At 48.4% G+C, this 113,846-nt stretch overlaps 11 protein-coding genes and 1 pseudogene across 17 annotated transcripts; 7 read left to right on the forward strand and 5 right to left on the reverse strand.

Annotated features, from left to right (window-relative positions):
- Nucleotides 1-1,890: 1,890 nt before the first annotated feature.
- Nucleotides 1,891-7,749, forward strand: LOC120647236 (probable RNA helicase SDE3). Its single transcript, XM_039923947.1, has 5 exons — nucleotides 1,891-2,270; nucleotides 4,324-5,114; nucleotides 5,189-5,350; nucleotides 5,455-6,906; nucleotides 6,995-7,749. Exons 2-5 carry the CDS (start codon nucleotides 4,332-4,334, stop codon nucleotides 7,478-7,480), a joined length of 2,883 nt encoding a protein of 960 aa, XP_039779881.1. The 5' UTR covers nucleotides 1,891-2,270; nucleotides 4,324-4,331; the 3' UTR covers nucleotides 7,481-7,749.
- Nucleotides 7,750-9,773: 2,024 nt separating this feature from the next.
- Nucleotides 9,774-10,598, forward strand: LOC120647237. The gene has a single exon (XM_039923948.1). It carries the CDS (start codon nucleotides 9,783-9,785, stop codon nucleotides 10,200-10,202), a length of 420 nt encoding a protein of 139 aa, XP_039779882.1. The 5' UTR covers nucleotides 9,774-9,782; the 3' UTR covers nucleotides 10,203-10,598.
- A 9,644-nt stretch (nucleotides 10,599-20,242) lies between these two features.
- LOC120647238 (formin-like protein 13) lies at nucleotides 20,243-22,861 on the reverse strand. The gene is made up of 4 exons (XM_039923949.1): nucleotides 22,612-22,861; nucleotides 22,389-22,508; nucleotides 20,659-22,179; nucleotides 20,243-20,561 (listed from the first exon to the last, which is right to left on the reverse strand). Exon 3 carries the CDS (start codon nucleotides 22,131-22,133, stop codon nucleotides 21,558-21,560), a length of 576 nt encoding a protein of 191 aa, XP_039779883.1. The 5' UTR covers nucleotides 22,134-22,179; nucleotides 22,389-22,508; nucleotides 22,612-22,861; the 3' UTR covers nucleotides 20,243-20,561; nucleotides 20,659-21,557.
- Nucleotides 22,862-24,388: 1,527 nt separating this feature from the next.
- Nucleotides 24,389-31,723, reverse strand: LOC120647239 (serine/threonine-protein kinase EDR1-like). The gene is made up of 13 exons (XM_039923950.1): nucleotides 31,280-31,723; nucleotides 29,291-29,713; nucleotides 29,030-29,136; nucleotides 27,625-28,874; nucleotides 27,380-27,420; nucleotides 27,169-27,237; nucleotides 26,947-27,047; nucleotides 26,402-26,480; nucleotides 26,228-26,326; nucleotides 26,080-26,148; nucleotides 25,917-25,966; nucleotides 25,310-25,486; nucleotides 24,389-25,194 (listed from the first exon to the last, which is right to left on the reverse strand). Exons 1-13 carry the CDS (start codon nucleotides 31,721-31,723, stop codon nucleotides 25,059-25,061), a joined length of 3,045 nt encoding a protein of 1,014 aa, XP_039779884.1. The 3' UTR covers nucleotides 24,389-25,058.
- Nucleotides 31,724-32,620: 897 nt separating this feature from the next.
- Nucleotides 32,621-35,727, forward strand: LOC120648259. The gene is made up of 5 exons (XM_039924986.1): nucleotides 32,621-32,626; nucleotides 33,143-33,256; nucleotides 34,978-35,061; nucleotides 35,195-35,472; nucleotides 35,586-35,727. Exons 1-5 carry the CDS (start codon nucleotides 32,621-32,623, stop codon nucleotides 35,725-35,727), a joined length of 624 nt encoding a protein of 207 aa, XP_039780920.1.
- Nucleotides 35,728-39,174: 3,447 nt separating this feature from the next.
- Nucleotides 39,175-40,242, forward strand: LOC120647241. The gene has a single exon (XM_039923951.1). It carries the CDS (start codon nucleotides 39,439-39,441, stop codon nucleotides 39,910-39,912), a length of 474 nt encoding a protein of 157 aa, XP_039779885.1. The 5' UTR covers nucleotides 39,175-39,438; the 3' UTR covers nucleotides 39,913-40,242.
- A 1,779-nt stretch (nucleotides 40,243-42,021) lies between these two features.
- On the reverse strand, nucleotides 42,022-44,165 carry LOC120647240 (annotated as a pseudogene).
- Nucleotides 44,166-44,452: 287 nt separating this feature from the next.
- On the forward strand, nucleotides 44,453-45,990 carry LOC120647242 (late embryogenesis abundant protein D-34-like). The gene is made up of 3 exons (XM_039923952.1): nucleotides 44,453-44,938; nucleotides 45,040-45,384; nucleotides 45,473-45,990. The coding sequence occupies exons 1-3, from the start codon at nucleotides 44,579-44,581 to the stop codon at nucleotides 45,644-45,646; spliced, it is 879 nt and encodes a 292-aa protein (XP_039779886.1). The 5' UTR covers nucleotides 44,453-44,578; the 3' UTR covers nucleotides 45,647-45,990.
- A 19,387-nt stretch (nucleotides 45,991-65,377) lies between these two features.
- LOC120647244 (transcription repressor OFP12-like) lies at nucleotides 65,378-67,189 on the forward strand. The gene has a single exon (XM_039923954.1). The coding sequence runs from the start codon at nucleotides 66,043-66,045 to the stop codon at nucleotides 66,649-66,651; it is 609 nt and encodes a 202-aa protein (XP_039779888.1). The 5' UTR covers nucleotides 65,378-66,042; the 3' UTR covers nucleotides 66,652-67,189.
- Nucleotides 67,190-68,812: 1,623 nt separating this feature from the next.
- On the reverse strand, nucleotides 68,813-76,291 carry LOC120647243 (protein SUPPRESSOR OF GENE SILENCING 3 homolog). The gene is made up of 3 exons (XM_039923953.1): nucleotides 75,492-76,291; nucleotides 70,934-71,241; nucleotides 68,813-69,429 (listed from the first exon to the last, which is right to left on the reverse strand). Exons 1-3 carry the CDS (start codon nucleotides 76,238-76,240, stop codon nucleotides 69,077-69,079), a joined length of 1,410 nt encoding a protein of 469 aa, XP_039779887.1. The 5' UTR covers nucleotides 76,241-76,291; the 3' UTR covers nucleotides 68,813-69,076.
- A 753-nt stretch (nucleotides 76,292-77,044) lies between these two features.
- On the reverse strand, nucleotides 77,045-80,328 carry LOC120647247 (probable serine/threonine-protein kinase PBL16). Of its 2 annotated transcripts, XM_039923962.1 has the most exons (6): nucleotides 79,682-80,328; nucleotides 79,068-79,384; nucleotides 78,806-78,941; nucleotides 78,338-78,474; nucleotides 78,032-78,155; nucleotides 77,081-77,806 (listed from the first exon to the last, which is right to left on the reverse strand). In XM_039923962.1, the coding sequence occupies exons 1-6, from the start codon at nucleotides 79,746-79,748 to the stop codon at nucleotides 77,463-77,465; spliced, it is 1,125 nt and encodes a 374-aa protein (XP_039779896.1). In that variant the 5' UTR covers nucleotides 79,749-80,328; the 3' UTR covers nucleotides 77,081-77,462. The 2 variants fall into 2 exon arrangements, with proteins under 2 accessions (XP_039779895.1, XP_039779896.1); XM_039923961.1 differs by having other exon boundaries at nucleotides 77,045-77,806; nucleotides 79,068-79,693.
- On the forward strand, nucleotides 80,328-113,166 carry LOC120647246 (subtilisin-like protease SBT3.18). 6 transcript variants are annotated; one of them, XM_039923959.1, is made up of 10 exons: nucleotides 80,328-80,476; nucleotides 80,574-80,645; nucleotides 109,126-109,217; nucleotides 109,630-109,727; nucleotides 109,841-110,002; nucleotides 110,373-111,111; nucleotides 111,202-111,444; nucleotides 111,529-111,643; nucleotides 111,752-111,965; nucleotides 112,044-113,166. In XM_039923959.1, exons 2-10 carry the CDS (start codon nucleotides 80,583-80,585, stop codon nucleotides 112,691-112,693), a joined length of 2,376 nt encoding a protein of 791 aa, XP_039779893.1. In that variant the 5' UTR covers nucleotides 80,328-80,476; nucleotides 80,574-80,582; the 3' UTR covers nucleotides 112,694-113,166. The 6 variants fall into 6 exon arrangements, with proteins under 6 accessions (XP_039779893.1, XP_039779894.1, XP_039779889.1 ...); XM_039923960.1 differs by having other exon boundaries at nucleotides 80,431-80,476; nucleotides 80,574-80,661; XM_039923958.1 differs by lacking the exons at nucleotides 80,328-80,476; nucleotides 80,574-80,645 and adding exons at nucleotides 106,932-107,423; nucleotides 107,534-107,817.
- Nucleotides 113,167-113,846: the final 680 nt, after the last annotated feature.

Below are 113,846 nucleotides of genomic sequence, written 5' to 3' on the forward strand. Positions count from 1 at the left end.
ACTACCCCTTTGCCTTTTGGCCATTTTTGCGTAGGGCAGAAGCTGTCAGAAAGAGTTGCCCTCTCTCTCTCTCTCTCTCTAGTCCCTTCATTCACTTTCACTTCCATGCATGCATGCATGCATGAACTGTGCGCTAGCTAATACAGTCTATCGCTCACGTTCTACTTCTCCTCGACACGCATTGCATGGGACTATCTATCTGTCGCTCATGTCGGTCGCTCGGTCGGCGTGTCTGTCGCCTCTATACGTGAGTGGCGTTCCTCTTGTAGTGTGTGTGTTGCAGTTGGGGGTGGGGGGTACATACTATAGGAAGAGTGGCGTTCCTTCCAGAGATCGAACCACACGGAGAACAAGAGGATAACGCCAACAGTCACATCGCCCAGACTCACTCGAGAGGCCGGCCAAAGAATCCAAGCATGCGTGTACTTGATCGCCCGGCACTCGCTTGGGCTGTGGTGCGATCATGTGTGTGTGCTCTCTCTCATCTCATGAGTCATGACTCATGGCTCGTCATGTGCGGGGCGGCGGATCGGATGCCATCCCCATGCCCGCGCGAATTGTGATTGTGAATCGCATGAGCGAGCAGCCGTTGAGAGCTCCGTACGGGCCGGCAAGCGTCAGCTACCCACGCCGCCACCGGCCGGGCCAGCGACGGACGGGGCCGAGCGGCCCAGGAGAGTTGGCGCTGCGCGTACTGGGGCACGGCCCACTGGCTTACGTGCACGGCGAGTCCGTGGGTCGGCCCGTGCCGCGCGCGCGCGCTGCGGCCTGCTGCTGCGCTGCAGCGGGATCTTCGGCCCAACACAACCACCACGAACAAACCGGTATTACGAACAGAACAATTGTCTAGAATTTCCTCCAAAATAAATGAATTTGCTTCAAAAAGGAAAAGGTCGGTAGGTGCTGGCTTTATACATTTTGCAGGTTCAAATCTTTGTAATTATAGCGCATGTCGTTCAACATACTGCGCGCGGTATCCTACCTACCACAGATTATACCATTGTCTATGTTCAAAATTCGGGATACTTGCAAATTTTAATTTTTAGGTAACCCAAAATCCATAATGAATAAGAACTAATGTTGTCCAATTTTAACCCGCCTCCCTCAGCATCTGTCGATCAATCTTTCAACAATTATTTGATGCTACAAATTACTACCTCGCATCTTATTGTAACAACTAACCCTAGATAGAAATAAACAAGTAAGCAACCACAACCCGTGTTTAAGATAGCTTTGTAGAGCTATTACCATTAATTCGTCTTCCTCATAAGGTAGTAACACTTGCATAATTCACACATTGCTACAATGTAGTATTAAGCAAAGTCGTACTTAATAATGTACCACTGAGACTGGCCTAAGTCTACCTCTTTTTTTCGAACCTCGATATCTCTACTCTGAAAATTCTAATTCTAACATATACCTCTCCGGTTAAAAGATTTCATTCACTACTACCCTCTCCGGTGTGAAATATATGACATTTCGATGACTATTGTTGTGAAGAAAATTAGATTAGTGATTAATTTTTGTAATTATTTAATTAGTGATTAATCTCGAAAAAGCTACCCCGAAGGGGCCACTCTCGAAGGTGCCTGTCCTTTCGGGAGTAGACACCCTTTCACCCTTGTACATATAAATAGTGTGGTCTAAACATCAATCAATACAAATACAACACAAAGCAATGGAGAAACTTAATAGTGTATATTAATGCCTATGCGTTAGTATTTGTTGCAGCGCATACGGATTGTGTCTACCTCTCTTGACCGTATCTATGAGCGCTCATATATCAAACACTGAGCGCCGTCGGATCCGGAATCGGCGGAGATCGAACCCCACGGCCGGGTTCGCTTTTGTTGAAGTCCCACAGATCCGCATCCGGGAGTTGCAGCTTCTGCTGAAGAACAGACAGAGAATCAATGCCGGTTTCATGATGAGATAGATGGTGTAGTCTCTCCCTTGATTCTCTTGGTGTCCCTTCATCAAAGCCATCACCAACGAGTTCAAAGAAAGAAAAAAACCATCACCAACCTCCTCCTCGTGCTTCCCGGCTTCTCCTCTAAAAAGATAGGCACCGCACCGGGCGGCAACGGCGCACGGAACAGGCGCATCGGAGAGCCATCCAGTGCTCCTCCTCTAAAACCCCAAGGCTTCTCCCTCCCAACGCCAATTGACCTCGTGGGGGCGGTGATTATCCGTCTCCTATTGCTGCCTCTCTTATCGTCTCGCCGGCGTCCGGTTCTTGGGCCCCCTCTGGTGCTTCCCTCGGGAGACAGGTGATGCTTCATTCCCCTCTTGATTTGTGCCGCATTGCAATTTGGTTTTATTCCGAATTTGGAGGGGGCTACTGTGGAAGCCTGGGAGGCTTAGAGATTCTTTGAATTCTTTCTGAAGAACTGTAGAAATTTCGATGCGATCCTGTTACCGTTTGTTGATCCAATCATTGTAAACTCTTTTTTATGCTGCGGTTGGGGGCAGGAGAAGGGAGGGGGAGGAATAAAGTTAGGGTTTGGCCAGTGTAAAGGCACCCAAGCCGGCTGGATATTGTACTCTTTTGATAAGTGTGTTAAGCCTTGCGAACCTGTGACAAATTCTTTCCTTTTTTCATCAACAGGGGCAATTGGTTGGACTAATGGGGGGGATATGTAGAATGATTACTTTATGCTCTGATATGTCTAATTGTGTAGTTGCTTCATCATTTAAGTTGTGTGCAAAGAAGGTAGTTGGAGTGATGTAGTGGCGAATTTCCTCCGAGTAGTTGATTTCTAAGGGGAAATCCTACCTTTTATTTTCATGTTCAGGTGAGTCAGTAATGGACTAATGGGGATATGTTTTGGTTACTTTAGTTTTGATATGTCTAATTGCTTGTTGTCTCAGCATTTGAGTCGTGTGCAAAGAAGGAAATTGAAGCAATATAGTAGCAAATTGCCTCTCAATAGTTGGTGAGAGGGGGATTTTTTCATTTATTATTTTGGGGGATGCAGAAACTTTTTGTTTTAGGTTTGGGATGCAGAAACTTGAAGTGGGCTCAACAAAACAGCAACTCTTAAAATGCATTGATCTGTGAACCGGCTTACCAGCCAGTGGTTGGGTGATGGCCACACGACGCGAGTCATGTCTGCTTCCCGTAGTTACTTGTAATACTTAAGTAGACATAGTTCTAAAGGCGTCGCCTAGGCGTCCAGGCGGACCCAGTTCGCTTTGAGCAACAGCCACGCCTTTGTCGCCTAGGCTTCCAGGCGGAACTAGCTCGCCTTGAGCAACAGCCACACCTTGTGCGTCGCCTAGGCGTCCAGGCGTACACAGCTCGCTTTGTCGCCTTTAAAACAAAAGTAGAGTCTAAGCACTTCCCAACCTGTGAAGGATCTTGCCTCTGTTTTTCCTTCTTTTGGGGAATCAGTAATGGACTATTTGGGATATGTAGAGTGACTGCTTTTCGGGACAGTCTGATACGTCCAAATGTGATTCTTTCATCATTTAAGTTGTGCCCAAAAAAGGAAATTGTAGTAATGCAGTGACAAATTGCCTCTATATAGTTTGTGTGAAGGGGAAATTTCTATCTAGGGATGCAGGAACTTAAGGGAGCCCAACAAAACAGCAATTCTTAAAATACATAGATCTGGGAACCTGTCAGTGGCTTGGTGGCAGCCACAGGATTGAGTATTACCATGTCTCTTCCCATAGTTTTTCTTTTCCCGAAAGGACATCAAGATCTTTGATGTAAGATTTATTAGTAGCGAGAAAAGGAAAAAGAGAGAGAATACAAATGACTTCCACCAGACTGAACCAAACAAACGACTATGCCCTGGCCTCAACATGAGGTGCACCACAACTACAGGAAAACAAGGCAAGCTAACATACCACTATTGGGGTTGAAAATGGAAAAGCTACCACAGAAAGAAAACGACAAAAAATGTCAGTGCAAAAACAAAACCTTCCTGCTTTCCATGATGCTAGGAAGTACTGAAAGCCTGATGATATTGGCATATTGCTGGATGTCTTCCTTAATTAGATAGGCCACATCCCATGGTTGCTTTGATACTTTGTTGGAAGGCTTGTCTGCTCCACTCTTTCCAGATGTTCCACCAAAAGTAAAACATGAAACCGACGAACACTTTTCTTCTTCCCATAGTTAGTCATCATAGTGAATTAGTGATTAAATTGTATTTGGTCTTTGGTTGCAATATCAGTTTGTATGCTTGTACGCCTACTGTACATGGGGAAAGGGCCTTCACATGTCTAGAATGTTTTCCCCCCTCATTTTAAACTGCACTCTGAATGTTAACTTTTGGTCGATGTAACTAGTTGTAAAACTTGTTTAACCCTCAGGATTCAAGATGGGGACCTATCTGAGGAATTATTCAGATGATGAATTTTCAGTGGCTGGTGAGAAGCCAGAAGTAGAATTCATGGATTACCAAAATGATGACACGATTCAGGATTATGCATCTGAAGATGGACCTGTTGTTGTTACTGTTCCTTTCCCTTTTGAGGATGGCAAACCAAAATCAGTCCTTGTTGGAGAAACATCGGCGGACACCATCAGCATTGAGAATACCTCTCCAGAACCTGTAAATTTGTGGAGTGTTAGAATATTCTCTTCAAATCCGGAAGATAGCTATGTGTTATCAATGATGAGACCACCACTAAATGATGCTGATGAGGAGGCAAAGCAGGCTTTTCTTGGTTTGACCTCTGTGGAAGACCGTACACTTATGCCTGGGCAAACCCTTACAATTTGGCTTTCTTGTATGCCAAAAGATATTGGTTTGCATACATCAATTGTGCATGTTGATATTGGTGAGGAGAAGATTGAGCGTGTGGCTTTTCTATTGGCAGATGACAATATCTCTAAGGCCTTATTTTCAGATAAACCTTATTCCAGGAGACGCGGTCAAAATAAGAAATTTGAGCCTGCTCCAATTGTGCCAGGTTGCCGTCCAACTCGGCAACACACTCAAGGATTCAAATATAAGCTTCCTCAGTTTGCAATACCTGCAGACATCCGAGAGCTCATTGAAAGTAAGCAGAGACCTGACGTCCTATCCGAAGAGTTGAGCATGATAAACTATGCACAATTTTTCAGCACTCTTTTAGTCATGGAAGAACTTAATTTAGAGGTATTCCAACACTTGTAGCAGTATAAAATTTTAAACTTTGTCCTGGTTTGCTAACTTCAGGTTCCCATTTGCAGGAGGAGATGAGAGCATATGACATGGAGGGTGTCTTCATGAGAAGGAGGGGTATGAACTTTTTGTCTCTTGAGGTCCCGGGTTTGGCAGAAAGAAGGCCATCACTAGTCCAAGGAGACTTTATAGTTGCTAGATATGCTAGAAATGATGCTCGGCCTTACCAAGTTAGTCCCCTTTCTTTGGCATTTGGCAATTGAATACTTTTTTAGCATTCTTATATATGTTCATATGCTCTCAATGTGTAATGATATGTTGGTTTGTTCACCAGGGTTTCATTCACAAGGTTGAAGCTGATGAGATATTCTTAAAATTTGACAACCAGTTCCACCTTAATCACAATGACAGGAACCAGTACCATGTTAGCTTCACATATAATAGACTGAATATGAGAAGGCTATACAAATCGATTCATGAAGCAGAACTTTTGGGACCTGGCATTTTATTTCCTTGCCAGTCACCTTGCAGAGCTGTGAAAAAGTGTCCATTTAAGCCTCTGAATCCACATATAAATAACGAGCAAGCTAATGCTGTTGCTAGGATACTTGGCTGCAGAGGTGTTCCACCATATGTGATATATGGACCTCCAGGAACTGGCAAGACCATGACAATTATAGAGGCAATTTTGCAGCTTTATACAGCCAAGAAGGCGGCAAATATTCTCGTTTGTGCTGCTTCCAATGCTGCAGCTGACCATGTACTGGAAAAACTACTCCTTGCTAGCTATCTGATCCGGCCAAGTGATATCTTTAGGCTAAATGCTCCGAGCCGTCAATATGAGGATGTCAATGCTGATTTTATCCGGTTTTGCTTCTTTGAAGATCGGGTATTCAAATGTCCTCCCTCACAAGCACTGATGCGGTACAAGATAGTTATATCGACCTACATGAGTTCATCTCTGCTGCAGGCCGAGGGCATTCGCCGAGGGCATTTCACACACATTTTCTTGGACGAGGCTGGTCAAGCCTCTGAACCAGAGGCGATGGTTCCTTTATCGGGGTTGTGTGGAAGAGACACTGTGGTTGTGCTGGCAGGTGATCCAAAGCAATTAGGTCCAGTGGTTTTTTGTAAGCAAGCGGACAAGGAGGGTCTGGGGATATCGTATCTGCAAAGGCTGTTTTTTTACTTCGACCAGTACCGAACAGGGGATCCAAACTATGTGACAAAGCTTGTGAAGAATTATCGGTGCCATCCTGCAATCTTAGAGCTACCATCAGAGCTTTTCTATGGCGGTGAACTGATCGCCTGTAAAGAAGATGAGGTGCCATCTGTCTACAATTGCATTGGCCTTCCTAACAAGTCTTTTCCTGTACTTTTTGTCGGAATCCAAGGATGTGATGAGAGGGAAGGCACCAATCCATCATGGTTCAATAGAATTGAAGTCAGCAAAGTAGTAAGTATCATCAGAAACCTGACAAAGGGTGGTGCTGTTAGTGAAGTTGATATAGGAGTAATCACTCCATACCGTCAGCAAGTTGCCAAGATAAAGAAAGCCCTAGAGGCATTTGAAATGTCGGACTTGAAAGTCGGAAGTGTCGAACAATTCCAGGGCCAAGAGAGGGAAGTAATAATCATCTCTACAGTCAGGTCAACTGTAAAGCATAATGAATTTGACAAATTCTTTAACCTGGGATTCTTGAGCAACTACCAGAGGTTCAATGTTGCAATCACTCGCGCGAAATCTTTGCTCATAGTTGTTGGAAACCCTCACATTGTCACCAAGGTAGTGCTGCTGCATCATTTTATCCTCCTTTAGTCCCATACCATCCACTGTTTTTGTATTATTTGCCTAACCAACAACTGTAATGTAGGATCGGCACTGGGACAGGCTCCTGCGATACTGTGCTGATAATGGCTCTTACCAAGGATGCCCACTTCCACCACCTGAGTCTCATTCTTATTCAGACGAAACCAAGTACAACGAAGACCAAGGTGGACCTGCTGAGTGGGGCTGCAACCAAGAAGAAGCTACCAACTACAACTACAACTACAACCAAGAACCATCTGAATTCGGTCTCAAATGTGGCAGTGGTGTTCAATCTGCTGCTACCAACAATGGAACAAAATGGTCCGAGGAGTTGCCTGAGGATGAGAACCTGGCATCCAACAATGCCGGAATAGACCCTGAGGAGATGCCGAAGCAGCACGTCGAGGAACGGGTTGAGCAGGGAGATGTGCAGCCCAACGAGTGCTGGACCAGCGACGACCAGGTCCATGATGCGTGTCCAGAGAAGTTCACATTCCCTCCCGGTTGGTGCGATGTTTCAGGCATCCCAGCATCTGGCTGGGACGACTGATCAGACCTGCAATCGCCCGCCCTAGGGGCCATTTGCAGAATAACCCGAGGTTGGTGACCCTGTTAAACTAGCTCCCAGGCAGGGTATCCCTTTGCATTAAGCCTTCAGTCGACTCACCACTTGACAATTATTGTAGTGAGTGAACTGCATATGCATCTATGTGTTTAGGCCGTCGTCTAACTGATTTTGGCAACATGAGAGGACCCTGTGTCCTCCTATTCGACTTGTCTTACTGCATGCAATATGGTTTGGTTAATTTGCTGGTGTCATTCGGCGCGCTATTATTGTGTTATTATTGCCTCTTCAGCAGCTTGCTTCGTGCCTTCGGTGGCTGGCGCCATGGCACACACGCCGGAGCTCTTTTGTAAGGCCCAGAAGAACTGTCTCGGCCTAGTAAGGTTGTTGGCCCGGTAAACACAGAAACGGAAAATTAACACAGCAAATTAGCACCGGTTTGATCATTTCACTCAGGTTTCTAGTCTGTTCGATGTCGATAACTGACCAACAGACTAATGTCGTCTTCTCACAAACGATCAGCCGGCTAACTGAATTGGTAACTAGTAACTCACAGGGGGCGTAGCCGGACAGGTGCATGTGGCGATCATGTGGGAGGATCGCAGCGCAATCAGTATCCGGTAGAACTTGGCCTCCCTTCATGGGTTGTGTTCTGATGGAGGACCGGCAACAGACCCTCACTTGTAAACAACATAATTGAGGCGTGTCCATCGCAGTCTCCAGACAGTTTCATAATGGTAAGAGAATATCATGTCAGTTTATCAAGCATTGTCTTGTTATTACTAGTATGGGTGCTCCAGAGCTCAGAAGGGCCGGGGCAGATTTGTAAGGTGGGGTCTTCGGCGATGACAGCTACATTGCTGCATAGTCTCAGCAATGAATACCACTTCGCAGTTTTGGGGCTCCTCTGCTCTTTCTCCCATTCATTTCTGCCACTTCATAGTTTGGATAAGAACGAGCAAAACGTACGAAGCTCTGGATTAGCATGGGATGTATGCCATGAAACTTCACTTAAAACATGCTGAACCTTGTTTAGAACTGTTCATCATAAGCTCAATGCATTGTTGGGCTACAACATGAGGAAGAGACAAAAGGAAGAGGCACTAGGCTTGGTCTGTGTGCTTTATTGCACTGCTTCATGGTACAATTGCTTCTTGATCCTAGGACAATAAGCAATGGTTGTACACAGTACAAGTATGACAGCTGGTGCTCTCATTTTTTCCCATCCATGGACCAAACACCCCAGCTGTACATCAGTACATGTGGGCAACCGAGAGGAGTTTTGGATCAATAAGTTGAATCACCAACCTTTGCTGCTCATAATAAATCAGTAGCTGAGTACAGACTTGCATTTGTCATAGACACTTGAAACCACCAGACCAAGTGGCATATATGTATGATGTGCGTGGTTAAGTCACACGGTCCAAAGAGTGTTCCCAAAAAATTGCAGCACCTGGCATGGATGGTACGGTCCTACGCTAATGGCAAGCATGCAAACGAGGCACTTGAGTTGAGTTTGCCTGGCCTCTGTGTTGTGTTGTTGTGTAGCAGCTGATGCGTGCAGGTCCAAGAGGAACTGATCCTGCCCAAGAACACTTGGTGTGGTAGCAGTTGAGCAATTGTGTGTTCGTGACCAACTGAATCACGGGGTCATTAGTGTGAGTCGACCACGTAACAACCGATCCGACAAGGCCAGGTGTGTCGGATCATGAACAGTGACTGAAATCTAGCAGAAGCGACGAAGAGATTCTGCCGGGTGGTCCTAGGTCGACAGTAACTAAGCTGTTGTACAAGATTTCCATTCAAATTTTATAAAGCTTTAGAGAGAGAATCACCAAGATAAGATCCTTAGTGATTCTGTCTTCCTCCTACCTTTTAGCGCTCGAATTCCCACGGTATCTTGTTGAACTTCGAAATATTCCTACCATGTCACAATCCTTTTCTTATCTCTTCGGAGTGCCAAATATTACTGTTCATAAGTAACATTGCTACCTCTGAAACCTCACAGAATGCATCGCATCATTCATCAGATTACCTCTGCAAGAGTTTCCACAATTGAGCTAATCATAATGATCAACGTTTTCTTCAGAAGTTCAGGTGCCAAGGCAAAGAGATTAGGTGTAATCCACAGCATGAACAATAGAACAGTAGCACATCCGAGTGAACTTCACCGTGACGCATCAGCGTCACGGTAAATTTTCAGAGCTGTAATCTTTAAAGTCCCTGCACAATGCAAACAAACAACACCGTTTCCTGGTTCCTCACTGTGTCTCACTGCAGCATCAACATGCAGTGCGAACCTCACAGACTCCACTGCTTAAATACAGCACCCGGCCTTTCACACACACTAAGCACAGCTCTCTCTCAGTCTCAGCTCCACCTCACCTCGCCGGCCATGGAGGCGGCAGTAGAGTGCGCCAGGTGCGAGTGCTGCGGGCTGGTAGAGGACTGCACCCGGGACTACATCCTGGGCGTGCGCGCCGCCTTCGGCGGGCGTTGGCTCTGCGGGCTCTGCTCGGAGGCGGTGCGCGACGAGGCGGCCAGGGGCACGACGACGAAGCAGAAGGGCCCTGGCGCCGCAGCAGCCGCGGCGCGGCTGGAGGAGGCGCTGAGGGACCACATGGCCTTCTGCGGCAAGTGCAGGCGGAGCCCCGCGTTCCGGGTCGCCGACGGCATGCGCCAGATGCTGCGGAGGTGCTCCAAGTGACGGCGTCGCAGTGCAGCATGACGCCGACGCTCGTCGATCGGATCAGCGTCGTCGTCGTCTATCAAGTCTTGAAGAAGACGAACAAGATGAACACCGCGCCACTTATATTTTCTTTGCAGTAAGCTAGCATTATGTGGAACGAAACGGCACGTCAGGTTTGGCGTGTTAGTGATCTCTGATAAACTCAGGGGGCTTGTAGGCGTTTACGCTAAGCTAGGACGCTGCTGCTTCTTAGCTACTAGTAGTCATCAGCGCCGTTAGCAGTTGGAGTCTTAGGCTTGGAAGGTTCCCACATTAATTCTTCAGGTCTTGAGACTATAAAGCTGTTCCATCAATAAGGAAAACTCCTTACGTGTATGATTTTGCACGGAAGCAGAAATTGTCCTGCAATGCACATTTCTGGCTCTCGTTCTCCTATCTGGCGAGTGTGAAGTTAGCACTTGTTCCTGAAATCAAACCAAGCTCGTTCCTTCTTGGAGTGACGACTGATGACTGCCTGAAAGGTGCCTCATGCTTTAGTCACAATCTTCGAGAATAACAACGGAGGATGGACTCGTCTATTTCAGGCTACAGTGCAGGCTTGCCGTTGCTAGGCTGCTAGCTGCACCTGTTCTGTTCTGTCTTTTGCATCCTCTTAGGCCTACTAGCAGCTGCTACACTGACCACACAGAGCACTGAGCAGTGATCATCGCTATACTAATCTTAGTAACAGCAGTTGTTAGTGTCACAGAGGCTTTATTTGCTCTCATCAAATGAGCTGTTACAAATGGATGCCATGAAACATAGTTAAGGCCATGGTTAAGGCTAGGCTAACAGCCATTTCATGGCAATAAATCATCTTTATTGCTGCTGTTACAAGAGTTACAATTCCTGAAGTTAGTGACATTGTAAATCTCCCTATATATTGTAATCCTTGAGATTAATGGAATTGGACTTTTCACCACACATTTTGTCTACACAAAATTCTTCTAACACGTTATCAGCACTAGCCCTAGCCAACTGAGTAGAAGAAGAACAATTACCTTACGGTAAGCATGGCACCACGTTCTTCATCCTTTGACGCTGCTTCTTCACTTCCGAGGCATCTTCGTGCTCGTCTTCTCCGCCGTATGTTGGATACCCTCCTCCGGACTCCCCTGCACCACCCTCGCCGTGGCAGGGACTCCTACACCCGGAGAGGAGGTCGTCGCAGCGGCAACGCTGTTGTAGGGAGAGCTGCTCACAGCAACAACTCCAGCACAAATGCGCATCAGCGCGGCAACTCGGTGATCCTACAGGGGGACCAGTCATGGTGACGGCATTCTGCCCACGCCATGGCCGGTCCATTTACCCCTTGGCAACGATGGGTTCTCGTCAGAGTCCACGCAGGCGACGCCGCCAACTTCCCCAACTCCGGCACCGCCGCCGAAACTCCTCCTCCGAGGAACGATCGTTGCGCGCCGCGACGCCCCGTTCTTCTCCATGACGACGGGCAGCAGCTCCAGCAGGCTCCCTCCGGCGACGCCGCCTCCACTACCTCAGCCGGCCAACTTGACTACCGGCCGCCCGACCGCAACAGCGGTGGCCACCACGCCCACCGTCACCACCCCGACCGCAGCAGCAGCGGCGGCGACCAACACCCGTCCCGCCTACCACCACCGCATCATCCCGACCGGGCATCGTCCGGCCGAGACGAGCGCGGCGGCCACCAACCGTCCTGCCTACAGCCACCGCATCATCTCGACCGGGCATCGTCCGGCCGAGACGAGCGGCGACGGCGCCGCAAGATGCCCCCCACCCTCAGGTGAGGGGGAGGCCTGAGGTGCGCGGTGCAGACGGGTCCAGGCAGTGGCGGGAGGCGAAGGACGGTGCGACGGGGCGGCGGCGCATCAGCGCTAGCGGTGAGGCGGGCCGGCTTGGCGCGGCGCATCAGCGCGGCGGCGAGGCGGGCTGCCCTGGCGGCGACGCATCAGCGCGCCTCCCAGGCGCGGCATCGGCAGCCCGGCGGCGCCTCTGCGCCTGCTGGCGATGCGACGGCCCGGCGCGGCACCTCCGTGCGCACCAGTGGCGCGGCAGCGGCGGCTTCAGGCGCGGCGATGGAGCCCTTCAGGTGCGGCGGCGGCTGGCGATAGGCGCGGCGGCGGCCGCCGCCGCCTGGCGCGCGGCGTGGCGGGGGTGGGGGCTCCCTCCAACCCTAGCCCGAGCCGGCCTTTAGGCTGGCGGCTGCTGGGCCGGCCTGTTGGGCCCAAGAAGCCCGCGCCGACCTTCTCACCCCCACCAGGCCCCTCAGGACCCAAAGCGGCGGCGGGCTGAATTCGAGATTGTCTCAGCCCACCGCCCAATAAGATTTACTATTTTCAGTATTTCAATTTCAGCATGAATTTAAATTCGAGTTTTGTAGTACGAACTATTTAAATTCCACGAATAATCAGAGACTTTATGCTTTCAGCATCATGTAAATTTATCCTGTTTTTCATTTATTTTCAGCACTTTATGCATTTCCTGTGATATTTATTTTACAAGTATTACTGCAAATGTAAATTTCCACGTCCTTTACATTATTCAATGCAAAAATTCCCTCTAATTTGGATCAATTCTTTGAAGTATGAGATCATATGGATTTACGTATGCATTAGCATTGCGATAATCCCTCTTACTCGGAATTCTCTACCAAATATGAAGGAAATTTTATTCATTGTTCGAGTTCATTCTGAATTCACAAAATTGAATAAGTATGCCATAATTTCTCAAAATTTTTTGCTTTTCACAATATAGGTGGTATGGCAACCAAAGAGTTTGATATTCTCGCTCTTGATGGTTTCCAATTTCCCTTCATGGGCGATGGATCTCAAAGTCAGTCTGTCGACCCTTGGACTATACAGATGTATAGACGAAACAGCTGGTTGGACTGTTACCCCCTCAAGCATGTCCAATTACTCTGCCTTAAAGGTTATGAGGAATCATATCCATCAGGATCTGAAAATGGAATACATGTATGAGAAGGATCCACGTGCCTTATGGACAACTCTCAAAAATCACTATGAATAGCACAAAGCAATTATCCTCCCCGAGGCAACGCAGGAGTGGAACCACTTACGTCTACAGGATTTCAAATCTGTAGACGAGTTCAACCACGCTGTTCATAAGATTTGCTCTAAACTCCGGTTTTGTGAGAAAGAGCCTTCTGAAGCGGATAAAATTGAAAAGACTGTCCACAATGCTTCCTTCAGAAAGGATTCTAACTCAACAGTACCGTGAGAAGAATTTCACAGTATATTCTTCACTCATACAGACATTGAAATAGGCAGAAAAGAATCATGAGCTCGCTGTATGGAACTCAAATCAGCGCCCTTTGGGTACTGCACCACTGCCTGAAGTTCATGCAAATGTGAAGAATACTGGTTCCAACAGGAACCAACAATCTGGAAATTCCTCATCAAAGGGCAAACAAAAGAGAGCCAGAAAGCCACGTGTTAACGTCCAAAAGAGGAAAGGCATTTCTAAGCCAAAAAATGATAATAGCAACAAGACCGCTTGCTTCAGGTGTGGCTGCTATAATCATGTTACTAAGAAATGCAGGACTCCTAAGCAGTCTTGTTGAACTATACATGAAGTCCATGGGTCATACACAGAACACCCAGAAGCCTGAAGCACACTTCGTTTCTCAAGTGTTGGAGACTAAAGCTATGGAACCCATCCCTCAAGGAGCGGGACCAAGCAACACCAAGACTCCGCCAACTGACGAAGGCTCTCTGGACATCGACGACATGCTCGTGGATTTCTCCACCAATGACATCTTTGGAGACCTCAAATAGACTCCATACCTTCATATTTAAATTTGCAGAAGTATTCTTGTAATAAAAGACATGATGTTGCTACTTTCTCATTGTAATAAATATTAATATTTTCTTATGCAATAAATATTTTGTATTTATATGTACTTTCTATATTATGTATTTATTCTTATGAATTTTAAATTCTGCATTATATAGATTGTTACGGGAGTCAATCCAATGGAAGAAGAAATGTTCCTAGTGGACAATTGTACCACTAACACTATACTTAGGGAAGTCAAATTTTTCCAAACTCTCACCAAGAGAGAAGGACAAGTTTTGACCATCACTGGACGCGATGCTATGATCGTTGGCTCCGGCAGGGCCACTTTCATACTTCCAATGGGTACTCAAATTCATATCGAGGAGGCATTACTGTATCCCGATTCAACACGTACCCTACTAAGTTATAGAGATATCTGAAAAAATGAAATTCATGTGGAAACATATGAAGAACACAATGAGTTCCTCCTCTTCACAAAAAATACTGGATATAGCAAACAAACACTTGAAAAAGTGCCTTCTCTCCAGTCTGGATTGTACTACACATACATCAAACCCGTACCACATTTTGCATACAAAGTGATTTTTTAGAATGTTGATACATTCAAAACTTGGCATGAATGCCTTGGCCATCCTGGCATCGGGATGATGAGAAAAATCATGAGTAATTCTAATGGACATGGTATGAGCGACAGAAAATTCCCCAAATCCTCAGATTTTGTGTGCACCTCATGTGCAACTGGGAAATTAATTTTGAGACCCTCACATCTCAAAATTCAAGCTGAACCACTAAAGTTTCTTGAACGCATTCAAGGAGACATTTGTGGCCCCATTCAACCTTTGTCTGGACCATTCAGGTACTTTATGGTTCTAATAGATGCATCCACACGATGGTCTCATGTGTGTCTATTATCGACACGGAACCATGCTTTTGCAAAATTGATTGCACAAGTCATCAGACTTAGAGCAAGTCAACCTGAACACCAGATAAAATCAATCAGATTGGACAATGCTGCAGAATTTTCTTCCAAGGCCTTCAATGATTATTGTATGGCTTTAGGAATTGAAGTTCAACATTCTGTACCATATGTCCACACTCAGAATGGTTTAGCTGAAGCTCTTATCAAGAGAATGGTCACGCAGTTTTACACGCTGATGACTTAATACAATTGCGCCCAACTGCATACCATACAGCTTCCCCGCTGCAATTGGTTCGTGGTGATCCTCCTAGTATTTCCCATATGCGGAAATTCGGTTGCACTGTATACGTACCGATCTCACCACCAAAGCGTACATCAATGGGCCCTCACAGGAAAATGGGGATCTACTGTGGGGTATTTATCTCCGTCGATCATTAAATACCTGGAGCCCCTTACAGGGGATTTGCTCACAGCCCGGTACGCTGACTGTATCTTCAATGAAGAACATTTTCCGGCATTAGGGGGAGAATTCAAGTACCACACTAATGCCCGGAAATAAATTAGGATGCCTTTGACACCCTAAAAGAGGATCCTCGTACCACAGAATCTGAACTACTAAGTTCAAAGAATCATTAATTTGCAGAATGCTGCAAATAATTTGCCAGACTCATTTACTGTGAGTAAAGGTGTCACAAAATCATTCATTCCTGCAAGGAATGTGCCGGAAAGAGTAGAGGTACCAAATAAAACTATTCAACTCCCTATCTCAAAAGAGAGTGGGGGAAGTACGGCAAACCCTCGCAAGCTGCACGAGAAAACAGAGGAAACAATCCTCTGACATAGTAAATGAAACTCAACCTCAAGTTGAGAGACACCAAGTCGATTTACCCAATCCACCTCCCACATCAACAGTGCACTCAATTTCTGATGATAGGACATTGGAACGCCCTGACGCTGTCGTATTGGGAAACACCGAACCGTCAAATGGGGTACATGAAATTTCCATAAACTATGTTGATTCTGGAGAATCATTCGATCGTAAGACTACAATTGTTGACATATACTTTGCCTCATCAATTGCAGATACCATCCAAAACGATCCAGATCCAAAATCCATGGTAAAGTGTAAGAAACGCTCGGACTGGAACAAATGGAAGGAAGCAATTGAAGCAGAGTTAGCCTCGCTCAATAAAAGAGAGGTATTCTCATCAGTGATACCTACACCTCCAAAAACCTTCCCTGTGGGTTTTAAATGGGTTTTCGTCCGGAAGCGGAACGAGAACAATGAGGTGGTGAGATACAAGGCGAGGCTTGTAGCACAAGGGTTCACGCAGAGACCCGGCATTGATTTCAATGAAACATATTCTCCAGTTATGAGTGGAATTACGTTCTGATATTTGATTTCGCTGGCAACTCAAAAACATCTATCTATGCAGTTGATGGATGTCGTGACAGCATATTTATATGGGTCACTAGATTCGGATATATATATATATATATATATATATATATATATATATATATATATATATATATATATATATATATATATATATATATGAAGGTCCCCGATGGGATCCCAATACCGAATAAAAGCGCAAATCGCAATATGTATTGTGTAAAGCTCAAAAGATCACTCTATGGTCTTAAGCAGTCGGGAAGGATGTGGTACAACCGACTGAGTGAGTACCTTTTGCAAAAGGGTTACTCCAATAATGATGATTGCCCGTGCATCTTCATAAAAAGATCCTCCACATGATTTTGCATTATATCAGTGTATGTAGATGATTTGAATATCATTGGCAACACACAAGATATTGATGAAGCCCGCAAACAACTTAAGACGGAATTTGAGATGAAGGATTTGGGTAAAACCAAATTTTGCTTAGGTTTGCAAATCGAGCACCTTCACTCAGGAATTTTAGTGCACCAATCTGTCTATGTCCAGAAACTATTGGAGAAATTCAATATGGACAAAGCATATCCAAATAAAACTCCCATGGTTGTTCGATCTCTCGATAAGGAAAAAGACATTTTCCGACCACGGGAGGAAGGAGAAGAGATATTAGGATCAGAATATCCTTATCTCAGTCTCATCGGAGCACTAATGTACCTTGCAAACAGTACCAGGCCTGACATTGCATTTATAGTGAATCTGTTAGCAAGACATAGTGCTGCCCCGACTAAGCGTCATTGGACCGGAGCAAAACAAATCCTTAGATACCTGAATGGTACTAAGGATCTTGGCTTTTTCTTTCAGAAAACCAATGATCCTAACTTAGTTGGATACACTGGTGCTGGCTATTTGTCTGATCCTCACAATGTCAGATCACAGACAGGTTTTGTGTTCCTTCACGGAGGAACCTGCTTTATCATGGAAGTCATCTAAACAAACCTTAGTGGCTACCTCTACAAATCATTCTGAGATTATTGCACTATTTGAGGCATCACGTGAATGCGTGTGGCTCCGCAGAATGATAAACCACATTGAGAAATCTTGTGGTATTGATTCCGCAGAATCACCTACCATTATCTATGAAGATAATGCCGCTTGTATTACACAGATGCAAAAAGGTTACATCAAAAGCAATATTACCAAACATATTGCACCTAAGTTATTTTATCCCCATGAGCTTTAGCAAAGTGGAGAGATAAATATCTTACAAACAAAGTCTTGTGATAATCTAGCAGATCTCTTCACCAAATCCATGCCTACTTCCATATTTGAGAAATGTGTTAAGGGAATCGGTATGAGACGGCTCAGAGACTTGCAAGTTTCAGGGGGAGACTCTCTGAATTATGGACCCAGCTAAATGCTTCACATTGCACTCTTTTCTTTGATGAGTTTTACTATCAGGTTTTCTCATTCAAAGTTTTTAATGAGACAATGTTCAATACAAGCATATGTCTTATCTCATGTTTTCCCCACAGGGGTTTTTTTAGAGATAAAATCAAGGCATATATATTACTCCCTAAACCTTGCAGGTTTATGGCAGAGTAATAATCATTCATATTATTCCTAATTTTTTCCCACAGGGTTTTTAAAAGGAAATTAAGCATGTGTTGATCCCAAGATGGATTCGATCAAAAGGGGGAGTGTTACAGAAGCTGTATTTGATCTCATCAAATGAGCTGTTACAAATGGAGGCCATGAAACATAGTTAAGGCCATGGTTAAGGCTAGTCTAACGGCCATGGTTAAGGCTATGCTAACAATCATTTCATGGCAATAAATCATCTTTATTGCTGCTGTTACAAGAGTTACAATTCCTGAAGTTATTGACATTGTAAATCTCCCTATATATTGTAATCCTTGAGATTAATGGAATTGGACTTTTCACCACACATTTTGTCTACACAAAATTCTTCTAACAGTTAGACTCGGCTAACTAATCCGTTCTAGAAGCATATGCATGGGTTCGTTTCGATGGGCCTATGAATATGATGATCATGTTGGCTCTCCAGCTTATGATATTGTAACGTCCCGTCTCTGGCAGCTTTTTAGGACATAGACTGCCCCGCTTACATCTGGCAGCTCTCTATGACATAGACTACCCTCACAGACTAACACCAGTCTTTTTTACACACTTTGTCCTCACTCGTGCGCACCCGTGAAGAACTTTTTGGTCGGTCACCCACCCCCTAAATTTCTTCTGGTCAAGCACGCTTAACCTCGGAGTTCTTTGGAAATTGGCTTTCGAAAAAAAGTTGCAACTTGTTGGTATGAATATCCTATTAAGTCTATTAAGTCTTGAGCCGGGATGTCACAAATATACCATGTACCAACATGTACGGTGGAAGATGCTTTTGCTCGGAAATGATAGGTGCCAAGCGAACCGCGAGAGGTGCCGATCGAGCAGGATTCCTGGCTGGTTGTTAGTTTGGCGTCACCCGATGAATGATTTGGTTGGGCAGTCCCATGATTGTAACTAATCGACATCAAGTTGCGCATACACTGCTGGCTGCAGCGACAGCTGAGGCCTGGAACAGTTGCGAACTTGAGATGCTACGCTCCTACGACCTAGCAATCGATGACCAGTTGAAATCCACGCTCAACAACCTGTCTACCTTCAAAGTTGTGGCTCGTGCATTGCATTGTGACAATTCACCATCACCTCTCCAGTGTGATTCGTTATGCGCTCAGGGCTTCCAGCCGTACCAAATCGGCACCTACTACTACTGTCGCCGGGACACATCCGTGGGCTGCAACGAGTTTTGCATACTCTCGCATTGTAAATAGTGAGAACCCAATGCACGCTAATGTAAATGCAGAGCTGGCGTTCCCATCTGAGGCTATTTCCAGCAAATAGCGGATGCGGAAAAAAAGCTTCAGCGGATGCGGAAAAAAGCTTCGTATACGCATACGCATCAGGCCCACCACACGCATACGCATCGGGCCCACCACTCGCTAGGTGATAGGAGAAGGCCCGTTCCAACAGCGGTGCGGATGTGGACGCACAAACAACAAGCAAGCCGCCGGCCGCCGCGCAGGCCCACGAAGATCACAGACGACGACCGATGCGGTGGAGAGAATGTGTAGAGCGTGCTACAGTACCCTGGTAGTGCGCTTTTCCCGCATTGGGGATGCGATGCGAGCGCTGCTGGAAACAGCCTGAAAGCCCAAGTTGCACAGGAGGATGAGCGTCCAATCATGGGACACGCATAAACTGGAATCGGATGATGAGCGTCCAATGGTCATGCATACGCACAGTAGGATTGCTCGTGGAATCAAACATGTTGGCATGTATGGAAAATGGATCACAGAGCCGCCAACCATAATAGCCAGAACTGAATAACAGAAACATAGAGCCATGGATTACTAGCTCCACAGGTGAAGCCTAACAAAGTCAACTATGCTGACATAGATATCTGTTCTCTCCAGAGCAATTTAACCGTAATTGTGTATATATGCAACTAAAAGGTCTTGAGAAGCTCCAAACGACCAAACATCGAAGAGAGACCGCACAATATAGCAGCAGCAAAAAAATCATCAACATTTTCACAAATTGTACGATCAGAATCAATCGTCTTCCCAACACAAAATACTCTGTTCAGCTGACTTGTCAGCCAACCAGCCAGCAGTAATTTTCTCACACCAAATCAGCACCAGCCAACACCACCAACCAGCCAATAGTACTTTTCTCTCACAACAAATCAACACCAGCCACCAGCAACAGCCAGCTGAAGCACCAGTCACCGAGCATCCCAATTCCCAGTGCTCATAAATCCTCAAAAAGACACCATTACGACTCAATGATCTAGACCACCAGAAAATCTTGAGTTGCAACGACGAAAGAAAGACAGGATGGATCCACCTTCACACTAGGCCATATTATAAAACTTCAGGCACGTTACAGAAACAGGACCAAAAATACCATGACAGTATAACAAAGTTTAGTTAAGAAGTAAAAGAAATACCACAGCATCGACATGGAAAAACACTGACAGCAAATTCGAGTAACAACATTAAAACAATACCACAAACAACTACCCAATCAAATATTACACAAAACAACAGTCTAGCACAATACTGGAAAAAAAGAAAACAGATAACTAAGTGATAAGACACTTCATAAATTCTGGACTCCAAGTATGGGTACCATGAAGTGCATTGGACAAGCAAACCTGCAGCACAAACAAGACCAGACATCACATTAGCACAAACACCAGCAAGAGATTAAATGTATGATAGTGGGTAAAGGAGCAAGAAACTGATCATTACCTTATACAGGTTTGACTGTTTGAGCACTTGCAGATCTCCAGCATATTAAGTCCTTTATGGGAATATATGAAGGAGAGCATAACCTGGGCATGCTCCAGGAACAAGGGCAAGGAAATACCAAAGATGCCTAAACGAAGGCAAAGCCACCACTAGGTGCAACTCTGAGAGCAAGGATATGAAATTGATATTGGATGGCAGGGAATGCAATTTGACATGCAAGGGATGCAAAGAACTGAGGAAACAAACTGAGAGTTAGGAGACACATGGAGAAAGAACATTGAGTTGGGACTTCATAACAACTTCTCTCAGCATCTTCATTCCAAAAAACAGAAGTGCTAGAGAGGGGAGATCCTTGCGAGCTTTGCAGAACACAAGGAGATGTTATGAAGGGAGATGAGCCAGTCAGGAGGATGCAACTTTGAGACAGAATGCAAGTTTCATGAGATGCAGCCATCCTACAGATGACTACACATATGACATGATGTAAGCTAAAGTTATCTAAAACTTGAACCATAACCTACTTGTCCTGCCTGACATGAACTACAGGAGCAAGGGTATGTAGGCTAGCACTACTGACATGAACTACAGATGCAAATGACTTATCTAATGTCTAAAAAACCAACACCTAAAAGGAACATTGGATACTAAAAGGTGTCTACAAGGTCAGCTGAAAAGGTGACTTCATAAACTGCAGTGACCTCATGCATCTCCACCACCACCACACCATCACTGCAGTTTCATACTGCCTAACCTTCTAGCTGTGCTTGCTAACCACCTACACTGTAGATGAAAACCACCGTCAGGTCAGGTGCACGGTGGTTATCCTCAGCTACGCTATACAGACTACCAGGGTTAGTTGTAGTTAACCTATGTACACAGAACTGCCAACCCCTCCCGATTCAGTGATCCTCAATTTTCAAGTGAAGGATCCTCCTCAGATTCTCCGTTGCAATGGCAGCATCATTATCACTAAAGAAGCTAACACCTGAGCCTGCAGTTGGCGATGAAGGCACAGACTTGGCATGCACAGGCAGCACTTCATCATCTGACCGGTCAGCAGGTGGAAACTCAAGTGAGATACTGCGCTTCTGGTGGAGGGAGAACTTGGGTATCGGCAGGGAGCTGGGTGGTGGTGAGTTGGAGAACCCCGGGCCAGCCCAGAGTTCAGGGCGCGAGGGAGGGGATGTTGAAGGGCTGATGGATATTGCTCTGCTGCGCTTTTTCCCATGGTGCACCTGCTGCTTCGGCGTCTTAGGCTCAGGGGAGGAGCGAGTCCGTGCCACCCCTGGCGCGGGAGGGGACGGCAGGATGCCGATGGTGATGCTGGAGTGGAAGGCGCGGCAGTTATCGGCTTGAAAGCCGCGCACAGGTTGTGGCGAGGAGAAATGGGGCGATGCTGATGATGCCTTCTTCCGGCGACCAGAGGAATGGTGGAGCTGGTGGCCGCGCTGCTCCGAGATGACAAGCGTCGCCATGGGTCGAGGTGCAGGTGCAGGTGCCCTAACTGAGACAGATTAAGCCCTAGCGCCAAAAGGATAACACAGAAGCATATCAAACACTGCATTTTAGTTACAGAACTAGCAAGCACTACCAAAAATCTGTGCACAAATTTTAAATCAGACGATGAAATGAGCAACAAAGTGAATCGTAGTGCAGAAATGGTTGCTTCCAGTGTACAGATCGACAAATCAAAGCATACGAAGCAGAGACATGGTTCTACTGATACATACCTTCCAGATCTAGAACCGACGAACAGATCGAGCCGCTCTAACGGCGTCCCTCCTCACACGAGCACCTCCACGCTTCTCTCCTCCGTCCCAAACCAGATCCACACGCAACGCGAGCAGACACTGCATCGACAAAACCAAAACCACCACCACCCATCAATCAAAGCCCCTCCCAAATAAAATCCTCAAATCAGAACGCGGAAGTGGGTTCCAGCCCACAACTCACCAAATCGACCGCCACAACCAGTGGGAATCTCCGAGAAAACCACCCGCCGGACCGGAGAGAGGCGGTGGAAGGATCGATCCGCGCGCGAACGGGCGGATCTGGGACGAGACCGCCCTTGCAGCGCAGGGGAAGCAGGGCGCGGATGGGCGATTAGGTGGCGGTGGTTGGGGGTTAGTGGTGTGCAAGGAAGGATCTAGTCCATCACGATGGATGAGAGCTACACGACGACGGACTCGAAACGGCCGGCTCAGAGCCGTGTTTAAAAGGGTGCGGGTGGAGTCCGTGCGCTTCGAACGGTTCCTTTCTGGTGGACTGGGCCGGGCCTGCACGGATAGGTGGCTCCTATGCATATCGTCGAAGATTATTTAGTAATATAATTTTAAAATATAGAGAGCAGATCAAACTCTTCGTGCAAACTTCAATATGAGCCACTGGATCAACATCTAAGGGATATGGAGAGATTGGATAATTTTACAATTAACCGCCCATCTCTAATCATACTTCTACAAATCTCCTCTCTCACTCCCCCTACGCACCCCCTTGTATGTTGATCCGGCGGTCTAGATTGAAGTTTGCACGAAGTAGTTGGTTTGCACCTAATATTTTCCCTTAGATCTAATTAGATGCAATATTTTTAGAGGTTTGACATTTTAAAAATATAGATCAATATTGAAAATTAACATATTCAACAATTTTTTAAAATGCAAATCAACATTTTTAAACAAATACTAACATCAACATTTATCGCAGCCTGTTTCAACATTTCAAATAAATGCATTCAACATTTTTCAAAATCTAAATCAATATTTTTTGAAATAGCTTCTTCCTATAGTCTTCTCTAGAGACGGTGGTGGCGCCCTGGCATGCAGGGGCGGAGCTGCCTTATGCCGTTGGGGTCCGGCGACCCCGACGAATTCTGCATATTCCCCTGTAAAACACTGTTCATCTCATTAGTCGACCCCATCGTCCAAAGAAGCCGACCCTGGTGGCCAAAACTTCTGGCTTCGCCCCTGCTGGCGTGGGGATGAAGCAGGTGGCGGCGCGAGCAAGGGCCATAGGGAGCGGCGGCGGCCGTGCAGGGGCCGTGGGGAGCAACGCACGAGCGGCGCAAGGCGTGGAGGGAGCAAATGCAAGGGGCGGTTGCGGACAGTAGAAGGAAGAAGATGGCTGGACTTCGAATTGAACGGCCACTAGCATGTGCACGAATCTCAAACACTGGAATGTGAGGAAGAAGAAAAAATTCGAGAAGATGTATTGGATTCACGAGGCACCACTGGGCCGCGGTAGCAGAACAACCGGAGCTAGGCTTAAATATTGTAGTAATCAAAGACGCTGTTTGTTTTTTCACTTTTCACAAGTGATTTCTTTTTAAAACGGCTTTTCACAAGTGATTTCAGAATGATATGAACTAAATTTGTGTGAAATAAATGAACTTTCAGAATCTCCTTTGTAGAAAAGGAGGATACGTTTATAATTCAAATCACATGACATTTTTGTAAAACAAAAACCAATCCTACTCTCAAAAAATAAAAACGCCCTACTTCCCTATCAGGCTATCTCAAAAAATAAAAACGCCCTACTTCCCTATCAGGCTATCTCAAAATTTCCCGATGCTACGTATAAAACACAAAACGGAGATTACATTGTTTCACATGAAATTCCATGCACTCCAAAGAGCAAATGGTTTTAGCAGCCACCATGTTGATGAAATGGCTGTATTGGCATATTTGTAACCTTCATACCATTTTTACATCTCACGGGTGAAAAGTTCTCCATGTAAACGAACAATGAATCAGATAGTGTCTGCTTTATTCAGTTCATGGCACGGGCTACAACTAATCTAATCATGTGTACAGACACAAATCTTCCAGTACAATAATGAACCCTAAATTCACGTGTTCTGACTGCACAGAATTACAGCACTTCCAACTTTCAAATATTGCTGCCTTTGCGCAGCAAGCCTGGAATCCATTTGAGCAGTCAGACACTTCACAATCAGCACAATGAGCTCTCACTGCTTTCCAGAGGGCTCGCACCCGGTTGGATGTACTATTGACATCGACATAAAAAATGAGGTGTTACATACCCTCTCCATTTCAAATTGTAGATCATATTTGCAAATTTAGATACATAGCTTTCTCTATATATCTAGACATAGTATATATCTAGATGCATAAAAAAATATATCTCTAGATTTGCCAAATCGACCTACTATTTGGACCTACTATTTGGAACGGAGAGAGTACTGAACTTCTTCCAATTTCAGTTTGATTGGCAGACGGCTCTATACATATTCTGCCGCAGAGGCCTTGTCACGGCAGCAGGACCAGGACGTCTACCACCTGGGGCGCTCAATCTACAAGGTGCACCCACATTTGTAGACTTCTGGAGAAACACAAATGGCAAGAACAAAAACTACGCACAATGGTAAGTGGAAGGGCCCCTTCTCAAGGGGTAGAATTCACTGAGATTTCTTGATGAACAGGGGGGCTCTGTGGCTCCTGCTGAGAAGGGGTCACTAGTCTTTGAACAGTCTTCAGAGCACTTGTTAACTGTGAAAATGAAGGGCGCAGATTTGGGTCCCTGGTAATAGACAAACCACATATTAGTATGCATCTAGCATCAAAAGCCAAATTTTGATTGCCATGACAAAAACATGACTTTTTATCAGAAAACATTCTGATTTTCTAGAACTCACTTCTGCCAGCATTCGTATATGATCCTTGCTACCAGAGGATCAACTTCCTTGGGAATATCAAGCCGTCTATCCTGGAAGCCAACTGCACCCACGACTTGCATTGGATTCATCCCACTCCATGGCATTCTAAGTGTTGCCAGTTCCCACAAGATGACACCAAAGCTATAAACATCGCACCTGCACAAAATTCAGATGAGTATAAGATGGTTACTGATTTTAATTAAGGAGACCAGTGAGGATCCTATGATACTTAAGCTCTGTTAAGTATAGAAAGGTCTTGACAGAGAACAAACAAGTGTGGCCATTAATTTTTAAACCAACACCTGTTGTGCAAATGGTGTGTATGAGGTATAAATTATTTGGAGCATGTAGAACCTGACTAGATAGATGCAGGGAGACCCCAAAACATGAAAATTTCTAAGTATATCACAGTCAACTCAAGGAGTAGAAATTTTTTAGCAAAAAAAAAACACAAGCACAAGTATTGCACGGGAATTTAGACTCTTATATCCATGGAAATGCTGTATAACTTCACATAGAACATCCAGAATGAGAAAGATAGGACTTAAACTAACAGTTAAAACAAAAGCATCAGAATACCACTCACTTTTCATTTGATTGTTCATTCCGCAAAACCTCAGGTGCCATCCACTCGGGCTGATAGACGATACCAAAAAACTTTCCATTAAGAAATAAACCAGCTAATGGTCCAAGGGAAATAAAGAAGAAAAAATAAGCTTAATTGTGGCATCCAGATGCTAGCGACTTACTGTTCCAGCAGTGGATTTGGATGACAAAAATGTACTGTGCTTCAACCGTGAAAGTCCAAAGTCGCAAACCTGTTTTATTGAATGCATTGATATGAATGACTATTGGTGCCCAAGTATCAAACTATCAATTGTGAGCAAGAGTACATACCTTTACATTCCAATTATTGTCAACCAGCAAGTTTGGGGATTTCAGGTCTCGATGAACTATTGTAGGTACACTAGTGTGCAGGCAATTCATGCCTTTGGCCTTAAGAAAAAATAGTCATTTGAATGAGCAGTGAAGAACAAACATATCAACAAAATATGCGAGATTCATCCATACCACGTCAAGGGCCATCTTGATTCTCCGTTTTTCATCAATAAGGCAATTAGGGCGGTGAAGGATCTTATACAAGCTTCCCCTGAGCAAGGACATAATCATGAAACAACGATGAATCGTCAAACATGAATCTCTTTAGATATTTTTCTTTAACAACTGGATGAGCACGACTATGTACTCCGTCCGTTCCAAATTATAGGTCGTTTGACTTTTTCGACCCCAAGTTTGACCACTCGCCTTATTCAAAAATTTGTGCAAAATATCACTTCTTTTGTTGTAACTTGCTTTATCAATACAAGTTCTTCAAGAATGTTAAAGTTGACTATGTTTGCACAAATTTTTTGAATAACAACTTGGTGTCAAAAAAGTCAAACGACCTATAGTTTGGAACGGAGGGAGTAGAATTTAGCAACTCCAGTATTGCAAGAACCTTCACATCTAATACCATGTACAGCTATAGAATTAAAAGTTGCTAAAAAAGAACTTTCATGCTGTCTAGACCAGGATATTTAATTCACACATTACACAATATAAACACCGTAATATACCTTGGAAGATATTCAGATACAATGGATAAGTTTGGCGGACGTGTAACAGCACCCATAAATAGAACAATATTTGGATGGCACAGCCGACGCATAATTCGTACCTTGTCAAATAAAGTAGATAAGTATTATCAAACAGTGCAGCAGCAATGGACTGAGTAAATATGAAGATCGAATGGTGTATTTAGTAAAGCCCAAGATCAAAACAGATAAAAGTTCACCTACTTCACTCCTAAATTCATCCAGAGCATCACCATAAAAATCTTGATCCAAGAATTTTTTTACAGCCACTTCCTGCAAATAAACAGAAATTTCACTGCATTAAAACATACATTGGTTTCTTATCTAAGTTTCTTTGTGACTTCATTCACAGAACATCTTGGACAAATGTCCATGCTCAAGATACAAACAATAAATGGAGGAATGAATTGCTTACTGTTCCATTCCAGTCAGCGCGGTAAACCTCTCCATATGAACCTATTGGAAAGAAGTAATTAAATCGATTGTTTTCTCACAGAAAACAGTTCATGCAACCAGCTCACTCCTACTCACAGAAAACAGAACCCACCAATGCTAATAACTTGAAATACAATCTAACATGTTTAAGATTAGTTTCCAAAACAAGCCCCAATTGTTAGTTCAAAAGCAGCAGAGCATATATCAAAGGTAGCAAAAACATACCTAAGCCAATCCTTTCACCAATCACAAGATCTTCCCAAGGAATTTCACATTCAGACACATCATCAAAGTCAAGCTTCTGTGACCTGACATCCATGTTTCTTGATGGTGCTGACGTGTCCATGAATCTGTCAAGGGGAGATTTTTTTGGATCAGGAAGTAATTTCTTATTTTCCTGCTTTACATCAAGGTTTTCCATGCGTTGCTTTGCTTGATTTTGAACTCTATTCATTGGAACTCTTCCTTCTGCAGGATTACCCCATGGAAATCTTTCCTGTAGTGGTTGAACTGGGCCATGCTGACCGTCCAATCTAGAATTTGTAAGAGCTTTGTCCAAATCACCATGGACAACCCTTTCAGGAACCTTCCCAGTCTCAGCTGTAGAAGTAATATTCATGGCAGGAGTGCCAACCATAATGTTACCATGATTATGAGGCTGCGCCGCATATGATGTATCATTACGCAATCCAGCATTAAGATTGGCATTCTTTGCGGCTGGACGTGGCATCTGGGATGATGATGATGATGATGATGATGATGATGATGCAGCGTTATTACCAACATTTCTACGTGCAAATGAATCTTCAACATAATTGTACTGTTTGTTGTTGGAAACATCATTGTAAGGAGACCAGTTCTTCATAACTAACCGCTGTTGTGGTCTTACAGCACTAGGGACTATGTTCTCTCTGCGCTTTTGCAGCTCATTGTTCCTATTATCTGGCCCTTTGAATGCTACTGAAGTTTTCTTGGACTCAATACCCCCAAAAGGATTAAGGTCAGCAAAAAGGTTCCTTGACTCTGGATTTTCATGCAAATCTTGAAGCCGATTTAAATTCCGTGGATGTTCCCCTTGAAGTACAACTTTCTCCTGGGATGATGTACCAGCAGAAGTTGAAGGTCCATCTGATTGCTCATGAGAAACTAGCGTCCATGAACTGTCAAAGACACTTCCAGCAGGAACAGATGATGTGCCACTTGAAGAGGTTTGAGAAGATGCTGCTGCTGCAGCTGTCTCATATCCAGATTTACTATCTGATATCCAATCACCACTGCTAAACAAAGGCAGTTGGCCACCTTTAGGTTCAGGAGGCAATGCACCAGGATCAAGATTAGCATCAATGGAACTCGATGATCCAGCTGCCTGATTCAGGCTGAGTTTTCTATTAGAATTTAATGAATTGCCCTTCCAACTTAAGATATCTGCTGGAATAAGAGCACCAGGAGCAGCCATCAGATCAACCAAAAACTCCCTACAGAAAAATCACAATAATAAAACTACTTAGCAAACATAGAGTAGCAACAAATAAATTGAAACATGGTAAACAGCAATAGCACATAGAGTAACCTTCACTAAGTATCCATGAACCATGCTACGAGCAAAGGGCAATGATCAAAACATAAATACCTTTCATGGTCCATCTTAATTATATTTATAGCATCATCATCATCGCCACCAGTATAATTGCTCCCTTTGACGAGTTTGCATGGAATGCCAATACTATCGGAAAGGATCTGCACGAAGAGATACAGGACATAGCTGCATCAGTGTGTGCTTCTCAGCTCAACAATCAACAATACAATACTTTTTCAGAAACGTCCTAGCTAGCTTTCTTGCTTGCATTCATGCATCATGTGCATGGGAAAGAGAGGGATGGAGGATGGGAACCTTGAAAAGCAGGGCACGGTGACGTGATAGCCCTATCTTGATGCAGCCAATAGGCAACAAACTTGTTTGTAGTGAGGTTCTCAGCTCAGTACTCTTCTCCAACCACCTTGTGAGCATGTCATTGGCATCTTTTACAGGTCCACCCATATTATCTGTAACAAGCTCAGCAATTCTTTGCACTAAGAGTGCAATATTGGCAACTGGGAAGTCCAACAGGATGCACTGTGCCACTTGCTCCATCTCCTGCAAGGTAGTATCAATAGCACGGTTGATTACAATGACTTCAAAGCCCAGGTCCCCTATGCCTGTTTGGAGATCAGCTAGTGATGGCATCTTCCCCTGCCTAGAGGATTCCATAGAGGAGCCAACAATGTCATAGAAACCATCAATAACTTTCTCATGATAATCAAGAAAGTTATAGTCCTGAAAGAAGTTAAAATCATAAGTCAGAATGGAGTATGAATGTTAAAAGTCATCTCCCAGTCTTCCACCCTCACATGTAGTGATAAATTGACCAGTGTATAGTATTATGATTCGTATTTGAGCTAACAAGACAAAACAACAGAACAAAGAGACTTTTAATTAAGAAAAGACTGGTCTTCCATGTCTAAGAAGAGCTTCAATAAATAGGGATTTGCAATGAAAGCATTGGCTCACCAAATATTTGACTAGCATAAACACACTATACAAGCAACCCTATATTTGCTGAAATTAAAATACCACTACCTGATCATCTCCTTCTTGGAGAACTATATTCCACCTCCATGGTACACTAGCAAGCATACAGCTTCTTCCTTTTTATATACCTAGTTTTTTCACACCCTAGCCAAGCCTACAAGGCTGTCTATTTTTTTGCATACATTTCTCAGGAAAAATTGCCTTTTATTTTGTTATCCATTTTTTTCTTTAGCAGTGTGAAAAACAATTCCTCTCTTTCCTAGTAGTTGGCACACCAGGAACCAATCCTTTAACACTGTGAATAGCCAAATACATCAATATTTTTTGCATGCATGCGTACAGCTCTGAATAGTAAGTAGCATTTTCACTTCTTCGTATATCATTCCGGAGTCCTTGACTGCAGTGAATCATAATAGCAAATAGTACACAAGGTTACCCAACACAATGACTTCATTCAAGCACACACCATACATACCAATCAGCAATTATTCAGAAAATAAGTATTTTAACAGCATCAACATAGCGTGTATGAGCGATGGAGCCTATAATTGCTGGCTTCCACAGCAGCCTCAACCGGGACCATTATATTTCTACGGCCTCTAAATAGGAGTACTTGTCTGATTGCAAAAGTCCATTAGGACATCTACATCTACATGGTCTCCAGTATGATACTTTAATTGCAATATCTACAAAAAAATATATTATCTTAAATAGAGAGAGTTATGTATTACAAAAGTACTCCCTTCGTTCCAAATTATAGGTCATTTTAAATTTTCTAGATACATATTCTTTCCTATGTATCTAGACGTAGCGTATATCTAGGTGCATAACAAATGATATATATCTAGGAAAGCCAAAACGACCTATAATTTGGAATGGAGGGGGTACTTTTTATGATGAATCTAGTAGCTCCAATCCTGTGTTGACAATCTATGTGCAACTTAGACATTGATTGTCAAAGCCAAAAGGCTCGACTTAGAACAAAGTATATTCTAATTCCAATGCTCAGTAGGAAGCATGAAGCTTAAATGTGGTACTTAGCATTTCTTCACTATGTATTATTTGCCATGCTGTAAGATGAAGTGAAGCTCAATTGCAAACTAGAGAGTCACAAAAGCTACAGAGACCAGCTAACAAATTTAAATGTGCATGAATAGAGAAACCGGATGGTAGAAGATGATTGCCCAATTGGTAAGAATGAACTGATATCGCGATCCTTGGTCCACAGTAAGTCTAGTCAGTTGTTCGATGTAGCAGAGACGGCTTCAACTCAAGTATTATACTATTCACCATCCCGAGTGGAAGGCTCACCCAGTATCGCCGGGAGAGGGAGTCCGCAGTGTGGCCCTCGTCCCGGTGGGCGGCGAAGCGGTCGAGGCTCATGAGCTTGGCCTTCCTGATCTGCTCCCCGTCCAGGTCCCCCAGACAGTCGCCGTTGGAGGACGCCGAGAGCGCCATCGCCAGCTGCATCTGGAACTCCTCCTCCGACGATATGTAGTCCTCCCCTCCTGCCGCCCCCGCCCCTGCCCCAGCGGCCGCCCCCGTGGGCGTCGCCGCCGCGGAGGGGGGCGAGGAGGAGGCCGTCGAGACCGAGAGCGCCGGCGCCGCCCCCGACGGGGAGCTCGCGGGCGATGGCGACGGCGGCGGCTGCCCTTGCCCCTGCCCCTGCGCCTGCTGCGGCTGCCCCGCCGGGGACGACGCGGGGTCGGTGGACCGGTGCTGCCACCTGATCTTGCTCTTGAACAGGTTCTTCATCGCTCCGCCCCCGAACCCTCCACGCGCCCCGCGATCCCGGCTATCTAGGGTTCGCGTTCCCGCGTGCAGGGCGGTGCGGTCGGCGAAGAGGAGAAGACGACTCGTGACGAGGAAGCAACGGGGGAGGCGAGCGGGTGGGGAAGGGGAAGAAGGGGAGGAAGCGGGTGAAGTCGCCGAGGGGTGCGACCGCAAAAATGGCGCGGCGGCGGGCTGCTGGTTGGGGGATTGAGATTCAGCCGTGTTTAGTTCTTTACATAAACACAAAAAACGCTGTAAACGTATTATTTTACATCGGAATTTTACTAATTTGAAGCACTAAATGAAGTCTATTTATAAAATTTTTTGCATGGATGGGCTGTAAATCGCGAGACGAATCTAATGAGCCTACTTAATCCATGATTTGCAACAGTAATGTTACAGTAACCATCCGCTAATTATTGATTAAATATGGATTGATTAGCATCATTAGATTCGTCTCGCGATTTACAACTCATCTATGCAAATAGACTTCATTTAGTACTTCAAATGACTAAGATTCCTTTGCAATTTTTTTTTGCAAAATGAACTAAACAGACCTTCAGTGATTTGCTGGCAAGTCACTAAGCACTGTAGTGGCGATTTACCATCCTTGAGAGTCGTCCATTTCGTGATCGACGGTGAGATCTGTGCAAACAGTATCCGTGCTACAGTATTAAACAGCATTCGTGCTACAGTGTTTTTACTACAGTATATGCTACAATGATTATTTTGTCATCTGGCGCAAGTCTCAACGTGGTCACTAACCGTGCGTTTGGTTGGGATGATGGGTTCGACCTGGTTGGGTTCGACCCGTTTTTGGAGTGTTTGGATGGGGGTTGGTGAGGGTTGGAGCCAATCTCAAAAGAATATACCGTGTAGATGCGGGTTGGACTGGACACTCAAAATATGGCGGGTCGAGCACGTGCGCGTGATTCCCGTCACCCCTGCCTTTCCTTTTTCCTCGACCGCACCCCATCCATCGAAAAAAATTCACCGTGCCGCATCCATCGAAAAAAACTCCACCGACGCCGCCCGCTCGCTTCCTTCGCTGCCCGGTCGCCTCCTCCGCCCGGACCGCCGCCGCCTGCGGAGCCCGCGCGGCGCCTCCAGGGGCGCGCGCCGCCGGCCACGCGCAGGGGCGCACCCGGCCAGGCCGCCTCCCTCCGCAAGCTCGAGTACCCACCGCAAGCTGCTGCTCCCACCGGCCCAGATCTGCTCAGTAGTTCAAGGTAAATTCATTCCCCCCTTCCTTGGTTGCTGATTATATGGCACATTGATGCTGGATTGATGGTTGATTTGAAGAATCTTGTGTTAGTTCATGGAAACCGTACATGATATTTTTACTAGGTCATTTGTAGTCACAATTTTATCCTGTTGAATGTAGATGGATAAGAGGCACAGGGCATTTGTTTTTTTGCTGTTGCTGCACATTGGTTGTTGTGTGTGATGGCAATTGTTGCTCGGTCTAGGAAAAGAAAACGAGTTGCAATAAGGAAAGGGATTACTTATGCCCCAATGTTTGAAAGGGATAGGAAGAGGATTGAATACCTAAATGACAAAATTTGGAGGAATGACACAACTTGTGTAACACATGCTGAGAATGAACAAAGCACGTTTCTTTCGGTTTTGCCAGTTGTTTAGAGGTCATGTTTTACTTGAAGATACCGTTTATATGTGTGTAGAGCAGCAAGTGGCAATGTTTCTACACATTGTTGGACATAATGTTAGGAATAGAATAATTGCAACCAATTTTGGGAGATCCGGAGAAACGATCAGTCGTTATTTTAACAAAGTACTTCATGCTATTGGTGAGCTACGAGAGGATTATAGGACACTCCCGCTAAAATAGAAGGAGACACAAGGTGGTATCCTTACTTTAACGTGTGCAGCTCAACCTTATGTCACATTCTAAATTTATTTTTTGACAAACATATAATTGTCCTAATCTTGACTTCTTTGAACATCACGTAGAATTGTATAGGAGCACTTGATGGTACACATATAAGAGCCACTATTCCAAAGGAAATGCAGCATGCTTTTCGTGGTAGATACAAGCATTTGTACTCAAAATGTACTGGAAGCCGTAGATTTTGACCAAAAGTTCACCTATGTCTTGGCCGGATGGGAGGGGACAGCACATGATGTACTAGTTTTATGTGATGCTTTAGCATGTGAGGATGGCCTTCGTGTGCCACAAGGTAATAGTTTAACCTATGTCTTGTCCATAAATTTGTTCATCAAAATTACTTGATCATTGAGATGTAACCTAACTACCCATCATATGTTAGGTAAATATTATCTAGTTGATGCTAGATATGGATCCAAACCCGGATTTTTACCCCCTTTTCGGGCTGTCCGCTACCACTTGAATGAATGGGGAAGGAATATGGTGCAAAATGAGAAGAAATTGTTCAACCGTAGGCACTGTTCATTGAGAATCATAGTAGAGCAAGCATTTGGAGCACTAAAAAGGAGATTCAAAGTTCTTGATAATGCATCTCCTTTTTTTCCTTATGAAACTCAAGTAGATATTGTTATTGCTTGCTGCATCATTCAATTGGGTGATTGAAGATGGGAGTGATGAATTCAATGAGCCAGATGACAATGATGAGGACACCCAGGACACCATATATGCTGGGACAGCAAGTGAGAATGCAATTATGCTCGCTTTTAGACAAGGCTTGGCTGACCAAATGTGGGCTGACCGTCAGAGCCATGGAAACTAGTATTTTATTTGTTTGGACAATGTAATATATGTTGTATTTTATTTGATTGGACAATGTCATCATTGTATTTGATGGCTGAAATTGTATTTGAGGACATATTTGTTTGCTACCTTGCTGAAATTATTGTTTGCTACATTGCTGAAATTATTGTTTGCTATCTCGCTGAAATTATTGTCTCATGAAACTATGTCTTGCTGAAATAGACCAAATGTGGGCTGATACATTCCAATTGTATATTGTATTGTTAATTCTTGAAGGTAAATAGAACCAGCAGAGGCTAATGCAGGGATTGGTGGACATGCTACTTGGACTTCAACTTGGTCAGCCTACATGCTCGAATACCTTGTCAGTTTAGTGGTTCATGGCACCAAGACTTCATCTACCTTCAAGATGGTTCACTATAATGGCTGTGGAAAGGCTCTCCAAGAGAAATTTGGCATTGTGCGCACTGGTGAACAGGTTAAGAATCACCTTAAGACATGGCAAAAGAGGTTTCGTAAAATATGTGACATTCATGGTTTGAGTGCTGCTAATTGGGATGAAGATACCTGCACTATAACTCTTGATGATGAGCACTACAATAATCATATTAAGGTATGGATGCTGTCCATATTTACTTGCTCACATAATATGTCAATATTATTAGCTGGAATTATTGTTCTCACATATCATAGTTGCTGTCCACATGTACATAATAGTAGTTGCTGAAATTGTACAAATATTGTAGGATCACAAGTCTGATGCTGATTTTCTGAACAAGCCTATTCAACACTTTGAGGAGATGAACACAATATTTGGAAGTACCATGGCTACAGGCAAGTTTGCAAAGGAATCAAGTGCACCTCTAGGTACAGAGGATGGCGGTGCAGAGGATTGTGAGGCCGAGGAAACAGGAAAGAGTGATGGGGATGCTATTGCCAATGAAGACAACAATGGGGCAACATCATCTGCAAACAAGACCAGCAAGATTTGTAAGACCAACAACAGCAAGAAGAGTAACAAGAAGTCAAGGACTAATGTTGATCCATTGGTTGCTGCAATTAATAGAGAAAGTAACAAGATAGCCAAGACGATAAAAAAGTGGGCAAATCAGACAATGATGTGCCTTTCAATGATAGTTTCAATGAGACTCACTTATCCTTCTATTATGCCCATTTGGTCTCCCAACCTCACATAGCTAAAGTTTTCAACAGCCTGCCTTTTGACCATAAATTAAACTGGGTTGCAAAATATATTGCTGAAAATTACTCTGGGCAGTAAGGGTAAGTTGTAGGCAAGGGATGGTTCTTTTGTTGGTACCACGTAGAACTTTATATTTGTGGTCTAAGTAAGTTTGTATCGTGTCATGTGGAGGCATTGAACTTCATATATATTGTAGCTGAATTTGGACTTGTATGGTGGCTGAAATGTAGCTGAATTGTGCTTGAACTTGGACTTGTATGTTGGCTGAAATGTAGCTGAATTGTGCTTGAAATGTTGCTGAAATGTAGCTGAAATGTTGCTCAATTTGTGACATATATTTTGATGAAATTTAGAATTTGTGTTCAAATGTTGATCGGGTTTAAATATTCAAAGGGACTGTGCTGTTGAATGTAGGATTCAAAGTGAATGTGCTGTTGAATGAATTTGTGTGAGGGGGTAAGATCACCAGAATGAGTGGAAGGTCATCAAATTTAGGCTTCATTCTAGTACATCCATCCAAATAGGAGATGTGTTGACTCCAACCCGCGGCGGTCGTTCAACCAAACAACAAACTGGAGCAAACCCAACCTACCAACCAAACAGAATATAGGTTTGGAGCCAGCTCCAAAAAGTGTTTGAGCGGGTCCAACCCACTGAACCGCCATCCAAACACACCGTATATCCCGATCCCTGGTCGGGTCGGGTCGGGTCGGTGCGTGCCTTCGCGGCCTGGCCTGCGGTGCTGCTGGGCTAGGATGTTTTAATTAAGAGGGTTGGGGTTTGGTATTAATTACCGAAGGAACCACCGTATTAGAGAGAGAAGGCGGCCGCCGATCGTGGGTAGGGCCCGACCCGACGCCCTTGTTGGTGCGGGGGTGGGGCTGCCGGGCTGCAGCAGCTCTTGTCCAAGGCACGGGGGCCTGTCGCGCCTCGCCCGCGAGTGATCAAATGGAGTGTCCGAGAGCCCATCGAAATCAAAATTATTCGAAACAAATTTAAGAGCTAAATATTGAATTACTGACACGTTCAGTCCAATAGAATGTATCCGAGGTATATTTTTCGTGTTGGAAAGAAGGTGGTGACACATTTATATAAAAAAGGAAATGTCAGAAAAATTGCAAGATGGTGGCCTGCTTCTCTCCCCCCCCCCCCCCTTCCCTTTCGCAATCCACATACGCATACGCGTCTCCCTCAGTCGGTACTGTTTCCTCGGATTTATTGCATTGGTTTCTGTCAGCTTAGATTTGGGTCTTAAAATGGACCAAGTACTAGATAAGATGGCTGTAGGCTGCCTGACCAGAGTACGATTTGCGAGGAAACATCAGCGATTAAAGACGACGTTCAGAAGCCAGGAAACCTTGTCGCACTTCATGTCGGAGTCTGATGCGCTTGAAGTTCCTGCGTATCAATCTTCAACCATTGCCAATTGCGTTGGTCAGTCCGTGCACTAATACTACACAGGGTTGCAAACACATCTGCCCAACTGATCAACTTTCCACTTTGGTCGAATGGTTCAGGTTGGCTCCAGGTGCATTATTCAGCAACCGGATGGATCTTGGCGATCCGGCGGCCATCATCAGGAAAATCCAAGCCTCTGATTAGCCCGAGACGGAGGGGAAGCCCGCGGTGGTTCAGGCGAAGCTGTCGCGGTGGGATGGCCGGAAGCTTCGTGCCGGGCGGGGCGGCGGGATGTCGAGTCTGATCGCGGTGTGAAAGACATCCAGGAGGCGAATCGCCAGTGTGATTTTTCTTCCCGAACCGCGTTAAAACACGTACTCGTAGAAGAAACTGCGACACTTTGATTGGAGAAAACTCCTCTGACATGACAGGCTCCGCTAACGGCTCGATGCTGTTGCATCCATGTCGACGGGCAACCAGAATTTTGTTTCTTTTTCTTTTTTTTTTGATTTTCCAGACGGAAGAAAACGACTTGAAAGACAGGTGTTATCCTGTTAATAGAGCCAAAGTGACAGCAGACCAGCATCTGAATCCAAGCGCCCCGGGTTCGAATCTCGTCAGCCGAAGCGTAAGAACCCAGTGCCTAGCGTCCTGTGCTCTTGCTCCAATGCAGGGACTGCTCTAGCCTCTGTTCTCTATATTAACAGAGCCAAAGAGGCAGCCAAAAAAAAAAAAATTGGTCGTTCCTTTTCTTCGCTCTCGGAGCGTTGGAGGCCAAGCCGAACAAGATGAAAGCGCCACTGCTACTAGTAGCCAAACAAGGATTAGATGAATATCTAGGCTGAGGAAGGATTGTGCGATGGCGAAATCCACATATATGTAGAGAGTTTTCGCCTGGTTAATTGGCAGTTTACCGCGTCGTCATGATACGATGCATGTACTCCCAGGAGTCATGCCGAGAGACGACCCGAGAAAACACCTATCATGGTAGGCTCTTTGCTTTAGGTGCTTATTTTGCATACTACGCGCATTTGATGTGTCAAAAGTCATTTCACAGGACAATGGACCAACGTTACACGGGTGCAGTGGAGTAACTGCGAAAGGAAAACAGAAAGGTGACAGTAAATCAAGTTAAAGTTGACAGTCGCACACTCGCACGACCCTTTTACAGCACAACTCAAAAGATGAAAAGGAAAGAACAGAACCTTCTCCAACAGAGATCAGAGTCTGTACATGGTGACGCGCGAAGTATTAGCAAAAGAACAGCCAGTAGCAACACAAGCTGTAGTCTCGTATTATAAAATCAGGGAAAGAAAGGCAGCTTATCACTCGTGAGATTACGGATGCATGTACCATGTTATCCAGACTAGATAAGCTAAACAAGTGTGAGCTGACGCGACACCAAACCCCATGTACGGCGCAGCGCTTCAGATAAGCTCTGCGCTGCACTGACGCACACCCAACACTGAAGAAACATGAGCAGAGCCTCAGCCAGCAGCCACTATTTCTTTTTGGTTTTTGAAAGAAGTATTTCAGCTGGTACAGGAACAGGACACCATTCCTTGACGACACATACGTGATGACAGACTAGGTGCCTTGCCTGACCTGCAAAGGCGCTGAGCCGTATCTGACGCTCCAAAAATACCTTTCATACATGCAGGACAAGCATTGCCTGCACCTCAGGTCGCTTGCTCTGCAGTCTGCACCACAATGGACTGAAGGAGTGGATTGGATTCCTGCGGGCGCGTGAAGCTATTTTCCACGCCGCTTTCCGTGCCAGCATCGCGTACCCTGGCCTGGTCTGACCTGTTATTACTCCCGGTCATGAGCGGTTAACAACCACCGCAATCAAGATGGCAAAGCGACTTCTCAGGAATCCCTGTCCTGAAAGGAACACACGGACACCAAAGAGGATTGGTCGATTGGCCACTGAATTCTGAAACCGTTGGAGGCAGCCCCATGTTTCTTCGTCAGGATCGCCAGGAAACGCCAATACCGCTGCCTTATCTTGGGAGCCCACGCCGTGACGTGCACACCCGCCCCCCGCACCAGCACTCTCCAGCAGCCAATGGGATCAGATAACAAATAGGCGCAGGAACCGGCAGAGAGCAGACACGCGCACCGTGCCGGTCTCCCTCGTCCGATCACGTCTCCAAAGACTAAAATCTCCCATCTTTTTTTCTGATGACTCCTCGTCATTCCCCAGAGCTTATCTTCCTTCCCTCCACGTCAAGAACCTTGTGACACCTCCTCAGCCTTTGGCCTCTTGATACCCTATAAATCCCATCGTCCCTCCGCTGTTCACCTGTCCAAATAGGCAAATACCAGCGAGAGCAGAGGAGACACCACGAAAGGAACCCGAGAGAAGGGGTCTTGGCTTGTTGCGAGCACATGAGGATCCACCCAGCAGCAGCTCCCGCCGGCGGCAAGAAGGACCTCCGCCGGCTGCCGCACGTGTACAGCAAGGTGCTCGAGCTGCCGCTCCCGGCGGACACTGACGTCGAGGTGTTCGAAGGCCCCGACGCCCTCCACTTCGTTGCCACCGGTGCCCGTGGCGCCGGCGTGGTGCAGGTGCGCACCGTGAGGATCCACCCCGGGGTTACCAAGGTAGTGGTGCAGGCAGGAGGCACCGGCGGCGGTGAGAAGGCTGGCGCCGATGACATGGAGCTTGACAGGTGGCGGTCCCGGTTGCCCGAGGCGAGTCATCCTGAGATGGCGGTGGCCGGGTACGTCGACGGGAAGCTCGTTGTGACGGTGCCAAAGGGCCGTGATGGCGGTGAAAGCGCTGATGCCAGCCAAGGTGAGGTTACCTGCAGAAGCTGCAGTGGAGGAAAGATCAGTGGAAGACTGGTGGTTGTACAGTAGTAGTAGAGACTATATAGTGCGGTGGTTGTTCATCTAATCCACTATCTAGTAATGTCTTGCCATCTTTGTTTTTTTTCCTGAAGATGGGCTGTTTATTATGTTACTTCCCTTGCCTGGTTTTAGCATCAGATGTTTCACAAGCTGCCTTCCCGCTGGTTCTTAAGCGTATAGAAACAGCTATTGTAATTTATCTTAGATTTCCTTGAAAAGTTGAAAACAAATGTAAATTCTAGATAGACCTATGGCTCTTGAGATATCATTATCCCCGTCTTGGTGTGCCCACTTGATGCAAATTGGATTTTATCGTGTTAGATAAGGTTTGGTGGAGCATAATGTATAGACCACATCTGGTCAGTTACTGTTACTGTTCCTGAAGGTCAGGTGCAAAAAGTGGACCGCTTGGTAGTTGCTGCATGTCATATGGATTCATCAACTCTCTCCATTTTAATGGCCCACGGTTTGCAGCCTATTGTCTGCTAGTCCTATCTGAGATAATCATTCTGGTATGAAGCCATATAAATGGCAATATTAGTGGTTTCAGGCAATATCAAATGGTAGAACCGAATGTATTGTAACTTGATGATCCATGTTCAAGAAGACTAGAAGAGTGTTGCTTTTTTTTTACCATGTCCTTCAAGACTCTTCTAGCAACGATTCTTTTGTATTCTATTACTCCTAGATGCCATTTCTTATTTTAACCAGCTGAAGTCAGTGGTCACCTGATGTTCTGTAAGTTTCAGTCACAATACATTTGCCACTCACATTCATCCGCAACTTGAAGCATTAAATTATGATAGGTCAATCAGTCAGTAATACCAGAATACTCTGGATGAATAGCAATTCCTGCACAATTTAAAATAATTCATTATCATTCTTCTTGAAAAAAGTGCAACATGGCCGAACATGATGCAAAAGTCAAAGTTCCACAAGAGGATTATGAATTACGAATATATATACCAGGCACTTTCAATTGACAAATCTTTCTTTCACTGTTGATACTATAAGTGTACTTATTTTCACAAATTTCAGTTCTAGTCACAAACAATGGGAACGGTGTTGTGATACAAAGAAAATCAAACAGCTGGCGCAAAGGGAGAAAACAAGCAATGATACTAGTTTAAAGAATCCTGCCTAACAAAGAGGAACCCAGTTTGGTAAAGCGTCTACAGCATGATGGACAAGAGGGGATGAACCCTATCAAGCTCAAATGGACCACCCAAGTGGTTGCTTTTGGTCTGTGCATCATGTATGCAGCTGTGGATTTATCTGTATTGAGCTAAAGCACTGAACTTTGCTTTGTGATAATGATACTTTCTGGAAGGATGAAATCCATTGGCCGGGCGCTGCTTACCTATACAATCAGTACATCAGTGCATGGGTTGTGGCCTTGTGAGCAACATCACATTGCTTTCGATACTTAGAAATTCAATAGAAATTTTGGGATCTATTACTTGATTTTAACTATAAAATTCATGGCCACACAAAACTCAGTGTCCAGTTGAAAGTAGGCTAACAGGTTGTGAGCACCACCTAATTTATTAAGAATTAGTAAAAGTGAGATGCCCACATATTGGGCCTTAAATCCTAACGCGCCAAAACATCTGTTACACAGGTTAAGCTATTGAACAAATGTCATCTAGTAACATTTCCTTTCGTAAGATGAGGACACGACGTCAGGGAAATGGAGATCAATTTTATATACCCGGCTCTGACTAAGGATCAAGGTGTTCTAATTTCACGTAGACTAATGTCACCAGTTTGAATAAATATGCACATGGAGCCAGCATGGAAATGACACAATCATTCACCGAATGGACAATCATTCACCGAATGGACCAGCTACTAAATGAATAAGGCGCAACATGAATCTTAGTCCTGACTCCTGACACATTTTTATCTCTAATGTACAAAGCGAGTTGGGAAAATCAGATTTGCTTCATTGAGATAATCAGCCATACAGCCCATGAGGCCATCTTATCTTCCTAGTGGGTCGATCAAATCAGAGGGTTTGACACTAGCAGAGTGTATCGTATCTCTACTTCAGTTTGTTGATTACTGTATGCCACAGGACTGAGAAGGATGCAAGCAAATTATTAAAATTCCAGAATATGACAAAAAAAACATTCATTATAGAGAACTGGGTACCATTTCATTGTAGAAGGGGAAAAAAGATTCATATAAAGCAAAAAAAGTGAAATATGCTAACACCTGGGGCAGCTAGATATCACATACATACCTAATGACAAGTCAGGTAGCTACAGCTATTATCTCAACTAAAATCCCATTGATCTTTCTAAAAACACCTTCTGCAACCTCAGCAGCCTCTAATATCAGCAGAATATTGGCTAAAAGATATCAGTGCAATAATAAGAATAACATTCAGAAAATTCCATGCTTCTCAAATGTTAAGTTGTGCGTATGCAACATCAATAGTCTGGCATCATAATGTATCTGAATCTGATATCTTTCTCATGTCAAACACAGAACTGGCCAAAGAACTTTGAGTTGGACTGAATGGGGGAAAAATTAACCCAGGATTTCATTTTCCTGGTTCCATGTACGGCTTCTGGAAGTATTGTTGTAGTTGGTTATAGAGCACACATAGTTTTCCATTTGTTCATGCAAACCCAGCTTGCCTCATATCATTAATGGTTGAATCAAGTTTTTCATGTAAATCAAACTTCCGATATCCAGCAACCAATATATCATATGTAGACCTGTTCAGCATGAAGAAACTTCGAATGCGATCTAAGAACAAATCCAACCTATCAAATTCCTTCTGACGAAAATAAGAACAGATTATGACCTCAACATCATCTGGGCACATAAACATCACACCATTGTCCAACATCCGGCAAATCGCATCCTCCATATCTGCTAATCGATCTGCCTTAGCATAGAACTTGATAATTCCATGGTGCAGTTGCGTTTCAAAACTCAAGTCTGTTCCCTTTTGTATTACGGCGAGCAGCTGCTCCATTTCATCTATTTCACCTCCATCTAGGCATATTCTCGTTAACCTCCCAACTGTAGCTTTGTTCAACTCCCAGTTACCATCACTCACACGTTTTAAAAAGTCTCTTGCTGTGTTCGCCTCCTCTTTTCTAGAAAGCATCTCAAGTTTAGCCTCCAAAATAGTAGAGTTTGGCTTAATCCCCAAGGAAATCATTTCCTCAAACACCGTTTTGGCATCATCTAGCATGTCCAACCGAACAAACCCTGTGATCAATGAATAAAAGCTTGAATACTTGGAGTAAAACCAGCATTCTTTGCAGCTATATACCAGCTCATCATCACATGGCCACTTCCAAGCACTGAAAACGCAGACATGAATGCATCATATGTAGTGGAATCAGGCTTGCAACCGTCAATGCCTTCCATAGTCTCATATAGAGTCATTGCAGACAGGAGATCTCCAACCGACAAGAAAGTGTTAACAAGGGCATTGAAAATGCCAGTGTTCAGATGAATTCCCTGTGCCTCCACGCATTCAAAGACTCTCATTGCAAGTGCTGCATTCCTTGTCTGAGCACAGAATTGGATTATCGTTGAGTAGGACTCACAATCATGAATCTCTTCCTTCAGTAGCTTCTCTAGCTTCCATTCCAATACCTGATCCAATTTTCAAACATATACCATGTTAGTTGGCGGCATTAAATTTCTCTGTTTCCATATGCACAAAAACACCCTTAAGAATCCCAGACGGGCGTATTGGCGAAACCAACTGATCATATCGGCATTTCAAAAGTTAGACCATTACATGATATAACCATGTATCAAAGGCTCACATGACAATAGACTAAAAATGCTAGTGATGTGCATCGCGGAGCGCATCCTGACCCGTGCGCAAACAGAAATTTCCTTCTGCCGCAGGCCCGCAGCGCTAAAAACGAGCACTAAATTGAACCGAAAACTAACTTGGCTGAAGAGACTGAGGAGTGAGGAGGAGGGAGGCGACTCACGAGGTGCGCCTTGGTCGGAAAGGACGCGCGGAGGAGCGCGGCGGCGAGGGGCTCCCAGAAGCCGCCGTCACGGTGCTGCGCCGCGGAAGCAGCCTCCTCCATGGTGGCCTTGACGCGGCACTCCGGCTCCGAGACCAGGCGAGCGAGAAGAGTTCCGTCCGTCCCAGATACCGCCGCGGCGGCCGCAGTCCCCATCCCGCGCCACAGGCGCCGGCGAGCGGCGGCGATAGCCATCGATTGCTCGCGGTCGCGGTCGGCGGCGGCGGTTGACGGGCCTGACGGGTGTAGTACTACGCAGGCCCAGTAATCACATATGAGAGAGAGAGAGAGAGAGAGAGAGATAGGAGGCCCATCTTAAGCAGTTCGGCCTGCTAGTAAAAGCCGACGCTGCTATTGGCCCATTTCTCTCTGCCGCCTAACCGCTGGGAGGCACGACGCGTCACGTGGGCACGCGCAACGTGGCCGTGCAGCCGCGACGCGCCTCCTCTTGCTCGCCTCCACGTCTCCGGCCTCCGCACACATGTCCCTCCTCTGGCTGCACGGCCCCCGCATATAATCGGGACGAGCCGATGCACCCGCCGGACCGTGAAGCTAAGCCAAAGTCATCAAAGGGCGGTGCACGTCACGCAGTTGGTGATACTATAGTTTACTGGTACGCTACTGACAACTCCTAGCTAGGTGGCTACCAGATAGAGTGTTCGAGAATGAGCCAGGAGCAGCCGAGGAGGCCGTCCGGCCAGCAGGCGGCGGGCGGCGGCGGCGGCGGCGGCGAGCAGGGCGCCGTCCGCTACGGCGACGTCTTTCCGGCGGTGAGCGGCGGCCTCGCGGAGAAGCCCATCGCGCCGCAGGACGCGGCCACGATGCAGTCGGCGGAGAACCTCGTGTTCGGGCAGACGCTCAGGGGCAGGCCCGCCGCCGCCATGCAGTCCGCGGCCACCACCAACGAGCGGATGGGCGTCGTCGGGCACGACCAGGCCACGGACGCCACCGCCGTGCAGGGCGTCACCGTCTCCGAGACCCGCGTCCCGGGCGGACGCATCGTCACCGAGTTCGTCGCCGGGCAGGTACGTGAAAGTTTCTGCACTGCACACGCCTTTCCGTCTGTCCGTTCGCACGTGTAATCAAGCAGCACAAAATTTACAAGCAAGTGTTGCGTTCTGCGCAGGCTGTTGGCCAGTACCTCGCGAGGGACGATGATGCCACGGCCGGTGGCGGCGCCGGAGCCGGGGCGGGAGGTGCAGCGCCAGGACGACGCGTCGCCGCCGCTGCTGGCGTGTCGGATAACAGGAAGGTGACGATCGGCGAGGCGCTGGAGGCGACGGCGCTCGCCGCGGGCGACGAGCCGGTGGAGCGCAGCGACGCGGCCGCCATCCAGGCGGCGGAGGCAAGGGCCACTGGGCTGGACGCGAACGTCCCCGGCGGCCTTGCCGCGCAGGCGCAGTCCGCCGCGGCGGCCAACGCGTGGGCGGCGCGCGACGTGGACAAGACCACGCTCGGCGACGTCCTCGCGGTACGCTTCCGTTCTGTGTGTCGTGCGGCTGATTCGCGAATCACGAGGCTAATTAAGCGGTCGATTTGACGTGTGATATATGATGCAGAACGCGACGGCGCAGCTGGTGGCGGACAAGCCGGTGGAGATCCCGGACGCGCTGAGGGTGGCCGGCGCGGAGAACCGCAACAAGGGCGACGGGACGGCGAGGCCGGGGGGCGTGGCAGCGTCCATGGCCGCGGCCGCACGGCTCAACCGTGACGAGGCGGTCTGGGATCAGTGAAGCGCGCGCAGTCGTCGTGCAGCCCTGAAGACCCAGTGTCCAGGAAGAGCCTCTTTTGTTGCGTGTGGGAGTCGAATCGAGTCTCTTTTGTTCCCTGCAGCGCGCTCCACGCACCTGAGCAGTTTTTTTTTTTTAATCTGTCGAATGTTTGTGTTTCTCTAGAAAGGACTTTGCCTGGACACCAGTCTGAGTCCTGGTGTGTGATGTAAGAGTAAGACACGTCAATGCAAGACCAATGTAACATACCCAGTGCGTGTTGTTAAGTGGCCAGTGCAAATATCCCTTGATCAATGTAACCCTGCTGCATCGAGAAGGGAATAGTTTGCGCAGACCATTTCGATCCAGTTTGACGTCAGGGTCAGGCCACCATATCCCTTGCTCAAAGTAAGACGAGTTCAGTTCCTGTTCTCTTTGTTCTTGTGATGCAGAACCACACAGGCAGAGAGAAGTGCATACAGACCGCGTCTCGCACAATCGCTGCCGTTCTCAAGAGTGGCGTCGTCGGCGAGGGTCGCCCGCGGCTGCAGCACCCCAGGCGTCGCCCCTGAGACAGAAGGGAAAAGGCGAAGCCAGACGACGCGGCTCCGTTCGTTCAGTGGTTCACCCTCCGCAGTTTGTTCACGCAGGCCCTGCTTGCTAGGCGGCGTTGTATTTCTGAAGTAGAATCTACACCCCGGGCGGGCAAACGTCGACCAGTGGAATTGGAGATGCAGGGAGCTACTCCACAGGGCGGCCTGGTGTTGGCAGCTGCGATTTGCATAACAAGGCCGTCCTAGCGTCCTACTCCTACAGTACCTGCTACTCCTACGTGCTGACGCCGACGCGGGCGCGGAGAACCTGGCGGCCATCAAGGCCGACGCGACGGCGAGTGGGCCTGCGCCCAACTGCTCGCTGCTCCAAACAGCACAGGGCGGCCGTCGCGGCCGAGGGGGGCCGGCGAGCCGCTTGGGGTGGCGTGGCGCGTGGCGACCGCGCACGCGGGGAGGTAGGCCGGACCCGTTCGTCGTGGCCGTGCACGCGTACGCCAAGCCCACGGGGGGTCGTCGATCGGGGCCGCGTCGGCCGGCGTCGCGCGCTCGAAACGCCAGAGGATTTCTTTACGGCGGCGCGCGGGACAAGGACAGGAACGGAGCACGGATCCCTGTCTGTTCCGTACCGGTACCCCCGCAGATCGCCGGCTGCCAAGCTCGACGGAGCCGGCCGGGGTGACCCCGCCGCCGTCGCGTCCGACGATCGAGGTGCTCACTGAGCCCATAGGCCGCCGGCGCCGCACCGCACCGCCCATGTCGTCCGCTGCTGGCTGCTCCGTGCTGCGCCCGTCAAACGGGTCAGGAAATTTCTTGTCAAGCATAGAAGTCGCGCTGCGAGGCCGGCCGGGTGCCAGCAGCGTTTGGGCGGCGGACGGCTCCAAACGGGGTGGAGCAAGCGGCCGAGACGGCGCTTTTATTAGCGCGCGCGAGCCGGTGGCGCATGTGGCGGCGTGGCGTCTCCGCGCGGCGCGTGAGGCGGACGCTACGAAACAAGCTCAACTCCCCGTCCGTTAGCGGGTGCGGAACCCGTTGGCCTGGACGTCCCCGTCCGCATGCGGCCGGCCACGGCCACGGGGCGGTCGCCACATCGCCGGACAAATTAATCGAGCGATCCAAAAAAAAAAGTTTCACGGATGGATGGATGGAGGACGGCCGCGCGGAACACGGATCGTGACTCTCCGTGCGGCTCTCCGATCTCGCCGCGCCCGCGCCGGGTCGTCGGTGTCCGGTGCCCGACTTGGCCGGCCGCGCGTTATGGCACCACACGTCGCGCGGTTGGGGGCATTACCTAACCTACCAGGGTTTAAGTTATCGACCGGTCCGGTCAAACCGACGCGGTCCGATAGCGGTTTACCAGACCAGTTTGATCGGAAACCGGTGGAAACCGATCAAATTTAAAATCGCATGTTCAACCGGTTTGACCGGTTTACCGGCCGGTTTGACTGGTAACCGGCCAAATTCAATTTTTTCTTTTTTGGTTTAAATTCAAATGCCCGCAAAGTATACTAAATAAATGTTTGTATAACATATTTTAGTCTAAATGAACCCTCCAACCCTCTTTTGTACTACTTTTATATTGTATTTGTATACTTTTGTATGCACGTTTTTTTTCGTTTAACTTCAAATCCCCGCAAACTATACTAAATGAACAAATTTTTGAGAAAATTTGACACCATTAGATTCGTCGCACCTTGAAATATTTTTACGAATTTTTTTGAGAATTTTTCATTTTTTGAATTCAAATTTGAATTTTGAATTTGGGCCGGTCAAACCGGAACCGGGCCGGACCAATTTGACTGGTAACCGGTCAAACCGAACCAGTTCCCAACAGTTTCGTGAACCCTGAACCTACCTAGCGACGAGACGCTCGTGCATCGACCGGCTCCGGGTGGCGGTGCTCGCTCGCGCAGAGGGTGTAACGCCTGCTGCTGCTTGCAAATTGCAACGGCCTGGTGCGCCAATGCATGGGACGACGGGGGGCAGGAAATTAAGTGATTTTTTTCTAATAATATTATTTTAATAGTTAATCGCAAAAATAAACGCTAAATTGAAAAAATTACAAAAATAAGTATATGTCGGTCCTCCAAAAGCCGACAGTCCCCTAATCGGCTGTTGGAAAGCCGACAGGCGACGTGGCATTTGATGTGGCGCATGCGAACCACGTGGTAGCGGCTTGTCGGCGCTAAAAGAACCTGTCGGCCGTCCAAGGGCCGACAGGACCCAGTCGGCCCGACTGCGGTATCGGCCCAATAACGTTCTGGGGGCCTGTCGGCCCAAACATGGGCCTGTCGGCTTTCTGAGAGCCGACAAGTACCTGTCGGCTGTGCAAGGGCCGACAGTCACTAGTCGGCTTTCCAAGAGCCGACAGGCCCCTGTCGGCCACCAATCAGCCAACATGTCGCAGGGCCCACTTTTGGCTATATAAAGGCCTCGATGGAGGCCAGTGGCAACAAAAAATTAGCTGCATTACAGATGGCTAGTTGGGGATCATCTAGTGGGAAGGGTTTCGGTTCGGGGAGAGGAAAAGGGAGTAGGAAAGGACCACCGATAGTGTGCCCCGGTTCCATTGGCCCTGAGAATTTTCCAGAAGCAGTGTATGAGTTTCCAGTTGAGAGCAGGAGTGATTTCAGCAAAGATTCACCGCTGAGAGGGTACGATAACTGTATAGAAGATTGGCCAAAATACATGCATGGTGAGAATTGCTTAGTGCAGATGCTCACCGAGGGAACGGATGGAGGTCATCGTTTCTTCAAGTGCCCTTGAGCATGGGTAATATTGAGTATTAAGGGTGTGTTGGATATATTTAATATGTATTGTATGATTTACATTATCTGTTGTGTTTCAGGCATCCAATGCTCCAGAGAACTGTGGGTTCGTACGATGGGTCGATCCTCCCCAATTCATCCTCACGCTGAGTACATCTATTATCTGCAGAATCGTATCTTCGATTTAGAAATGAAAGTAAGCAGCGGCAACAACGAAGAGGAGGAAGATGAGAACAAAGGTCCCAGCCCACCGAAGTATGCATGCACTATTCCATATTGCAACTGCCCGTGTCACAACAACAATCCGCCAGCACCTCCTGCTACGGGAGCATACTATGGAGACGGTTCGACACAATTTGCTAATTGGAGCAGTATTAGGAGGTAGACATCGTGTTCGCTCGATGTTGTGTTAGTATTTGTTGTTTGTTAAAATTACCTAAGGCATGTTATCTTTAGTCCAGGACCTCGTTACCATTGTGTTCAAGAGGTCGTCACATGCCATTTCATATGTTGTGCGTGTTGAATTATGTAAAACCGTACTTTATTTGTGTTTAATGTGTGAAGGTTGCATTGGATTCGAATATGAATGTGTTGAACGTTGTGGCCGACATGGAATGCATACAGTTGTTGTAAGCATCTAGGCCCTCAAGGTATGTTTCGGTGATTAATGACAACCATTATTGTGACTAATGAGTTTGTGCAGCTTAATAGATCATTATCGCTCATTTGGTCATATGTCAAAAGAGGCCCCTCAATTTCATTATTCAAAAAGGCGATCTCGGTATTCAACTCAATTTTATGTCAAGACTAAGGATCTTTCTAGTCCTAAGTGTCATAAGGTTGAGAAGGACACTTAGGTTAGTATAGGTTTTATAGTTTTGTAGTGATCGCACTATTAAGAGGGGTTAAGGCTAAGTAACTTGAGCATGGACATGGTCATTTGAAAATGGATGCACACTATGGTCACTCAGGTTTCTAGAAGTTCAAATAAGTGGTTCTCAAACTATATCTCAAGAATATTTAGGATTTCATTCGAGACTCAAATCAGAAAAGACAAAATCAGAAAAAGTCTATACACCGGTTTAACCGACGCTCTCAATTTTCTATACGTCGGTTGAACGAAGTCAGCAGAGTCTGGACAAATTCAATACACCGGTTAAACCTGACGTGTTTGAATTTAACGTCGGTGCATTGGTCCAGAGTTGGTTTTTCCAGGGAAATTCAAGTTCTATTCACCGGATTAACCGACGCTGTTTGAATCAAGACGTCGGTGCAATGTACCAGTGAGATGGTTTTTCAGAGGATTTTAAAAGTTGTACTCACCGGTTAAACCGACGATAGGTTTGAGTTAACGTCGGTGCAGTTGTCCAGAGACTTGATTTTTCAGTGGTTCAGTGGACAACTACACTCACCGGTTAAACCGATGATACGTCGGTTAATCTGCCCCAGTTGTAACGGCTAGTTTTCAGAAGAGGCAGTTTACATTCACCGGTTAAACCGACGATGACAATGGGGGGGTACGTCGGATTAACCGGCGCTACGCAGTTTTCTGGCAGCTTTTCTCCAACGGCTCTATTTGTGTGAGCTGCCTATATATACCCCTCCAATGGGTCATTTCGCCCACTCTTGACACCAGGCAACATCCAAACACTCATACCATAGTCAAGAGCCACCTTGAGCTTCATCATTCACATACTTGTGCATTCAATCAATCAAGAAGCAAGATTAAGGACTTGAGTAGAGAGTAGCTAGTGTGCATCCGCTCTTGGTGATCGGTTCTTGCTCAAGTGAAGGCCTTAGCTTGTTACTCTTGGTGATTGGCATCACCTAGGCGATCTTAGTGATCGAGGTGTTTCTCGCGGAGCTTGCCAAGGATTGTGGGAGCCCGGAGAAGAAGATTGTACGTGCCTTGATCTCCACCACGCCGGGATGGTGAACGGAGACTCTTAGTGAGCGCCCTCGTCTCGGTGACTTGGGAAGTGACAATACTCTTTGTGAGTGTCACAACGTGGATTAGGGGTGTGTGCCAACACATCGATACCACGGGAAAAAATACGATTGTCCCTTGTCCATTCCTTTTATTCAAGCATTTTCTTTCATGCAATTTACTCATGTGCTTGACTTAGAGATCATAACTTAGCTCTACCTTGCTAGGCTTTACTTTGTTTTAGCTCTCTTAGCTTGTGTTAGTAGCTTAGTTATCCGGTTGGTGAATTGGTGCCCTACTAGCATTGCATAGGATAAGGTTGCTTTACTTTGTTTTAGAATTTGAAAAAGGCCCAATTCACCCCCCTCTTTGTCCATCGATCCTTACAATTGGTATCAGAGCCTCGTTGCTCATTTGGATCATTAGGCTTCACCGCCTAGAGCTATGGCCAAGATGGGTGGTTCGCCGCCTCACTTCGAGGGCAAGAACTTTGCCTATTGAAAAGTTCGCATGGCCGCATACCTTGATGCGATTGCCCCCGAAGTGTGGTTGGCCACTAAGACCGGATTCACCGGAACTCCCACCGCCGAACAATTAAAATGGAATGCCAAGGCTAGAAATGCAATTTTTGAAGCCATTAGTGAGGAAGTCTTTGCTAGAGTTAATGGCATGGACTTAGTAAGTGATATTTGGAAGGAGCTCATTGAAATTCATGAAGGCTCCACTAAAGTTCGTGAGCAAAAATATCACTTGTTTAGAGCTAAGTATGATTCTTTTAAAATGCTAGCTCATGAAAATTGCAATGATATGTACTCTCGCTTGAATGTCATTGTCAAGGACATTAATGCACTTGAAATATCCAAAATTGACAGTGCCTCCATCAATCGCAAGATTCTCATGCTCCTCCCAAAGCCCAAGTATAACATCATCAATTCTATGCTTCAAAAGGAGAATCTTGACACAATGGAAGTAGGAGAACTTGTGGGCGAAATTCGCGCTCATGAGATGAGTATCCTTGGTATGTCCGAAGAGCCAACTTCAAGCAAATCAATTGCTCTAAAGACCAAGGCAAACAAAGCCCGCAAGCTCAAGATGATCAAGCAAGATTCTAGCTCAAGCAATGAAGAAGATGATCATCATGAAAGCTCATCCGATGTTGAAGATGATGGAGAGCTTGCTCTTATGATGAGAAAGTTCACCCGCTTGAATGACAAGATCAACAAGAAGGGGTTCAACTTTGACTCTAAGAAGGGAATGTTCCGGCCAATGGATGTCAAGAACAAAATTTGCTACAATTGTGGAGAAAAGGGTCACATCCGTCCAAATTGCCCCAAGCCGGACAAAAGAAACAAGGATCACAAGAGCAAGCATCGCCATGATTCAAGCGATGATGAAGAAGAAGAAAGGAAGAACAAAAACAAGAGACTTGGGAAGAAAAAGAGCCATGACAAGAAGACCAAGCTCTTCCCAAAGAAGAAAGGGCACACCAAGAGAAGCTTCTTGGTGGAAAAACAAGAGTGGGTGACCGATGTCTCATCAAGCGAAGATTCAAGTGATGAAGAAGACATAGTCACCATCGCCCTCACAAATGAAGAACCATCACTACCTCCACCTCCAATGTGCCTCATGGCCAAAGGTAACTCTAAGGTATGTGAGAGTGAAGATGATAGTGATGATGAGCTTGACCCTAATGAGTTTGCTAACCTCATTAATGAGTATACATCCGTCATCAAGAGGGAAAAGGGCAAAGTCAAGAGTCTTGAGAGCACTCGTGCAAAGTTAGAGCTTGCCCACTCCGATTTGCTTGGCAAGTACAATGACTTGCTCAAAAAGCACAATGAGTCACTTGTACTTGCTAAGCAAGTTGAAGAGAGCCACAAAAAGCTTAAACAAGAGCATAGGGAGTTGGCTCATAAGTATCAAGAACTTGAATTTGCCTATGAAGCAATTGACCCAAGTCTTGAAAACTTTGCTCATGAAACTATTGAGAAGGTCAATGCTTCTACTTCATGTGATGACCTACTCATTAATGCAAATGCTACTAATGCTTTGCCCAAGCTTGCACCTTCTAGGGAAAAGGAATTGATGGATCAAGTTGCAAGCCTCAAGAGTAGTGTGGAGAAGCTCTCAAGAGGAGAATACATCCACAAGGAAATTCTCTTCAACAATGCACGTGACTATGGCAAGAGAGGTCTTGGTTCATTTCTGGAGCCAAATCAAGGCACTACTCCTTCTCCGGAGATCAAGATAAGCTTCATCAAGGAAGTTGGTTCATATTGCCAACATTGCCAAGTCACCGGGCACCACACTAGGGAGTGCACTTTACCATCACGTCCTCTTCCTAAATTACCCAAGAATTATTCTTCAATGTTTCAAAATAACCATTTTCTCTTGAGTAAAGTGAAGGGCAAGGTGAAGGCCAAATTCATTGGCAAACTCAATAAGGAGTCAAAGAAGAAGCTTCCCAAGCAACTTTGGGTCCCAAAAGCTCTTGTCACACATGTGCAAGGCCCAAAGCTTGTTTGGGTTCCTAAAACTCAAAAGTGAATTCTCATGTGTGTAGGTGAACTACAAAGCCGGTGGAAAACATTGGGTACTTGATAGCGGTTGCTCTCAACACATGACCGGCAATGATAGCATGTTCACCTCCCTTGAAGACCCCGGCGATCATGAACACGTCACCTATGGTGATAACTCAAGGGGAAAAGTTTTAGGTTTGGGTAGAATAGTAATTTCTAAAGATTTATCTATTTCTAATGTTTTGTTTGTAGAAGCACTTAGTTTTAATCTTATTTCAATTGCTCAATTGTGTGATCTTGGACTAACGTGTGCCTTTGACAAGAATGGTGTTGTAGTAACTCATGAAAAAGACAAGTCATTGGTATTCACGGGGTTTAGGCATGGCAACATTTACTTGGTGGATTTCTCTTCAAAGCAAACAAGTACCATGACATGCCTCTTCACCAAGTCTTCTCTTGGGTGGCTTTGGCATAGAAGAATTGCTCATATTGGCATGAGCAACCTCAAGAAAGCCCACAAGAGAGGGATGATCACCGGCTTGAAGGACGTCACCTTTGACAAGAACAAGCTATGTAAAGCATGTCAAGCCGGGAAGCAAGTTGCAACACATCATCCAATCAAGACGATGTTGTCTACCTCCAAGCCGCTCGAGCTACTACACATGGATCTCTTTGGCCCAACTACATACAAGAGCATTGTTGGTAACCTCTATTGCCTAGTAATCGTTGATGATTTTTCACGTTACACTTGGGTTATGTTTCTAGGCGATAAGGGTGAAACTCCGGAACTCTTCAAGACATTTGCAAGAAGAGCTCAAAGGGAGTACAACTCCCCAATTGTGAAGATCCGGAGTGACAACGGCACCGAGTTCAAGAACATGAAGATTGAAGAATGGTGCGATGAAGAGGGCATCAAGCATGAGTTTTCCGCCACCTACACGCCTCAACAAAATGGAGTGGTGGAAAGAAAGAACAAGACTCTCATCACCCTAGCTAGAGCAATGTTGGATGATTATGGCACGTCCGAGAAGTTTTGGGCGGAAGCAATCAACACGGCGTGTCATGCATCCAACCGAGTATATCCTCACCGACTCCTCAAGAAAACTCCATATGAGCTCATCACCGGGAAGAAACCAAATATATCATACTTTCGGGTCTTTGGTTGCAAATGCTTCATCTATAAGAAGAAAAGGCTCGGTAAGTTTGAAAGTAGATGTGATGAAGGTTTCTTTCTTGGTTATGCATCAAACTCCAAAGCATATAGAGTATTCAATCAAACCTCCGGGTTAGTTGAAGAAACATGTGATGTGGAGTTTGATGAATCTAATGGCTCCCAAGAGGAGGTTGTTGGCTATGAGAATGTAGGTGATGAGGAGATTGACGAAGCTTTGAAGAATATGTCCATTGGGGATATCAAGCCGGAAGAGGTGCATGAAGACAATGATCAAGGGGGAGGACCTTCCTCATCTACACCAAGCACCTCCACGGCGCCCCAAGTGGATGAAGATCAAGAAAAAGGTGATACACAACCTCAAGAAGATGTGCCAACGCCAACACCCCAAGTTCAAGAACAAGAAGAGCAAAGTGTTCCACCACAAGCACAAGTCACTCATGATTCACCCCAACAAGCATCCACGCAAGTACCGCTAGTGAAGCATGGTCGCATCTCCAAGGATCATCCAATTGGTCAAATCATTGGTAGTCCATCAAAGGGAGTAAGAACTCGCTCTAAACATGCTTCATTTTGCGAATATCACTCGTTTGTTTCTTGTATTGAACCCACTAGCATAGAGGAAGCGCTTGAGGACTCGGATTGGGTGATGGCCATGCAAGAAGAATTGAACAACTTCACCCGCAATGAAGTTTGGGTCCTCGAAGCTCCTCCAAAAGACAAGAACATCATCGGCACCAAGTGGGTCTTTCGGAACAAGCAAGATGAACATGGGGTAGTGGTACGCAACAAAGCAAGACTTGTGGCAAAAGGGTTCTCTCAAGTCGAAGGTTTGGATTTTGGTGAAACTTTTGCTCCGGTCGCAATACTTGAAGCTATCTGTATCCTTCTTGCTTACTCTTCACATCATAACATTAAGTTGTATCAAATGGATGTGAAAAGTGCATTCTTAAATGGCGTTATTAACGAACTTGTTTATGTTGAGCAACCTCCCGGGTTTGAAGATCCAAGGAATCCTAACCATGTTTATAGGTTGCACAAGGCACTCTATGGGCTCAAACAAGCTCCAAGGGCTTGGTATGAGAGGCTTCGTGACTTCCTAATCATGCAAGGCTTCAAGATCGGGAGGGTGGACACCACGTTGTTCACAAAAGACGTCAACGGGGATCTTTTCATTTGTCAAATTTATGTTGACGATATTATCTTTGGCTCAACTAATGATTTACTAAGCCATGAGTTTGCTACCATGATGTCTAGGGAATTCGAGATGTCCATGATTGGCGAATTGACCTTCTTCCTTGGTTTTCAAGTCAAACAAATGAAGGAAGGGACATTCATCCATCAAGAAAAATATACTAAAGATATCTTGAAGAAGTTCAAGATGGATGAGTGCAAGCCAATCAAGACACCCATGGCAACCAATGGGCATCTCGACTTGGATGTGGACGGTAAACCGGTTGATCAATCCCTCTATCGTTCTATGATAGGGTCTTTGCTTTACCTTACCGCATCTAGGCCCGATATAATGTTTAGTGTGTGCTTGTGTGCCCGCTTTCAAGCTAACCCAAAGGAGTCACACCTTTCGGCTGTGAATAGGATCCTTCGGTATCTCAAGCACACTCCTAGCATAGGCTTGTGGTACCCCAAAGGCGCTAGTTTAGATCTCTTGGGATACTCGGATTCGGATTTTGCCGGAAGCCGTGTGGATCGCAAGAGTACCTCCGGGGGTTGCCACTTGCTTGGGCGTTCTCTAGTTTCTTGGTCAAGTAAGAAGCAAAATTCCGTGGCTTTGTCCACCGCGGAAGCGGAATATATAGCGGCCGGTGCATGTTGTGCCCAAATTCTATATATGAAGCAAACCCTTTTGGACTTTGGTGTGAAACTAGATAGGATCCCACTCCTTTGTGACAATGAAAGTGCCGTAAAAATTGCCAAGAATCCGGTTCAACACTCTCGCACAAAGCACATTGATATTCGCCATCACTTCTTACGTGATCACGAAGCCAAGGGGGACATTTCCCTTCAAGGTGTGAGATCCGAGGAGCAATTGGCGGATATATTCACAAAACCTTTAGACGAGAGTACCTTTGTTAGGCTAAGGAATGAGCTTAATGTGTTAGATGCGGCAAACGTCATGTAAGTTGCCATGTCATATAGAAAAATGCATACATATAGGACACTTGTCTAACCATGGTAAGATAGTGATGAGCAAGGGTTTAGCTAGAGGTGGTGGTCCACTTGTTTTCCTCTAGGCTTGTAGAAAGGCTCATCATGAAGAAGCTTCCCGTGGGTTCAAACTTGACAAGTAGATCTTAATTTCTTGTTATGCATTTCTTGTCATATAGATGTGCACTTCATGTTTACTATACTTTCGCATGTGGTTGTAGCTTGCATTATCATTGCATGCGTAAGGGTCACAAAGGAGATCACTTGATGAAAATGAGACTTGTTTTCATATACAAGATCTTAATTCATGAAAAGTGAAAAGAGTAAAGTGTTAGGTGCGTTATTGACTAGTGAGCAATGTCATGATGAGTTTGAAGCTTTCTATCTTCAATATTCCTATGACATGGCTCATACATTTTATTTGGCGCTTTGTCTCTCTTGCGGCTTTTCCTTGTGTTTGAAAAGAAATTTATTTAAGCAAGTATGCTATCCTATTTATTTTAAGGGGTAAAGTCGCCTATGCAAGTCCATTAACTTGAGTTTATTTGAATCTTATAAGATTATTGGACTTAGCATAGAAGAGTGAGCTGAGTGTGGGGTTTTTGGCTTCACCGGTTAAACCGATGTTCAAAGGGTCTATACCCATCGGATTAACCGGCGCTACTAAAGTTTGTCTCAGCTCAGTCAAGTTTCAGGCGTTCAACCGGCGTATACAAAAGTCAGAGCATCGGATCAACCGGTGATAGTAAATGCAAATCAGATCTAGCAATCAACCGGTGTTTTGATCAATCAACCGACGAGGTCACTTTTGGCAGCATCGGTTCAACCGGCGTTCAAAAACAGATCTGGTAGAGTCTCGGGTGAACTACACCGACGCAATCAACCGGCGTTCAAAACCTAGGCGTCGGATCGACCGGCGTTAAGAAAAATCGCGGGCCCGCCTGTCATATATGTCTCTTGCCCGCGTTGCCGGCCCCTGTTTCTCTTCTCTCTTCACGCCGCCGCCGCCCGACTCGTTCCCCTCGCGCCGCCGCCTTCCCTCCGCGCCGCCGCTTGCCCTCAACCTCGCGCCGCCGTTTGCCTACGCAGCCGCCACCACTCCCGCGCTCGCCTGCACGCTCACCGCGCCGCCCGCGCAACCACTTGCGCCGCCTACGCGCGTAGCTGCCGCTCCTCACCCGCGCCCGCGCCGCCATCACGCCAGCCGCGCTCGCCTCAGTGCTCCAAGCAGCCGCCCGCTCAACCTTGCCAAGCGCAGCCGTGCTCCACGCCTCCACGCCGCAGCCGCAGCCCCACGCCGCAGCCGCAGTCCCACGCCGCAGCAGCACCCGATCAGCGCTCACCAGGTGCTCGACAATTTGCTTGTTCGAGATGGGTCGCGAGAAGAGAAAGGGAAAGGAGGTCGTGGTCGAGAAGCCCGCTCGCAAGCGGACTCGTGCAGAGAAGGAGGCCGAGAGGGCCGAGATGGTGGCCAAGGCCGCCGAGGAGCAGGCATCAGGCCGCGCTCGTCCGTTCCAGATCAGGGAGGACCCCAGAGGCAGAGGCAGAGGCAGAGGCAGGGGCATGGGTAGAGTGAGAGGTGCCAGGGCCACCAGAGCCGCCGCAGCAGCAGAGTCAGATCAGTCAGATACAGCTGCAGATTCTGACTCAGAGACAGCACAGTCAGAGGGGCAGAGTTCTCCACAGCAGTCGTCTGAGAGAGGTTCCCCGGCAGCGACAGAGCGTCGCACTGGACCGAGGACTCGGGGAGGTCACCAGCCACAGGAGCCTCGCAGGTCCACAGCTGCAGCAGCAGCAGCTCGTAGAGCTGAGGCCCTAGAGGCCGAGCGCGCAGTGTTCCGTATGGACACTGTTGTGCGTCTGGAGCCAGGTGTGCTGCTCCAGAACTTGACCAAGGCCAATGCGGCGAAAGGTCAAGAGGCTCAGGTGGAGTGTTCAGGAGGAGGACTGGTTCCCCGTGACCCGTGACAGCCGAGTCGACCGTAGGTTCTGGACGCTTCTTCAGGCCAGTTTCTACGAGACCTACCAGAGGCGGGGTCACAGGATCTTCCCGCACAGAGTGCTTGACTGGGTGTCTCTGAGGACAGCCGCAGGGGGAGCAGATGTCAGAGAGCACTTCGCTCACTTCAGGGGCCTGCCCAGGTTACTCCAGATTGAGCAGAACAGATATATTGAGGACTGGGTCAGAGTCTTCTATGCCACGGCCTGGATTGCTCCCGAGCGTCGAGCAGTACACTTTGTTTATGGAGGCCAGGTCTTTGGTTTGTCGAGAGCGACGATAGCAGGGATTCTCGGAGTTGACTTAGTTGACGTCTCCCTGCACGAGATGGTTTACGGAGATGCAGATCCACCGCGCAGAGCGATGATTGGCGGGATTGCACCTTCTCATGAGGCGATCTCTCAGTGTTTCCGCCAGCCGTTCCCTGCCTCCTACGCCAGAGTTCCCAGCCTGCTGACCCCAGAGGCATACGCAGTACACATGGCACTCCGGAGGACTTTGCTACCTGAGGAGTGGCTACCCAGAGGGGTTTACAGGACTGCAGCAGCTCCTGCTTCTACACATCCTCACTCACGAGCCGTTTGACATAGTTGACTTTATTCTGGCTGAGATAGAGGATGTGATCACAGACGGGATGGGTGTGGTGCGACAGTTTCCCTTTGCACACTGGATCAGCTATATATGTTCTATGATTGTGCCAGCAGAGTCACCCATCAGCGCTCCCTACCGTCACGACGAGGCTCCCCGGTTCCCAGTTTACCGACCGACAGCTCCACAGGACCGGAGGAGGGGCAGACAGGCAGAGAGAGCTGCCATGGAACAGTTGTCACCAGAGGCACAGGCCCGTGTGGCACAGGAGGACGAGGCACTGCTTGCCGCCGAGGCACAGCTTCCCGGAGGAGAGGATGAGATACACTGGTCTGAGCTTGAGTCAGACTCCTCCGAGGACGTAGAGTACTTTCCCTGCAGCAGCCCCAGCTAGTCACGACCACGAGGCAGGGGGGTCTAGAAAGCCAGCTCCAGAGTCACCAGCAGCTGCTACAGTCTCTGAGTCTCAGGTGACTCAGCCGTCCGAGCTCACTTCACTACTACAGCAGCTCGTGACCCAGCAGAGGGAGGACAGACTTGCTCAGGAGGAGGCCAGGAGAGCCCATGAGGCTCAGATTGCTGCTATTCAGAGAGAGGCAGCCCGAGAGCGTGCAGCGACAGAGGAGCGTTTTGTCGGCCTCATTGACAGAATTTCACAGAGGACAGACGCTCAGTTCCAGCAGATGCAGCAGGGCATGATGGCGATGTTCGGGATGATCTCACAGCTTTACTCTCACACCGGACTCGCCCCGCAGCAGCCAGGACAGCCAGGCCTTCAGGGTGTTGGAGCACCTCAGCTTGCCGTCACACCAGCTCCTCCTCCTCCAGCTCCTACTGGAGCCCCAGCTACTACAGCGACACCGGAGACCACGTTCTCAATGTCAGCACTCTTTGGGTCTGCCGGTCGTCCGCTCTTTTCACCACTGCCGGCGACCACACTCTTTCAGGACTCACCGTCAGCGGTTCAGTCAGTCGCCCTCCCTTCCTCACTTCAGGCAGCACCTTCAGGGGGAGGAGCAGTAGAGGAGTCCCTGCTTCCACAGTCGACGCAGCCGGCAGCCTCAGCAGTCACCTCTTCAGATATTGATACTTCTTCTGCTGACCCGGTTACGACTTCTACGGATCCTCTACCAGGCAGTGCCAGCACGAGAGCCTCCACGACAGTCACCCCCCCAGTGAGCTCAGACCCAGATCAGCTGCTTCCGTCTGTCACCGAGGGTGAGAGTTTTCCGTCCGACGACGACGACCCGGACCGCTTCGTCGCCGTACCACGACAGCACGACCCGTAGCTCGCCTTTTGGTGCTTTGATGCCAAAGGGGGAGAGGTGTTAGGGGGAGCACCAGAGTTAGGGGGAGGGTAGAGCTAGAGAGAGCTCGTAGTTATCAGGACTTTGATTATTTGTATCACATTTGGTGTTAATTCATGGATATGTACATTTGTCGCTTGAGTATGCCGTTCTTTGAGACATATCTATGGATTTCGTTTGAGCCGTTGAGCTCTTTTGGTCCTGCTTTCGAGTTTGCTTGTGTTTATCTTGCTTTATCTTTCTCGCTCTCTCGTCATTTATGTTTGTGTTGTCATCAATCACCAAAAAGGGGGAGATTGTAAGCATCTAGGCCCTCAAGGTATGTTTCGGTGATTAATGACAACCATTATTGTGACTAATGAGTTTGTGCAGCTTAATAGATCATTATCGCTCATTTGGTCATATGTCAAAAGAGGCCCCTCAATTTCATTATTCAAAAAGGTGATCTCGGTATTCAACTCAATTTTATGTCAAGACTAAGGATCTTTCTAGTCCAAAGTGTCATAAGGTTGAGAAGGACACTTAGGTTAGTATAGGTTTTATAGTTTTGTAGTGATCGCACTATTAAGAGGGGTTAAGGCTAAGTAACTTGAGCATGGACATGGTCATTTGAAAATGGATGCACACTATGGTCACTCAGGTTTCTAGAAGTTCAAATAAGTGGTTCTCAAACTATATCTCAAGAATATTTGGATTTCATTCGAGACTCAAATCAGAAAAGACAAAATCAGAAAAAGTCTATACACCGGTTTAACCGACGCTCTCAATTTTCTATACGTCGGTTGAACGAAGTCAGCAGAGTCTGGACAAATTCAATACACCGGTTAAACCGACGTGTTTGAATTTAACGTCGGTGCATTGGTCCAGAGTTGGTTTTTCCAGGGAAATTCAAGTTCTATTCACCGGATTAACCGACGCTGTTTGAATCAAGACGTCGGTGCAATTTACCAGTGAGATGGTTTTTCAGAGGATTTTAAAAGTTGTACTCACCGGTTAAACCGACGATAGGTTTGAGTTAACGTCGGTGCAGTTGTCCAGAGACTTGATTTTTCAGTGGTTCAGTGGACAACTACACTCACCGGTTAAACCGATGATACGTCGGTTAATCTGCCCCAGTTGTAACGGCTAGTTTTCAGAAGAGGCAGTTTACATTCACCGGTTAAACCGACGATGACAATGGGGGGTACGTCGGATTAACCGGCGCTACGCAGTTTTCTGGCAGCTTTTCTCCAACGGCTCTATTTGTGTGAGCTGCCTATATATACCCCTCCAATGGGTCATTTCGCCCACTCTTGACACCAGGCAACATCCAAACACTCATACCATAGTCAAGAGCCACCTTGAGCTTCATCATTCACATACTTGTGCATTCAATCAATCAAGAAGCAAGATTAAGGACTTGAGTAGAGAGTAGCTAGTGTGCATCCGCTCTTGGTGATCGGTTTTTGCTCAAGTGAAGGCCTTAGCTTGTTACTCTTGGTGATTGGCATCACCTAGGCGATCTTGGTGATCGAGGTGTTTCTCGCGGAGCTTGCCAAGGATTGTGGGAGCCCGGAGAAGAAGATTGTACGTGGCTTGATCTCCACCACGCCGGGATGGTGAACGGAGACTCTTAGTGAGCGCCCTCGTCTCGGTGACTTGGGAAGTGACAATACTCTTTATGAGTGTCACAACGTGGATTAGGGGTGTGTGCCAACACATCGATACCACGGGAAAAAATCCGGTTGTCTCTTGTCCATTCCTTTTATTCAAGCATTTTCTTTCATGCAATTTACTCATGTGCTTGACTTAGAGATCATAACTTAGCTCTACCTTGCTAGGCTTTACTTTGTTTTAGCTCTCTTAGCTTGTGTTAGTAGCTTAGTTATCCGGTTGGTGAATTGGTGCCCTACTAGCATTGCATAGGATAAGGTTGCTTTACTTTGTTTTAGAATTTGAAAAAGGCCCAATTCACCCCCCTCTTGGTCCATCGATCCTTACAGTTGTCATTTCCTGCTGCAGTAGTGTGCTCATTGATTGAACGTTGTGGCCGACATTGAACGTTCAAAGGACGCTCATTGGTTGCTTTGCCTTTCCTAATGTGCGAGTGCAGTAGTTCATTTGAATCGGTGTTCTGATTACCTATAAGCACCTACACTGTAATTCATTCGAATATGTATTCAATATTCCGTACAATTCCCTCAAATTTTCATGATTAATTTAAAATCCGGTACAGAAAACTATACCTAAACTATAGGTGAACATTATTAAAATATTTCTAATTTAAAGAATTCATATACCTAAAATTAACCTAAACTATATCTTACTTGTAGTTTAAAATATACCTAACATATACATCAAACCTAACATATATCTAACATTATTTAAATATACATTAATTATATATAAAACCTAAATTTTATCTAAACATCATTTAAATGTACCTAAATAATATATCTAAACAATATTTAAATATACTTTAATTATTAATATACCTAAAACATATCTAAACATTACTAAATCTAATCTAAACTTCAAAATAAATTAACTAGAATTACAAAAACACATTACATCAACCTAAATTAACTACAATTAAGTAAACAAGCCTATAATTACAAAATAATGTATCTAAAAAATACTAAATTAGAAAAAAAAACTTACTAGCTGCCGGCGGGTGGCGGTGCTTCTCCCGCCGCCGGCCCCCTCACGCCGCGCGCGCCTCAAGAAGAGGGTAGCGGCGCACGGCGTCGCAGGCGGCGGCGAGGCACGGCGGAGGAGGCGGCGGGGATGCGCGGCGGAGGCAGCGGCGGGGATGCGCGGCGCGGCGGAGGAGGCAGCGGCGGTAAAAAACGGCCGCGTGAATGCGGCCGGGTGAGGGAATCACCCGCTTATATGGCCGCCGATAAGTGGCCTTATCGGACCGATATGCCCTTGTCGACCCTCCAATGGCCGACAGGTACCTATGTAGCCGACAGGCCGAGCTGGCGCTTTGGTGGAACCTCGCCCACGGGAGCCGCTGACGTGGCCAGCACTAGTCGGCCCTTGAGGAGCCGACAGGCACTAATCGGCCCTCCAAAACCCGATTACCAGCATGTCGGCCGACAGACACCTATTTTTGCAATTTTCTCAATTTACCATTTAATTTTGCGATTAACTATTAAAATAATATTATTAAAAAAATCAAATTAAGTGGAACTCGCCGGCCGGCGGCCGGTACGGGCACCAACCAAACTGTGCATGAATGCATAGAGGCCGGGCAGCAAGATGAGTAAAACCATCGACCGTGTTGCTTGCGAGATCCCCCAATCATCAATCATATCGATCTGCTGCGACTTATTGCTGGATGATGCTCGTGTGGCATGGCGTCCGGCCGTCACATCACATGCGCCCTGGCCTCCGGCGCTCCTGCTCACACAAGCTCGTACGCTTCTTCGCCTCCCTGCATTATTTCAACTTAATTTCAAGGCCATCGGCCCATCGCCCAGTTGCTCCTTTCTGCGGCTGCAAATCAATACTACGTACCGGAGATCCTTGCATTGGGGTGAGAGAAGAGATGCTGATCGACGGCGATGGTAAATGCAGATGGGGATGGACGAGCGAAAGGTAGACGACGACGAGCGACGGCCATTCACGCTGGTTGATGGTCCAGTTGTTAATAAACGACGGCGCACTCCAGACCCCGTGGTCGTCCGAGGGTACGTGACGCCTGCCCGCTTTTGAGCGAGTTTTTGTTACGCGTTCTTGTCGCCGCTCGCTCGCTCGCTCCATCGGCCGTTGCCCCGTTGCTCTCGCTGCTGCGTACTCGTAGCAGTGCCAAGGAAAGGTACGCGTGCGCAAGCAACCTGCTGCACTGGTCGATCACGGACGTCTCACCCCTGCAAGGTTCATTCATGCTCGTCATCATCATCAGTTGCGAACGATGGAGCTAGCGGCGCAGAAACTTCTCTGAACGCCATACGCTTTTCTTCTCATCTGAAGAAATTGAATGCAGCAGCAGATGAAAACTAGTATATCTCTGCTGCAACAAGATAGAGCTGCATGAAACACGCTAGACTTAGACATAAAGAAGAAAATGTGTATTTGCATTTGCTTCTCTTGTTTAATTTCTTCTCAGCGACACAAGCAAATAAACAATCGAGTTGCAGGAGAGAGGAGCGAGAGACACAATTCGCTGCCTCGCGGAGCCCGGGTAGATAGCAAGATCATGTGAGCCCCCTAATGCACCCAAACAAAAAAAGAAACACGCGCCATGGATGCGTGTGGCACCTCACCTTCTGTCCCAGGCCACTGCTTGTGCACGCAGCATCTTCGCTTGCATTGCTACGACACAGGACTTGACAGCGTTTAGCATCAGAGAGCAGCTACATCACCATGCAGATGCAGTGGTACGAGGGCACATGGAGGCATCGTCTGGATGGTCACGGCTCGCCATGCGTTCATGTGTACTGCGTATACGGCCTCAGCCGCGGTGGGAAATGTGGGTATGAATACACTGATAGTAGTCTGAATGTCTGATACACACACTGACAAACAGAGAGGCGTACGTGGTACAGTCTGTACGAGCTGGACCAGTGCTGCTGCTGGCAGAGTAAAGTCTCGGTAAGACGGTAACCGGCCGGCCAGTTCTGTCAAATTTTGGACCAGGGCCAATGGTGTTGTACCATGAAGCTATTTTTATTGTGTGGTTGTTGAACATTCAAGAGGCGACCGATGTAGGTGTGGTGTGGTCGTAGTTGTACATTGCCTAGTGTAACGAAGTAGATGATGAAGACGATGCTACTATATACAGACTTCATCCGATTAGTTTCTCGGGGTTGGTAAGAACAATTGTGGCCATATATATCATTGATTCCATGAGATGATTGTGCAAATCACATGCATTTTTCAACGACTTCCACCATAATCTCAAAGTCATTTGGACAGTAAAGATGGTGCAAGGTGTCGTATCATACGTGTACACGGTTACATTGCAAATTCTGGTAGATACTCCTCCTGTGTTCATCTTACTGGCTGTTTCTAGCTCTACCATTGATGTTTCAAAAAAAAAATAAAGCTGTACCATTGATAAAAATAGACCACCTGAAATCTGGATATCTCAAGTGGAAAAGGTTATCGATCTATTTTTTATGGAGCCACTTGCTAACTTGTGCAGGTAGTAGGGATGAACCTTCTTGACCAGAAAATGTGACTTTGTCAGCTTGCACTGAACTCAATTCGTCCAATAATAGTAGGGAGAAACTGAATAATAGGTGATCCCCCGTACCTAGAAACCCCACCAGCCCGTCACTTCTCCTATAAACTCCTCGCAGCCGGCGTCACATACCAACTTCTCACTCCACTCCCCATTCACGAGGCAGCAGAGCTCAGCTCCTAGCTCCGCGTCAGTGGTGTTCGCGCCTACCAAACAAAACCAAGAGAGCACTCGCGCTAGAGCAAGCGAACACGATGCTTGGATGCTTCTCCCGGCTGCGGCGGCCTCCGGCGGGGTCACCGGCGCCGGAGCCCATGCTGGGGTCCGACGAGGCGTCCACGTCCGCGGCCTCGACGTCGGCGGCGGGCTCCACCTCCCCGCGCTCGTCCTCCTCCTCGGCGCGCTGCATGAACGGCGGCGCCGGCAGCTCGCCACACGACCGTGCCCGCGACGGCGGCGACAGCGCGGTGGGCAAGAACCCGTCCGCGCTGTCCGACTCCGGGCTGTCGTCGGCCATCGCGTCGCGCCGGTTCTTCCTCTCGTCCCCGGGCCGCTCCAACTCCATCGTCGACTCGTCGGCGCACGGCGCCGCTCTGGGCCTGAGCGTTGGCGCGGCCGGGGTGGCGGTGCCGACGTACTCGCCGGACCCGCACGCCGACTTCCTCCGGTCGATGGAGGAGATGGCCGCGGCGCTCCGGCTGGACGCGCGGAGGCGCGACGACAGGGCGCGCCTCCACGAGCTGCTGCTCTGCTACCTCGCGCTCAACGACAGGCAAGCGCACAAGTACGTCGTCAGCGCCTTCACCGACCTCCTCCTCCGCCTCACCGCCGTCACCAACGCCGACGACGAGCACCACGATTAACTCGTCCTAGCAGCAGCAGCTCTCTACGATGCATACGGGGAGATTTTTGGGTACCAATGCAAATTCAGAATTCTTTGCAATAATTGGCAAGTAACTAGAAGTCACATGCATATCGAGGCTGAAGATCATCTAACGACTGTAAATACGTGCTGTGAAATTTCGTAGCTGGAACCTGTCCCTTTTCACTATGCATAGCATTTTGCTCCGACTTCTCTGGGTGTGTTGTGAGCAGTGAGCGTGCTGGCGAAGATAGAATATGTCCAGCTTCTCCAAACAAAGGTGTTTGCTGCTCGGTTTGCTTTGCGTTTGCCTTTGCCTTTTTGGCCATCTCTGCTTTCTTTCTGTTCATCTCTTTAGCTTTCTGTTCTCTTTGGGGGCACTTGAAGGCTAAGTTTGCTTTTGTGCTATATAGGCCATGCCATGCATGGTTTAAAGGCTAAGTTTGCTTGTGTGTTGTATAGAGCATGCCAAGCATTGTTTGAAGGCAAAGTTTGCTTGTGTTATATATTGGCCATGGCTCATGTGGTGATTGTAACAACTGCGATGATTTACCTAATACGGATACATTTAAAACAAAGACGGGAGATTTTTACAATCTCTCTGAGATACCTAAGAAAATCCTTCAAATTCCTTCCACAAGCACCAACCTTATTTTTTAGAACCTAAGCACCAACCATTTAATTCAGATCTCTGGGAAGTTTTTCGCTACTTCATCTTAAACTACCCACAAAGTGGCGATAACGAACCACTAGGGCGGTGGCCGGTGAGGGAGACCCGGAAAAGATCCGTGCCAACAAAAACAAAACAGAGTAGCGAAGCGATCAGGCCGTTGGGGGAGACATTGACACAGCAACCGCGAGCTTTCTTCGCAAAGCCTCGTGCCCAGCCGACGTTTAGCAGCATGGCCAAGTGCTCCACTGTATGAGAAAGGAAAAATCACAAGACCAAAACAGCACTAGGATTGCGTATCCCTGCAACACCATTGACACCGTTGGAGCAGCAACTAGCACAGCATCCTGAAAAGCAGAATCATGATCTATGCCCACCACCGGCCATCACTATGCTCCAGGGCGTTCTCACCTGTGGTGACACCGACAGAATCATCTCTGACGGGCACGCACAAAGGCGTGTGGGAAACCCTGACACCCAGCGCATACAGCACACGACAGGAAGCAGAATGAGCATTCACCGGCATCGACACCACACCACCGGCATGAAACACAAATAGTAACAGCAGCAGGTTTGGCGCCCTGCCAGAGGGCAGAGATGCTACACAGCCTTCAGGAAAGCCAGGCGCATCAATCTGCAAGCACTTGTTAGCAGTCGAATCTTTCGCACAGCTATCTGTAACAAGTATATTATTCTAGATCACGAAACAATTTGCTATACATGGAAAATCTATTGAGCAAATCCATACCTACAGTCAGAACAAACACGCATTCAACCTTTCAGTTTTCTTTGTCAAACATCTGGTCTAAACGCGCACTTTTTTATAACATATAAGAGCATTTGAGATATAGTGACCTTTGCATCAGTTCATCTAATATCTATCCAATCTAGTGGATCTGTCTGGAACAAAGAAATGGCCTAGGGGAAGGATTTTTTATGAGGGAAATTATACCACATTCCAAACTAAGAGTAAATATGTATTGCACTACAAGTCATGAAATTTAAAACCATAAATATGATTTTTGTGCCATCCACTCTGACTTGTCTGCTTCAGCTCCTGATTGCCAGAAGTTACGGAACCAGAAAGCCCACATAATAAATAAGAAGCGTAGTACCAATTGGCACTTGACTGGTTTTGTCATTTAACTTTGCACAAACATTTCCACAAGACCACAAGCATTTCTGAATATAGATAGCAATACAGAAAGCGCTGAAGCCTAAAAGAACGGACCAACCTAGTGTAACAATATACTTAATAGTACTATTATGGAATGGAAAATAAAGAAAAACACACCACATTGTCACTGCCAACATTCAAAGAAACGGATAACATCAAAAGTGCCATGGAATACCTTCTTACGGGAAATTTAAATCTTCATGCAAGTCAAGAAATATGGGAAATGCTACAATATGGAAAAGACCATCAACCGGGAATACTCTATGGAAAAAATCATCACACTTGAAAAATGAGAGCAACTGATCAAGCTAATGATACTTAAATACGACGATAGAACTCTTCCAGATAACCATTCAATCAGTAAGCCATAGATTCTTGCAAGAAAATACATCGTGTAAAATATAGTTTCCAGAACTAGTGGCCATAACCCACCTAGCTGCAGGTATTATATTCAAGCTAAGATCTTTTGTGCACAGCAGTAGCATGAATCTACAGACTTGGCATCAGAAATAGGTATACACGCTTTGTTGCAAATTAAATAAAACGTTGGAGGTGGGCTTTATGAAAAGAGACTACATCCTAGTCACTTAGGTCTAATTCTCTTCTGCTCTTGAGGAAAGCCCTTTTTCTCGAATCTGAGTCTAGTTCATCCAGGTCGGATGCAATTGCTAGGTACCCATAAAGTATCCTCATTCTCTCACCTGTCCTGGTATCCGTCTCGACCAACAAAGGGTTCTGATCAGAATTTATAGAATGAGTGGCACGCACACGTGACCAACCTATACGTCCATGATCTTGCCTCTCAAGGAACTCAGCAAGACGCTCAGCCTCCTTCAAGCCAGCTGAGTTGTTTGCAAACTTGATAAGTGTCAAACCCAGGTGCCCTTCTTTTCCATATAAGGACTTCGACTTGCCACCAGAAAACCCTAGTTCTGAAAACAAAGATGCGAGATTGACACAGCAAATATTACTGTGATATATATGACATTACTCCAAAAATATGTGCTTAGCAGAGTCATGATTTCATAAATGGGAACGGTACTTCTCGAGTGGTTTTGTCTCCGCTCCAAATATGGCTTAATTCTAACTTTCCAGATTATTTAGTTCTACTTCGCTACTTTGCTTTTGCTTACACTAGATTATTTAGTTCAGCAATGAATATGAACCCCACAGTGCTGCTACAATCTTCCTTAACTAGAAAGGTTGCAACACAAAACATTGCACAGAGATATGTCACTTTCCAGATCTGAACACAGCAAATAAATCTGCTTGAAGTAGATCAATCAAATGGCTCATGTCCATGTAACTGACAAGACAGGATATAACTGACCCCCTTTGAGGTCAGGATACTACACGCCCCATGTCAATGTAACAAGGACAAAGAGGCATGAAACAATTGCTGCATACAAAATATGATAACTTACTGTCTGTGCAGTAGCCTAGGAATTAGTCACATCTACCTGACTGCAAATTCAACATAAACCATCCAATCAAGCATTGGATGCAATTATAATTGTAGCCTAATAAAACACTTTGGGGTAGAGGTACCCAACAACCCCAGCATTACTCATCCTAAGGTCAAGCTGAATTAACGAATTACCACTGGCAGAGCCCAGTTAGGGCCATACTAGGCTGTGGGATCCGGCCCTTGCCAATCACAAATTTCTGAAGAGTTTAGCATATATGTGTTGTATGATGGTAATTTTGCATGGCTGCACGCATATCTCACATCCATCTCTCTTCTACTAGGTCTCCTAGAGATGTGGAAATTAACTCAGCTAATGGAATCTGCGAAATGCTCCTGTCATGCTCCGCCACTGCGAATTACCACATAATTTAAGGGCGAAGGTAATGGTGCCATCTTAAAGCTGTCACGTAGCCCCAAATGATATTGAAACAAGTTAATAGACAATCTTACTATAAGGTTGTCCTTTTAGTTACCTCATAGTATCTCTGTGTCCCCTTAATTCGTGGTTCAGTGCCTCAGTGGAAGGAAAGAAAAATAAATCCATCACAATGACATATGGTACGATGGTTTTCTCAGTCGTCTCATAAAAATAGATTCTAGTTTATGCGGTAGTTGTATCATGAGATAACACTCTTTCCCCCAACTTCCTCTCTCTCCTCCACATCACTTATAATCCTACATGCCAGTGCATGAGGCAACCTATGGGACAGCTGATGTACCTCACAAGCACTGCCTTGGCAGTTGGCACTATGTCTAATCAGCACAGGAATAGCTGCTCTACAAGTCTACAACCTAAAGGAAACTAAACAGCAGCAAAACCATGCCTTTCCTTAACAGCAGTAAGCATATCAAGATAGTGTGCTAGTAAAATACATTGAGTGTTGTATAAACTATAAAGCAAATATGCCACATGCGCTTGTATGCAAACACTACATTATCATAAGTTAAAAGCTGTGATATAAATATACCTGTCATTTTCTTATCCATGTCTTTGTTCCCTAAACCCTCGAAGCGACCATCTTTCTTCCTCCCAGTTGCCGTATTGTGAATAATAACAGTTGGCGGCCACACAATAAGGTCCTCCCTACTTTCTCGGACCAGGTCAGCAGGTAAAGATTGGTAACCCTTAGAGTTCTCAGGGACTTTTGTATAATCCCATCCCATAAGGACACACAATGCCTTGTGTAAACCAAGATGATCAACAAGTGAATCTGCATTTGGTGGGTTGTAAGCATGCATGACAAGTCCATGTGCATCAGCAAAGTCCTTAGAAGACCTGGAAGGGTGCACATTGACCAGACACAATCACAAATAAATTAAGATCCAATGGATAGGAGCCGGAAACTAGTTAGCTAAACACAACCTTCATCACACATACAGTGTAAGAGGCTCTATAAATGAGAATCTCAACTGACAAATCCCCAACAAATATATCGCAAAAGTATCATAAAGCAGCAAGATAGGATTATATATATCATTATATGCCAAAAAAATAACTGTCAACGTGTCGAGGAAAAACAATTTTAGAATATTCAGCCACTGGTGAAATGATATACTCTTATAGAGGTTCCTTGACAGCTCTGGTGCTCCAAGGATTATATGTAATGAGGCAGTTGGGGGCACACCATGGATCTACCACAGTTCCTCCCATCAGAAAATATGGTAATTGATAATAAGTGGTTTTAGGTCTGCAGTCAGCACCAGGGCTTGGGTGCTGTTTCCAAATCAAATCCTATGCAGTACCATTTTTGGCAGGAATCACCTCCATACCATTATAAAACTTGAATCAAAACATGAAATGCCAAAAACTGTTTAAGGTGAGGAAAAAAAAAAGGATTCTATTGCTGCATCAGGAAACTATCGGTCTCTTTCATCCAGTTAGGCAGCAACTGTACAGTCAACTATGCTTTCAACACGCTGGCAATCATTTAGGGAAAAATTGGCTGGGGCTTTAGAAGGGAGGTTTCCATGCAATATGGTGTCCTTTTTTTGCCAGACTGTATTATTCCATTTGAACCTCTCCATGCAGTAAGAATTCACTTCAGGACAAAGCAATGATGATTTTCCATTATTCCAACATATTAAAATATTCAACTAAGGCCCCAAGCTTCTACATTCTGGTTGTACCACCTTATATTTCACCAACATATTTGTGGTACTAACTTGATGTATCTTTCCTAGAATAATACAATCAGATGCTTGGGTGATTAGCGATGGTATGTCATGTCCTCGCACCTTTTAACCTCTCCCGAAACCTCAAAAGAGAGAGAAAACTTCCAGTAAATGAATTACCTTCTCAAAAACTTAATTCAAATACCCAAACCCAACGACTTCCTTCCTCTCACATGAATCCATTGTGATGGCTCCTCATCATCCTAACTTACCTAGATGTCAATACTGACAAAGCTGTCATGGGCCCCTCCATTGTTGGAGGTGCCCTACTCATCATTCTAAAGTATAGACAACCTTCACAATCCTAATAGTGTGCAATTTAGTTGCGAACAGCACAAGGCAAGCATGGAGGTGCAGATGGAGCAGGACATAGAAGGCCTGACACATGCACAGCTCATCTTGACCAGGAATAGTGACTATGCAGAATGTACAGTTTAGACCAAACATAATGGGAAGGGCATGATGTGGGCAGGGGTATCCTCCTCGTGGGGGTTGAATATTGTCGTGGCTCAAGGAGGAGGGCCACAGCCGGGTGGCGTAGTGCACCCGCCTAATCCCGGAGGGTGGTTACTCGGGAAAGTGCAAGCTATTCCTCAGATCTACTCATGAAGCAAGAACACACGAGGATTTAGAGTGGTTCGGGCCGCCGGAGCGTAATACCCTACGTCCACTGAGAGTTCCATTGTTCTAGAGTTCGTGGATGAGTCTATCCTCTGCCTCTAGAAGCCCCTTCTCGGCCCTGAGTCATTCTCTAGCGGGCATCCCCCTTTTATAGCGCAAGGAGGACGCGTACACAGGCGTTGGATCCCGACAGATGGGCCCAACAAGGATGTATATTTTACTATAAAAAAGTCACTAATGGTGCTACGGTGGTTGAGAATCTCTTTCCGGATACGCTTCATTGCATTGTAGACTCTCTGACTGAAGGGAGTCTTCACTTGTCCCATCGGCGAGGCGCCCGTTGAGGCAGTGTAGGTTGCGGCGTAGACTGTTGGGTCTACCGCGTAGGTGTTATGATACTCCGTTGCCGAGCTGTCGTGTCTAACTGGCGTAGCAGACTGACGCACGTGGCGTGGGTGGTGCCAGCGGCTGTACTGCGCGCCTTGGTAACGCGCGATCAGCAGTACAGCCTGGCAAAAGTTTCCTCGGCTCTGCTGTGGCAGAGCGCACTTAACGTCTCCCGCATTGAATGCGGTAGGTGGGCGAGTCTTCCCGAGAAAGCTAGGTGGCCGCGCGTGTGCCTGCGCCTGCGGACATGTGGCGGCTCCGGACCCCCTTAGGCGGGGTGTCTGCTCCCTCCCCGCTGAGGGGTCCGGATAGTATATGGGGGTCCGGGACCCCGTGAGAGGTCCGGGCCCCCCGGCTGTTTTGGCTCAGCGCTCCCCTCTTCGGGACACGTGGTGACACCGGACCCGTTCCCGAGCGGGGAGCGGGTCCGGGACTGTTGGTCCGGTGTGGTGGAGGCGGACCCCAGGGGTCCGGTTCAGCTCCTTAGGGCGTAGTTACAGATAACTACGCGAGTCTTGACATAGCAAGAAGGGGTACCCTAGTCCAGAGGTACCGACAAATATGAATATGATGTGGGCAGGGGTATCCTCCTTGTGAGGGTTGAATATGAATCCTAGAAGCCAGAGGCCTTATTGACAATATTAGAGAGAAAAACAAAAAGAGAACAAGGTTTACATGCAAAGCTAGAATTAGGAATATTGCAACTAGCATATCAACCATGGAATAAGTTTGATACGGTATGGCATCATGCAAAACAGACCAATAATGAATGGTATGACAAACAATAACAGGAAATGAAGAGGCACAATTTCAGGAGAAACAATTATAAAATAGCATATAAAGCTATTGGTTGACGCACAAAGCATTTAACACTCAAACATACACATATTTGCTAAGTATGGTAGCACTATCAGAAGCCCAAACAAGTGAATGCTTCAGAAAACTGGTGCCTGAGTTATGTTGGGAAAGAAAAAATTCAGATCATAAATGCCGAATTTAAAACCCTAGGAATTTTCCTGACGAGACCATCAATCCATATTGGTCAGGAAAAATTAATGACTATTCTTCCAGGAATCATGACAACAAGCAACAAGGCAGCAATAGTGCAATACAAAGTACAAAAGCGTGAGTGACACTGAAGTCAAGGATACGAGCAATTAAGCCTAACGTAGTATTCCTGGATAGAGATAGGCTACTTCTGGCACTAGATCGTAGGCAATCATGAACAAATGAAAAATACACACCACAGCCTAAAAAAAATCTGCATGAGGCTATATCATAATCAGCAAAATGTCCAGATCTTAAAATACAAACAAAAAATAAAATAAAATCCTGCTACTAGATCAAAAAGAACATTCACAAGCACACAATTGCAATCAAGCAAGCAATGAAGAAAGATACTAGTTGCAAATCTACTCAATCTGCCCTTCCCACCACACATAACTCGCAAGAAGTGAAGCAGGATATACAGTAATACATTAGATTTATTTTCAGAACACTGCACTCAGAAAACCTCACACACCAATGCTGTTCTTATTAAATTGCAAGGATATTAAAAATATCCCAATAAGGAATAAGGAAGCATGCAGTTTCATATTAGGTGCCGAAGGCAGACAAGGAAATCACTGCAGTTTTATACTTCTATCTAGACTTCTGATCACACAGGTAAAATTCCACTTTACTTCAATCTTCAGTGGGTACAAAATAGAGACAACAAAATATGTCGAGAGGAAGTTCATTAGTAGGTAATTACGAAATAAAAAGACAAGCATAAGGCATTGATGATAAATATATGGTCCGCTTGATGACTAGAATATGATATTACTCTTACAATGGAAAAGATAAACTCGTAAGTCGTAACACAAATGTAACTCTTGGAGTAATGATGGCATTATAACAATTAGCGAAAGACAGAGAATATATTGTTAGACATATCTAGCAATTGCAACATCAGTAGCAGATAAAACTAAGTGATACAGAAGACAATGTGAACATCGCCACTCCTAGCACTGCTAACTGATAGCCAAGTGTTAGTCTGTGTTCACCATTTCACCCACAGAGAAATCTGCCTATCCAAAGCGCATAGCAATTATGCAACATGATATACAAAAGAAAGACATCACTTGGCAGCAAATTTTTCAGGACGATACTGTAAGGTAAATTTCTCCAGCCAGACATAGACATAACATAATCAGTGCCATAGGAAATAGATGGGGAAAAGTCATAGTGCGTCAAAGTGTAAGTGTGAGCTCAACAATAGCAAGAAACCAACACAGGAACTTGACCACAAATGATACTAGAAAGCTTGACAGGAAGAAGGCAGCAAGTGATGTGGGATCACCAAACCTGCCACAGGCGAGGCACGGGACACGACCGCCCTCGAGGTAGCTCCGCTTCTGCGCGTAGCTCTCGTTCAGCATCTTGGCATACTTGAGGAACGCTCTTCTGAGCGCGTGCCGGTCCACCGCGGCATGTGGCGACAGCTGCGGGGGGTGATGCGGCGGCGCGTCAAACCGCGGCTGCTTGGGGTGCCTCGGGAAGCCATCATCCTGGTCGGCGGGGTGCTTGCGCTTAGCCTCGTGCGGCGGCATCTGCATCGTCATAGGCATGGACATTTGCGGCTGCGGCGGCTGATGCGGATGCCAGAGATCCGGGCCGGCGCGGGAGAGGAGGTGGTGCGGGAGGGGCGGCAGGGGCGCGGGCTCGAAGGGGTAGTCGGGGGGCAGCGCGAAGTAGGTGCGGACAGTGCCGTCGGCGAGGAGCATGGTGCGGCGGTCGAGGTTGTGGAAGTCGTACATGGGCGGTGGAGGGGTTTCCGCCTGCGGCGGCGGCCGGAGCGCGGCCGCCGGCGACGCGGGGTTGCGCGGTGCGTGCGAGGCCGGCGCGGGAGGAGCCGGGTGGCGCCTGGAGTCTGCCGGGTGGGTGGGGGTCGGGGTGCGGGCGGAGGTCGATGGCGCGGCCTTGTCTCCGGCCGGGGCGGCGCCGGCAGAGCCCGGTGGCAGCGGACCCCAGCGAGATTTGCGGGGCGGCGCCATGGCCGCGGGGGGCTTGCCTCCGGCGGAGGGCCTCGGGGGAGGAGGGTTAGGGTTCTTCATCGCTTGGGCCGTGTTCGGATGGCTGGCCGGTGGTACAGTACCTACAGTACCTACACGTAATGTACGTACCCGAGCCATACAGGTACCAGCTGCTACAGTGCCACATCATCTCACAAACGCTATTGCATCGGCTGCTACAGTGAAATCAGCCAGAAAAGGACAGCAAACCGAACAGGCTTGGTCGATCGCGGAGGATTTGGGGGGAATGGTTTCCAGGACCGGATTGCGTCGGAGACGAGGCCGGACCGACCCCGCGAGCAGAGGCAAGACGAGGCGGCACGATGCTTTGGCGCTTTGAAGGCGTGTGCCCACAAGTTTACGCAAATAAGGCTGCAAGGCGTAATTTTTGTGTCATCAGTATAACATCCAAAAAACCAAAATATGTCATCATTTGCAAGTAGTTCGAGAGGCGGTTCCTATGGTCTACAGAGACATTTCCAAAACAACATGAAAGAATTGAATTGAATAGCTAATCTTTTTTTTCCCTCGAAAACGCAAGAGAGCTGCGCTTCTTTGTATTAAGAAGAAGAAAATAGAGTTTGCTTACACATCGTCGCATACTCACGCTAAGCAGACATGAGGTTGTAATTACGCTGAATGGCTAATCTTTAGAGGATGAGAAATGGGGAGCATAGGCTCAACGGAATGTCGTCCCATAACAATTTCTTGGATGTTCCTCCGTCTTGTCATCCTCTTCATGGTGAGCACCGGCAATCTTAAGTGGGTGGGATTCAATGACCAAATAAACACAAAAGCTGTGATCCAGTGATAGGTGGTAGAACTACATCCCTTCAACAACGAATATATAACATATGACCTTTTAATTCCAATGAAAAAACATGCATAACCAAGGAATATATCTACATTACTCATTATACGTAGATCATGAGCTACACATTGCTATATAGATTACACACTGTGGCCGGCATGCTGCAGCTGTGGGCATCACACACTGAAAATTACACACAAACTTGCCCACATCTGAATCGTCGAAACTCGCCATGGCAGGGCTGGGTACACATCCAAATCCACAGAGAGGGAAAGAGATACTATGGTACTGACTTCCTGCTCAGCAAAAACTCGTGTCTTCATGGATTAAACAATCAAGAAATAACCTGCATATCAAGAACATTAGCTAACCACTATCAACGTCACCCATATGTAACAAGTAGTACATGGCACTTTCTGTTCGTCTGAGCTGTGTTGAAGTCAAGTGAGCACTTCAAGTGGCACTGGCCAGAATGTCACTGGGGTTCTCCTCCAGCTGCTGCAGAGGCTCCAAGGTGGCGACGATGTCGCGCATCAGCGGCCTAGCCTTTGGGTTGCGGTTAAGGCAATGGTATGCCAGCATCGCCGTCTTCTGCACAGCCTTCACCGGGTAGTCCTCAGCAAGCCTCGGGTCTACTATGCCAAGCACCTTCTTCTTATGCGTCAGCAACGGGAATGCCCAGTCGGCCAGCGTCTGCTCCCTGACCGGCCGGGACTTGTCCAGCGACTTCCGGCCTGTGAGGAGCTCAAGGAGTACTACACCATAGCTGTAGACGTCGCTCATCGCCGTGAGATGCCCTGGAGTTGCAAAAGAACACCACATTGGCTTATTGGTTTTGGGAACCAAGGGTACAGTGCTGAATTAGATGCCTAGCAAAGTATAAAGATTCAGAATTCATTTCCTTTGCTTAAAGTTCAGGCTTAGATCATGACCACTAGACCTTGTTTCTGAAACCCACTCTGTGAGTTCGTTGTAGCTAGCCTAATTCTTGAGTTAGAAGCAGATTGTAAGGAGCCCATTACCTGTCATGATGTACTCTGGCGCTGCATAACCGTAAGTACCCATAATACGAGTTGAAACATGGGACTTGTCGCCGACTGGTCCATCTTTTGCAAGCCCAAAATCGGATAGTTTCGCATTATATTCCTGTAAATTATTTTTTGTGAAATCAAATAAGACGTTAAGCAAGAAACCATTGTTTCCATTCTCGCAACAAAATTAATGACAGTAATTTACTATGTGTATTTTCCCATTGTTTCTTGCATTTTAGTTTACAAAGACTGGTATTGACATGTCTCAAAAATCAAGTAAATTTAAACTGAACCTACCTCATCTAGCAATATGTTTGATGTCTTAAAGTCCCGATAGATGACGGGCTTCTCTGCTTCATGCAGAAAAGCAAGTCCCTTTGCAGCGCCAAGTGCAATTTTCATTCTGGTCGGCCATGGAAGTGGCACCATCACCCCTGTATTACAAGTACAGATATTTCAAAAAGTATGATTAGAATACAGTGATTGATCTCAAATGAACAAATGATATTACAAAGTGACCACATAGGTAATGCAGAAATGGACACTGCTGCCACTTGATGCAATGCTGAAATGCAGTTAAGTAATGCTAGTTCAGGATGGTTTTATGCTCTTTCTGAAGGGATAATACCTTTTCATCTTCATTTTTGAGTATGAGAACTTTTTGTGAATGTCATGTGCGGATGTACTATAATCAATGTTATGACAAAATGACAACAAACTCTAGAAAATCAAGCAACAGTGTGTAAAGAATAGGATCAGAGTTACTTGAAAACAGATGAGACTCCACACTTCCCAGGGGCATGAACTCGTAAACAAGAACCCTGTGGTCGTCTTCACAACAATAGCCGATCAACTTCACTAAATTCGGGTGGGAGAGTTGCCCAAGAAATATAACCTCAGCCTGCAAACATGAAAAAAAACTTCAAATCGGAAAACAGCAAAGGGAAGCATGCAAAGAAAAAAAAAGATACAGCTGAACAGAAGCATGCTTTTAGCATTCTATATTCAGAAAAGTCAGGTTAGTCACCAGCCACTCCCTATGGCCCTGGAAGCTATTGTCACCGTCATGGACCTTAACGGCAACTCTCAGGGGCTCTTCTATTTCTAAACCTTCGCGGAGATCCTTGGTGATGAACCCTTTGTAGACTCTGCCAAATCCACCACCCCCTAGTAGTGAATCTTGTCTGAAATTTTTGGTGATTCTCTTGAGCTCCTCAAATGTGAATGCTATCAAAGGGTTGCGAGCTGTATCCTTTCTCAGCGCCTCCACCTCTTTTGGGTTGGATGGCAGCCGGCTATCTTCCTTTTCAATTCTTTCCGATGGGCTCTGAATTTTTGGGGATTCTACAGCAAACAAATAGCACGTTATATGTGGAGACTGAAATACAGGCGCAAATGATTCAGAAAATTTCGTAAAATCGGTTCCCAATGAACAAGAAGTAAGAATTTCTATATATAAAAAAAGCCTCTGATCATTACATGGAATATCCATAGGATCAACTGTCAGATAAATCAGCAGTTCAGAAATAGCTCAATTTGGTTAAGCAAGAACTGGAGTGGACATGTTCACTGATGTTATAAGCAAAATCAGTGATCATCCTTTTATTTTCTACTAAAATTAACAAGATAGAACTGCGTTACCTGATTTGGTTGCATTGGAGGAAACCCTGTTAAAGTATGGATTCCCCTTAAACCAGCAATTACCCATAGTGCACAACTCCTACCTAACAAACTCTGCCTCTCCCTCTGTCTCACCAAGAACACCAAGAGCAGAAAAGGAGGCAAGGGAGCGCTCGCAAGGAGCTGGTGGGGGTTGATGGTTTGCCTATTTTATCACAGGAAGACAACTGGTAAACAAAAGACACTAACCCACACTCCCAGAACTGTATATCACTCCAAGGAATCGGACCAAGAACAGGTCCTCCTGAAGATCAACCTTTGTTGTCAACATAAAACGTAGGAAGAAGAAAAAGAGCACCAGTGTGAGAGAAGGTGCGATTATTTACTCTCCTGAAGGCTACAGGGAAGGTACAAACGCAAAGGAAAGACTCAATTGAACATCCCTTTCTCTATTGAATGAGAACAAAACGCCAAGGAACGGAACAGTTCACTTCTGGTAGTCCGTTTCCTCCATATATGCATCATTTATACCCACGGCACAAATCTTGCATTTAAGAAGGGTATGGAAGATATCTCCTTTATATGGATTTATTTATATTTCCCCCCATGCATTTCTGTGGGGTTTGGTTTCTGAGGTGAGAAGAAAAGGGGGTGGGAAATGCAGCAACCAGACGTGAGGCAAGGCACCAGACCACCAGGAAGTCTGAGTGGGGGCAATGGGGATTGCAGTTGTGGCTATCTCTGTCCCTCCCCGCTTCGCTGCAATCATCCTAGATTCCACTGTCTCGGCCTTGAGCGCTGAAGCCCTTGACCTTGGTTGCTTTGCCCTCACTCCTTTCCAAATTGCTTTCTGGGTTGTGGTTGGGACTTGCAAGGAATGCACTCATCTAGCCCCATCTGCTTGATCTTTCAGGGATATGGAATGATGGGGTTTCTTGGTGGAGTGGCGGTGGTGGTGGCGCCCAACCCACACTCCCACTTTCAGGTAACTGCAGCCACAGGTAAGACTAATCACTGCACTAATTATATTTCCCCAGAAAATTTTATAAAACTTCCTGAGGAATTCGCTTCTTTCCCCTGCGATGATTAGCCTTTGCTGCTGGGCGAGTGGATGTCTGAATCACGCAGCCGGTTTTGCGATCCTTGAGGAGTTGTTCTGCAGTGGGAATTTCTGAATTTGCTTGGGCGACTCACTCGGCGTTGCTTTTTGGCCGCTCTTTTGGCTTTGGATGGGCGTGTGAGTGAGGGCGAGACCTGGACCAGTGCCAGCCTTCCAAGTTCACAGCACCCACCAAGCCACCAACCATTACCTCTGTTCCTTCCCATCGCATTTGGTCAGAAATGTTTCCCCTCTGTCTAAGCTGGGAGCGTCAACATCACTATCTTTTGCCCAGCCAATTGCCATGCTTAGGTTTGGTTAATCTCATTCATTAAGATCAACAAAGGTGCACAGCTTTCGATTACTTGTGACGGTGCTTCGTCTTGGCAACAAATTATAACAAAATGGGCCCATCACTAGAGACAGTTACAGTTATTCTGTTCCTACATGTGAGTGATATAGTTGCAGAAAGATCCCTTTGCAGTAGTACTGATCCTGCAGCTGCGAGAGGAGGTGTCTGGCGTTTATGTCCCCTTGAGGTTCAGCAGCATAACGTGAATTAGTTGTTTCCATGAATTGAATATAAATAGTTCTTCATTCCATTCTCTGTCTAACTGTAATACTGGCAAAGAAATGAGCATGTTGGTGTGATCTGAAGATTAGAACTCAGTGGATAGGTGTGGATTATCATGCGACCACCACGTCGATTGATTGTTTGTGAGACTTCAGGTGCTGGTTCTAAGCTTTGCATGTAGCAGATGGTTCACTTCTAGGCTAAACAGTTTTGGGTTCACCAGGGCCTAAATACAGATTAAATTCTCGATGATGGGACTGTATGAGATCACAGCTAGTAAGACACTGCTATCGCTTTCCCATTTTGTGTTTTTTTCCTAACTATGTTGGCATCGGTTGCTGTGAAGTATGAACTCATCTTGTCTTTGGATTTTATATGACTTCATGAACCTTGAAGGTGCCGACATATTTGTCTGTGAATGTGATCGGTGCAAAAAGAAGTTACTTGAGTAGATTGATTATACTGTTCTGTAACACCTTTGGAATATTTTGATAATCTGATTGGGTAGAACATTGCCTGTAGCAGGTCGCATTTTTCAAAATAGCACACTTCGGGTTTTATTTTCCAAGCTTAAAAGCCACAGGCCTTTACAGATTGCATTCCTTTTACTCCATTTTGATAGTTACACGTCAAGGAAACAGGCTCCACTTGGTCTTCCATAGTTGTCTGATCCCAGAAAGTGCTAAAGGTAACCTAGTTTGTTGGTCGAACTAGAAAAGATCTTTGTCTAGATTCTCCTACAAGGCAGCTTGCACTAGTAGTGTTTGTTAAACTTGTCATTTGGGAATTAAAATCCTATTCGTTTAGCTCTAGTTGTCTAGTATTAGTAATGATGGTACCGTATTGCTTTTTGTGGTCCAGAATCCTGATTATAGTCTACAGTCTACAACTACAATATTCTGAGTCATGCTTTTATCATTCTTCCTTTTTGCTCCTACATCCCTTCCGGGTTGTTAGACATCAATTCCATTTTTCTGTTCAGTTAAGCAGTTTTACCCCGTAAGTTCTGAGTATGCTCGATTAGCTACAAAGGATCATACTTGTCGTGGTGTGGCAAACCACAGCCGAGTGGCGGAATGCACCCGCCTAAGCCCTGAGGGTGAGTACTCGGGGGTTAGCTAGCGACTAGTTCGATCTCGCTCAAAAACACGATGAACACAGCAAATTTAGAGTGGTTCGGGCTGCCGGAGCGTAATACCCTACGTCCACTGTGTGTTGTATTGCTCGAGTCTGGGTCAGCTTGGAGCTGAGTCCAGCGTGTGTCTGAGTGTGCTCTAGAGTGCTTCCTCTGTGCAGCGAGCGCCTCCCCTTTATATCTCAAGGGAGGCGCGTACATGACTGCTAGGTCCCCGACAGGTGGGCCCAACGATGCAGTACAAAATAACGTACTGCTCATACATTATGGCGTCGCAGGCGAAGGAGATCTCTCTCCTGGATTTCCTTGCCTGCTCCTGGAATCCCCTGTTCAGCGTATCCAGGCGCTGTCTTGTCGAAACGGCGCCAGGCGTAGCAAGCGGCGTCGCCTGCCACGTAGCTGAACAGGCTGCATAGCTTGCGGCGTAGGAGATATGATGGAAAAGTGTCATGCCGTCGTATCCAATTAATGCGGCAGACGGGCTTTGCGCGGGAGCAGCGCAGGCGGCTACACTGTGTACCTCGGTAATACGCGGTCTACAGTGAGGACTGACAAAGTCTGCCCCGTGAGCCGCGGTGGCAGAGCACACCTCAACCTCCCGCATTGAATGCGGTGGGTGGGCGAGTCTTCCAGCGGAAGACTGGCGCCCGCGCCCGCGGAATACGTGGTGGCTCCGGACCCCCCGGTGGTATGTTAGCTCTACGCGCGTGGGAGGTCCAGGCGGGCGTGAGGAGGTCCCGGACCTCTATGGGAGGTCCGGGATCTCGGTGGTTGGCTCGGAGCTTCCCTTCCTCAGGGACACGTGGCGTCTCCGGACCCGTCCCAGAGCGGGGAGCAGATCCGGGGCCGTTGGCCCGGTGAGGTAAGAGCCTGACCTGTGGCCCCCGGTTGCTCCGCCTTTTACCGCGTAGTTACGGATGACTACGCGGGTCCTGCCTTGCTGCAGTAGAAGTGGGTATCCCTGCTACAGGGTACCGACAGTAGCCCTCGGGCCCACCTTGGGGGAGGTTCGAAGTTCGAACCCACAGGTGGAGCCACTACTGCGATTTGGCCCTGCATAACTTGAAGCCTCTCACTGCAAGGGTCTTGACCGGCTTTAACCATCCATCGGGTTGGTTGCTACCTCATCACATCGCAACGGCTTACTGACTTGTGGCCCCCACGCACAGTGGTTCTCCTAGTCATGCACGCGATGCTCGGCATTGTTGCGGCCAGAGTAAATGGGATATTTACTACCGGCACAGTTCCCGAAAAGCTTGGTCATGCCAGCGCTTAATACGCGCACGTCAGCTCAGCTTCCGCCTCGCTTCGCGCGCGGGCGACGGTTCAGATCCCGCCTTTTCACACATTTGTTTGATACCCGCTCTCCCTGACAGGCGGGCCTGGGCCCCCCTGTTATGGACTGGGCGGTTAACACCAGGTGCGGGTGTCGCTTGGGTTCCAGCGACGGTTCCGGGGCGCGCCGGTTGGGTCAGGCTACATAAAGGGGCGAACCGCATACCGTGGTTACTTTCCCGCATTCGCCCTCTTACTTAACAACCTTTGCGCCCCTTTGTCTTCGAGCTTCCTCACCCCTTACTCCCCCGCATAGATTGCTCCTCACCTCCTTGGAGAAATGGCATCCCTTGCTCATCCCCGCCGTTTCCAGACTGAAGAAGAGCTGAGCACAGTGCGTCGCCTGCTTGGGTGGAGTGCTTAGGAGACTGCTTGGGGGATACGAGCAGGCTCGGTTCCCCTCGGCAACCTGCACGCCGGGGAGTTTGTGCTGTTCGTCTCGCACATCTCCACTGTAACATCCCGAAAACTCACCAAAAATAAATCATGCGCTAAAGTTGTTTTTGTCGTTGAGCTCGACTCAAACCCTGAACCCTAATTCCCAGAACCTCTCCCGAACAACCCGACACCCGAATTCAATCCGCGTCCCATCCTTTCCCATCAAACGCAACGCGTCGTGACCGGCCACCGCGAATCCCGCCCCCTCCTTTTCCCTCTCTCCTTTTTCCTCTCTTCCCTCCGACCGCGTTCCCCACCTCCCGCGGCCCACATGCCACGCGTGGCCGACCGTGGTCGCAGTCGCCGCTGGCGCGCACCGCCCCCCTCCCTCCTTTTTCTTTTCCCTCCCTCCCATTTTCATTTCCTCTATTTCCTTTTCCTTTTTCCCATTTCTTTTTCCCTTTTCTCTTTTTCCTTTCTCTTTTCCCTCTCCTTCCTTCCTTTCTCCCTCCTCTACCTCGCTCCCGCTCGCTCCCGAGCCGCACCCTGCGCCACCCCTCACTCCCTGCTCCCTCTCCGTCCTGCCCCGGCCCCCCTGGCCGCGACGCCGCCACGCCACGGCCGCCAGCTCGCGCTCCACCCACTCCCTGCGCGCACACGCTGCTCCCCACGCACGCCTACGCGTGCGCACCCACGCACACCCGCGCGCGCTCGACGCACCGAGGCACACCGAGCGGCGCACGCTCGCCCGAATCGGCGCCGCCGCGCACGCGTGAGCGCCCCTGCACCCCGGCCACCTCCACCACGCCTCGCCTCGTGGACGCGCACGCGCACTGCTGCCCTCGCCGCGCGAGGCGCTGCTGCGCGCACGAGCTCGCTGCCCCGCTCGGCGCCGCTCGCGCGCACGCGCCGCACCGCCTTGCCCCTGCGCGCCACGACGCTGCCGCCTAACCGGCGCCCCGCCATCACCGCCCTGCCGCACGCCGTGACGGCCGCCGCTGGCACCTCGCCTCGGTCCCGCTCGCCCTGTGCCCGCGTGCAGCCGCCGCGCCGCGCGTTGCCTAGCAGCAGTGCCACCGCAGAGCCGCCGCCTCGCCGCCCGCGCCAAGGCCAGCGCCCAGCCTTCTCCTCCACGTGCCACAGTGGGCGGCCTCGACGCCCTCGCCGCTGCACGCCGCTCCGCAACAACCCAACGCGGCCGCCCGCCATTACTCCCGCCCGCAAGCCTCGCCGAGCCGCCACCCACCTCCACCGCCTTAGCTCGGCTATAAAAGAGCCCCCGAGCTCCCCGGCCATCCCCGCAACCGCACTCACCAACCCTAGCCCTTACTCCTAGACCGCAGCGCCGCCGCCGCAGCCACTTTCGCCGCCGCCGCCTGCTCCCGTCACCCCGCCTCTGCGCGCCACCCTAGCACGAGGTGAGGCCGGGGATCGAATCGCCTCCCCACCCTCTCTCTTTTCCCCCTGTCCCGGGCCGCCGTCGAGCCCCTGGCCGCCGGGATTGATCGGCGCAGAGGCCCCCTCCCCCTCCTCTGTTCCACGCCGACGGGAGGAGGAAGAGGATGGCGTTTTTGCCAAGAGCCCCCTCCACTTCCCTCTAATCAGTAAAGAGACCCCACCCTTTTAAGCCCCTTTTATATTTAAACCCTTTTTTTGTTATATTCTCAAAACAAACCCCTACCATATGAACTTAATTACAAATAAAACCCTGACTCTTTTAGATTAACCCTAGAAATTTCTAGAAATTACTAATAGGCCCCTACCTCCTCCAGATTAATTACAACTAGGCCCCTGACCCTTTATCTGACCCACAAACCCTTATAAAACCTATCATTTCATGTAACAAACGACCTCTGATCAACCCGAAACTTTACCACGCCTCACTTAACCAAGTTTTGGCCTTACCATGCCACTTCTATCTCCATATTTTATGTGATTCCGATTCGAGCTCAACGATAGATCCTGTTTTGATTGAGTGCTTGTTTGTGTGCGCTGTAGACCACGAAGTGATCGAAGGAGAGCCCGTCAACGAGCAGTACTGTGAGCAAGTGAACGAGGACCAGTTCCGCGACCCCGAGCTCGAAGGACAGGACTTCCCCGAAGGCTTCGAAGACGGCAAGTTCAATCCCATCCTTCGATGCATGTTTCTGTCCTAGTTTTTATAAACACAACCCAATGGCCTGCTTTATAAAATTGCATATGTTTTGCTTGCATGAAAACACGGTTGGATAGCCACCCCTTGATTTGTGATGACCATTCCTTGACCACCTAGATTAATGTCTGATTTTGCTTGGACGTTAATCGATATTAGAACGTTTAGGACTTTACTCATAATACGATTTCTTTTATAAAGAAAATGTGTGCGTGTGGGATGGGATGAATGTGGTGTTTTTGTAAAGAAAGTTTGCACGGGATGGACGGCATTTCTGCGTGAATTGCCGATGGGTGTGCTTACGCCTGTGTGGCGGGGCAAAGGAGAGAGATATCCATCTTGTCGTGTCTAAGGACCGAGTTGGTGTGTCATCTCACCTAACTCCACTATCGTGCAAACCACTCGACCGTTGAATGGGCAACGGCGTAGCATAAATCCCACTAGTTGGTGTGGTAGCCATCAGGAGAGCTGAGAGCAACGGGTGACTGAGGAAAAGGGGTAAGCCCCGAGTGACTTATGCCTGGTTATACCTAAGTGAACGGTCAATGACCCCTTGGTGCATCCCGTGATGGCTAGTCAGGCTTAGCTATGGTGGGTAATGGCTATGTTGGGATCTACACCGACACGACGGTGTTCGAGTTGTGGTATCCTACTTGTGGGTAAAGTTGCACACCTCTGCAGAGTTAAGAATCTATTCGAATAGTCCGTGCCCACGGTGTTGGGCGAGTTACGGTGTGGTCACATAACTAGTGTTTCTTTGGGATGGGCTGGTGTGAGTTGTTTTGGAATTGTTTCCGGCAGTCGTGCCGTGTGCTACGACGGACGGGGAGTCCTGTAGCAGTTTTAAAACCTGAACTCCGTGTTAATGTAAAAACTGATTTCTATAAGGTTTTATGTAAAATAAGCCCCTGCATAAAATGTCGTTTTTCTGCAAATTAAGCCGTAACCTTATCCTTGATTTACCTATGCATATTATTCTGTTATAACCCCTCCGTGGGTGTGGTTGGACTTGCTGAGTATGTTTGTACTCACCCCACTCTACCTTTTTACAGAAGAAGACCCAGACTTCGTGCCAGACGACGCTGAGTAGGGTTTTCGTTCTACACCCAACCTTGCCTGTGGTACCGGCCCTGTCGAGATGCCTCTGCTGTCGCAGTACTCTGAGCCCGTGGTAGACCCTATGTGGTTCGCGGTCTGGTGTTATGTCGTAGCTTGGTTAATCATTATCATTATCTGTATCGAGTGTCCTCCAAGGTTTGTACGGTTTTGAACCATCTGATGTAATAAATGTGGCATCAGCCTCCTGGGACTGGTGCATTGTATCACATTTAAGTCTTCTCTTATGAGGGGACGCTTCAGGTGGTATCAGAGCCGTAGGTTGGCCGTAGGACGTGACCCTAGGAGCTAAACCCGTTTTCAGGACCTTTCACCTTAGGACTTTTCTACCTTTAATCCTTTCCTCACACAAACACTTACCTTTGGTTCTTGCCCTGTTCCAGATGGCTGACAATGGATGGATCGGCGGAATCTGTTTCGCAGAGCCCGGCCTTCCTAAGTTGTTGATACTCAGCCTGGAACGCATTGGAGTTGTGGATCCGCCAGAGTTTCTCTATCGAGAGTACGACTCCAAGGGCACTCTTCGGTGTGATTTGATGATCTTCATAGCAAGGAGCACCCGCTACCCCGATGTGGACCCTTGGTTCATCTCCACCACTGGATTCCGTTTCCCGGATACCTATCGAAAAGCCGCCCGTAAAGCCCTGAGACGGCTCCGAATGATCTACAAGCATCACCTTCAGCGGACTCCTATGGGGTTCTTCCCGCCAACTGAAGGAAGAGGACGCACCTGGATCGCCCGGATGAGAGGACTCTGAAGGGAAGAAGAAGATCTGGAAGACACAGTATCCCACCTATCCATCTATCTCACCGGCCTGGATGAGCTCTACCGCGAGCAAGCAGCACAACTAAAGCAACAAGTCCGCAGAGCAGAAAAGGCAACCCAGGAGCTGGAAGAACAACGGACAAGAACCGTACACGCCGAATATTCCCTGGCTGCCCTCCAAGTCCAAATGGATGAAAAAGAAGCGGAACTAGAAGAGCAAAAGGCAAGAGCCACACGCGCCGAGGACTCATTAGCTGCTCTCCAATCACGAATGCGGAGGTACGAGGCTCGCTGGGGAATAGGTGGATGGATAGAGGAAGACGAAGAAGAAGAACCCATAGAAACCCATTGGGACGTTGGCACTCAGACCGAGGAAGAAGAACCCGAAGAAACTCACTGGGATAAAGGGACTCAGACTGAGGATGACTTGATGGATCAGTACCTTCCACTGAAGAAGCGCTCCCTTAGGATTGAGAAAGAATCCCCATGATAGAAGTAGCCTCTAAGCTGGAACCTTTGCTCAAATTATCGTGTATCCATAAAGTTTATACCCCACCATGTTGCCAATCATAAATGTCATCCACTCCCTTGGTGTACCTCAAATATTTGTGCAAGATCTTTACTCCATCTCTGTTTTCAGATGGCTGAGGAAGGATGGACCCAGGGCGACTGCCAAGCTGCACCTGGCTTCCCCAGCCTGTTGATCAACGCCCTGGAGAGCCTTGGCGTCACGGAACGCCCAAGGTACTACAGCAGAGAGTACGAACACCATGGCACTCTCCGCTGCAGGGTGATCCTAGTCATCGCCAGAAGTGATCGCTACCCCAACATCCAGTCCTGGCGAGTGACCGCTACAGGGTTTAGGCACCAAGACACCTATCCCTTGGCCATCAGAAAGACACTCCGCTACCTGTGCCGGATTTTCGAAGAACACCTAGCACCTACACCAATGAGGTTCTTCCCACCGGCCATCAGAACCCCTGTTTGGGAAGCTCGCATGAGGAGTCTGGAACGACGCCGCCATGAAGAGGACCCTTTGTACCAAGTGGCTAACTACCTAGCCGCTTTGGATCAGCTCTTCGATGAACAAGCCCACCTGCTGAGGGAGCAGACCCATCGCGCTGAGCAAGCTGAACTCGCGGTGAGGCTCCAACAAGTCCGAGCAGCCCAAGCCGAGGCAAGAGCCGCAGCCGCGATCAGCAGTGAAGCGGTTGCACAAGAGAGCCTCAGACAAGCCCGAGACCGGCGCATGCAGGAATGGACCAGAAGTGGGACCCCAGTTCCGGCCATCGGAGAAGACCATGTTCTACTTGGGACACCCGTCATAGGATGGGGAACGCTCTTCGGAAGCCCTCGAGCCCCACCCGAGAACCCCGAAGGGTCTATTGCTGTCAGAGAAAGAGAAGTTGCTGCTCAGCCCCAAGAGAACGGAAACCCGGAGGACGGCGAGCCGTTTGTTTCCCCGGAAGAACGTACCGCCCCAGAAGAAGACTCGCCACGCGAGTAGAATGTCCAACCCTACCCTGTTGTTGTACCCTTCTAGCCCTTTCGGTTTAAGTTGTATCCCTAGTTTGAACCTGTACCCGGACGTGTAGTACGCGTTCTAGATGTGTCCCCGTGTTGTACCCTGCCTCGCTTTTTTTGAAGGTTGCTTGTTTGCCTTGTTGTGTGCATGTTGTGTGTGTGCCTTTTGGCAGAAGGTTAATTTTGTCTTTTCAAAGCTACGAATTAAACAGCTTAAACATCACCTAATCTCAATCTCACAAAAACCCTACCCAATCTGCAGATGGTTTCTCGAAGCGTCACGAGGGCCTCCCGTGTCAGGGACCCTGCAGCTGCTGATGCAGGAGTGCGTCCTAACGGGCAAAACCACCCTCAGGAAGAACAAGAAGTGAGCCAGGGCAGAGGAGAAAATCATGATGCACAGCTGCCACCACCACCACCACCACCCTTCATGGACCTGGCACAAATAATCCAAAACCAGACTCTCATACTGGAGACACTGGCCAATGCTCTAGTGAACAGGCAGTCACGAGAGCAGACCTTCAATGACAAGCTTACAGCTTTTCTGAGGGCCAAGCCACCTACTTTTGCCGGATCCAGCAACCCCTTGGATGCAGATGATTGGCTCCGCGTGATCCAGAGGAAACTCGAGCCGTTTGGGTGCCAGGATCGAGATAAAGTCCTCCTGGCAGCACATCAACTCACCGGGACTGCCTTAGCCTGGTGGGAAAATTACTGCGCTGCTGCCAGAGATGCCACCACCATCACCTGGAATGAATTCGTGAGGGAGTTCCGCCGTTATCACATCCCCTCGGCCACCATGAAGCGCAAGGCAGATGAGTTCCGAGCACTTCAGCAAGGGAGTATGTCGGTGGAGGAGTACACCCACCAGTTTATGGAGTTGGCTCGCTATGCACCCGAAGAAGTGAACAACGACGAGAAAAAGCAGGATATGTTCAAAAAGGGACTAAACCCAGAACTCAGGACCCTGCTCACCCCTCAGATCTATCCTGACTTCAACACCTTGATGAACAAGGCAATTGAAAGAGCATCTTGGCCCCTAGTGTGTTTTGGTGGATTGATTGACACCACGATTAAAGGGTTAACTATCTTGTTGAGTATATGAGCAGGAATTGATTAACACAATTGTAATCTATGTGATGAAATGAATCAAGATTCAAGACACATGCTCATATGACAAGATGAATGACATGTTCTAGTATGAGAATATTAACAAGCAACAGCTACCATGGAAATTGGGATATGTATCAACGATAATGAATTTATTAGTATATCCAAATGAAGCTTGTTGACGTAAGTGGAATTCAAAATGACAAGCCAAGGTATTGTGAATGAGACAAAGGTGTATGCTTATGCATAGTCTCACAATTGGAGAAACTTGTCATAAGGAATGTATGAGATAGTTGATGATCAAGCTAGCATGAAAGAAATGATATTCATTGTAATGGCAAAATCAATGTGAGTTCAAGAGGGCTCTTGAGGATAAATGGATGGGATCGAAAGGCGTGTTTCTAGAGGCTATGTAAGTAAAGGCTTGGCATGATCAAAGAAACCGATAATGATCAAGTCCAAGAATTCTAAGAGACATGAAGAATTTCATATTGACAAGTGTCATTCATTAGAGAAGAAAAATTGCTTGTGGATCAAAAATAGATTTCATTGTAAGTTAATTGTGATACAAGCGTACATGAAGCTATATGTGATGCAAGGATGAAGAGTTGGAATTCGGAAATGGGTTTCTAGGTACTAAGTTTGGAGAAGGGCAATTGTGGTTGTGCCGAGGAACCAATGCTAGGGTGACGAAACGTTCCTTGGGTTCAACTTGAAGAATCTTGGTCATGTGTGGTGTTCATGTTGGCAAGTATCAATCTTTCTAGAATCTTGTTGTGAAGATGGTGACTTGAACTAGAAGTGGATTTCATTCAAGGATAAAGGTTCAAGGTCACTAGCTCAAGGAAGATGTGCTCAATGTAAAGAAGCCAAGTTGGATGCACACCTCAGATTGTGATTGATCAACACACGGCATAGGATAATAAAAAAAAGGAAGCTCAAGAAGTTGGAATGTAATTTATCTTTGATCTTGAGTTTAGGTATGCCGTACTATCAAGAGGAATGCATCACAATGGTCTTTGGTTTAGTCTCAGTGCTCAAGTAACTCATGTGAGTTGAGAGAGACACAAAAGCCTCACGTACACATATTAACTTTGCTGCTAGGGCAAATCCGGAAGTTCCGGATTTAGAATCCGGAAGTTCCGAATTTGGCACACATAGTACTAACGGCTACTTGGTTTGAAAACCCGGAGGTTCCGGGTTGTATAATCCGGAAGTTCCGGGTTCTAACTGTCACATAACGGCTAGTTTTGTTGGGACCAGCTATTTATACCCTTTAGCCCCCTCCTTGGTGGGCTGCTGTTCCAGGCTCCATTCTGTTGATTGCTGGTCGTCCCAAGAAGCTTGGTAGCCATAGTTGAGCTCTCCCCAACCTCTCTTTGTGAGATTGTGTGATTAGTGTATATCCTTGAGTTGGGTTGAGAGAGTGATTGCTTGAGAACACTAGAGAGCACATCAAACCTTGAGCACTTGAGATTAGCCGTGATTTGTGTGATTCGCATTTGTTACTCTTGGAGGTGAAGCCTCCTAGACGGCTAGGCGTCGCCAGCTAGCTCCCAAGGATTGTGGTGAGCAGCGGCAAGTTTGTTGCAGCACCGATCTTGTGCCACGAGGGCGCATGGTCATATAGTGGAAGGAGGAGATAGCTTGACCTTGGGGTCGATATAAGCTTCCTCAATGGAGACTAGGATTCACACGTGGGTGCACGGGGTGAATCTGAACTTCGGTAAAACAAATCCTTGTGTTCTTTGCATTTACATTTGTTTTGTGGATTTGAGGAGCCCTCCTTTAGACAGTTGTGTTTTGGAGATATTGTTGTTTTGTTTGTGCAGGTGAATCTGCTCAAGGAACTTCTCTGAGTTGACTCTACAATTGGGGTTTGAATTTACATTCATTTATTAGCACTACTCCTATTGTGTTCACTCTGTTCTGAGTGAACTCGGAAGTTCCGGATTGACAAGCCCGGAAGTTCCGATTTCACCCACTGTCTAGCCCAAATCCGGAAGTTCCGGATTTGAAACCCGGAAGTTCCAGGTTTGGCAGACAGTGATTTTTATCCGCTGCGTTTGAGTGAAAATTTGTAGGTGCGCCTATTCACCCCCCTCTAGGCGACATCACGGTCCTTTCAGCAATCCTTACAAAGAAGGCCAAGATTGATGAAAGAAAGGATAACAAGCGCAAGTTCCTGGAGAGCAAGTCACGCCAGCAGGATCGTTTCCAGAAGCCCAGAAGCTTCAGCTATAACGCACCAAGGTCCCAAGCCCCAATGCAGTACAGAACTCAGTCTCAAGTGACAGGACCACGGGCCCCTAACACACAGCTCAGGAGCCAGAACACCATGAGGGCCCCTCAGAGTAATGCAAGCCAGGTCACCAACAACAATAGCAATGTAAGGGCATGCTTCAACTGTCGGGAGACGGGTCATTTCATCGCCGACTGTCCTTATGCCAAGAACAAGCCAGCTACGTCAGCTTTCTCCAACACAGTGAACGGACCCAAGCCAGTGCTGACCGGTGCCAACCGAATGCCCCTCCGCGGCAACGCCAACAACAGCAACCAGCAGAGGCAACCCCAGCAATCTTTTGGACGAGCCCGCGTCAACCACATCGACGCGCAGGAAGCTCAAGGAGCTCAGGGTGTAGTGCTCGGTGAGTACCTAGTCAGCTCAACTCTTGCAACAGTACTGTTTGATTCCGGAGCATCACACTCATTTATATCCTCGAGTTTTGTGGAGAAACATAAAATACCTACAGTACTACTAAAGACACCCCTATTAACCCGGACGCCCGGAGGAGACATCAGGTGTCAACTGGGTTGTCTACGGGTGAGGATTAATTTAAGTGGGGTAGAGTTTCTAGCAGATCTAGTAGTACTTAAGTCAGAAGGGATAGATGTGAACCTTGGAATGGATTGGCTGAGCAAACACAATGGCCTCATAGGTTGTACGGACAAGGTAGTCCATCTAACAAACCCAGAGGGAGTCCGAGTGACCTGTCATACCCGGGAAAGTGGAGCAAACCCGATGGTATTCAGCATGGAAGCCAAGTCCTTGGAAGAAGTCCCTGTAGTGAATGAGTATCCAGATGTCTTCCCGGAAGAACTTCCTGGTATGCCACCAGATAGGGATGTAGAGTTTGTTATTGACCTTGTCCCTGAAACTGCCCCTATAGCCAAGAGACCTTATAGGATGGCAGCCTCCGAGTTGGCGGAGTTAAAGAAACAACTAGAGGAGTTGCAACGGATTGGCTTCATCAGGCCAAGTTCGTCTCCTTGGGGAGCCCCGGTTCTATTTGTCAAGAAGAAGGACGGAAGTATGAGGTTATGTGTAGATTATCGGGCACTAAACGAAGTCACTATCAAGAATAAGTACCCCCTTCCCAGGATCGATGATCTTTTCGATCAATTGAAAGGAGCCAAGTACTTTTCCAAGATTGACCTGTGGTCCGGCTATTTTCAGCTCAAAATTAGGGAGAGCGACATCCCGAAGACAACTTTTGTCACCCGGTATGGTCAGTTTGAATTTACGGTGATGTCTTTTGGACTGACAAATGCACCTGCCTATTTCATGAATCTCATGAACAAAGTGTTTATGGACGAGCTAGATAAGTTTGTCGTAGTCTTCATTGACGACATACTTATTTACTCAAAGAGTATTCAGGAGCACGAGCAACACCTGAGGGTAGTTCTAGAGAAGTTGAGAATGCATAGGCTATACGCCAAATTCAGCAAATGTGAGTTTTGGCTGGAGAAAGTAGCTTTCCTTGGTCATATCTTGACCGCGGAAGGAGTAGCAGTGGATCCCAAGAAGGTCGAAGCAATCTCCAACTGGCAGCAACCAACCAATGTCAGTGAGATCAGGAGTTTCTTCGGATTAGCTGGGTACTATCGAAGATTCATTGAGGGATTTTCTAAGATAGCCCGGCCCATGACAGAGCTACTCAAGAAGGAGAAGAAGTTCACCTGGACGGAATCGTGTGAAAGGAACTTCCAGGAGTTGAAGCGGAAATTGACGACAGCCCCAGTACTAACCCTACCGGATATTCATCGGGACTTTGTCATCTATTGTGATGCGTCCCGACAAGGACTGGGTTGTGTACTAATGCAAGATGGGAAAGTCGTTGCATATGCTTCTCGTCAGCTCAGGACTCATGAGCAAAACTACCCGACCCATGATTTGGAGCTTGCAGCCGTAGTGCACGCACTTAAGATCTGGAGGCATTATTTGATTGGAAATAAGTGCGAAATCTTTACCGACCATAAAAGTCTGAAGTATATCTTCACCCACCCAGACTTGAACTTGCGATAAAGAAGATGGTTGGAATTAGTCAAAGATTATAATTTGGAAATCCATTATCACCCTGGTAAAGCAAATGTAGGAGCCGATGCCCTAAGTCGTAAATCCTACGGGCCCAAGAATGACCATTTACGAGAGGAAATGGCACGATTAAATGTGCACATTGTTCCTCGAGGTTCCAGCCAAGTGCTGAACGTTCAATCCACTCTAGAAGAAAGAATCAGGAAAGCCCAAAGATCGGATAAGGGATTGATGGAGATCCGGAAGCAGACCGGAGAAAATAAGGCACCAGACTTTAGAGTGGATAATAGGGGGGCATTGTGGTACAAAGATAGAATTTGTGTGCCCCAGAAGGGAGATTTCAGGCAAATAATCTTGGATGAAGCCCACAACTCAGCCTACTCTATTCACCCAGGGTCCACCAAAATGTATATGGACTTAAAACAGAAATATTGGTGGAATGGGATGAAGGCAGATATTGCACGATTCGTCGCCCATTGCGATACTTGCCAGAGAATCAAAGCTGAACACCAGAAGCCGGCAGGATTGTTGCAACCCCTACCCATTCCGGTTTGGAAATGGGATGAAATAGGGATGGATTTTGTGGTAGGCTTGCCCAGAACCCAGAAAGGACACGATTCCATATGGGTAATAGTGGACCGACTCACTAAAGCGGCTCACTTCATACCCGTACGGACCAACTGCGGTGGAGAGAAGCTAGCCAAGCTTTATGTGGAAAATATAGTAAAATTGCATGGTGTGCCTAGTCGAATTGTTTCGGATAGAGGGACCCAGTTCACCTCTAGATTTTGGAAGAGTTTGCATAAAGCCATGGGCACCAAGCTAGACTTTAGCTCCGCTTATCACCCACAGACAGATGGTCAGACAGAAAGTGTGAATCAGATTATGGAAGATATGTTGAGAGCATGTGTTCTCACCTACGGCAAAGATTGGGAACAGAGTTTACCCTATGCCGAGTTCTCCTACAATAATGGGTATCAAGCAAGCTTGGGTATGTCGCCGTTCGAAGCCCTTTACGGGAGAAAATGCAAGACCCCTCTGATGTGGTCAGAAGTGGGAGAACGTGCTCTAGTCGGACCCGCACTCATAAAGGAAGCAGAAGAAAGAGTTGCCGAGATTAGAGAAAAGCTGAAAGCAGCCCAGTCCCGACAGAAGAGTTACGCCGACAAGAAAAGACGAGAAATAAGCTTCAACCCAGGAGATTTCGCGTATCTCAAGGTATCACCCATTCGAGGAACCCGAAGATTTCAGGTACAAGGGAAATTGGCCCCTCGGTACATTGGACCATACCGAGTTCTGAAGAAAGTTGGAGCAGTAGCATACCGTTTGGAACTGCCGGATGAAATGTCAGATATACATCCGGTATTCCACGTCTCACAGCTAAGAAGATGTTTGAGGGTACCCGAAGCGGAACATGTGCCAGTAGAAACAATAGATCTACAGCCAGACCTACGATATCAGGAAGTTCCGGTCAAGATTCTAGACACTGTCATTAGGAGAACCAGAAACTCCGAAGTACGGATTTGCAGAGTTCAGTGGAGCAGACATGGAGTGGAAGAAGCTACCTGGGAACGTGAAGACGCTCTAAAGAAGGAGTTTCCCCACCTGTTTAGGAACCAGCCGAATCTCGAGGACGAGATTCATTTTAAGTGGGGTAGGTTTGTAACATCCCGAAAACTCACCAAAAATAAATCATGCGCTAAAGTTGTTTTTGTCGTTGAGCTCGACTCAAACCCTGAACCCTAATTCCCAGAACCTCTCCCGAACAACCCGACACCCGAATTCAATCCGCGTCCCATCCTTTCCCATCAAACGCAACGCGTCGTGACCGGCCACCGCGAATCCCGCCCCCTCCTTTTCTCTCTCTCCTTTTTCATCTCTTCCCTTCGACCGCGTTCCCCACCTCCCGCGGCCCGCATGCCACGCGTGGCCGACCGCGGCCGCAGTCGCCGCTGGCGCGCACCGCCCCCCCTCCCTCCTTTTTCTTGTCCCTCCCTCCCATTTTCTTTTCCTCTATTTCCTTTTCCTTTTTCCCATTTCTTTTCCCTTTTCTCTTTTTCCTTTCTCTTTTCCCTCTCCTTCCTTCCTTTCTCCCTCCTCTACCTCGCTCCCGCTCGCTCCCGAGCCGCACCCTGCGCCACCCCTCACTCCCTGCTCCCTCTCCGGCCTGCCCCGGCCCCCCTGGCTGCGACGCTGCCACACCACGACCGCCAGCTCGCGCTCCACCCACTCCCTGCGCGCACACGCTGCTCCCCACGCACGCCTACGCGTGCGCACCCACGCACACCCGCGCGCGCTCGACGCACCGAGGCACACCGAGCGGCGCACGCTCGCCCGACTCGGCGCCGCCGCGCACGCGTGAGCGCCCCTGCACCCCGGCCACCTCCACCACGCCTCGCCTCGTGGACGCGCACGCGCACTGCTGCCCTCGCCGCGCAAGGCGCTGCTGCGCGCACGAGCTCGCTGCGCCGCTCGCGCGCCCGCGCCGCACCGCCTTGCCCCTGCGCGCCACGACGCGGCCGCCTAACCGGCGCCCCGCCATCACCGCCCTGCCGCACGCCATGACGGCCGCCGCTGGCACCTCGCCTCGGTCCCGCTCGCCCTGTGCCCGCGTGCAGCCGCCACGCCGCGCGTTGCCTAGCAGCAGTGCCACCGCAGAGCCGCTGCCTCGCCGCCCGCGCCAAGGCCAGCGCCCAGCCTTCTCCTCCACGTGCCACAGTGGGCGGCCTCGACGCCCTCGCCGCTGCACGCCGCTCCGCGACAACCCAACGCGGCCGCCCGCCATTACTCCCGCCCGCAAGCCTCGCCGAGCCGCCACCCACCTCCACCGCCTTAGCTCGGCTATAAAAGAGCCCCCGAGCTCCCCGGCCATCCCCGCAACCGCACTCACCAGCCCTAGCCCTTCCTCCTAGACCGCAGCGCCGCCGCCGCAGCCACTTCCGCCGCTGCCGCCTGCTCCCGTCGCCCCGCCTCTGCGCGCCACCCTAGCACGAGGTGAGGCCGGGGATCGAATCGCCTCCCCACCCTCTCTCTTTTCCCCCTGTCCCGGGCCGCCGTCGAGCCCCTGGCTGCCGGGATTGATCGGCGCAGAGGCCCCCTCCCCCTCCTCTGTTCCACGCCGACGGGAGGAGGAAGAGGATGGCGTTTTTGCCAAGAGCCCCCTCCACTTCCCTCTAATCAGTAAAGAGACCCCACCCTTTTAAGCCCCTTTTATATTTAAACCCTTTTTTTTGTTATATTCTCAAAACAAACCCCTACCATATGAACTTAATTACAAATAAAACACTGACTCTTTTAGATTAACCCTAGAAATTTCTAGAAATTACTAATAGGCCCCTACCTCCTCCAGATTAATTACAACTAGGCCCCTGACCCTTTATCTGACCCACAAACCCTTATAAAACCTGTCATTTCATGTAACAAACGACCTCTGATCAACCCGAAACTTTACCACGCCTCACTTAACCAAGTTTTGGCCTTACCATGCCACTTCTATCTCCATATTTTATGTGATTCCGATTCGAGCTCAACGATAGATCCTGTTTTGATTGAGTGCTTGTTTGTGTGCGCTGTAGACCACGAAGTGATCGAAGGAGAGCCCGTCAACGAGCAGTACTGTGAGCAAGTGAACGAGGACCAGTTCCGCGACCCCGAGCTCGAAGGACAGGACTTCCCCGAAGGCTTCGAAGACGGCAAGTTCAATCCCATCCTTCGATGCATGTTTCTGTCCTAGTTTTTATAAACACAACCCAATGGCCTGCTTTATAAAATTGCATATGTTTTGCTTGCATGAAAACACGGTTGGATAGCCACCCCTTGATTTGTGATGACCATTCCTTGACCACCTAGATTAATGTCTGATTTTGCTTGGACGTTAATCGATATTAGAACGTTTAGGACTTTACTCATAATACGATTTCTTTTATAAAGAAAATGTGTGCGTGTGGGATGGGATGAATGTGGTGTTTTTGTAAAGAAAGTTTGCACGGGATGGACGGCATTTCTGCGTGAATTGCCGATGGGTGTGCTTACGCCTGTGTGGCGGGACAAAGGAGAGAGATATCCATCTTGTCGTGTCTAAGGACCGAGTTGGTGTGTCATCTCACCTAACTCCACTATCGTGCAAACCACTCGACCGTTGAATGGGCAACGGCGTAGCATAAATCCCACTAGTTGGTGTGGTAGCCATCAGGAGAGCTGAGAGCAACGGGTGACTGAGGAAAAGGGGTAAGCCCCGAGTGACTTATGCCTGGTTATACCTAAGTGAACGGTCAATGACCCCTTGGTGCATCCCGTGATGGCTAGTCAGGCTTAGCTATGGTGGGTAATGGCTATGTTGGGATCTACACCGACACGACGGTGTTCGAGTTGTGGTATCCTACTTGTGGGTAAAGTTGCACACCTCTGCAGAGTTAAGAATCTATTCGAATAGTCCGTACCCACGGTGTTGGGCGAGTTACGGTGTGGTCACATAACTAGTGTTTCTTTGGGATGGGCTGGTGTGAGTTGTTTTGGAATTGTTTCCGGCAGTCGTGCCGTGTGCTACGACGGACGGGGAGTCCGGTAGCAGTTTTAAAACCTAAACTCCGTGTTAATGCAAAAACTGATTTCTAAAAGGTTTTCTGTAAAATAAGCCCCTGCATAAAATGTCGTTTTTCTGCAAATTAAGCCGTAACCTTAAACTTGATTTACCTATGCATATTATTCTGTTATAACCCCTCCGTGGGTGTGGTTGGACTTGCTGAGTACGTTTGTACTCACCCCACTCTACCTTTTTACAGAAGAAGACCCAGACTTCGTGCCAGACGACGCTGAGTAGGGTTTTCGTTCTACACCCAACCTTGCCTGTGGTACCGGCCCTGTCGAGATGCCTCCGCTGTCGCAGTACTCTGAGCTCGTGGTAGACCCTATGTGGTTCGCGGTCTGGTGTTATGTCGTAGCTTGGTTAATCATTATCATTATCTGTATCAAGTGTCCTCCAAGGTTTGTACGGTTTTGAACCATCTGATGTAATAAATGTGGCATCGGCCTCCTGGGACTAGTGCATTGTATCACATTTAAGTCTTCTCTTATGAGGGGACGCTTCATCCACCGGCTTGGGGCTGCCGATCTCCTCCTTCTTCCTGCTGCTGCTGGAAGATTTCGGCCTCCAGCTTCAACACCTCACACCGCACTCCATCCTCCTAACGGCCATCTTTGTGCACCTGTGCGAGATGTTCATGGGGTGCGGCCCTGCGTCATCCTCTTCCGCCACTTCTTCCAGTTGGTGAAGTCCGGGAAGAACAAAGACGAAGTGGGGGCATACTATTTCTAAACGAGGAGCGACCTGCGGTCGCCGTACATCCCCGGGCTCAACGGCGGGAAGTGGGAGGAGTGGCGCAAGGAGTGGGTCATCGCCAGCACTGAAGCCAACGAGCGCCTGGTCATGCCGACCGAGGGACCTGCCTCCGACCGTCTATCCTGGAGGACCAAGCCGTCCCTACCGCCGGATTTCGACTCCGTGCTGGGAAAGATCAGGTCGCGGGCCGAGAGCGGACTCACCTCGCTGCACGTACTCGGAGATTTCTTGAAGCGCCGGATTGCCCCCCTGAAGCAGCGGCCGCGTCCTGCTTGGAGCTTCACCGGCCTCAACGACTGCAGCAGGACCCACCGCGGAGAGGGGAGCGACCTGACCCAGGAAGCCTTGAAGGTCCTGGTGCGGGTGGTGACGGGCGTCGTCCCCCTCTGCGAGGACTCGCGCCTGAGGACGGCGGTGCTGGCTACCCTGCCGACTCTCGACGACGGTGGGCTGGCCGCACGCCAGACCGGAGGCGACCCAAACTGTGGGCTCCGGATCCCTGGTGTGTCCGGGGATCAAGCTATGCTGAGCGCCGCGGGGTCCGGTCCCACTACGAAGGGCAAGCAGGCCGTGGCCGGCAGCGCCGCCACAAGCGGTCCCAGCCAGGTCCGGAGCAGCTCCGGCGCGTTGTCGGGAGATGCAGGCCGGCGCAGGTTACACAGGGGCGACGGGACCCCAGTCACGGAGCCCGCCGCGAAGCGTCAGAGGACCGCTGAGGGCGCGGGCCAGGGTAGCTCCCGGCCCTCCGGCCCTCGCGGGTCCTCCGGGGCGACCGTGCTGCCACCGTCACCACCGAGAGATAGCTCCCTCCGGTAGCAGCGGCGGCGGCAGCCACGGGAGCAACAGCAGCAGCAACAACAGGAGGCGACCTCTTCCGCCGAGGCAGCCTTCCGGCGGGAGTGGGCTGCTCTGGAGAGCGAGCGCCAGCGCCTCTTCGACTGGCACACCCGCCTGGAGGCACACACGAAGGCCGAAGCCTCCCATGCTGCGAAAACTCGGTCCAAACTCAAGGCTGACCAAGAGGCCTACCGAGCCAACCTTCGGAAGGTGTTTCACCGGGAATTCGCAGTATCGAGCCGGGAAAAAACCCTGGCGCTGCGGGAGGAGGCTTTTGCCCAGGAGGTTGCCAGCTTCGCGGCTCAGAGGTCGGATCTTGAGACTCGCCTTGCGGCCCATCGATCCAAGCTTGAGACTCGCAGCCAGGGTCTCGAGATCCGCAAGCAGGAGCTGGACAAACTCTCTGGGACCCTGGCTGGATGGCAGAAGCAGCTGGAGGAGGGGGCTAGCAAGCTGGCTGCTGCCGAGTCGGAGCTGGAGGAGGACAGGAAGTCCCTCGATAGGCGGGAATCCCACGCCACCAACATGGAGAAGCAGCTTGAGCGCCAGCGTGACTCCCTCAAGAAGTAGAAGGAGTGGGCGTAGAAGAGGAAGGCCGAGCTCGAGGAGAGGTCCCGCGAGGTGGAGGCGGCCAAGGCGGCTCTGGACACCCGGGTCCAGGAGGCGGTCTGGAAGCTGCAGGAGGACCAGCGCGTGGGGGCCCTGCGAATCGCTGACTGGGCAAGCGAGGCGAGCTTAGCGCTAGTGCCACTTGGAATGAGCCAAATCCAAGTGGCGGAGCCTCCAGCTTCGATTGCTGACGCCCTCCCAGTGCTGAACTCCGCTTCGGATAGGCTCCGGCATCTGGAGCCGGTCCTTGCTGGCCAGCTTGAAGCCGAGGGCCGCGAGCTGATCCGGATGGTGGCGGAGCACATCCTGACTTGCCTCCGGAGCCACGATCCGGCCATCTCACTGGCGCCCGTGGTCGATGGTCCTGTGGTGGAGACGGAGGCCGCCGCTCGGGACAGCGTGCGGGAGGTCGTCGACTTCGTGGCCGCCTACTTCAAACGGGAACCTGCAGACTCCTGAGCTGCACATTGTACTTTTGTTTTTCTTTTGCGTTATGTAACAAACATTGTACTAGTTGAAAATTTTGAAATGGAAGAAAATTTCAACTTAGCTGTTTGTCAGTTGCTGGTTTGCGGTATGCAGCGCCCTGGCCCCCTAGCGGATAGGTTCAGTTGTTTGGACCTATCTGCCACTCGAGCCGTAGAAGACACTCCGGACCCCCGTATGAGGCTGGGCAAGCGTCCTTGGGCATAGGTGTAGCATAGTTTGCAAGCCGAGCGAGTGTCTTTTTCCCTTCCCTGTGTAGCAAAAAGAAGACTTAGCTGTTTGACGCATGCATGATCGATCCTTGGTGTCTGGCTCAAAGCAAACGCCCCGGGCCCCCTGGGTGATAGACTCAGTTGTTTTAAGTCTGTCTACCACCGAGACTGGACCTTGATCTGCATGAAACCTTAAAGCGGATGTCGGGACCCCCTGGTAGGTATGCTCAATGGTTTGAGGCTAGCTATCACCAGTCAAGGCTTAACCTGTGTACCACTTCAAAGTTACAGCTTAGTAGCAGGCCTGCGGGACCTATTCTGGACCGGCCCCCAGGCTAGTACGAGGTCCGGAGCTCTAGATGCACAGGTCCAGTTAGTTCAGTGCTTGTTACAGAGTGGTGGAGTGTGTAGGCTTAGGGTGCGGAAAGGCTAAGGCGCTACACAGGGCTCTGGACCACTCCCGGAAACAACACGACTTTTCCGGACCTGGCCCCGACGCTCCAGACCTTTCCTAGCAGTTGGTGAGGTCATTCTGTCGCACTCGATCCTTTGAGATATGGTGCTGGACCTGTCGTGTAGGACTTAGGAAGCCAGCCCTTGAGCTTAGAACGAGGTCCGGGCCCCTAATTACCTAGCGCCAGGTACTAGGGCACTCATTACAGAGTGGTGGAGTGTGTAGGCTTTGGGTACGGAACCGGATAAGCGGCTGCACAGGACTCCGGACCACCCCAGGAAACAAGCACCCCCTCTCTAGAGCAGGTCCCTAGGGGTCCGGACCCCTCTCCCTGCAGCAAGAGGGTCCGGACCTGTACGACAGTCCAGCAACTCAATACAGATCTTAGTAGTAGCGACCGGAGTGGAAGTCCGCGCGGGGGTTAGAAAAGTAAAATCTCGAGAATTGAAATGCGAAATTAAATTTTGACACAAAGACAGAACTGGGGTAATTTTTTCCTTTGCAACTTGATATACACGGCTTGCGCGATGAATGCCAGAGGCCGGGTTTACGAGGGCGGACCTCTACCGCTCTGGGCCGCGCGTTAATGCCAGCTGACGGTACGATGGATGCCAGAGGTCGGGTTTACAAGGGCGGACCCCAACCGCTCTGGGGCGCACGCTGATTCTATCTTATTACAAAGGAAAAATTTATTTCCCTGCTCTGCCTAAGTGTAAAACTTACGCAGATACTCTATATTCCATGGGTTGGGCAGCGGCACTCCATCTTCTGTGGCAAGGCGAACGCATCCGGGCCGGCAAACTTCTGTAACCTTGAAGGGCCCCTCCCAGCTGGGGGAGAGTTTGTGGAGCCCTGCTCGGTTCAGGATCCTCCTCAGGACGAGATCGCCAGCTCGGAGCTCCCTACTGTGCACGAACTGTTGATGATAGCGCCTGGTTGTATCGTGCATTTCGGATTGCTGCTCACCACCTTCGTTCGTCAACGAAGTCCACATCGTCGCGCCGCAGCTGTTCCTGCATGGATTCATCAAAAGCCTGGACTCGTGGTGAGCCCAGGTGAATTTCTGGGGGAAGGCGTGCTTCAGCCCCGTAGACCAGGAAGAATGGAGTCTCCCCGGTGACTCGGCTGGGTGTGGTCCGGTTGCCCCATAGCACGCACGGAAGCTCATCAACCTATTTGGCACCGTGCTTCTTCAAGCAGTTATAGGTGCAGGTCTTGAGTCCCCTGAGGATCTCTGCATTTGCTCTCTCACCCTGTCCATTGCTGCGGGGATGTGCCACGGACGCAAAGCATAGCTGGATGCCGATGTCCTCGCGGTACTCTTGGAAGAGTCTGCTTTTGAATTAGGTCCCGTTGTCCACGATGATGCGGTTTGGGACGCCAAATCTGCACACAATGGACTTGAAGAATGCGACTGCTGATTTCTTAGTGATATTCACCACAGGGGTAACCTCCGGCCACTTTGTGAACTTGTCGATGGCGACGTAGAGGAACCGGTACCCGCCGACGGCCCGGGGGAATGGCCCCAGGATATCCACGCCCCACACAGCGAATGGCCATGAGGGTGGGATCATTTGCAGAGCTTGAATCGGTGTGTGTATTTGCTTTGCATGGAACTGGCATGCTTTGCAGGACTTTACCAGCTCAGCCGCATCCTGGAGTGATGTCGGCCAGTAGAAGCCATGCCGAAAGGCCTTGCCAACAAGCGTGCGAGATGAGGAATGACTTCCACACTCGCCTCCATGGATCTCCGCGAGCAACTCACAGCCCTCTTCCTAGGAAATGCACCGCATGAGGACACCATTGGCGCCACGGCGGTAGAGATCCCCTTCTACCACCGCGTAGCGTTTAGCCAATCGTACTATGCACTCAGCGGAGACATCGTCATCAGGAAGGATATTGTCTTTCAGGTAGTCCCGGATCTCGGAGATCCATGCATCGGGAGAGCGTCTCTCCGGGTTTCTGCCTCACAACGTGGAGGTGGGCCTCCACACCATGCTGCTGGTACACACTGGCGAAGTTCGCAGTGAACCTCGCACAAAGCTCCTTCCGGGACTGGATCGTCCCAGGAGTAAGGTTCATGAGCCAAGTCCGGGCTGGCCCAGACAAGGCTACATGAAAGTAGCTTGCCATGACGGCGTCGTTACCACCAGCTGCTGTGATGGCGGTAACGTACACCTGCAGGAATTCCGACGGGTTAGTGGTACCGTCGTACTTCTCTGGTAGGTGCGGGCGGAATTTGGATGGCCATGCCACTGCGCGGAGGTGCTCCGCCAGCGCAGCACAGCCTACCCCAGCCACCGGGGCGCCCGCCTGTATCCGGGCGTTCACCGGAGGCTTGGGTGCCACCACGTCCAAGTCAGCATTGAGGTTGCGGCCCTCAATGTTGAGATGACGCTCTCACGCCCTCTCCACGGAGATGCGGGCGTCCTCACCCGCGCACCTGCGGTTGAGCTCCGCTCGCAGGTCTTCTGTTCGTGCACCCCTCACTGTGGGGGAGCGCACGGATGCCGACGCACCGCCTTGGCGCCGGTGATAGGGTACCACCGCATTGCCAGGCGGGGGTCGTTGCCCAGTCTTTGCAGAACTGAGGGAGGCCTGAGCCAGATGGAGGAGACGATCAACGTCGTCCTGCCACTGCCTCAGGGCGTCTAGCGAGGCTGCAGCAGCGGGAGGGTTGCGGAGCAACTCCCTAGCTACCATCATCGCTCCACCACTCGCAGCTTGTGAGGGGGCAGTTGACGGGCGCCCTGACTCCTGCCAGCGAGCTGCGCGCGCCGCCGCCGACGGTGGCTGCTCCACAGGCACGGTTGCCCCTGGATCAGGAACGCGAGAGGCGTGTGGCGTGGAGGACGCCACACCCTCTGTCATCTCCACGTCGTCCACCCGAACCATGGAGACGAGCAAGAGATGAACCGCGACCAGCTAATTTCCCCCTACCTGGCGCGCCAAATGTCGTGGTGTGGCAAACCACAGTCGGGTGGCGGAATGCACCCGCCTAAGCCCTGAGGGTGAGTACTCGGGGGTTAGCTAGCGACTAGTTCGATCTTGCTCAAGAACACGATGAACACAGCAAGTTTAGAGTGGTTCGGGCCGCCGGAGCGTAATACCCTACGTCCACTGTGTGTTGTATTGCTTGAGTCTGGGTCAGCTTGGAGCTGAGTCCAGCGTGTGTCTGAGTGTGCTCTAGAGTGCTTCCTCTGTGCAGCGAGCGCCTCCCCTTTATATCTCAAGGGAGGCGCGTACATGGCTGCTGGGTCCCCGACAAGTGGGCCCAACGATGTAGTACAAAATAACGTACTGCTCATACATTATGGCGTCGCAGGCGAAGGAGATCTCTCTCCTGGATTTCCTTGCCTGCTCCTGGAATCCCCTGTTCAGCGTGTCCAGGCGCTGTCTTGTCGAAACGGCGCCAGGCGTAGAAAGCGGCGTCGCCTGCCACGTAGCTGAACGGGCTGCGTAGCTTGCGGCGTAGGAGGCATGATGAAAAAGTGCCGTGCCGTCGTATCCAATTAATGCGGCAGACAGGCTCTGCGCGGGAGTGGCGCAGGCGGCTGCACTGTGTACCTCGGTAATACGCGGTCTACAGTGAGGACTGACAAAGTCTGCCCCGCGAGCCGCGGTGGCAGAGCACGCCTCAACCTCCCGCATTGAATGCGGTGGGTGGGCGAGTCTTCCAGTGGAAGACTGGCGCCCGCGCCCGCGGAATACGTGGTGGCTCCGGACCCCCCCCCCCCCCCCCGGTGGTATGTTAGCTCTACGCGCGTGGGAGTTCCGGGCGGGCGTGAGGAGGTCCCGGACCCCTATGGGAGGTCCAGGATCTCGGTGGTTCGCTCGAAGCTTCCCTTCCTCGGGGACACGTGGCGTCTCCGGACCCGTCCCAGAGCGGGGAGCGGATCCGGGGCCGTTGGCCCGGTGAGGTGAGAGCCTGACCTGTGGCCCCAGGTTGCTCCGCCTTTTACCGCGTAGTTACGGATGACTACGCGGGTCCTGCCTTGCTGCAGTAGAAGTGGGTATCCCTGCTACAGGGTACCGACAATACTGTTATCATGATTATGTGGGAAAACACCTGTGCAGGCAGAAAGGTGCTCTGTCTCTGTATTTCTGCAGTAGACAAAATTCATATCGCAACATCATCCTAGGGATGACTTATTTTGGCAATAATTGTCTGCTCGTCATGAGGGGGTTCGTCAAGACAGTTTGAAAAAACAACTGAGGAGTCCTTGTGGAAAGGAAAAACTTGTGTACAGCAGGACATGGGAATCCTTGTTCAGCTAAGGAGGTGTTGTTGCCTGTTTGCTCTTCATGCAACCATATAAGGAGGTATAGTTGTTTGTTTGGTCTTCAGAACTCCAGAAAGCCGCATTTGGCAATGTCAATCCGTCCTCAGATGTATTTGTATTTCCATTATTTTGTGTCACCCATGAATGAAGCCAAAAGAACATTTGGTATATGGAGCCTTGGAGGCTCAGTTGGATTAACCACAATTGACCTGCATGGATATGAGGCGGCCACTGGACATGTGAACATGGATAATCAAACACATGGATAAACCAGATTTTTGCTGTGTTGATCCAATGATGCACATATCTATGCAATAATGCATCTAAAAGATAAAAAGATTGACGGTCGGTGAAGCATGCTGGTAGATCTTTTTGGTGAAGTGAACAAATATGATGAACCAGACTCATGCAGTCATGCCAAAGGGGAGTGTTTGGTAAGACTCATACTGTATGTTTGAAACATTTTTTCTTTACCTCCAAGGTACTGGATAGTTTGCCTCTGGATATGGTTTTATCTGCGTTTTACTGAATTATACTAAACTTTCATATGAGGTTTCCATTTCGCTATTAATCTCTTTTGAAATAGAAACTGTCCTCTGTGTTCTTGAGAACCATAATAGCATGTACTTATATTAATCATCAGTTATATGATTACGGATCAGCACATAAAAAAAAGCTGACATCCCACAAGGCATTGCATTAAGAAGTTTATCATTGATCTGCAGGGTCAAGAAAAGCTCTGAACGCAAAACTGCCCAGACATGCTTGCAGTATGTATAACCCTGGAGGCGGTCTAACTTAGCGAGGAGCCCCTTGGCCTTCTCAATTCATACTGAGGAATGCCTAAAACCATAGGGAAACTTGATTGGCATGAGACTAGAAAAGCCCTTTCATCTAATTTCATGGAACACTGCTTGATATTATAAATTTTATGCAAAGCAGTAAAATTCACTTTAGTTTGCTATAACCTGGCTACTATACAACGGTAGATGTACCGTTTGTTTTGTCACTAAACTGGATCTTTAAAGGTATAATGATATGAGCATACATATGATATTCATATCTCAGCAATTGCATTTACCTTTGAAAGTCTACCTTCAACCTTGGAGTTTAGCCTTTTAGTTAGTTAAACTGGGAGCTTGAGGTTAGCCTTTAGAGAATTTCAAAAGCTACTACATTCCACGTTGTCTATAGACTATCTAATAGTTGGATCTAAAAACATTAGATCGGATCATTAAAACACGAGGGCGAGAAGGTTAGGTTGCTATGAACAAGCTTAGGTCTGTTAGTTATCTTACACATTGTATAGTAGCTAGACTCTACTTAACTCGATAGGCTTAATCATCGCATCAGTGATCTACGGACTAGATCACTAGATGAATAAGGCAGAGGGCATGATGTAGTCATGGAGGGCTGTCAGATCCAATTGTAGCTTTGCAAAGCTTGTCTTGCAAGCACCCTACAGCATGGCACCAAGACGTGGCCCCCTAGAATAATATGTTATGTCCTTTGCCTATCTCCCTATATATACCCCTGCCATTCCATTAAAGTCATCTTGTAAAGCACAATGGAAGTTTTTCTGCTGCTGCTTGTTTTTTCTCTTTCCTTTGCAGTTTATCCCATTCAATCTACTACAGGGTCTCATGCAGATGTACAATTTTTCATAGAAGTTGCAGTCCTTTTTATCTTTTGATCAAATCCTGTGTTCACGTTACGTATGTCTTCCTTTTGTTGTCTTGCAGGTTCACATTGTGTACTTGGGCCACAACAATGGCCTCAGTCCTTCTCTAACTTCACGGTCCCATCTGCAACTTCTGTCAAGAGTCTTTATGAAGTAATTGTTTCTCTTTTCCCCTCCTATAGTTGTTGGTGTAAAAATCAAGGGAACTAACAAGATACATGCTCAGATTATCGTACAGTTAAAGTTTACCAAATGTAGTGCAAAAACTTCTTCCTTTATTGAACAGTTCTAATCCAAAATTTATCAGACAATCATGTATATTACTGCGCGTGTCAGATAATAAAGGTAACACTTAGTAAGAAAAGGTAATAATGTAATGTAAGCTAACCGTTTAAACTGTATTCGTGTCGTAGTACACAACTGTTATGTTTGCTCCCATACATTCTCAAGTTAGGCACCATGCTTAACTTCAAGCGATTCAGTTACTGCTTCGGAAAATTCAGATGCTTAGTCTGATTGGTAAAAATAAAGTATATTAAAGACACTTCTGCACTCAACATGGCAGGCCGGATGAAGCAAAACAAGCTATTCTGTACAGCTACAGCTGTGGATTCTCTGGTTTTGCTGCACTGCTCAATTCAACACAAGCTTCCACCTTGTCTGGTAGACTGCATCCGTTGCTTGTTGTCAGAACATGCACACATCTACCTAGTTACGTGTAGTTCAATTCATTATCGACGTGCACTTACGAGAAACCTCATGATCGTTGCAAGCAGAAACAGAAGGGGTCATATCAGTATTCAGGAGTAGGATACTGGAGGTCCATACAACACGGAGCTGGGATTTCATGGGCCTCAATCTGCACATGCAAATGGAGCAGTCATCCCAAATGCATTTGAAATTTGGAGACGATGTTATCGTCGGCGTCCTTGATACAGGTATATATGTTCATGTCTCTGCAGTGCTACATCCTGTATCTATACCGGCAGGCTCATATATAATTTTTTTCCTGCACTTTTTCTCCTGCACTTTTTCGATAACCTAAAGAATATGGTTCCCAAATATTCGTCCACAATAAAGTAGCTGGATATAATTGAATGGCGATCCCTCATCCCTGCATAGAATTGAGCAATCTTGACATGAAAGATAAAATGATTACTATGATCCTAGCATGCTCTATTGCCCTGCAAAGATCCGAAGTTGAAATTTCTGGAGCACTCATTATTTTTAGTAGTTGTTATTACAAAGTGTGGTCCTTGAAATTCCACTTGGATGCTTGAGACACTTAATCTTTTCATGTGCCCTCAGGAGTTTGGCCTGAATCCGAAAGCTTCAGGGATGACCCCCACTACGGCCCCATCCCGTCGTCATGGCGCGGCACGTGCGTGAAAGGCGACTCCTTCGACCCGGCCACCGCATGCAACCGCAAGCTTATCGGCGCGCGCTACTACCTCGCCGGCATCGAGAGCGAGCTCGGCCCGCTGGACACCAGCGGCGGCGCGGAGTACCGGTCGCCACGCGACCGCGTGGGCCACGGCACGCACACGGCGTCCACGGCCGTGGGGAGCGTGGCGCCCAACGCCAGCTACTTCGGCCTGGGCCGCGGCGCCGCGCGCGGGGGCGCGCCAAGGGCGCGGCTCGCGGTGTACAAGGTGTGCTGGTACAAGGACCTGACGGGCCGGTGCAGCGACGCCGACATCCTGGCCGCGTTCGACGACGCGCTGTGCGACGGCGTGCACGTGGTGTCGGCGTCCCTGGGGTCGTCCCCGCCGCTGATGCCGCTGTTCGCGACGAGCACCGAGGTCGGGGCGTTCCACGCGATGCAGCGCGGCGTCGTGACGGTGTTCTCGGCCGGGAACGACGGGCCGGACGCGTCGATGGTGCAGAACGTGTCGCCGTGGGGGCTCACCGTCGCCGCCAGCACCATCGACAGGAGGTTCCCGACGGTGATCACGCTTGGGAACAACGCCTCCATCGTGGGAGAGAGCTTCCTTGTGAAAGACATGAAGAAGCGCCTGGTGGAGAGCAGCAGCGTCTTCACCGATGGGTAATCTCCCTCCTGCCCTCCAGTTTGTCACTTTGTCTATACAATAGCATCTGACGAGGGCATACCCCGCCGTTTGGCTTGTGGACGAAGGACGTGCGCGTTCGAGCAGCTGATCAACCGCACGGCGGCAACGGGGAAGATCGTGCTGTGCTTCGGTACCATGGGAATGGTGTCCAGTGAGGGTGCGGCGCTGGCGGTGTACGCCGGCAACGGCGACGGCGTGATCTTCGCCAACACCATCAGCCGGAAATCGAGCCAGGACAACTTCTGGCCCACGGTCCACGTCGACCTGCACCAGGGCACCCAGATCCTCTACTACATCCGCGCCTCCAGGTGCTTCGCTTAGCCAATCATGGACGACCAAAGCAAAGCCGATCTTGCTGTTGCCTTTCTAATTAACTGCGGTGATGCGAACAGGAACGCGATGGTGCACATTTCTCCGAGCAAAACCGTCGTCGGCAAAACGCCGGCGCCGACGGTGGCCTACTTCTCTTCCAGAGGGCCGAGCTCCATCACTCCCAACATCCTCAAGGTACACATCTGATCTACACCCATGATCAAATATGGCCCGGTGTCGGCACTGGGCTCGGCCCATTATATGATGATTGCTCGTGACGAAACTGTTCCGTGATCATGGCAGCCCGATGTGACTGCTCCCGGGGTGAACATTCTGGCGGCATGGCCGCCCAAATCTTCGCCGACGGTGCTCCCCCTGGACAAGCGCTCCACGAACTGGAACTTCGACTCGGGCACGTCCATGTCGTGCCCGCACGTCTCCGGCATCGCCGCGCTCATCAAGTCCGTGCACCCGACCTGGTCGCCGGCAGCCGTCAAGTCCGCGCTCATGACCACAGGTCTCCGCTGGTCCTGCTAGTACCAGCTGGCTTTCTTTAATTTGCACCGCGCCGGAAGCTAATCTTGTTCTCGTGCAGCGTACATGTACGACGACACGTCCGACGTGATGCTGGCCGGCGGGACGCTGAAGGCGGCGGACGCCTTCGACGTCGGCGCGGGGCACGTGCACCCGCTCCGCGCGCTGGACCCGGGCCTGGTCTACGACGCCGGCGCGCGCGACCACGTGCTGTTCCTCTGCAGCCTGGGCTACACGGCGGCGCAGATCCGGCAGATGGTGCTCCCGGGCTCGTCGCTCGACACGAGCTGCCCCGGCGGCGGCGCGGCCCACGCCGCCGACCTCAACTACCCGGCCATCGTGCTCCCGGACCTGAGCGCGCCGGTGACCGTGAAGCGGACGGTGACCAACGTGGGCGCGAACCGCGGCGCCGTGTACCGCGCCACAGTCGTCAGCCCGCAGGGCGCGCGCGCCGAGGTGTGGCCGCCGGAGCTGGCCTTCTCCCCGCACCACGGCGACACGGCCTCCTACTACGTGAGCGTCACCCCCGCGAAGCCGTCGCGCGGGCGGTTCGACTTCGGCGAGATCGTGTGGTCCGACGGCTTCCACCGCGTCCGCACGCCGCTGGTCGTCAGGGTGACCAACCTCCCCGACGACGGCGTCCGGGCCGCCGCCGCCACGGGCGACCACGACAGCCACGGCACCACCGATTATCTACAGGCCGCCGCCTAGCCCAGCTGCCTCCGTCAGAGCTCGTTCGATTCCAGATATTTCGCGCATGCGTTCGTGAGTGTGTGGACTACGAGTAGTACATTTCGTCAGACTTCCGTTTTAGCGCCCATTTCTTTCTTGGGATCCTCCAGTATCGGTAGTGTGTGTGGGTGTGCCATTGGTGGAGACAGACAGATTTTTGCCACAAAAATCACGGGGGTTGCTGTCAGTCGACCGATCCTTCTCCAGCAGGTCGTGCAGGAGACGAAACGGTCAGAGCCGCAGCTGCAATCATGCCCGGATTATTGTATGCCACTGTTTTGATGATTCACCTTGAGGTTTGGGAGCACTGATGGGGACGCTCTCGCTCCTTCTGGGACGGCGAGGAGGAAGGGAATTTGTGCAAGGCACGGCGAGCTAGGCCGGGGCCTTATCAGGCGAGCAAACTGCACATCTTCTTCTGAATCAAGGCCGAGTGTAGCTTTCGGTGGGTTTCCAGGTTTGCGCCACTGCAACAGTACTCCCCAATCCAGCAGGATCACGTCAAATTGTCAAAAAAGAAAAGATCCCGCGTAATTGGGGGCAATTCAGCGAGGCTGGCATACATGCACACCGGGTGCTGATCCCAATTCCTACCATCCATGTCTGAGTGAATCACCGAATCTCTCGTCCGTGTCAAAGGGTGACCACTCTGACGCTGATTTCCTGCGACGTGGCGCTAGGTGAACGGTAAGGCACGCGCGCATCCTTCATCGCCTTTTCCTCGAGTCATGGTGCTGCATCCGAAGCGAGGTGGGCTGGCTGGCTGGTAGCTGGATTGATTTGGCGTGAGAGAGAAATACTGTTGGATGGCTGGCTGGTGGCTGGGTTGATTTTGCGTGAGAGAAAAACAGTGTGCTGGCTGGCTGAACCAGCCAGCCGAACAAGGCCTGTATTTAGGAGTAGATTTTACCATTTAGTGTATGCGCCCTGTCAATGGCAGTGCTTGTTTTTTTTTCAGCTCCCCCATGCGACCGAGTGAGCACGCTCTCGCTCCGATCAGATGCCGTGCAGTGCAGCTGCCCGCACGCACCAGCAGCGTCGGAAAATCAAAGTAGGGTGTGTTTAGATCCAAAAACTCCCACAAAATCCAAACTTTCCATCACATCAAAATCACATCGAAACATTAAATATA

Source organism: Panicum virgatum, chromosome 9K, assembly GCF_016808335.1.
Source record: "Panicum virgatum strain AP13 chromosome 9K, P.virgatum_v5, whole genome shotgun sequence".
Classification (NCBI taxonomy): Eukaryota; Viridiplantae; Streptophyta; class Magnoliopsida; order Poales; family Poaceae; genus Panicum; species Panicum virgatum.

Bases quoted from the DNA above. Each gene is read 5' to 3' on its own strand.
- LOC120647236 (XM_039923947.1), top strand. From the start codon at position 4,332: ATGGGGACCTATCTGAGGAATTATTCAGATGATGAATTTTCAGTGGCT. The intron at 5,115-5,188 runs GTATTCCAACAC...TCCCATTTGCAG, and splicing joins TGGAAGAACTTAATTTAGAG to GAGGAGATGAGAGCATATGA. The intron at 6,907-6,994 runs GTAGTGCTGCTG...ACTGTAATGTAG, and splicing joins ACCCTCACATTGTCACCAAG to GATCGGCACTGGGACAGGCT.
- LOC120647237 (XM_039923948.1), top strand. From the start codon at position 9,783: ATGCAGTGCGAACCTCACAGACTCCACTGCTTAAATACAGCACCCGGC.
- LOC120647238 (XM_039923949.1), bottom strand. From the start codon at position 22,133: ATGGCGACGCTTGTCATCTCGGAGCAGCGCGGCCACCAGCTCCACCAT.
- LOC120647239 (XM_039923950.1), bottom strand. From the start codon at position 31,723: ATGAAGAACCTGTTCAAGAGCAAGATCAGGTGGCAGCACCGGTCCACC. The intron at 29,714-31,279 runs GTGAGCCTTCCA...AACTTCTTTCAG, and splicing joins CCCTCTCCCGGCGATACTGG to GACTATAACTTTCTTGATTA. The intron at 26,149-26,227 runs GTATGTACTCTT...TCAATAAAACAG, and splicing joins ACAATAATTGGAATGTAAAG to GTTTGCGACTTTGGACTTTC.
- LOC120648259 (XM_039924986.1), top strand. The intron at 33,257-34,977 runs ATGTTTGAAAGG...AAAATATGTGAC, and splicing joins AAGGGATTACTTATGCCCCA to ATTCATGGTTTGAGTGCTGC. The intron at 35,062-35,194 runs GTATGGATGCTG...CAAATATTGTAG, and splicing joins ACTACAATAATCATATTAAG to GATCACAAGTCTGATGCTGA.
- LOC120647241 (XM_039923951.1), top strand. From the start codon at position 39,439: ATGAGGATCCACCCAGCAGCAGCTCCCGCCGGCGGCAAGAAGGACCTC.
- LOC120647242 (XM_039923952.1), top strand. From the start codon at position 44,579: ATGAGCCAGGAGCAGCCGAGGAGGCCGTCCGGCCAGCAGGCGGCGGGC. The intron at 44,939-45,039 runs GTACGTGAAAGT...CGTTCTGCGCAG, and splicing joins CCGAGTTCGTCGCCGGGCAG to GCTGTTGGCCAGTACCTCGC. The intron at 45,385-45,472 runs GTACGCTTCCGT...TATATGATGCAG, and splicing joins CGCTCGGCGACGTCCTCGCG to AACGCGACGGCGCAGCTGGT.
- LOC120647244 (XM_039923954.1), top strand. From the start codon at position 66,043: ATGCTTGGATGCTTCTCCCGGCTGCGGCGGCCTCCGGCGGGGTCACCG.
- LOC120647243 (XM_039923953.1), bottom strand. From the start codon at position 76,240: ATGAAGAACCCTAACCCTCCTCCCCCGAGGCCCTCCGCCGGAGGCAAG. The intron at 71,242-75,491 runs GTTTGGTGATCC...GCACCCTTCCAG, and splicing joins CCGTGCCTCGCCTGTGGCAG to GTCTTCTAAGGACTTTGCTG. The intron at 69,430-70,933 runs GTATATTTATAT...CTTTGTTTTCAG, and splicing joins CATGGATAAGAAAATGACAG to AACTAGGGTTTTCTGGTGGC.
- LOC120647247 (XM_039923961.1), bottom strand. From the start codon at position 79,532: ATGGATATTCCATGTAATGATCAGAGGCTTTTTTTATATATAGAAATT. The intron at 78,942-79,067 runs GTGACTAACCTG...TCATGTTTGCAG, and splicing joins AGGGCCATAGGGAGTGGCTG to GCTGAGGTTATATTTCTTGG. The intron at 78,475-78,805 runs GTAACTCTGATC...CTTGTAATACAG, and splicing joins GGAGTCTCATCTGTTTTCAA to GGGTGATGGTGCCACTTCCA.
- LOC120647246 (XM_039923955.1), top strand. From the start codon at position 80,538: ATGCACTCATCTAGCCCCATCTGCTTGATCTTTCAGGGATATGGAATG. The intron at 109,728-109,840 runs GTAGACTGCATC...CGTTGCAAGCAG, and splicing joins ACAAGCTTCCACCTTGTCTG to AAACAGAAGGGGTCATATCA. The intron at 111,112-111,201 runs GTAATCTCCCTC...TTGTGGACGAAG, and splicing joins AGCAGCGTCTTCACCGATGG to GACGTGCGCGTTCGAGCAGC.